The sequence below is a fragment of the Macaca fascicularis genome, chromosome 3 (assembly GCF_037993035.2).
Source record: "Macaca fascicularis isolate 582-1 chromosome 3, T2T-MFA8v1.1".
In the NCBI taxonomy this organism is placed as follows: domain Eukaryota; kingdom Metazoa; phylum Chordata; class Mammalia; order Primates; family Cercopithecidae; genus Macaca; species Macaca fascicularis.
The window spans coordinates 15,827,075-15,971,253 of record NC_088377.1 but is presented as its reverse complement, the minus strand read 5'-3'; the positions used below and the strand labels follow the sequence as shown (position 1 = coordinate 15,971,253).

Sequence of the window (144,179 nt, the reverse complement as noted above, 5' to 3'; positions counted from 1 at the left end):
GCCAGTGATGATGAGCATTTTTTCATGTGTCCGTTGGCTGTATAAATGTCTTCTTTTGAGAAATGTCTGTTCATATACTTTGCCCACTTTTTGATGGGGTTGTTTGTTTTTTTCTTGTAAATTTGTTTGAGTTCTTTGTAGGTTCTGGATATTAGCCCTTTGTCAGATGAGTAGATTGCAAAAATTTTCTCCCATTCTGTAGGTTGCCTGTTCACTCTGATGGTAGTTTCTTTTGCTGTGCAGAAGCTCTTTAGTTTAATGAGATGCCATTTGTCAATTTTGGCTTTTGCTGCCGTTGCTTTTGGTGTTTTAGACATGAAGTCTTTGCCCATGCCTATGTCCTGAATGGTACTACCTAGGTTTTCCTCTAGGATTTTTATGGTATTAGGTCTAACATTTAAGTCTCTAATCCATCTTGAATTAATTTTTGTATAAGGAGTAAGGAAAGCATCCAGTTTCAGCTTTCTACTTATGGCTAGCCAATTTTCCCAGCACCATTTATTAAATAGAGAATCCTTTCCCCATTTCTTGTTTCTCTCAGGTTTGTCAAAGATCAGATGGCTGTAGATGTGTGGTATTATTTCTGAGGACTCTGTTCTGTTCCATTGGTCTATATCTCTGTTTTGGTACCAGTACCATGCTGTTTTGGTTACTGTAGCCTTGTAGTATAGTTTGAAGTCAGGTAGCGTGACGCCTCCAGCTTTGTTCTTTTGACTTAGGATTGTCTTGGAGATGCGGGCTCTTTTTTGGTTCCATATGAACTTTAAAGCAGTTTTTTCCAATTCTGTGAAGAAACTCATTGGTAGCTTGATGGGGATGGCATTGAATCTATAAATTACCTTGGGCAGTATGGCCATTTTCACGATATTGATTCTTCCTATCCATGAGCATGGTATGTTCTTCCATTTGTTTGTGTCCTCTTTTATTTCACTGAGCAGTGGTTTATAGTTCTCCTTGAAGAGGTCCTTCCCATCCCTTGTGAGTTGGATTCCTAGGTATTTTATTCTCTTTGAAGCAATTGTGAATGGAAGTTCTTTCATGATTTGGCTCTCTGTTTGTCTGTTACTGGTGTATAAGAATGCTTGTGATTTTTGCACATTAATTCTGTATCCTGAGACTTTGCTGAAGTTGCTTATCAGCTTAAGGAGATTTTGGGCTGAGACAATGGGGTTTCCTAGAGGGTTGAAACCCCTAGACAATGGGGTTTTCAATATACAATCATGTCATCTGCAAAGAGGGACAATTTGACTTCTTCTTTCCCTAACTGAATACCCTTTATTTCTTTCTCTTGCCTGATTGCCCTAGCCAGAACTTCCAACACTATGTTGAATAGGAGTGGTGAGAGAGGGCATCCCTGTCTTGTGCCAGTTTTCAAAGGGAATTTTTCCAGTTTTTGCCCATTCAGTATGATATTGGCTGTGGGTTTGTCATAAATAGCTCTTATTATTTTGAGGTATGTTCCATCAATACCAAATTTATTGAGCATTTTTAGCATGAAGGGCTGTTGAATTTTGTCAAAAGCCTTTTCTGCATCTATTGAGATAATCATGTGGTTCTTGTCTTTGGTTCTGTTTATATGCTGGATTATGTTTATTGATTTGCAAATGCTGAACCAGCCTTGCATCCCAGGGATGAAGCCCACTTGATCATGGTGGATAAGCTTTTTGATGTGCTGCTGAATCCAGTTTGCCAGTATTGTATTGAGGATTTTTGCATCGATGTTCATCAGGGATATTGGTCTAAAATTCTCTTTTTTTGTTGTGTCTCTGCCAGGCTTTGGTATCAGGATGATGTTGCCCTCATAAAATGAGTTAGGGAGGATTCCCTCTTTTTCTATTGATTGGAATAGTTTCAGAAGGAATGGTACCAGCTCCTCCTTGTACCTCTGGTAGAATTCAGCTGTGAATCCATCTGGTCCTGGACTTTTTTTCGTTGGTAGGCTATTAATTATTGCCTCAATTTCAGAGCCTGCTATTGGTCTATTCAGGGATTCAACTTCTTCCTGGTTTAGTCTTGGAAGAGTGTAAGTGTCCAGGAAATTATCCATTTCTTCTAGATTTTCCAGTTTATTTGCATAGAGGTGTTTATAGTATTCTCTGATGGTAGTTTGTATTTCCGTGGGGTCGGTGGTGATATCCCCCTTATCATTTTTTATTGCGTCAATTTGATTCTTCTCTCTTTTCTTCTTTATTAGTCTTGCTAGCAGTCTGTCAATTTTGTTGATCTTTTTAGAAAACCAACTCCTGGATTCATTGATTTTTTGGAGGGTTTTTTGTGTCTCTATCTCCTTCAGTTCTGCTCTGATCTTAGTTATTTCTTGCCTTCTGCTAGCTTTCTAATGTGTTTGCTCTTGCTTCTCTAGTTCTTTTAATTGTGATGTTAGAGTGTCAATTTTAGATCTTTCCTGATTTCTCTTGTGGGCATTTAGTGCTATAAATTTCCCTCTACACACTGCTTTAAATGTGTCCCAGAGATTCTGGTATGTTGTATCTTTGTTCTCATTGGTTTCAAAGAACTTCTTTATTTCTGCCTTCATTTCGTTATGTACCCAGTAGTCATTCAGGAGCAGGTTGTTCAGTTTCCATGTAGTTGAGCGGTTTTGATTGAGTTTCTTAGTCCTGAGTTCTAGTTTGATTGCACTGTGGTCTGAGAGACAGTTTGTTATAATTTCTGTTCTTGTACATTTGCTGAGGAGTGCTTTACTTCCAATTATGTGGTCAATTTTGGAGTAAGTGCGATGTGGTGCTGAGAAGAATGTATATTCTGTTGATTTGGGGTGGAGAGTTCTATAGATGTCTATTAGGTCTGCTTGCTGCAGAGATGAGTTCAATTCCTGGATATCCTTGTTAACTTTCTGTCTCGTTGATCTGTCTAATGTTGACAGTGGAGTGTTGAAGTCTCCCATTATTATTGTATGGCAGTCTAAGTCTCTTTGTAAGTCTCTAAGGACTTGCTTTATGAATCTGGGTGCTCCTGTATTGGGTGCATATATATTTAGGATAGTTAGCTCTTCCTGTTGAATTGATCCCTTTACCATTATGTAATGGCCTTCTTTGTCTCTTTTGATCTTTGATGGTTTAAAGTCTGTTTTATCAGAGACTAGTATTGCAACCCCTGCTTTTTTTTGTTCTCCATTTGCTTGGTAAATCTTCCTCCATCCCTTTATTTTGAGCCTATGTATGTCTCTGCATGTGAGATGGGTCTCTTGAATACAGCAGACTGATGGGTCTTGACTCTTTATCCAGTTTGCCAGTCTGTGTCTTTTAATTGGAGCATTTAGTCCATTTACATTTAAGGTTAATATTGTTATGTGTGAACTTGATCCTGCCATTATGATATTAACTGGTTATTTTGCTCGTTAGTTGATGCAGATTCTTCCTAGCCTAAATGGTCTTTACATTTTGGCATGTTTTTGCAATGGCTGGTACCGGTTGTTCCTTTCCATGTTTAGTGCTTCCTTCAGGGTCTCTTGTAAGGCAGGCCTAGTGGTGACAAAATCTCTAAGCATTTGCTTATCTGTAAAGGATTTTATTTCTCCTTCACTTATGAAACTTAGTTTGGCTGGATATGAAATTCTGGGTTGAAAATTCTTTTCTTTAAGAATGTTGAATATTGGCCCCCACTGTCTTCTGGCTTGGAGAGTTTCTGCCGAGAGATCTGCTGTTAGTCTGATGAGCTTCCCTTTGTGGGTAACCCGACCTTTCTCTCTGGCTGCCGTTAAGATTTTTTCCTTCATTTCAACTTTGGTGAATCTGGCAATTATGTGTCTTGGAGTTGCTCTTCTCGAGGAGTATCTTTGTGGCGTTCTCTGTATTTCCTGGATTTCAATGTTGGCCTGCCCTACTAGGTTGGGGAAGTTCTCCTGGATGATATCCTGAAGAGTGTTTTCCAACGTGGTTCCATTTTCCCCCTCACTTTCAGGTACCCCAATCAGACGTAGATTTGGTCTTTTTACATAATCCCATACTTCTTGCAGGCTTTGTTCATTTCTTTTCTTCTTTTTTCTTTTGGTTTCTCTTCTCGCTTCATTTCATTCATTTGATCCTCAATTGCTGATACTCTTTCTTCCAGTTGATCGAGTCGATTACTGAAGCTTGTGCATTTGTCACGTATTTCTCGTGTCATGGTTTTCATCTCTTTCATTTCGTTTATGACCTTCTCTGCATTAATTACTCTAGCCATCAATTCTTCCACTTTTTTTTCAAGATTTTTAGTTTCTTTGCGCTGGGTACGTAATTCCTCCTTTAGCTCTGAGAAGTTTGATGGACTGAAGCCTTCTTCTCTCATCTCGTCAAAGTCATTCTCCAACCAGCTTTGATCCGTTGCTGGCGATGAGCTGCGCTCCTTTGCCGGGGGAGATGTGCTCTTATTTTTTGAATTTCCAGCTTTTCTGCCCTGCTTTTTCCCCATCTTTGTGGTTTTATCTGCCTCTGGTCTTTGATGATGGTGACGTACTGATGGGGATTTGGTGTAGGTGTCCTTCCTGTTTGATAGTTTTCCTTCTAACAGTCAGGACCCTCAGCTGTGGGTCTGTTGGAGATTGCTTGAGGTCCACTCCAGACCCTGTTTGCCTGGGTATCAGCAGCAGAGGCTGCAGAAGATAGAATATTGCTGAATAGCGAATGTACCTGTCTGATTCTTGCTTTGGAAGCTTCCTCTCAGGGGTGTACTCCACCCTGTGAGGTGTGGGGTGTCAGACTGCCCCTAGTGGGGGATGTCTCCCAGTTAGGCTACTCAGGGGTCAGGGACTCACTTGAGCAGGCAGTCTGTCCCTTCTCAGCTCACAACCTCAGTGTTGGGAGATCCACTGCTCTCTTCAAAGTTGTCAGACAGAGTCGTTTGCGTCTGCAGAGGTTTCTGCTGCATTTGTTATTGTTTACTGTGCCCTGTCCCCAGAGGTGGAGTCTACAGAGGCAGGCAGGTTTCCTTGAGCTGCTGTGAGCTCCACCCAGTTCGAGCTTCCCAGCGGTTTTGTTTACCTACTTAAGCCTCAGCAATGGCGGGCACCCCTCCCCCAGCCTTGCTGCTGCCTTGGTGGTGGATCACAGACTGCTGTGCTAGCAATGAGGGAGGCTCCGTGGGCATGGGACCCTCCCGGCCAGGTGTGGGATATAATCTCCTGGTGTGCCCATTAGCTTAAAGCGCAGTATTGGGGTGGGAGTTACCCGATTTTCCAGGTGTTGTGTGTCTCAGTTCCCCTGGCTAGGAAAAGGGATTCCCTTCCCCCTTGCGCTTCCCAGGTGAGGTGATGCCTCGCCCTGCTTCAGCTCTCGCTGGTCGGGCTGCAGCAGCTGACCAGCACCAATTGTCTGGCACTCCCTAGTGAGATGAACCCAGTACCTCAGTTGAAAATGCAGAAATCACCGGTCTTCTGTGTCGCTCGCGCTGGGAGTTGGAGACTGGAGCTGTTCCTATTCGGCCATTTTGCTCCGCCCTCCGGCTTCTCAACTTTCTTTTCCAGATTTGGTAGCTACCTCTAAGTAAAAAAATACCCCTCAACGCCAGTCTCACTTCTCTGAGTGAGTCAACCCAATTGCTTCTCTAATAACTCAAGCAGATAAGCTCTTTTGTCTTGGACATTTTGTACAGATTTTCTAATTGTTCTCAATAGTAGGTTTAACCCAGATTAACTACCTCATCATTCCTGAAGAAAAATAACTCATTGGTTTCAAAATCCAATCTTTTTTTCTGAATTCTAATTCTTCTTTATCTCTCTGAGGCACTCAATTCTGTTGCTTAATTTCTTACTTGAAATTTTTCATTTTCATCACATTATACATTTGGATTTTTTAAATTTTCTTACTGCTCTATATATTTCTCATATTTCTACATATACTCTATATTCCTTCCTTACTTATTTTACAGGACTATGTTTATTTTTATACATGTTCTTTTATATAGGTGTCTCTCAGGATAAATAACCCTTCTAAATATATCCCTTCAATAAATGGATCTACTCCTACATCTGCAGTTACCTTGATGATTTCTGTATCTTCATCTTTAGTCCTAAAATATCATTTATGCTCACATCCCATATTTTAAACTTCCTAGAAGATATCTTCATTTAGATATTCAGTCACCACCTCTCTCTAAGCATGTCTGTTACCTCCCTTCCAAGCCAATGTTTCATCCCAACTGAAGTATTTTGAAGGATCCAGACCACTGGGAAGGGACAGAAACAAACACAGAAAAGGAGCAGAAGCAGGCACACGTGCCAAAAAGAGCCACATTAAGCTAGTTGGTGACTTTCTGGATTTAGGAAATAGAGAAGAGAGAATTGAAGATGATCCCAGGTTTTCTTGATTGAAAGATGAAAAAGTGCCTTCATTTGATATAAATTAGTCATTGAGAAGCGAACAGTTTTGGAGAGACAGGTGCTGTGCTTGTCTTCTTTCCTTTTTTTCTTTTTAGAGACAGAGTCTTGCTATGTTGCTCAGGCTGGCTTTGAACTCCTACACTCAAGTGATCCTCCCACCTCAGGCTCCAGAGAACCTGGGACTCCAGGTAGCGCCCATCCTGCCTGGATATGTGCTTTGTTCTTGTTACCCTCCTTCTGATCCCCACACCCGCCCTTCATCGTCACCTCCATTAGACATATATTCTGAATAACATTTTCATATTCCTCCTCCTAAAACACAACATTTCTCACTCCAAATATTAAGAACCCAGAGTGTCTCCCGCTACCCCTCTGCCGAATTTTCAAGGTCGTTTATAATCTGTTTCCACTACACCTAGCCATTATTTCCCGTGAAGCAAACTCTACTCTAATCAATAACTTTCCTCAAAAATTTCAAATTTCTCAATTCCAGAAGCTGGAAAGTCACAAAACCCATTCTAACAAGAAGTAAAATGCTGAAAAAGCTGAAAAAGCAACAACGCTCCTTAGGTTCATCAGGGAAAGGAGGTCACAGGGCAAATCATAACCCCCCAAATTGGAAAGACAGACGGGTGGGAACCGAGAATCACAACTTACTGGAGCAGAAACCTATGAGCAGAAACTCTGGGCAGATAGAAAAACCCAAACTCTCATTGAGGAATTTCTGGAGGCTCAATGTGGATGAGTCTGAGAGTTAAAAACTTCATGGGAGGCTCAGGCATAAGGGGTCCCCTCTGCTTTTGTGAATTTTACCTCCGGAAGCTCTGCCAGGTTCTCACAGTGAAGACTGGAGAAAAATCCCCTCGTGCTCCTGTCAGGGAGAGGTGAAAGGCTACCACTTTGAAATACATAGTCTTCTATTCTTCATAACAAAGCTCTCCATCAGGAGAAACTATTATACTCTTTAAAGTCATCAGAGAACAGCAGACTAACTAATGCTAAAGAAACTAAATTCCTAAGGAAATGAGTCCTTCCTGAATTAGCCAACTGGCGGCCTCTACCAACCCTGAAGTGAGAGCACAGCAGTCAGAAGAATGACTCTGCACTAAGCAGAAGTGTTCTACAATAGAAAAAAAGTCACCTAACAGTCACAGAGGGGCTGGCATGGCCGACTTCAATCTGGAGGACTCCCAAACAAATGTTGATCTTCCTCGCTTCACAATTCTTTCCCACATAACTTTAGTGGAATAAATAAATGACAGCACTAGGACTCTAGGATCAGGAAGGGAAAGGGGAGAAAGAGGGAAGGGAAGAGAGATCTTTAGTTCTGGGTAATTCGATTTCAAAATTCTGCTTAAAGATATTAACACCAGAAGTTAATTGAGACTGCCTAGAGAGTCAATCAATCCATTACTGAACCCAGCTTCTGATTTGATTGGATACTTTAATTCCTCACTCTAGCTGCCTTTAAAAAAAAAAAAAAAAAAAAAAAAAAAATGGAAAGGCAAGCCTTTTCTGAGTTCATGAATATCTAATTTTGTTTCTACTGCTGTTTCATATACAATGTCTAGTATACAATAAAATATTATAATACAGGTAAAGAAGTAAGAAAATATGACCCATAATTAAGACAAAAATAGTCACCCAAAGATGACCCAAATGTTGAAATAACTTTAAAAACGCCATATTAATTTTCTGAACTTACATTTAACTCTATTACTTAGAGGAACAATGAGGCATTTCAGCATAAAAATGAACTAAATTATTATTATTAGGTGGACTTAACAGAAGACTAGACAGAGCAGGAGAACAGGTCAGTGTGCTGAAAAATAAGGCAATAGAATTAGTTTTCCAAATTGAAGCATGAGAGAAATCTCATGCTTCAAAAGAATGGAATCAAACAAATCAATACAAACAGAAAATCACAGACATGAAGGGAAAATATGAAATTATCTAATTTATAGACAGTTGGAGTTACAGAGTAGAGAAGAAAGAAAATGGAGGAAGAAACTTTAAAGGAAATAATGGCTGAGAATTTTCTAAAATTTAAAGTCACCAACTCACAAATCCAAGTATGCAGCAAACCTTAAAGATAATTTTTAAAACAAAATTTAAAAGTAGACACATAATAGTTCAAACAGCAGAATAGAAAACTAAAGAGGCAGTCTTCAAAGCATTCAGATAAAAAGACTCATTCTAGTCACAGAAACTACATTGACAATAATTACTAACTTCTCATCAGAAGAAAAAGAAAAATAGAAAAATACTATCATGGAATAATTTCTTACTAGAGTAAATCTATAGCCAGCAACAAATTCTTCAAAAAATGAAAGCAAAGTAAAGATGTTTTCAGACCAAGAAAAGCTCAGGAAATTAATTGCTACAAGATTGTAAAGGAACTTCCTCACAGTAAAGGAAGGAATGAAGACAATGGAGAGAGGCCAACCACACTGCAAAGTTTATCATGCCTCGCTGTTGGTTCGGACCCTCATTCCTCATCATGACGGGGTCTCACTATGGAATGGAGCACAGCGAAAGGTACATACTCTGAAGGAGAAACAACTGCACGTTGTCTTAGTCTGTTCTCACACTGCTATAAAGAAATACCTGAGACTGGGTCATTTATAAAGGAAAGAGGTTTAATTGATTCACAGTTCCCCATGGATGGGGAGGTTTCAGCAAGCTTACAGTCATGACAGAAGGAGAAGGGGAAACAAGAACCTGCTTCAGAAGGAAAGAGCAGAGAGCAGAGGAAAATGCCACTGATAAAATCATCAGATTTCGTGAGAACTCACTCACGATCACGAGAACATCCTGGGGGCAACTGACCCCATGATCCAATCATCTCTTTCCAGGTCCTTCCATTGACATGTGGGGATTAGGGGAATTGCAATTTGAGCTAAGATTTGGGTGGGGACACAGAGCTAAACCATATCACAGGTTAAAATGGTCAATAAAAGCAAAGGTGAATCCTTTGCTTGGTATTTGTTTGCCTTTAAGGAACGGCAGCAACAGAGAAACTCTCAGAACTGGAGACTGGATGATACACACATGAGGTATTACACAGCAGAAAGCACATATGATGGCTCAGTTTTCCTCACTGTGGCAAGCTCGACCCAATGACTGGGCTAATTGGAAAAAAGAGGGTCACTCCTCCCCCAAAAGAATAGTATTGCCTAATGTTAGGGAAACTGGTACCCAGTTTAATGGTTTCAGTAGCACAGAAGGGAAATGTCAAAAGACAAAAATGCTGCAATCTTGAAGGCAAAACTCTTATTTTCAGAAAAGATAATTATTTGTCTGGAAAAGGCAGAGATTATATTGAAAAATGATTAGAAATATGATACTTTAGTGAGATGATTGTTCGTAAGTAAAAATACCAAAATCAAGTGTTTTCTCATAAGCCAAAAATACACAATGAGAAAACATTTATAAAAAGCATATTAATTTAATATGAAATGTAATAATTTTACATAATGTAGCATTAAGGCCATTCACTTTACACCTGTGCATTTAAAAAATAAATTAAAAGTTAAAGATAATAATTATCTCCCAATTTATTTGCAAATTTAATGCAATCCTAATCAAAATGCCAGCTTAAAAGAGAAAAAGCCATGAAAGCAGCAAGGCATAAAACAATAAAGTCAAAACAATAGAATAGAATCAGGAAACAGATATCAGGTAATTCTGCATTTATATGATAATTCAGGAAATAATGAAAGGGTCAGCCTCAATAGTGGAGAAAGGATGGACTACTTCCAGAAAAATAGTGTTAGTGTAACTAATAAGACATTTGGAACATTTTCTTAATACCTAAGAAATACAAAGGGCTCAAAATTTAAACATTTCTTAAAAAAAAAAAAAACTTTTGGCCCAATGCGGTGACTCACACCTGTAATCCCAGCACTTTGGGAGGCCGAGGCGGGTGGATCACGAGGTCAGGAGATTAAGACCATCCTGGCCAACATGGTGTAACTCTGTCTCTACTAAAAGTACAAAAATTAGCCAGACTTGGCAGCACACACCTATAGTCCCAGCTACTCGGGAGGCTGAGGCAGAAGAATTGCTTGAATCCAGGAGGTGGAAGCTGCAGTGAGCCAAGATCATGCCACTGCAAAAAGAAAAGAAAGGAAAAGAAAACTTTTATTTTACTTATAGTATATAGTAGCTTAACATTCAATCCTTGGAGTGCCTGGTAATAGAAGCCTCTTAATAAAAGATTGCTGAATAACTGAATGAAAACAGAGCCATACTTAGGGGCTATGTTCCATCCCTACAAAAGCTAGAAAATAAGGGTTTAATATGGAAATTGTTGTTTATATTCGAGTTTGGAACACATAGTTTAAGACACATATTGTACCCTTTTTATTTTCCCTGCAGCAACTAATACAATTTTAGAATCTACATACTAAACCTTCAGTAAATATAGTATTTGATTGATTCAAGATAAATGCTATGGTTTATTTCTAAATGGCAAGGAAAATCACATGTAAGACATTTCCATTTAAAAGAATTCTATTATTCATCAAAATTTTCATCTATTCTCAAGATTGTTTATTTTAAACTAGGTTTAGAGTAGCAAAGCATATGAGTTTTACATCAGAAAACATGAGAAGGATGTAAAAGTTTGTTTCCTGTATTCTTTCAAAATTCTTATTTTGAAGGCCTTCTGGGCATATAAGCTATTGGAACTTATCATTTAAACTATTTCTTATAAAGATGAGAATCAGTAAGATTTAGAGCGCTGCTTGCACTGCATACATAGCACATGTTTTAGTAAATACTCCAAATGGATTTCTCTCCCAAAGGAAAAGCTTAAATTAAGTAAATTACTAGATGACAATTTAGCAGTATGTGTCTCAGAACTCTGAGAGTGAGGCAGATACGTAGGGTTCCCCAGCTTGCCTTCTGGGTGGTTTTATTTTAGGTTTACAATCCAGAAGTCTAGAAACGAGTGATTAAACCTAGTAATTCTGGTTTTAGAGTCTAAAATGTTGCGCTAAGAAGAGTCTTTCTAAATTTGGGGTACCATTATTCTGTTTCATTGGAAGTAAAGAGAATGGGTTGACCAGGAATGGCCAAAGATATCTGGAAGGATAACTTGATCTAATAGCTCCTTTATACATGTGCATGAGTAGAAACTTAATATTCTTATAAAATCTTGAGAAGGACAATCATATCGCTTAGTCACATAACAATCTATTACATAGCTGAGATCTGCAAAGGAAAGAGATAAATTTTGTACTGGAGAGAGGCCAGGGATGAAAGAGGAGAGGACCATTTTGGAGCATAGAACACTCTCAGAGAAGGCTAGTGTAGTAAGAAGGTGGTGCTCCACTGAAAAAATTTGAACAGGAGGACTCTGTAGGTCCAGGATTCAGGATCAGGACAGAAAAGTTGCTAGGAAGCAGGAGATGGTAGAAGAAAAAATGCTGTGGTCCTGAACTAGCAGTATTAGGATTAGTTGAAAGTGGTTAGAAATGCAAATTATGAACTGGCCCGGCCCCACCCCAGACTTCCTGAGACTCTGAAAGTGAAGTCCAGCGGACCATGTTTCAACAAGCCCTCCAGATGGGTCTGATGCTCCCTCAAACTTGGGAAACAATGGTTTAAACCCGCTGTGCTAATTCAATCCCTTGAGACAGTGAAATGGCCTGGGTCAAAGAGCACACATATTCTCCCAGCATCAATTTTCAGATCAGGACTAGATGCCTGGCCTAAGTTGACCTCATCTAACTAAAGAGAAGATTTCTTTCTGTATTCTGCCTCCCTCCCTATCCCCAAGAAATAAATAATTTGGCATTTAATTACCATTGCCTCATCAAGAGAGGGAATAAAGCTTAGAAAGATGCTGTCTCCGTTCATTTGGGGCTACTATAACAGAATGCCTAAGATCAAGTAATTTATAAGAAACTGAGATTCATTTCTTACAGTTACGGAAGCAGGGAAGCCTAAGGTCAAGGGCTGCATCTGGTGATAGCCTTTGTGCTATATCATCTCATGGCACAAGGTGAAACAGCAAGAATGCATACATGTCTGAGAAAGAGGAAGGGGGCCAAGCTCATCCTTTTATCAGGAACCCATTCCATTGATAATTATCTATCTCCACAATAACACCACTCATCAACTCATGAAGGCAGAGCCTCTTAAAGGTCCAACATCTCAACGCTCTTGCAATGGAGATTAAGTTTCCAGCACATAAGCTTTGAGGGACACATTCAAACTACAGCAAGTGCCAATTCTTCAAATGGTAGAGGACAGGCAGGGAGACAATGTTCAGTGGCATTGAATCACAGGGTCAACCGACCTAAAGTCTGCCCTACCCAATGACACTTCAGAGCTGAGCAAATAACCTTCCTCATTGTTTAAGCCCTTGTAAGTCAGATTTTCTGAAATGTTTCCTCACTGATGGAGGTCACAATCTTCACTACTTGGCAAGTGTCACTAGTCTGGTATCACCAACCTAAAGTCAAATGCCGGTGTGAAAAATCAATAAAGGCATGCAAGTGAAAAGTCAATAACATTGTAGGCACAATAGAACTTTAAGTAAAATGACAGGTGTGAAATATGAAGAGTGTGAAATATGTGAAATATGAAGAGATAGTCCCAAGTATCCAACAACAAATGGAGTAGATATAACTCATAGTCAAGCTCCCTGCAGCATTTCTAACAACAGAATTTGAAAGAGATTTTGTAAAACATATAGACTGGTATTTCCTTTATAGAATAGACAGTGCAGGATAAGTCCATGGAAGGAAAACTATGGGCAAGTTTTGGATCATCTTTCCCCTCTACTTACTTCTATAAAATGAAGTAAAATAGATCGAGTGGCCTCAGGGAGGATGACGAACTAACTCTCCAGACTCACTCAGGACTGGGGTTTCTCTAGACACGTGCTTTTCAGTGCTTAAAACAGTTACAGACACGCCAGGATGGTTGGTCACTTTCCTCTGTGGACAAGTCTTGGACCAGAATTTAAGTCAATTAGATTTGAAAATTAACATTTTTTAATGTTTAGGGAGAGTCAGGTGACTATTTTCCTTGAAGAATCATATTGTGTTGATACCCAGTTACATCCTCCTTCACATTGAGTGTTAACATCATTCTCATGGCTGTATCTAAATTAGCTTCCCTGGGGCACTGGCCAGGTGTAGCCTCTCAGGGAGCTCTCAGCTGGAAAATGGAGGGTGCTTCCAATTTCCTTCAACCCACCTTTTTGTAATCATTTCAAATTTCCATTTTCCCTAGGGTATTCAGTTCATTCTCATGAGAATTTCATTCTCATGAGAGCTCTTGGAAAAAGCTCTGACTAAAAGCCTTCCCACCAATAGCTTGCCCCCAAAGACTATGCAGTTGGAAACTGAAAGTCAGTTCTGAAAGACAAAACAAAAGTATCCTTGCAAATAGATGGCAGACTGAACACATGTCCTGTTTCTGTCCCCAGGTATTCTCCTCTTCCAACAACACACATGATATCCAGAGATCACCAAGCAAAATGTGAGTATTTTCCTTAGATCAAATAAATGAGGCACAAAATAACATAAGAACTTATTCATTACACAAATTGTATTAGTAAATTAGAGGCAGAATTGGAAAAGACATGTGTTTACCCACATTCCAGAAATATCTTGACTCTCTCTATGCATAAACCAACAGGGGAAAATTAGTAGAAACATTATATAAAAACAAAATACAAAACAGTAGATTTACTGTCTCTTGGAATTAAAATAAACACAGAAAGAAACATTATGGTTTCAATTTTATCAGCATTAACAACACAATTGAGCTTGAAAACACTAATAGAAAGAAAAGAGGATTGTGATATTATTACTAGATAAAGAGCCAAATATTTACTTTCATGGTTCTTAGCTTTTAACCTTCTCACCTGTTAGTAGATACATGATGCTCTGAAATTTGTTTTGGCATTACTAAAGAATATCCGTTGTGTAGAATTGCAAACACTGCTGGTAGTTGTGACATTTAAAGAGCAGGTGGTCTGACGAAATGCTCCAGCATTCTATAACCTGACAATTTGGATTCCATACCCGAACAAAGGGGGAAAGAGTAGGTTAAATTTCCTGACCTCTGAAGATTTCCAAAGGGCAAATTTAATAACTGCATTCCCAGTTGGTGATGGGGAGATGGGAGAGAAGAAGAGGGTTGAGGAAGCTCTGGGAGGATTAAAAAGCTTCTGTGACAGCTGCCCACAACACACTATGCTGGTGAGAAGCAGGATGAAGAGCAATCACCCCCGAGAATTAAGTAGCTGCAGTGGTGCTGCCAGAACTTGACTGAGAAATAACACTTCCACAATCTTAGAAATAAGTGCTGAAATGTACCAACTGATCTTCCTTTTAGGAGAATCCAGGTTACAAAAACAGAGCAATGCATTTGATTAATACAATTAATACATGCTTTTTGCTACACAGAACAAGAATGTTTAAACACACCAAACTAAGCTTCCTTACTGAAGCACAAAATGATATGATCTAACTGATAAACTCAAGGTTCAAACCCTAAGGACATCACTGTACTTGACAAGACTGTGGATTATTATAGAACTAATGACCATTCTCCCCAGGACCAGTGCATCGGTGTCATTGTCTCTTGCAATTTAATAGTTAGTATTTGTTAGTATACTATGTTGCAGGCAGTGTTTTGACTAATGTAAGCCTCATAACAACCTAAGGAGGTCGGGGTTACTATAATTGTTATCATTTAACAGATAAAGAATCAAAGTTACACAGATATTAGATACATCACCCAAAGTTACCTCTCTAGTGAGTAACAGAGCTGAATTCAAACCCAAGAAGTCTAGCCTGGATGTCCACACTCCTAAACCACTATAATATATAGTTTTACTGGTAAGAAATAACTCAAAGTTTATACTCAAAGTTTGTGACAAACATATTCAGCTTTTAGAAAATGTTGTAAATGTTTGTTTATACTTCTCATCTGATTGCCTTTCAATCAGTCCATATCCAGGCCACCTTGGATGGGCACCAGGAAGCCCTTCTGCCCTCACCAAATTTTTCTCTTCCTTTTCTACTCCACGGCTCCCCTTGCACCATCCTCCTGCTGCCCTGGGTAGCTGAAGCTCAGGCTGCTGCTTACACCTCATTCCAAGTCCAGGGGTACTTACTTGTGTTCCCATGCTGGGAGTGTGGAAGTGAGCCTCCCTTTCTTCAGAGTAAAGCATCTACAAGACACACTTCCATTTTGACTCTGTTAATTGCCCTTCATCACATGAAGTGTTATTTTGAAGTGTTATCATGTTGAAGACACTCTTCCCGCCAGATGCCAGTGAAGAGGAAAAAAACAAAATGAGGATGAAGAAATAAAGAATTCTAACCCATAAAACACACAAAACTGTACATACAATTTCAACAAGCTCGTAGACTCCTTGAACCCCCTGCCATAGGGCAATACTGAGCAAAAGACAACTTTTTAACTGAAAAAAAAACTTGCTTATTCTTGAAAGACGTCACCCATTTGGTGATAGTTGGGGGAAAAAGAAATTTTTTTCTACTGTATTTCAAAAGTGCCTCCCAAGAGAAGATATGTGGACATGGGACATGTCAGGGTAACATCGAGTATGTCCTCCTGCATAGACCTTAGCAGGTGAAGATGACAAACAGATTCCTTAAGAACCCAGCCTGCTGTCTGCATGGCCTGAATCACGCTGGTGTCGGAGAGAGAACACTGACCCATGTTACCGGACTTAATTGTTAGTTTCTGCTTTTCTAGTATGTTGCTCTGGTATCTTGAATAGTTAATTCCCTTCTGTTCCTCTCAGTTTTTTCATCTGTACAATGAAGGCTTCAGCTCAGTGATCCTTAAAGTCCCTGTGATCATTTACTGTTGGATCTGATGTTGAGAGCACTGATGAGAAGAACTTGAAAGACTCCTTGGAGCTGGTCCTTGGACCAGATAATCTTTAGACTAAACCTCTACAGGACAAACAAACCCTGGCCAAAAAGAAACTCAACAAAAGCAATCACCAGCTTTTGTTTGTACTCCCTTGAATGTACCAGGCAAGATGCCAGGTGCGCACTTTAAACAAAGGACATAGAAAAGATGGGGGACCATCCCCATCTGTCCCCAGACCCTCTCTTGACTGCAGTTAACAAGCAGACTAAGTTTGGCTTGGCTTCAATACAAACTGGAACCAGGATTTAATCAGACACAACACTGAGGGTGCTCTGCTTCCAGGGACTGCACGTTCCTGCCACCTTCCTAGTCTTAACCAGATGCACTGAACATTGCCTTCTTTGTCTGCAAAAACAGACAAGCGGTGTGTCCTTAGAGGCAATGTACTAGTTGACATCTCATAGCACCAAGGTCAGGACTAGGATGAGACAAATGGGTGAGCAGGGCACAAAATTTAAGAAGGTAAGGTCATGCAAGTGTTGTCGCTGCCCTTGTAGAACCCTGAAAGTGAGTGCCTCCTTAAATTCTATGCCCTGAGCGCCTAACTCCAGATCATGCCAGTGCAGATTCCAAGCATGCATGACCTTGCCTCCTTAAATTTTGTGCCATGGGCTTTTCTTGTCTCATCCTGAACCAGACCCTAGTGCTGTGTGATGTGAACGAGTACATTTCCCTCTAAGAACACCACTGTTTGTTTATTTTTGCAGACAAGGAAGGCAACATTCAATGTACCTGGTTGAGTAAGGAGGATGGCAAGAATGCTCAGTCCCTGGAAGCTGAATGCCTCATTATTGTGCCAGAGCCTGGCATCTGCATACTTCCTGGTTCTTATTTGTACTGAAGACCAAATAAAACTCACCAAGGCCCAGTTCTGCATTGTGCAGTGGGTGGCACATACTCAATAAGAATTTGTAGACTTGCATTTTCTCTTCATCTTTTTATTCCTCTTGATGATCACTTTAATCAACTGCTCGAGAAAATTTTAAAAACAAGTGGAGCTCAATTCAAATTTATTTTTCCAACCTTAAAATATCTATTCTCTAATTTTAATGTGCATAAAAATCACCTATGGGATGTCTTAAAAATCTATATTCCACCTGTTACTGTACGAGGGCTTCCATAATGAAGTACCATATACTGGTGTCTTAAACAACAGAAATTAACTTTCTCACAGTTCCAGAGGCTATATGTCCAAGATCAAAGTATCTGCAGGTATGATTTCTTCTGAGACTTCTCTCCACGGCTTGTAAATGGCTGTCTTCCTCTGCCTTCACAAGATCTACGTATCCATGTCCTGATCTCCTCTTCTTAGGACACCAACCATATTGGATTAAGGCCCACCCTAAAGGTCTCATTTTAACTTACTCACCTCTTTAAAGGCACTATCTCCAAACACAGTCACATTCTCAGGTACTGTAAGGCCTTCAATGTATGAATTTTGAGAAGACACAATTCAGCCCACACCACCTCCTCACTCCAGCCCTATGTTTTGATCCCATAAATCTTAAATAAGGCCAGAGATCTTTTATGGGTTTCTTTCTGTTTTGTTTTGCTTTGCTTTAGTTTTCACAAACATCCCCGTGATTCTAACAACATAAAATATGCTTTGAAAGGAACACTACTACTTTAGGCTCATTTCTCCTGAATTCCCAAGAATTCCCTTAGGGAACTCTCCTCACTTCCCTCCCTAACTTATTTTCATGAGCCACTCACAGTTTCTCCACCAGTTTGTAAGCTTGGGGCTATTTGTCCTCTTCTTAATAGTTTTGGTCTATATCCAATGTATTTAACCACTTTTCTGAAGGCCACATGAGTTAATGAAACCAAATTTCATCAAGAAAAAACATAATTTGTCTTTAAGTTTGCATCTCAGTGGCTGAGAAATAGAATCAGAATAAGAAAATCTTTAACAAAACATGAGAAACCAAGTTCCCAATCCATCTTCAGGAGCAGCCATTTTTCTCCTAACGTAGAAAGCACTGTAGATCCTTTAAAGAGAATCTACTAGCAAAGTTGCTGGTAGCACAGAAATCTTCACGGGATTAAGCACAGACCCTGCCTTGGAGGCCTCCAAACAATGCTGACCCCTTAGGGCTCCCATGGGAACACCTCAGGAACACAATGTACTTGACTCCCAGCTATAATCAACTAAACCAATGATAGCACACCACCAGCATTGAAATGCACACCAGTTCCAGCCAGATGCATCTGTCCTCTCTCAGCATCAGCATACACTGACCACAAGAATTTCAAAAGAATGCTTTTCTAAGAGATACCACTGACCCTGTGCTTCCAGTTTGGCTGCAAACTGCTAGAGCAGCATTTTTTTTTCCAGCTGGCAATAACCCAAAGTAAAAAGCTAAACACCCAACCCACAGGCATATTTACTACTTGAAGTTTTTGAACAGAAGCCTGTGAATTAATCAAGATCTTAAAGGCACTTTTCAGTTTGTCTGTTAATAACATGATAGAGTCTAGAGACATTATATTTCCTTCCCTCTCAAGCACAGCATTCCACCCTACAACACAGTTTACTCAATGAAAGCATTTCATATGAAATTCCAAAAATATAGAAACAAGAATTATTTATAATTTCACACTCAGTTTGTTTTGATCAGATTTTTTAAATGTTTACAATGTTTTGATAAGGAAAATCAGAAGCAAAACCAAAAACTATTTTTTATTTAAAAACCTGAAATATTAAGATGTGTCATGTGATAAAATGTAATGTATGTATCAAGAGGTTTTCTGAAACCTCTGAAGGTTTTATTTTCCCAATTCAATCAATGTTTTTTCAAGATAAGGACAGAAACAGCATTTCAAGGATGTTCTCAAAGATACACTTAAAAAGATTCAAAGACTCCAACTTACAGGCTGCCACTGACAGGGTTAGCTCAATTGAAAAAATAATCTACTTCAAGAATATCAATATTTTATGAATCCAAGACAATAGCAAAAGACACAAATGTAGCTTCAGTAGAAGCAGTGTGACCATGAACCAACTAATAACTCAAGGTTACCCTTTCTGCCAAGGATATGTGTCCAATCCATAATAATTTGCCAGTCCCCAAATTGTCTCATCAGTCATCTCCAATTACACATGTATCCAGGGAACTAGTCTGAAAAATAGTTATGCCTTTTTTTCCTTTCTCTTCCTCATCCTTATACCTTTGAAGGCAGTGTGGGGATGTGATGACCAGCACAGCAGTGACTGTGGTAACCATCCAGAGATATGCATGAGCAGCAAGATGGCTGACTAGAGGTGCCTAACACTAGTTTTCCCTCAATATAAAAAGGACCAAAATAACAAATAAACAACTAGATATAGACTAGAGCATCTAAAAGAGAGTACTGGAGTACCAGGGAGTAGAGGGAGCCCTGTGGAGCATAATGAAAACTCAGGATGCCAGCATAGAGAAGAGAATGAAGCATGCTGCTTCCATCACCTCTTCTCCCCAGTTGAGACTGGTTTGGAGCCAAAACGTGCTTTTTTTTTAACAGGAAAAAAGCTAAGGAGGGGATCCCAAACAGCCTTCATTACCACCATGGATACCTGCAGTCTTTGCTACTGGAGAGTCCCACAGTCCTCATAAACCCTGAGCCCTGTCTAGGGAGATGCTTCAAGTTCACATGGCCTCACTGCTTCAGAGAAGAATCTCATGTTATGCCTTTCCCAACACCCACAACCCAAGCTTCTAAGGCACAGCACCATCTTGAAACTGTAGCCATTTCTATCTGCTAGAGTAACCAATGCATCTCTACCATCATTTCACCATGCCCACACAAGTAGCTGCAATGCCATGCCCCGGGCTACTCAGAGATTAGGCCCAGTGGAACAATTGTGACTGCATTGCAAAAGTTCACTACTCCCCTACTCTCAAGTAACAAGCAGTCCTGCATAGCAGAGAAGCAAAGCCCAAGTCAGTGTACCCACAGTATACACCCTCTTGGTTTGAGAACCAGTCCAATGCTGCACCCCCAGGAAGACTACCCCTAAGCCAGTGGACCCACTGAGTGCATCCCCTCAGCTTAGGAACCAGCCCAGTGTCCCAACCCCAGCAAGGCCACCACAAATGCCCCTTAGCTTGAGAAACAACCTGTTGCCTTTCCCCTGGTGAGGTCACTCCCAAATCAGCAGAACCAATGCACACACCCCTTGACTTGAGCACCAGCTGGCTTTCTTCCCCCAACAAAGCCATGCCACCACCACCACAAACCCACAAACTCCTGCAGTCTAGGCCACTGAGGCACTCACAGGCATGGCTAATGTTGATTATTGCTGAAAAAAGTCTTCACATTTACTACATAACTGCATCGTTAAAAAACCAAAAATCATGCATGATACCCAACAAGCACCCAAGAACTCATCTGCAAGAGAAGTCTTTCCCTATGAAAGTTACTCCATAAAATTGGAAAAGGTGAATGTTCTTGACACTACCAAAGGAATTCAATAATTCTCTAACAACTGGCCCCCAAAGAAAAGGAAATTTCCAAAATGCCTGAAATGGAATTCAAAATAATAATCCTAAGGAAACTTAGTGAGATACAAGAGAATATAGGTAGACAATTCAATAAAAATAAAATTAGAACAATTCATGATGTGAATGAGAAAATCAACAAAGAGATGGATTTTTAAAAAAAAAGAACCAAGTAGAAATCTCAGAGCTAATAAATTCAATAAATGAAATTTAATACACAACTGAGGGTTTCAACAAATTAGATCAAGCAGAAGTAAGAATTTCTGAACCTAATGACAGGTTTGTTTGTTTGTTTGTTTGTTTGTTTTCTTAAATAACCCAGTCAGACAAAAAAAAAAAAAAGAATGAAAAAGAATGAAGAAAGCCCATGAGACTTATGGAGCAACATTAAGTGAACAAATGTTTGCATTATGAGGGTTCAGAGGATAAGAGATGGAGAAAGTTATAGAAAATTTATTTAACAAAATAATAGCTGAACACTTTCCAAGTCTTGGGAAAGATATAGGAAGTTCAGATCAAGGAAGTTCAAAAGTTCTCAAATAGATTTCACCCAAAAATGTCCTCTCTGAGGCACATCATAATCAAATCAAAAGTCAAAGTCAGAGAATTTTAAAAGCAGCAAGAGAAAAGTGTTAAGTTACATATGAGGCAATTCCCACTACACTGAGCAGATTTCTCAGCAGAAACCTTGCAGGCCAGGAGAGAATAGGATGATATAGTCAAAATGCTAAAAGACATAAAACCTGCCAATCAAAAATACTATACCCTGCAAAACTATCCTTCAGAAATGAAGGAGAAATAAAGTCTTTCCCAAACAAGCAAAATGTGGAAGAATTTATCACCACTAGACAAACCTTACAAAAAATGCTTAAGGAAATGTTTCAACTGGAAGCAAAAGGAAAGTCATTACTATCAGTGTACTGTAGCGATGGTATGAAAATGTTTCAAATATCTAGTATGAAGGTTGAGAGTCAAAATGGCCAAAAGTAACTACAGCTACAATAAGTTGTTAGGGAACCCACAATATGAAAATATGTAAATTAAGGCAACAAAAATATAAATTGTAGGGAGAGGATAAAAATCTAGTGTATATGTGCAACCAAAGTTAAGTTGTTATCAGCTTAAAATAGTATAACTACAAGATTCCTTATGTTAGTCCCATGGTAACCACAGAGGAAAAAATTATAGCAGATGCAAGAGAGAGAAGGAGAAAGGAATGAAAGCTTATCAGTAGAGAAAACCACCAAATCAGAAATGTAAACAATAAGAAAAAAAGGAACAAATAATCTATAAAACAATCAGAAAACAGTTAACAAAATGGCAGGAACAAGTCCATTTAATAACCTTGAATGTAAATGGATTAAATTATCCAATTAAAATGTGCAGCAAAAGAAACAATTATCAGAGATCAGAGTGAACAGACAACCTACAGAATGGGTCAAAATTCTTGCAATCTATCCATTTGACAAACGTCTAATATACAGAATCGACAAGGAGCTTAAATTTACAAGAAAAAAAAACCTCATTAAAAAGTAGGCAAAGAAACATAAACAGACACTTCTCAAAAGAGGACATACATGCAGCCAACAAACATAGGGAAAAAAAAGCTCAACATCACTGATCATTAGAGAAATGCAAATCAAAACCACAATGAAATACCATCTCATGACAATCAGAATGGCTATTAGTAAAAAGTCAAAAATAACACATGTTGGTGAGGTTGTGGAGAAAAAAGAACATTTTTATGCTATTGGTAGGAGTGTAAATTAGTTCAACCATTGTGGAGGACAGTGTGGCAATTCCTCAAAGACCTAGAAACAGAAATACCATTTGACCAAGCAACCTCATTATTGGGTATATACCCAAAGGAATATAAATCATTCTATTATAAAGATACATGCATGCATATGTTCATTGCAGTATTATAGCAAAGTCATGGAATCAACCTAAATGTCCATCAGTGATATACTGGATAAAGAAAATGTGGTACATATACATGATGGAATGCTATGCAGCCATAAAATGAGAGCATGTCCTTTTGCAGGGACATGGATGGAGATGGAAGCCATTATCCTCAGCAAACTAATGCAGGAACAGAAAACCAACCACCACATATTCTCACTTGCAAGTGGGAGCTGATTTATGAGAACACATGGACATGTGGGGAGGAACAACACACACTGGGCACCTGTTCTGAGGGAAGGAGGGAGAGCATCAAGAAGAATAGCTAATGAATGCTGGGTTTAATACCTGGGTGACAGGATGATCTGTGCAGTAAACCACCATGGCACACATTTACCTACTAACAAACTTGTACATTCTGCACATGTACCCTTGAACTTAAAAGTTGAAAAAAAAGAGGATAGAGAGTAATGGCATCGTTTTTTTTAAGACCCTACTATATATTGCCTATGTGAAACTCAATTTACCTATAAGGATGCACAAACACTGAAAATGAAGTGATAGAAAAGATATTCTGCACAAATGGAAACCAAAAAGTATAGATGTATAGAAGTAGCTATACATCTGTGAGATAAGTAGACTAACTCAAAAACTGGAAAAAGAAACAAAGACTGTCATTTCAGCTAAAAGATCTATTCAGCAGAAGGATATAACAATTGTAAATACATATGAACCCAACATTGGAGCACCCAAATATGTAAAGCAAACATTATTAGATTTAAAGGGAGAGATAGACTATAATATGTAATAGTAGCGGCCAGGCACAGTGGCTCATGCCTGTAATTGCAGCACTTTGGGAGGCCAAGGCGTGGATCACCCGAGCTCAGGAGTTCAAGATGAACCTGGCCAACATGGCAAAACCCCTTCTCTACTAAAAGTACAAAAATTGGAATTGGTAGTATTCCATATAAATATATATTTATCCACATATATACATATATACACATATATACATATATCCATATAGAGATATATGCACATATATCCATATAGAGATATATGCACATATATATCCATATAGAGATATGTACACATATACATTCATATAGAGATATATATACACATATATATTTATGTAATTTCTCAACTTAATCGCCAAGTTCAAGATGCTTTTGTATGATACTAGGCATTTAGTCAATTCCTAAAGAACTGAGGGTCTTGGGAATTTAACCATGTCAATGCAGCCTTTTTTATATTATTAACTGAAGAAAATGGGTTCCCTTTAAAGTTTTTTAAAATTAGAAAATAGAAAGAAGTCAGAAGAAATCAAGTCAGGACTGTAAGGTGGATGCCCCGTTTGATGAGAGGAATGAGCAAGTGCATTGTCATAGTGAAGAAAGTCTCTCTGGTGAAGCTTTCCTAGGTGTTTTTCTGCCAAAGCTTTGGCCAACTTTTTAAAACACTCTCATAATAAGCAGATATTATTATTTTGCCCTTGAGAACATCAATAAGAAAAATGCATTGAGCATCCCTCAAAATTGTTGCCATGACCTTTGCACTTGACCGATCTGCTTTAGCTTTGAGTGGACCACTCCCACCTCTTGAGAGCCATAGCTTTGATGATGCTTTGTCTTCAGCATCATATGGGTAAAGCCATGTCCTATCTCCTGCTGCAATTTTTTGAAGAAATCCTTCAGGATCTTCATCTTACTTGTTTAAAATTCCATTGCAAGATCTGTTCTGTCTGCAGCTGATCTGGGCACAACAGTTTTGGCACTCGTCAAGTGGAAAGTGTGCTAAACTTCAATGTTTCAGCCAGAATTGTGTACATCAAATGTTTTGAGATGTCTGTGGTGTTGGCTATTGTTTCTGCTGTTAATTGTCAGTCCTCTTCATCCAGGGCATAAACAAGACGAATTTTTTTTCCAAAAATTGATGTGGCTGGTCTGCCACTTCAGGCTTCATCTTCAACATTGTCTCATCCCTTCTTAAAATGAGTTATCCATTTGTAAACTGCTGATTTCTTTGGGGCATTGTCCCCATAAATTTTTCATAAAGCACCAGTGATTTTACCACCCTTCTAAGCTTCACTATAAATTTGATGTTTAACAAAATTCATGTTGCTCTAATAAGGGCTTTTATCAAATTGATAGCTTATCTTTCTTAGTGCCTCAAGCTAGATTATGTTCAAATACGTTATAAGTTAGTGTGAGTTTATTTAGGTACCAAAAAATTGAAATTCATGAATAATTTCTCATAATACTTATTTTGCATGAACTTTTTGAAGACCCCCCATAAATGAGGAACCCACCACCAATATCATACTGAATAGTCAAAAATTGAAAGCCTTTCCACTAGGATCAAGAATAAGAGAAAGATGCTCACTTTCACCACTTTTATTCAACATAGTCCTGGAGGTTCTAGCCAGAGCAAGTAGGCAAAAGAAAGAAATAAAGGGCATTTAAATTGGAAAAGAAGAAGTCAAATTATCCTAGTTGTAAATAACATGATTTTTACATAGAGAAAACTTAAGGATTCCACAAAAAACTTTTAGAACTGATAAGTAAACTTAGTAAAGTTGCAGGATACAAAATCAATATACAAAAATCAGTAACATTTCTCTACACTAACAGTGATCCACCTAAAAAAGCAATCAAGAAAGCAATTCTTTTTACAACAGCTACCCCACCACCACCAAAAAAGAAAAAGAAAGAAAGAAAGAAAAAAAAATCCTAGTGATAAATGTAAACAAAGAGGTGAAAGATCTCTACAGGAAAAACAAAAAAAAAGTTCAAAAAAAATTGCTGAAAGAAAGAGGGGTCAGGCACGGTGGCTCATGCCTGTAATCCAGAACTTTGGGAGGCCAAGACGGGCATATGGCTTGAGCTCAGGAGTTTGAGACCAGCCTGGGCCACATAGTGAAACCCCATCTTTACTAAAAATACAAAATAAGCTGGGTGTGGTGGTGTGCGCCTGTAATCCCAGCTACTCAGGAGAATGGGGCACAAGTATCTCAATGGAAGCATATCTCATGTTCAAGAATTTGAAGAATTAATGTCATTAAAATGTCCATACTACCCAAAGTGATCTACAGATTCAATGTAATCCCCATGAAAATACCAATGACGTTCTCTGCAGAAATAAAAAGAACAATTCTAAAACTTACCTAAAACCACAGAAGACCCTAAAGCAATGCTGAGCAAAAAGAATAGAGCTGGAGGCATCACACTACCTGACTTTACACTACAAAGTTATAGTAAGCAAAACAGCATGATAGTGGCATAAAAAGACATATATGCCAATGGAACAGAAGGGAGAACCCAAAAATAAATCCATGAATTTACAGCCAGTACATTTTTTACAAAGCTGCCAAGAAGATACATTGGGAAAAGAATTGCCTCTTGAATAAATGGTGCTGGGTAAGCTGGATATCCATACACAAAAGAAAGAACCCTGACCTCTATTTCTCACCACATACAAAAATCAACCCAAAATGAACTAAATACTTAAGTGTAAGGCTGTAAACTATAATATGAAATTACTGGAAGAAAGCATTGGGGAAATGCTACAAGACATTGGTCTGGGCAAAGAATTTTTTGGGGTAGGACCTCAAAAGCATAGGCATCAAAAGCAAAAAGAGACAAATAAGATTACATCAAGCTAAAAGTTCCTGTATCGCAAAGGAACAATCAACAAAGTGTAGAGGCAACCTACAGAATGGGAGAAAATATTCGCAGGGAGAAACCACATGACAGGGAATCAATAACCAGGATATATAAGGAACTCAAACAACTCAATAGCAAAAAACAAATAATCTGATTTTTAAATGGGCAAAAGACCGAAACCAACAGTTCTCAAAAGAAGACATACAAATGGCCAACAGGTATTTGAAAAATGTTCAACATCACTAATTATCAGGTCAATGCAAATCAAACCACAATGAGATATCATCTCACTCCAGTTGAAATGGCTATTATCAAAACGACAAAAGATAACAAGTGTTGGAGAGAAAATAGAAAAACGGGATCCCTTATAAACGACTGGGAGAAATGTAAATTAGCATAGTCATTATAGAAAACAGTATGGAGTTTTCCAAAAATTAAAAATACAAACACTGTATGATCCAGCAGCCCCACTATTTGATATATACCCAGAGGAAAGGAAATCCATATATCAGAGACATATCTGCACTCCCGTGTTTATTACAGCACCACTCACATAGCCAAGATAGGGATTAACCTAAGTGTCCAGTAATGATGAATGGATAAAGAAAATGTAGTGTACACACACAATGGAATACTATGCAGCCATTAAAAGGAATGAAATCCTGTCATATGTGACAACTTTGATGAACCTGGAGGACATTACAGTAAGTGAAATAAGCCAGGTCCAGAAAGACAAATACCTCATGATCTCACTCACATGCAGAATTTCAAAAAGCTTACCTTATACAAGGAGAGAGTAGAACAGCGGTTACCAGAGACCTACAAAAGTAGGAGGGAGGAGGGGATAAGGAGAGATTGGTCAACGGGTACAAAGTTACATTTAGGAGGAGTAAATGCTGGCTTCTACTGCACAGTAGCATGACTATAGTTAACAATAATGTATATTTCCAAATAGCCAGAAGAGACAATTTTGAATATTTTCACTGATAAGGGTTGGCTGTGTCCCCACCAAAATCTAAACTTGAACTGTATCTCCCAGAATTCCCACATGTTTTGGGAGAAACCCAGGGAGAAGTAATTGAATCATGGCGGCCGGTCTTCCCCGAGCTATTCTCGTGGTAGTGAATAAGTCTCACCAGAGCTGATGGGTTTATCAGGGGTTTCAGCTTTTGCTTCTTCTTCATTTTCTCTCGCTGCCGCCATGTAGGCAGAGCCTTTCACCTTCCGCCATGATTGTGAGGCCTCCACAGCCGCATGGAACTGTAAGTCCAATTAAACCTCTTTCTTTAGTAAACTTCCCAGTCTCAGTATGTCTTTATCATCAGCAGAACAAAGGACTAATACACTCACCGCAAAGAAGTGAGAAATGTTTGAGGTGAAAGGTATGCTAATTACCTTGATTTGATCATTACACAATGTATACATGTATTGAAACATAACATTATACCTCATAAACAGGTGCAATCCTGTGTCAATTAAAATTTTAAAAAGAGAAATATGCATAAGATGAAAAGCTATCACTTTAATCCTGGTGGAGCCAATAGATAGAAAAAACGTGGACCCTTGACATACCACTGGGCTGATTAACAGAGTTGAGAACCTCCTGTCTCCAGACTTCTGGTTCATTAGTCAATGAATGTCTTGTGATTTAAACCAGTGATCCTCAAAGTGAGACACCTAGACCAGCAGCAGCACGGCCATGGAACTTGTCAGAAATGCAAATCCTTGGGCACCACCCTAGACTGAATGAAAGACCCTGGGGGTGAGGCCCAGCAATCTGTTCTTTAACAAGTCATCCAGGTGATGCTGACGCAAGCTAAACTTGAGAACCACTCATTTAAGCCATTGGTAGTTGTGTTTTGGTTATTTTTGACTGAAAGAGTTCCTGACTAACATCAGCAATTGTGTCAAATCTCAGTAAGGGTGGTTTCTCTATTATTTATTACACAGGATTTTTCTTCTAACAATCCCTATTGCTCTGTTGATGGCAGCAGCAGGCCATTCAAAGCGGCTGCTGCCATGGCACCTGCTGTGGTGGGGTGTGGGCCCTGGCCACGGGTCCTCAGGTGCTGATGCTGAGGCAAACAGTGTCTGGGGGTTTACCACCTGGGAGCTGCTGCAGTGGGGCCAGGCAGGGCCAGGCCACCCTCCAGCAGGGGAATGGTACAGTCAGACGTGGAGGGGTCCCAAGGTGAAGATGGGCCCAGGGCAGTACTGCCCTTGAACATGGAGTGCAGGGACTGGGCCTGGAACACGGAGTGGTGGTCACGCTTCAGGGGCCTGGGACAGGAAGCAGGAGTGACACCCATTTCCCAGACCCAGCCAGCCACGCAGCTGCTGCGCCCACCCTGCCCACAGTACCAGGGTCCTGTGCCTCAGCGGGAGGCTCAGTGTGGGGCTGTCTGAGGCCACGTCCACAGGGTCCACCCCACGTCAGGGTGACTGCAGAGCCTGGCACTCCCACAGCCAGGCTGGGGCCCGCAATCTACTCCCAGAGGCTATGCCCTGGCAGGGTTGTGAGCTGAATGAGGGGGAACCCGGGGCCACTCTGAGTACCAGGGTGCAGGAGGAACTTGTGGCAATGTCACCCTTGCCCCAGTCACCAGCCCGGCCAGGCAAGGGGCTGGAGCCCTGCCCCAGGCTGCAAGGAGGCAAACAGGGCAGCAGAAGTGGCTGCGGGAGTAGCAGTGGCTGCAGTGGGTCCCCTGTGCCCCATGTCCTCAAAGCAGCTGACTGTGCTACCCCCACCCTCAAACAGCCCAGCAGGACCCACTCCCAGGCCCAGAGCCTCCTCCACAGCCTCAACCTCACTCCCTGTCATGTTGCAGGAACCCATGAGCACCTGGCCAAAAGCACAGCCAGGACTTGCAGGACCAGTCCCAGAAGCCTCAAGTTCATTTGTGCAGGGTTGGCTGGGACCACCATGCCACCCGCACCTCAACCCCTGCCACTGCAGGGAGATGCAGAGAAGGCGCATGGCCAGGGCTGTGCACTCTGAAGATCTGGGGACAGGCAGAAGCCCTACCCCACCCTCCCCCCACCAGTTGTCAGGGCTGGAGCTCCCCAGGAGCAGCTGCAGCCACCCAGCTCATGGCTGTAGGCCTAGGCCTCCCGGTCCTCTCGGGGCAGGAGGGACCCTCCATAACTGCAGGCTCAGGGGTGTCTACTCCTGCTGCCTAGCCTCTCCCCACTCCCAGCAACTGCTCCGATCTTGAAGCAAGGTTGGGGCCCAGCCCAAGCACTGTTGCAGCCCAGCTGGGTTTGTGCAGGCTCAGGGAAGTGCTGACGTGCTGGTCCCCTGCCACCTCAGCCCCTCTGGACTTTGGGCACCAATGGAGGGAGGCCAAGATGGGGTTGGGGGGCAGCCCAGAACTGGCCTGCAGCAACCCCTTGGCTCCAACAGCCTGGGTGCCATAGGCAGCAGGCTCTTGGATGAGAAGGGGTGGGTCCCCAGTGAGGCCTCACCTTCAAGCCAGGGAGGGCCTGAAGGCTCAGGACCAGGCTTCTAGTCCCACACACCAGAGTGGGGATTTGTGATGCCTTTTCCTAGCTGCCCATGGACCAATTGGCACTCACTTCCAGCACTCTGAGGCCCATAAAAGCCCCATGCTCAGACAGCATAGAGCAGAAGATGGAGAGATGTCAAACTGCAGAGAGGAGCTACCCTCTCCAGGGCCCCTCGCTGCTGCCAGCAGCAGATATCAGGATGACCAGTGGCAGAGAGGAGCCATCCACTCCAGGCCTCCTCTCTGCTGAGAGCTGCAGAGATGATGGAATGACCTGCCTCCAAAGATAACCCACCCAGTCCAGGGCCTCCTCTCTGCTAGGAGCTGAACACTTGGTGGGACAACCTGCCTACAGAGAAGAGATACCCACTGCAGGTCTCTTCTGAGCTGTTCCAATACTCAGTAAAACTCTTCATGTTGCTCACCTTCCACTTGTCTGCGTACCTCGTTCTTCCTAGATGCAGAACAAGAATTTGGGCAAAGGTGCCACAGCCACAGAGGTTTCCAGTCAGAAAAGTGACACCCCAAAAATCCAGTAACACTGTCACAAGGTTACAATTTACTTACAGTGCACATAGTTTTCAGAGAAAATCATCATCTTTATTTCTTTACTAAATGTTCTATATTTTTTGCCAATTTCTACCTTGCTAAGTGGTGTGTGCACGTCTTTCATGTGCACACATTTGTGTGTGTCAGAACAACTAGTCAATATTTTTATCTTTGCAGGTTGAAATAATCTTTTTTTAGTTTAGTCTACTCAAAGTCAAATTCTTACTAAAGCTGATTTAATGTTGTTTGGCCTTCTCAGCCTCTTTAGTTGCAGTGCTTAGTCTCTCTCAGCATTCCTCTCCTAGAGGTGGGTGACCCATGCAACTTTTTGGCAATGGGATGGAAGCATCCAAGATCCATATTATCTTCTGGCTCCAGTGATCTCTGGGCCAATGTGCCCTGTCTACCTGGTCATGCTCCTACTGATGGCATTGATGGCTGGATTTGGTGGTTGGTGTAACAAAAACTTTTGTTTCTCTTGCTTTGTCCAGTGCCTTGTGGAACTTTCTGTCTGCCTGACTACCCTGAGATCTGTGGTCTTTGCAATCGCTTGGAGTCTTGGATCTGGAATCCCTTGTCAGTGCCACGCCCTCCACACAGTGTCTGGCCTTGCTTGTAGCATTACATCACCCCACCCCAACAAGTTGAATGGTTCCAAGTACCCAGTGAAGACATCCAAGAAATTTTGAGTCCTGTTCATGCCATGAATGATTCAGGAAAGCTAAACTCAATCTTAATCTTGATCCAAAGCATAAAATTCACTTTGCTACTCTATCCCACGCTGGTAAAGAAGAAACCTTTGAGATAATCTCATTTTAGAGTTTTTAAAGTCCTTTGCTTATCTAAAGGCCAAAGACCTGAAGTTCCCAACCTAGGATGATGTTGTTTCCCAGGAGACACTTGGCAATGTCTTTGAGGGGCACTTTGGGTTGTCATAACTTGGGGGGAGGTTGCTACTGGCATCTAATGAGCAGAGGCCAGGGATGATGTTAAACACCTTGGTAGACTGTGGTGGGCAGCATCCAAGATTGCATCCCCTGGTAGCCATGCCTTGCATAACCCCCTCTTCCTGCATATGGGCAGGACCTATGAAAATGATGAGATATTGCTCTCATGTTTATGTTACTTCCTATGGCAAATGGAACTTGGCAGGTGCAATTAAGATCCCTAATCAGTTGACTTTGAGGTAAGCAAAATGAGACTATCCTGTGTGGACCTCACCTAATCAGGTGAACCTAAAAGAGACAAGCAGCAGCAGTAGACAAGCTCCAGCCTTGCAGAAACAAACAGCCTATGCAGGGGGCCTTGGGAATTTTTAATTCAGGGAGTCTCATAGCAGGAACTGCAGGTGGCCTCCAACAGCTGAGAGTGACTCTTATCCAGTAAGTCAGCAAGAAATTAGAGACCCCCATTTTACAACCATAAGGAACTGAATTATGTCAACAATCTGAGTGAGCTTGAAAGAGAACCCCAAACCTCAGATGAGAATAGCCCAAGCAACACCTCGATTTCAGCCTTGTAACACCCTGAGCAGGGCACCCCAGCTAGGCAGCAATTGGACTTCTGACCCACAGAAACTGAGAGATAATGGATGTATGTGAATTTAAGTCATTAAGTTTGAGGTAATTTGCTATGTAGCAATAGAAAACTAATACAAATGCACAGGAAAGCCCCCACAAAACAAAGCATTATCTGCCCAAAATATCAACAGTGCCACTGTTGAGAAACCATGCCCTGGAGGGAACATGTGTGTCCTCCCCACCACTCTTTCCGCCATCCCTAAAGAAGAGAAGAAGAGACTGTCCAGGCATTTCACCTTCTCAGCCTGTACTCCTACTTTATTCTTTTCTAGGTTCACAAACCACCAAGCTGTGTACATGAAGTGTGGGGAGAAGAGCGGGAAGCAGATATCTGGGCGACTTTGGAAAAAACTGGAATCTCCTGAAGGAGAGATGCCCAAGCAAGTAGGGCGGCTGTGAGCCAGAGAAAGGTCAGTGGGAGTTAGTATTGAGTTTTGATGCATGAGGTGCAATGAAAGCATGTCTTCTTAACCCATGACATTGTCAGCAAAATCTTTTTTTCTTGTTAACGCTGTGTGTCTTTAGATTTGCTTTTGAGTGTTGCAACAAGACACTGAAAATAAGAGTCCTGCTTTGTAGTGAGAATGAGGGTGAGAACAGAGACTTTCCTGGTTACTTGTGAAATTCCCAAGAAGACTTTTGGCAGCTGGCATTATGATGCCAATTATTATAATTTTATGGATGAGGAAATTGAGGCTAACAGATGTTGGGCAATTTTCCAAAGTTATTCAGCTAATGATCAACCAAACAAGGATTTTAGACTTCAGGATGTCTAATGAGGGCTCCTATATTTTGCAGACCTCAGGATCCTCACTGCTCTATTACCATGTATTCATTACTTCCATAAAGATTCTGTATAGCAGGGGCACTCAATGCTGGTTACACTCAAATGACCCAGGAAGCTTTTAACATAACACTGATGTCCTGGTTCCTCCTCTTGCTCATCCCCACACCTGAACATCAGAGAATCTGATTTCATTGCCTGGGACATGGTCCCAGGACTAGCAAGAGCTCCTAGAAGGCTCTAATATGTGTGCCCAGGGTTAAGAACTATTATTCTAAAAACATGATTCTCTTTAGTCCGTAGTGATTACAACACTGTCCAAGCCCATTTGTTTCTTTGGCATTTTTCAAATCGTTTCTGTTTCAGAGATATCAATGATTACATAATCCTATTTGTCATTCTAAGGGCCTGGGTTTGTTTGTTGTTTGTTTGTTTCCACAGGAAAAATATACAGCGGCAAAGCAAGTAGCAAATGCTAAAAAGTGATGCAGTGACGTAAAAAGAAGCCCTATAGCACTTTCTCAGCAGGCCAACCCTAACAAAGTATCGCCCTTGGCATTTGCTGACTCTTAAACTATTTAATCATGGTCACAAGTACAGGAACAATGTAGGAAGTCTTCAACTTACCACTTGTAACTGGAATATATTGAGACACTGCCTTATCTCACACCCCTTTTGTATCTAAATATTAAGAATGACTGTAAAGATTTCTTTTTTTTTTTTTTTTTTTTTTTGAGACAGAGTCTCACTCTGTCGCCCAGACTGGAGTGCAGTGGCGTGATTTCAGCTCACTGCAACCCCTGCCTCCTGGGTTCAGGCAATCTTCCTGCCTCAGCCTCCCGGGTAGCTGGGATTACAGGCACCCACCACCACATCCAGCTTATTTTTGTATTTTTAGTAGAGATGGGGTTTCACCGTGTTGGCCAGGCTGCTCTCAAACTCCTGACTTCAAGTGATCCGCCTACCTTGGCCTCTCAAAATGCTGGGATTATAGGCGTGAGCCACCACATCTGGTCAGGATTTCTTCTTAAAATGTATTTACTATTCCTTTCCTTTCAGAAATTCTGTTGTTTGTTTGTTTGTTTGTTTGTTTGTTTTTTCCCTTATTTGAAGAGGACAGGGGAGAGAACTAATGAAGATTAAGAGGCTCAGGTACAATTAAAATTAACCAATCCCCAATCACATTTACAGGAAATGTGAGGTGCCTGATTTTTTCCATTCATCATGATTATTTAATTTAGCCACATAAACAACATACAGCATCCTTCATCATCTCACAGATCAAAAACAGAGCAAAACTACATGTGTCCCTAATAACCAACAACAAACATTATTTTTCGTGGAATCATTCTTACAAAGCTGAGAAAACTGGCCGCCCAGATAAAAATTCCCAGACCTGCAACCCACACTGCAACGAACCTGCCGTCTTTTTCTTTTTCTTTTTTTTTTTTATTTGAGACAGAGTCTCCCTCTGTCACCTAGGCTGGAGTGCAGTGGCACAATCTCGGCTCACTGCAACCTCCACCTTCAGAGTTCAAGCAATTCTCCTGCCTCAGCCTCCCAAGTAGCTGAGACTATAGGCATGCGCCACCATGCCTGGGTAATTTTTTTGTATTTTTAGTAGAAATGGGGTTTCACCATGTTAGTCAGTTTGGTCTCGAACTCCTGACCTCAAACGATCCACCTGCCTCGGCCTCCCAAAGTGCTGGGATTACAGGAGCGAGCCATCGCACCTGGCAAACCTGGAGTCTTGATTTCATCTCTACCACAGTGCAGCACGTGGGCACAACAGACCCGTGGAAGAATCAGTCCGTCCAAGACCTAACCCAGAGTGAAGGCATCCCAGCCTATAGGTATCTAAACTCGTAACATACTTTCCCTACCTTGTTACATACACCTCTTCTCACTTATGAACAAGGTTTTATATGGTATGATATCTATCTGGTAATTTAGGGAGGTAAGCATGATAATAATGATGACAGCTAATGTCCATGAAACCCCAACAATGTGAGTCTGCTCTCAGCCCCCCGGATGTCTGTCATTTAAACTTCACCAACAGCCCTGTGGGGTGCATGATGAAGAAACTGAGACCAGGAGAAGAGAATAACATCTCAGTGTGATAGAGTTTGTAAGTAGTAGAGCAGGGATTTCAATACAGATTGTCTGGTTCCAAACCCCTTGTGTCATGTTCCCTTCCATGGGCAAAAGAAAAGAAAAAAAAAACAACAGTGCATTAAGTAAAGAAACTTGCTTAATCAATAATTCCTGCATTCATATTGCAGGTAAATTAGACCTAACTTCAAATTATATCTGGGAGAAAAAAACGTCCATGAAAGTCTTTCTCATTAAAACAAAAAATAAAGGCATTAGGCTGATTGGTAGAGGTGCTTGCCCTGCACAAGTCTAGTACTGACCAGAGCTTCTGCTGAACTGTAGGAGGCAGCGTTGTGGTTATCCTCTACCTGGCGTTCAGGACCTGCCAGGCCAACCCCATCCTTCCTCATTCTCATGGTCTACTGTACTGCCACATCTACTCTGCCTACCACCTCCCACTAATCACCTGCCCGCATTGTGGCTGGAGTCATCTTTTGAATATGTACCTCTTTAAGAAATGACTATGACTTCATATCATCCTTGGGATGAAGGATCCCTAACTTTCCCTGTCACAGCAATTTTGTATTTTGGTCATTTTTCATGGTACTCTCAAGAAAAAAAAAAAAAACCTACTACCCATGTATTAATTGGGTCCAAATAACTTAATAGTAGTAGCTCATGGGGTGTTCAAGAGATGTTGCCATTTCCCTCAAACATTTAAAATATCTCGGGGCAGCCCTGTAGGTTCATTGTGGCACCTCCAGGCACCTAAGCATACAGTCTGGAAAATTCATCTTGTGAGGATTGACACCAAAGACTTTAGAGCACCCACCTATGCCAGTTCTCCTTTACTCACCCACCTGGTCTCATACTTGTGACTCCCCCTCAACTCTCCATTTCAACCACATTTCTAGGCCACTTATAAATACCACCTTCTACCCAAAAGACTTTCTCCCCATCCAACCCACCAAACCTTTTTGCCTAAGTGAGGCTTGCTTATCCCTAAGTCCTCAGTTCCAGTGGCAATTTCTTAGAGAACACCTGTATGACCTCCCTGACTAGGTTAATTGTTCCAATCACACGCTCCCCTGGTACCTCGAAATTGTGTGTGTGTATATATGTGTGTGTGTGTATATATATATATATACACAATTTGCCATTATATATGTGTGTATATATATACACACAATATATATATTTACCATTATACCATTTTATATATGTGTATATATACACACATAAATGTATGTATACACATATGTACATAAATACATATATACACATATATACATTTATATCTGTGTATATATTTATATATGTATGTGCATGTATACATAATTTCAAGGTGCAAGTAAAGTGCATATAAGGGTGTGTGGGGGGGAGGGGTGTGTAGTGTGGATGGGTGTGTGTTTCTTTAATGACTTTCTGACTCATGACTCACTGTAAGTTCCATGAGATCAGGAGTCCTGCCAACCATTAAGTCAGCCTCTAGCAGCCCTAGCAGTAAGTCTGGCACGTAGGAGACATGAAAAACACTCGTCCTGAATAAATAAGTGAATGAATGAATCTACACTTGTCAGCACAACCAGCCTCCTGAAGTGCCTTAGTAATCATTACTTCTTTTGGATTTTACGCTCATTTTGTTAACAACAATGGCCTTCCCTTTCTTTGACCACTTCCGAATCACACCCAACTTTTAAGGCTTGGCTTAAATCCTACATCATCCATGAAGCCCTCCAAAACCACGTAGCCCACACTCGTTTTACCCTTCTCAGAGTACCCACTCTGCTTACATTCTACAGCCTGATCTTACAGTCTCATGTCTTCAAAGAGATGAGCAACTTTCTTGAACCGAGGGTGACTACTTCAAAGCTTCATACCTAGTAGGGTACAATTAACACCTATTGATCCATTACTCCAGTTCTTTTTCTTAAGGAAAAAGATGGAGAAACATGGATTACAGCACCTTCACTTCTCTATGTGAGTAACATACCTACTGTACCTCATTTTCCTCTGTTTTCTCTCTTCAGGGGTCAGGGCATGCTCACACACTCCCGTAAACTGACTTCCAGCCTCTCTCCACGCTCTCCAGCAGTCTCTGGTGGAAATCAGGGCTGGACAACCCAAAGACTCACGATAGAAGCTGACTAAGTTCTTTAACATCATCACTTTCAAGGCTTAGAACAAAACTATGTAATTCCAAATGAGATGTTATCATCTCAATTTTACAAAAGATAAAAATAGGGGTTCAAAATATAAAAAGATGAGCCCAAAATATATTAGACACTTGTGGTAAATTAGGTTATTTTCAGAAATATTCACCCCTTCCTTTATTCTACTCTATTTCCCCACCCTTGGCTTTGGGGGAGGGGGGGCCATGTGACCTTCTTTGGCCAAGATAGAAGTGAGGTGCTGCTAATTCCAAGCCTTTAAAGGTCTTGTACATTTCCACTTGATCTCTTGTCCTTCTGCCATGCCAAGGGGAAGAATATGTCCAGGTCAGCACACCAGATACCGCAGGAAGACAAGAGATGCATATTACACAACCACCCTAGAGGGGCCCCGTGTGCATAGCCAACCCTGGACAAACCCATAGACATGTTAGCAAACCTCACTGAGATCAGCAGAGCTGATTGAGGCCAGCTGGCTTCAGTCAGTCAACATAAATATATAAGCCAAATAAGCATTTTTACCATTGAGATTTCCATAGTTGTTGTCTTTCAGCATTAGCTAACAAATCTTTTCTTAGAAGAATGAATGAATAAGTGAATGAATGGGGGCCTCCAATCAGTCGGTTAGTAACTCGCACATGGAAGGTTTTGTGAATCCTTGTCTTTTGTTTGTTCTACTCCTCTCGTTTTCTGTCTGGCTGGAGAAGAATGCGATAAAAGAATTTAAAAGTTAGGAAAAAAGAGATGATGTAACCTGGGAAACATGATGAGACCCCATCTCTACAAAATTTTTGTCAAATTGGCCAGGTGTGGTGGCATGCACCTGTGGTCCTAGCAACCCAGGAGGCTGAGGTAGGAGGATCACTTGAGCCCAGGAGGTCAAGACTGCATTGAGCCATTACTGTGCCACTGCACTCTAGCCTGGGCAACAGAGCAAGACCCTCTCTCAAAAAAAATAAATAAATAAAAAGATGGTGGACAAAAAAGGAATTGAACTAAGTACATGGACAAAAGAAATAATTATGCTTGCCAGGCTCCAAAATGCAAATGATGCCTGAATAGCATCAGTTGTTTTTCAATCCCTAAAACAAAATGAATTTAATCTGAATAGGAAAGGCTTGGGTTAGATCTGAAAGAGAACCTCCAAAGTATAGGAGTTTTTAAGATTGAAATAATGCCACCAAATGCATCAGAGGAATCTGTAATATCGTTTCTACAGATTTCGAAAATAATGTATATGCTCGTCTTTGCAGAAAGTTTTAGGCTGGTGTCTTCCAAAGGTAGACATGCAGGCAGAAACTAGGCTAGCTCTCCAGCTGCTAGAAAAATACAGACTTCTAGACTCAACCACCCCAAGATTCAAACTAAGTAGGTAGAGGGAAGGCCCGGGAATTCATTGTTTTAAAACCTCCCAAGAGGTTGTGACATACAGCCAGATTTGGGACCCTCTAGTTGAAGGGGTTAGTGCTGAGGAAACTGATCGTTGACCTTAGCAGCATCTTCCTGTGGTTTCTTATTTCTCTGAAGGTATTGAGTGAAGACTGAGTCTATCAAGCAGCCTGCTGGTGGATAGAAGGAAGATGTAGGAGGAAAAAAAAGGCAGTGAGGCCATTTCATTCAAATATGTTTTACAAATTTGAAACGTAAATTTAGTTATGATTTCCTCAAGTTTCTCATTAATTTCTTAATTGGTCTTTCTTACTTTCTTGAAGATTCTGTATACACTGCAAGTACTAGGCTGGCCACTTTGCCTCAGATCAGATTTAGTTAACAGGGCATGGTTTATCTCAGCTATGGTGCTTCTATTCTTATGTTTTATTTTAGGATAAATTTTCATTTTTATTGTTACCATTGGGTCATATTTTTCTCCCAATTAATGAACATGAATCCCATTGTTTCAAAGAAGACTTCTTGAAATACAAAAGCAGATATTTTAAAAGTAATATGAATGGAAGGATTCTGGATAATGTAAATGGTGAACAGGAATTTATTGCAAATATGGATTGTACATTTGTGTATGCTAAGATAACATTCAGTGAATGTGATTATGTAAGAGCAAGAGAGAAAAGCATGAATATAATATCTGTTCATTGGGTTTTGTTGAACTGGCAATCTGTCACCCTAGTGAGTGGTCTACTGTAAAATTTTGTCAAATAGTATCCTAAAGAAATCAAAACTTTTTTATAATTTTTTTTTTTTTTTTGAAACAGGGTCTTGATCTGTTGCCCAGGCTGGAGAGCAGTGGTACAGTCATGACTCACTATAGGCTTGCCCTCTCGGCTCAAGCAATCCTCCCACCTCAGCCTCCAAAGTAGCTGGGACTACAGGTGTGTGCCACCGTGACCAGCTAATTTTTTAGCTATTTTACTTTTTATAGAGATAGGGTCTCATTATATTGCCCAGGCTGGCATTTTCATAATTTTTAAAGCAAGTCCAATAACATCTTTTTGTTATAGCAACTTCACCTACACACAACTTCTAATCTATCAGAACTGAACTGCTATAGATTATCCATCCCACCTCACCTCATAGATGAAGTACAGAAAAGTTAAACACCTTGAGATCAAGGAGCTACTGATTACGGTGGCTAGAACTAAAGCTCAAATCTCCTAGCTTCTGTGTGTGTGTATGTGTGTGCACACATGTGTGTGTCTGTGCATGTGTGTTTGACATGTGGTAAGCTAGTCCCGTTTATCATCTCATATCACATAACATTTTATCATATTATTTTCATTTAATAATTCTATCACATGTCATGTGTCATTTCCACCCAATGAACTTGGGGAGATCTAAGGAAAAAAAAAAAAACAGTAGTTGGCAAACACAGGGCCTAATGAGGAAAAAGACAGTCTCCATTTGAACTCTCAGCCACTCCCAACCTACTTTCCATTCGTCTTCTAAAAGATGGGTCCTGGTTTCTCATGGAAAGCTCACTGTGTACTGTGTACCATTAGCCATTTGAGAATCCCCTGGCATCCTATTCTCAAAATTACTTTGGCAAGTCTGTGCTCTACATTCAGCTAAATCTACTTCAAAAATACCCCCTCTGGAGTTTTTGTAAGCAAGTTCAAAGTCATGTATAATGATTTGTACATTTGTACTTTCCCTTATGAACTGCTGGGATAATCACCTAGGCAGTGGAAGATAGCTCCTGAGTGTCAGTACTCAGTTGATCACATTAGCAGTCATGGCTGGTAACACATTACATTCCAAATAGATCAGCTAGAAGCCTATGTGTCGGGGAACACATGTTGAGTCCTCGATGAAATGGCGATTCAACCACATGTTCAGTTGGGTGGCAGTTTTTGTGTCTAGGGAGTGAGCTGTGCCAGAGTGCAACAGAGCAGATCATTTCATTTCCTCAAATCCATAAATTCTAACACCTCCCTTCTTCCTAAACTATCCTGAACTCATACCACTTCACCCATCGTGAAAATAAGATATTTACCCTCACTCACAAATCTCAGTTGGTCTGTTTTGTTAGCTGCAGCATACCTCATCTGAAACCATTTCTTATTATTGTTAGATTTATTTTTTAATTTAGTGGAGTAACAAGAACTTCAGCCAAAAGGAAAAATACCTGGGGCTTAGTTTAAAAAATTGTCTGAGCTGAGTCAATAATTGTATTTAATAAAACTTGAATATTTTTCCTACAAGGCACTTACTCTACCTACTTTTTCTTCATAAGCAAGTATAAAACAATCAGTTGCTGAATTTCCCACTTCACAGCTGATTAGAAACATTTTAAAAATGGAATTAAAGTGGTAAAATTTGAATGAACAATGGACAATCGGACATCAAGGGAAAAGATAAAAAATTAAAACAAGAGAGATTATGAGAATCAAAAACATAATTCATTTTATGTAATGCCAAATAACCCAATAATCTTCAGTGACCCAGAAGGCACCAGATTTTCTAGAATACCAAATAGTTTATGTGCTTAATAATAGCATGAGTAAAGATACTTGTCAAGCAGCATTCATAAAAGGACAAAAAAGGTGAAAGAGCTTAATCATCCAACAATGAAGTAACCATTAATTATAAATAACCATGCAATCAAATATTCTACAATATGTTTTCACTTTTTTGTTGATACATAAGATATGATACATGTGATATTTTGATACATGTATACAATATATAAAGATCAAATCAGGGTAATCGGGATATCCATTATCTCAAGCATTTGTCATTTCTTTGTATTGAAAAATTCCAATTCTCTTCTAGCTATTTTGAAATATACAATGAGTTAATGTTAACTATAGCCACCCTATCGTTCTATCAAACACTAGAATTTATTCCTTCCACCTAACTGTATTTTTCTACCCATTAACCAACTTCCCTTTACTACTCCCTTCCCCCTACTTTTCCCAGCCTTGGGAATCACCATTCTACCTTCCCCCTCCATGAAATCCACTATTTTTCTGTGGGGCAGGTGGGGGGTGCTGTAGGAGGGAACAGAGTCGCTCTGTCACCCAGGCTGGAGTACAGTGGTGTGATCTCAGCTCACCACAACCTCCACCTCCTGGGTTCAAGTGATTCTCCTGCCTCAGCCTCCTAAGTGGCTGGGATTACAGGTGTGCATCACCACATCTGGATGGTTTTTTTTTGGGTTTTTTTGGTTTTTTTTTTTTTTTTTTGTATTTTTAGTAGATATGGGGTTTCACCATATTGGCAAGGCTGGTCCTGAACTCCAGACCTCAGGTAATCCACCCACCTCAGCCTCCCAAAGTGCAGGGATTACAGGCATGAACTACCGTGCCCTACCGAAATCCCACTATTTTAGCTCCCATATATGAATGAGAACATGCAATATTTGTCTATCTGTGCCTAGTTTATTTCACTTAATAAACTCCAGTTCCACCCATGTTGCTGCAAATGACAGGATTTTATTCTTTCCACAGCTAAATAGTGTTCCATTGTGTATACATACCACATTTTCTTTATCCATTCATCTGTTGATGAAGGACATTTAAGTTGATTCCGTATCTTGGCTATTGTGAATAGTGCTGTGATAAACGTGAAAATGCAGACATCTCTTCAACATACTGATTTCCTTTTATTTGGATATATACCCAGTGGTGGGGTTGCTAGATCATATGATAGTTCTATTTTTAATTTTTGAGGAAACTCCATACTGTTTTTCATAGTGGCAATACTAATACTAATTTACATCCCCACCAACAGTGTCCACATCCTCACCAGCATATGTTATTGTCGTTTTGATAATAGCCATTTTAGCTGGAGTGTGATGATATCTCATTTTGGTTTGATTTGCATTTTCTTTGCAGATGACATCATCTTTTTTTGTTTTTTGTCTTTTGTTTTTTGGAGACAGAGTCTTGCTCTGTCTCCCAAGCTGGAGTGCAGTGGCATGATCTTGGCTCACTGCAACCTCTGCCTCCCAGGTTCAAGTGATTCTCCTGCCTCAGCCTCCTGAGTAGCTGGGACTACAGGTGCATGCCACCATGCCCAGCTAATTTTTGTATTTTTGGTAGAGACAGGGTTTCACCATGTTGGCCAGGTTGGTCTCAAACTCCTGACCTCAAGTGATCTGCCCGCCTCTGCCTCCCAGAGTGCTGGGATTACAGGCATGAGCCACCATGCCGGGCTGATGACATGATCTTATAGTTAGAAAAATCTCAAGACTCCACCAAAAAACTCTTAAAAACTGATAAATGAATTCACTGAAGTTGCAGGATACAAAACCAAGCGAAGATATCACAAGACAACTATAGATCAACCAACATCCTTTATGGATATAGATGTAAAAGTCCTCAATAAAATACCAATAAACTGGAGCCAGCAACATATTGAAAGGATAACATGCCATGGTCAAGTGGAATTTCTCCCAGAAAGGCAAGATTGGCTCAACAGGCGAAAATCAACCAATGTAATACATCATATTAATAAAGAACAATAAGAACATGATTACCTCGGTGATGTAGAAAAAGCATTTTACAAAATCTAACAACGTTATGATAAAAATATTCAACAAATAAGGAATAGAAGCTAATCTCCCACCTGATAAAAGCTATCTACAAAAAAATTCACAACTGACATCATACTTAATAGGTAAAGACTAATAGTCCCCCCGACCGAAGATCAGAACTAAGACAAGAATATCTGCTGTCACCATTCTATCCAGTATTGTACTGGAAGTTCTAGTAGGGCAATTAGGCAAGAAAAATAAATAAAAGTCATTCAGATTGAAGAGGAAGAAGTAAAACCGTCTTTATATGCAGATTACATTATCTTCTATGTAGAAAATCCTGAGGAATCCCAAAAAACTATTAGAGCTAATAAATGACTGCAGCAAGGTTGCAGGGTAGAAGATAAATGTACAAAAATCAATTGTATTTTATATACTAAATGAACAATTTAAGAATGAATTTTTTAAAAATCTTTATAATAGAATTGAAAATAAGAAAATACTTAGGAAAAAATTTAACCAAATAAGTGTAAGACTTATACACTGAAAATATAAAATATTGCTGAAAAAAATTAAAGAAGACCTAAATAAATGGAAAGACTGTTTGTGGATCTAAAAACTTATTATTAAGATGACAATACTTCCTTTTTTGATTCTATACAATTTCCTATAAAGCTCTCGGCTGCCTTTTTTGCAAAACTGACATGTTGATTCTAAAATTCATATGCAAATGCATGGTACCCAGAATAGCCAAACTAATCTTGAAAAAAAAAAAAAGAAAAGCTGCAACACGCACACATCTTAATTTCAAAACTAACTACAAATCTACTATGATCAAAATTGTATGGTACCTACTTAAGGATAGACATATAGATTAATTTGATAAAATGAGAGTACAGGAATAAATTCTTACATTTATAGTCAATTGATTTTTGACAAAGATATTTTAAAAATTCAATTAGAGAAACAATAGCCTTAACACTGATGCTGTAACAAATGAGTATCTACATGCAAAAAAGAGTAAAGTCAAATTCCTACCTCACACCATATACAGAGATTAACTCAAAATGGACCAAAGACCTAACTGTAAGAACTAAAACTATAACACTCTTAGAAGAAAATATAAGCATAACATTTTGATTTTGATTTTAGGTTTCCTTATATGTAGGCCTGAGTGGAAAAGCAAAAACTGTCTTTCCTTTGCTCTCACACCATAACAACCAACATAGACAATTTCTGTGACCCAGAGTGTAGGAGCGCCACCTCACCAGCAAGCAAGCAATGAATTTGCCATGGGACACAAGCTGGGTGTCCTCCAATCCAACTCAATTCAGATGCTATCTACCTGAAAATAGCAGCAGATGCTACAGGTCGAGGGCTGGGTCCCCGAGCCTGCCCCACCTTCAGATGCCAATTGCAAACCCCAGATTGTTTTTACCTGCACTTCTGACTGGCTGCCTATAAATCTGGGATCCCACTACCTCCTCCTTGAGTCCAATTAATTTGCTAGAGTGGCTCACAGAACTCAGAGAAACACTTACTTACATTTACCAGTCTATCATTAAAAATATTACAAATGATACAAATAAAAAGATGTATACAGTGAGGTACAGGGGAAAGGGTATGGCACCCCAAAGAAAATTCCGCATGTTCAGCTATCAGGAAGCTCTTTGAATCCTGTCCTCCTGGGTCTTTTATGGAGACTTCATGGGCTAGGCATGATTGACAACCATGTAGAAATGTGACTGGACCAAAAGAGTATGATCTAATACTAATAGACTGAGTAGGGAAACCCAGCAGGGCATGCCTGTTCAGCTTTGGGGAGAAAAATACAAGAGCTATGGGAGTTACGAGACAGAAGCTGTGAAAAAAAAAAAATATATATATATATATATATATATATGTTTTATACATATATGTTTTATATACATAAACATCACAATTGTGGAATTCGTCCATTATCTGACAAATGAGTTGTAGGTATTCCAAGTTTCCAAGATTATCATGTTGTTTGACTTTGCTCATAAAGGTTTTGCCAGGCAGTAAGTTTTGTATTTTTATGTTGTTAAATTTAATTAATACTTTTTATTGCCCACAAATTTTGTAACGTATCTAACAGGGCCTTCTATGTTGTGAAATTATTAAAATGTCAAAGAACAAGGGTGGCAGAGACTGCTGGATGTCCACCAAAATCTGTTTTGCGCTTTTACCATAAAGAATTGAAGTTGAGCAAATGATGTCGCAGCTCAAGACCTTATTTCCCAGAATCCCTTGCATCTGTGTGAAACCACATGGTTAAGTAACTATCAGCAAAATATAAGCAAATATATGTAACTTCTAGGGATGACTTCCTCAGAGCAGGAACACAATGTGCCTGCAAACTAGCTTCACTCCTACAGCAGGGGACATTTTCCTAGCAAATGTGATACAGTAAGAGGGAAGGAAATTGTGTCTTTGATAGACCATGGGAAGCAGAGCTAATCACCACTCTAAACCATTCACTACAAGATTTTTATTTTAACAGGAAAATAACTTAGTATTTTCTTTTTAAACAAATCGTATGTCCTCTCTGTTATAGCAGATAAGATTTAATGCTGTTTTCTTTTACCATTTAGCTTTTAGATTAATCCAGAATTCATCCTGAGATAAGGTGTGAGTTATGAATCCAAACACACAGTTATTTGTTTCTAAATGGCTTCATTTTTTCCCTTCTGAAATTTGATCTGTATCAGTTACTAAATAATCATATAGGCTTAGATCTATTTCTGGACTTTCTAGTCAAGTGCCAATAACCACTACACCTTTATGATGTTTTAACATCAATCCAGTAGTACTGTGTCCTTGTTTTGCTTGTAATTTTCAGACTATTTTTCCTAGCGGTTCTTGTTGGTTATTATTCCATAATTTAATTTATAAATTCCAACACAATTCCCAATAAAATACCAATATTCTTTTTTAATTGGTAAAACTAATTCTAAAGTTCATTGAGCTTTCTTTGTAATGAGAATACATTTCTTTAGTGTTGGACGTGGAAATTTTACTTGATTCTTCTTTAAATCTCTTTTTTTATATATTACATTATCCACCACCACTCCCAACCCTAGTCCTTGGGTTTCAATTCCATCATGTCTTAATAATTTTAAACATATTTAGTGTATATTCTCTTTATATCCTCATTGTAGGTGTATTATCTCAAAGTCTAACGCTCTAGAATCCAGGATTCATATTGAATTTGGGAAACACTCTTCTAGCACATAGTATGTTCTCAGTATCTATTCAGTGAATTAATGAATAAATGAAGAGGTGTAATTTAGTTGAATCACAGTGTTCCTGAGACTAACGTCACACTTTCAACATTCGGATGTGCAAATAAGTTTTTTTCCGGAGAGCAGTCTTCACCCTTGACCAGTCCGGCACTCTGATAACTTTTTAGGAGATAAGTCAAATTTCATATGGGATGACTCTGTCATTTCTTTACCACTACTGGAAGCAGGGACTGCTCCTGGGAACTGCTGGTGGCATTATCTCTGGGTTTGAATGACAACATATTTTCTTGGAGTTGAAACATCTATTATCTTAGGTTTCCTATGGCTGTCTAAACATTTACAATCAATTGCTAGTGTGTGCTCACCCATTTCCTATTGCAATCTATGGTACAGAAGAAAAAGAATATCACTTTTTAAAATCTTTCTCCTGTAGGGAGGTGAGAAGTTTGTCTCTGTCACAGATGTAGGATGGTGTGAAATCAAAATGAGACTTTTTTAGGTTTTTATTCTATGAGCTAAGTAGCATTTCTACAGGATTTTACCTTAGAGACCTCAATCTCAAACTTTCTATAAAAGTGTACTTTTTCCAACACAAAAATTGTTTCCAAGTTTGATGCTGGACCCAAAAGCCACGCAGGTGTAGGGAAGTTGAGCCCGATTAGTGTCCAACCTCTAATGCCTGGAATTGCTGTCTGTGGACTAGCAGCAGTGTCATTTCCTGGAATTTGGGGTCCCAGACCAGAATTTCTCAATCAAATCTGTACTTTCACAAGATCCCCAGGTGATCTGAATACATATTAAATTTGGGAAACACTGTTCTAGGATCTCCATCTGATATAGTCTGGGTCTGTGTCCCCACCCAAATTTCATGTCGAATTGTAATCCCCAGTGTTGGAAGTGGGGCTTGGTGGGAGGTGAGTGGATCATGAGGGCCGACTTCCACCTTCGTGCTCTTCTGGTGATAGTGAGTGAGTTCTCATGAAATCTGGTTGTTTAAAAGTGTGTGGCACCTCCCCGTTTTCTCTCTTGCTCCTGCTCCACTATGTAAGAGACCGGGCTCCCTGTTCACCTTCCACCATGATTGTAAGTTTCCTAAGGCCTCCCCTGGAAGCCGAGTAGACACTGCCTGTGGAACCATGAACCAATTAATCCACTTTTCTTTATAAATTACCCAGTGTCAGATATTTCTTTATTGCAATGCAAGAAAGAACTAATACACCATTCTAAAGCACAAGCTTCCTCCTTGAATTTCTGCTCAGTGCCCAGTAAGTTCAAATATGTGTATTTGCCATTTCCCTCCCCATTCACATCATGGGTCAGAATTGCTTTTCTTTTTTAGGTATATATCCCTTAGGAAGCTTTTAGCTGCAAGTAAACACAAACAAGCAGGCACAAACGTGCACATATATGCACAAGCTCAGTAACTCAAGAGGATTTATTATCTCATAAAACAAGAGGTACTAAGATGGAGAAGTTGCAGGGTTAGTCAATTAGGCAGCCCAGTGAGTTCACCAGGGACCCAGTGTTCCTTCTGCGGTTCCTCTCAGCCAATCTTAGCAAGGTCTCCTCAGGTTAGTTCCCTTTATTGTCCCAAGACGTCTGCCACAGTTCCAAGCATCACATGCAGAAACAAAAATATCAGCAGCAGAAAATAACTGCTTCTTTATGTCCATCCATTTTTAAGAACGAGGAAAACATTTTTTCAGAATTCCCCCAGCAGATTTACCTTTGTATGGCATTGGCTGGAATCGTATCACATGACTTGACCTGGACCAATCATTGGCAAGGGGTATAGCTCCTCCTTGGCTGGCTTAGACCAAGCATTACTCATTCCTAGTGACTGATTCTAAAGTGTGCTTCCCAAGACAGATAAAGAGTGGGAAATGTACAAAATACTGTTTGGTTAGCAAGGAAGAATGTGGGCAGGGGGTAGGGAGGGGAATGAGGTATAAGCAGTAGCAGGATTTCTAAAAGCAAAATTAATAATCCCAAACATGGCTGGGCACAGTGGCTCACGCCTGTAATCCCAGCACTTTGGGAGGCCAAGGCTGGCAGATTGCTTGAGGTCAGGAGTTCAAGACCAGTTTGGCCAACATAGTGAAACCCCATCTCTATTAAAAATGCAAAAATTAACCGGGAGTGGTGGTGCACACCCGTAATCCCAGGTACTTGGGAGACTGAGGCAGGAGAATAGCTTGAACCCGGGAGGCGGAGGTTGCAGTGAGCCAAGATCGTGCCACTGCACTCCAGCCTGGGTGGCAGAGTGAGACTCTGTCAAAAAAAAAAAAAAAAAGTCCCAAACATAAGTCACATAAATAAAAGAAAATTTATGTTTTTTTCCTTTTAACTGAAAGAACACTGGTTACAATAGGACTATGATAGGACTCACCATCAGATCTCAGCCTCAAATAACTACCACAGTCTCCCTGAGCACTCCCTTTTACCTGCCCCTGCTGCCCAGTCAGCTAGATCCAACCTTGACCCTTCCAATGGAGCAGGGCCAGGAAGAGGACACAGAAGCTGGTGTTCTGCCATTGTGCTGCTACTTGGATCTCTAGGGCCTAACCCAGCAAACCCTGGCAGGTTTTTTAGAACAGACTCCAGCCATTCAGTATAATTCTTCTCCCTACCACTAGTAAGCAATGAGATAGGGATACTATGGGCTGGACTCCTTCAGCCAAATAAGTCTGCAATTATTTGTGCCTATAGCAACATTACTTGGTGTTTCAGATGGAATGAGGAAGGAATAAGAAGAAATACATACATACATATATATATATATATACACACACACACACCAGAGAGCAAGATAGTCAAAGATAATAATACTCAAATATTAGTGTACCTAAGCAACATCTGCTTCACAGGTCAGCAATGAGAAGGAAAAAATCCAGATTTTTAGTGTGTGTGTGTGTGTGTGTGCACGTGCACACAAGCACTCAGCCTTTGAAACAGACTTAATCAACTACCACAGTGGAACGGTGGGACACTGGGCTCTGATCCCACCTCTGCCTCTTAGGAGCCAGCTGACATTGATCATATCACAGCCTCTCTAGCTTTCCATTTTTTCATCTGTAAGATGGAGATAGTAATACCTATCTTGCTTCACAGAACTGCAGGAGGACTCAAAAAATCGTATGTGAAAGAAACTTGTAAACAGATAATGCAATAAAAATTTATTCCTTTTCAATGTTGATTTATAAAATTATTTCCCCCTCAATATCAAAAGCCTTTTATATTTTATATTTCTGCTCTGTGCAACATCCTCTTCATCTTAGTGATTTCATAAGGGCTGTTCATTCTGTTTCACTGGCTTCTATCCACATGGCCACAAACAGGGTCTGATCTTCACTCACTCATTCTTGGGCTATCTGAGAGTAACACTGGTGGTATTAACTTGAAATGTCTGGTCTGAAATTTTTGACTTGCCCTTTGAAAGACCCTGAAAGTTCAAAAGTAATATATTTTTGGCCAAGCGCGGTGGCTCATGCCTGTAGTCCCAGGACTTTGGGAGGCCGAGGTGGGCTGATCACGAGGTCAGGAGTTTGAGACCACCGTGGCCAACATACTGAAGCTCCAGCTCTACTAGAAATACAAAACTTAGCCAGGCGTGGCAGCATGTGCTTGTAGCACCAGTTACTCAGGAGGCTGAGGCAGGAGAATCGCTTGAGTCGCTTGAACCCGGGAGGCAGAGGTTGTGGTGAGTCGAGATCTCACCGCTGCACTCCAGCCTGGGCAACAGTGAGAGTCTGTCTCAAAAAAAAAAAAAAAAAAAGTAATATATTTATGTCCCATGTAGCCAAGAAAATACTGGAAACAAGAGTTGTTTCTGTTTCTGCCTTACCGACCTCACCACACACAAAAAAAAAAGAAAAAGAAAGAATAAAACCTACCAAAAATACTGTTCTAAATGTTTAAAGAAGACTTTCAAATGAGAGATGAATAAAATTATTTCCATAAAGGATAAAGATAGAAGCATCAGAAATAATCATAGGAGCAGCAGCAACTTTTTACTGAATCAAAAATTGCTCACAATGAGAAATATATCACTTGCTCCTACTTACAAATAGTTGTTCCTATTCTCTTTGGCAACACTGAATTATTTTCACGCTAATACATCGAGTAAAATCGCTTCCTATTTTTATTTGTGATTTGCATTACTGATTCCACTTGGGACAGAAATAAATAGAATATGTGTATCAGGATCTCCCTAGCAATTTTGCACCAACCTCATGTGGTTCCGTCAGTGAAGGCAATTATAATTCTGAACGAATATGCTCGATGTTCACTTCACAGGAAACTGGACTCAGAGAAGATTTTGGCCCTTTCATTTTAATGTACACACCAGGTGGCTCCCATATTAGTCAAATACAAATGTCTCCCACCCTGTATTCAAAAGAAATAATAATAGTACCAGGAGCTATCAAATCAGAACATTTTCTCAGGCATGGAGTGACATGAAGGGATTGCAATGTCTAAGGGCCACATACTTGCTGTTGCCCAAAGACACAAGGCAGGAACCATAAACCAAAAAGAAACACCTGTCCAGGCTGAAGGCAGCAGGACTTATTTACCAGATAATTGTATCCGTAAGTCCTTGCATTCCCCCAAATTCTCCATTTATGCACAGAAACTTCAAGGACTAACTTTGATGATTCGGATTCTAGTAGGCTTTATAATGGCCCACCCAAAGATACCAGGTCCCCATACCTGGAACATATGTTACTTTAGAAAGAAAAAAAGATCTTTGCAGATGTGATTAATGGGGAAGTTGTCCTGGATTATGCAGGTGGGCTTTAAATGCAATCAAAAGTGTCCTTACGGCCGGGCACGGTGGCTCACGCCTACAATCCCAGCATTTTGGGAGGCTGAGGTGGGTGGATCACCTGAGGTCAGGAGTTCAAGACCAGCCTGACCAACACGGTGAAACCCCGTCTCTAGTAAAAACACAAAATTAGCTGGGCCTGGTGGTGCGTGCCTGTCATCCCAGCTACTGGGGAGGCTGAGGCAGGAGAATCGCTTTAACCTGGGAGGCAGAGGTTGCAGTGAGCCGAGATGGCACCATTGCACTCCAGCTTGGGCAACAAGAGCGAAACTTGGCCTCAAAAAAAAAGAGGGGGGGATGCCCTTACATGAAAGAGGCAGAGAGCAATTATGCATACACAGAGGAGAAGGCAGTATGAAGAGAGATGCAGAGATTGGAGTGATGTGGGCACAAGTCAAGGAACTCTGGTGGGCACCAGAAGCTGGAAGAGGCAAGAAACTAAACCTTCCCAGAGGGAACACAGCCCTGCCTACACCTTGACTTCAGCCCAGTGAAACTGAGGTTGAACTTCTGGCCTCTAGAAATGTGAGAGGATAAACCACCCAGTGCACAGTAAGTTGTCACAGCAGTCACAAGAAACTAAGACATAGACTCAAGTCGTCTTATTTTTCTACTTATCTTCCAGCCCCCCACGTCATCCAAAATAAATTCGCTGTCCCCATTATGCACATCTATGTCTCTATGCTTTCTTGATTAGAACACTCCATCCCATTTCTCTGAAATAAACCTTATCAATCCTCAAAAAAATAATTCTCATGTCACATTCTCCACATTTGAGGTTGGGATTTCAATGTCCAAATGAAGGGCTCTCCAAAGCACATTTATACAACCACCAAGATCAAAGACAGATTTAATGCTTTTTTATTTTTAGATAATTAACTTTTAATTACATATATAGTATAGTCCAGTTCCTAGAGAAGTTTCTGGTTTGTTCAGCTCAGTCGAACCATGGCAGGAGGTGGATCAGACCCTTATCCCCACACAAACCAACCAAATCCTTCACCCTCTGTTCCCTGTAAGTATCTCAACTGCTGGACAGTGACCCCTAGTCATGGGTCCTCAGAGCTCCACACTCTGGGGTAGCTGGTACCAAATCACATGCCGGCCTCTTTCCGGTATTGTGGCTGGTGGTCCTTTGTCTGCTTCCCACTGTGAGGGCTGTCTGCTCCTGGCTTCATTTGAGATGCCGTTTCAATGCCTTCTCCCCTCATCTCCCAATGCCAGTCTCAATCTGGAGTTGGGGAACAAAAAAGCATGTTTCACACCTAGGCCCATGGTTTTTTTTTTAATTCTATATCTTGATGTTTTAAAGACTTTTTTTAAAATTAATCTTTCATTGAGTAGCAAGCACCGTACGTTATAAGAAAGAAATTTAAACAGAAGGATATAAAACAAAGTGAAATTTTCCTTTTCATCTCTCCCAATCTCTCCTCCATCTCTCCAGAGTTGACACTATCTCTAAAATCCTGCTAAGTATCTTCTCTAACGATATTATCATATATATGACCTGTATGTCCTAAAAGGCTATTTTGCATAGAAACAAGGTATATAAGAAAACATACATGGACAGTTTAAAGAATACTCAAACCTGTAAACTCACTACCCGGATAAAGTAAGAGAGAATTAACATCCCTCAGAAACCCTCCTATGTCTCTCCCAAACTGCATTCCCCGTCCAGCCCCTTAAAGGTATCCTGATTTTTCTGTGCAGCGTTCCCTTGGTGATCATTAGATTTGTTCGTGATTGTCCTGGCTCTCTCCTTCTGGCCACTTTGGTAGAACTGCACTTGTCCACACATTTGATACTATCCTTCCTTGTGTCACTTTTTTGGCAAAAGAAACATGGTCAGAAGTGACCGGGTTGGAAGCTTTTAAAAATCAATGTGAGCTTTGCCACATCCTCTTTTTCTGTCTGCCTCCGGCCATGTTCAGGATGGTAGCTGCTCCGAAACTCAAATCCTAAAGAAACAAAACTATGACTTCAAGCCACTGAAGTTTTGGGATTGCTGGTGACCAGAGCAGAGCATAGGCTACCCTGGCCAATACAATCCCTGTGCTTCTCAATATAGTTTTTATCCACTGAGTACAACTGCAAACAGCATATTTTTCAGTTTGACTGTCTGTTATCCTTACCTAAGTGCAAGCCAGTGACACACACTATCCTGTGATTTTCCAATGTTTTATTTTTAAAGTTAGTCATATTGTGTATGAGTTGAACATGTTGTATGTAGTTCGTTAATTTTACAACTATATAGTGTTCCGCTGCATAAATATACCATGATTTATCCATTCCAACATTGATCCACACTTAGGTTCGCATTTGGGGAACATTACAAGGAGGAATCCTTCTTAGGAGTAAGAGTTTCTCTAGATGGATACTCAGCAGTAGAATTTCACCTGAGTTCCAAGCTAGTTCATTTCACTTTTATCTACCCTAACCTACACATACCAGGAATGATTTAAGGTCAGGATATTTGTTTCTCTTTCTGTCTACATGTTTCTCTCATTTGAAATTTCCTGTGCCAGGGGCAGTTCCACACCAGTGGATACAGTCACTGACAGACTAACACCGTGGCTAAGAGGTAGCATCCCTACATCCTCAAACAACATTCCACAGAGTTTCTCTTAAATTACATTTACAGTTTTTCTAAGGGAAAAGTAAGTCCTCTTCAATAATTTATGTTTTGTTTTTGATCCTCTGTTAATATGATTTGGAGACATTTACTTTCTTCTAGACAAGCAAATCACATTAAATCTAATTTAATGCCATGAACTATTTAGCAACTACTATGAATATGGAATATGCTGGGCATTGTGAAGGCGATCAAGTCACACAAAACAAAGTCTTGGTTCTCAGGATACAGCCATGATCCTAGTTGAGAAAAGATTTAAGCCCTTCCATCCATTCAAAGCAATGTGAACTATTATAATGGCACCTCACCATCAAAAATCCAGACACCTGGCAACTTTGTCTGTTTAGGTTGCCACCAAGAAGCAATCCCTTTGTAAGAGAGATGCCACCAAATGCATGCACCATGCATAGGGATTCCCTTGGTCCTTACAGCCTATTAATACTTTTTAGTGTCCACAGTTGTATTACGCTGATATCTGGTTTACAAGGCTACCACAAGTCAGGACTAGCAAGTAAAAGGAGGCAAGCAAGAACAAGGACAAGTGACAGCAAACTTGTGACAGCTAGGGAGAAGACCAAAGAGCATAAAACGCAGATAAGCACACTGACACGTCAAGTGAGGCATACAAGGATGAGCTGCCCTTCATGAATCAATAAGTCCTGAGGCATTCTGCATTTCAGCAGAGCGCAGAAAACAGCTGTGCCTATTAATGGCCTTCGTGTATCCGGAAAAGATAACGCAAGCCCAGTCTATTCTATGTAAGCAGCAAAGTGAAGGTAAAATACAATTTAAAGGTCTTCTATCTAAAGAGTTAAGCTGTTAGAGAGCTTTGAGACTGAAGTCAACATATTTCCAGGTCAAAATTTCAGGTGTCTCCTATTATTTCTTTTAAGCTCTATTATATGCTATGAGTTATATACATGTTCCTCCACCTCAAAGACAAAGGCCATTACCCTTATTAAATTGAGACTCAGAGAGGTTAAGAAATGTTCTCAAAGTCACACATATGCCACCTAGTTGATCTAAGATACATACTCTTGTCTTTCTGACTCCAAAATCTATGCTGTGTCATTATCCCACGTGGGTCTATGAATCCAAAAGTCACCTTTCTAAGACTACTAAAATGGTACATTTTTCTCCCTGTGCATTTTACAAAATTAATAGTAAAAGGTTTAATTTTATAACCCAGAGTTATGCTTGAGTTACATATCTGCCTTAGGGAATAATTAGATATCTAGGTTGCTACTGTGTTTAATTTGTACCTACCATATGCCCTGCTGCCCTGTGGAGGAATGGATGAAGAATCTTTTGGCTGACTGCTGAGTTCCCCAGATCCTGAGATCAGAGACTGCTGGGAGGTAGGGGCGGGCTTCCCACCAGAACTTCTGGAGGTCAGCCTGGTAGCAGAGGAAGCAGGGAGTCCTGGCCCAACCCGAAACAGAAATGGAGGCTGCGTCACGTAAGCATATTTACTCAGCAAATGCAGACTTCTGAGTTTTGTTCTAGAAAGGCAGTTTATGGAAAGAGCTGACGTAGAAAAGAGAGCTCCTGGGCACACCCAGCAGCATCCTTGGGAACAAGGACAGATCCTCGGAGGCCACAAACACACCTAGCCACATATTCATGAAGAGCACAACCAGAACTAAGGGGAGACCAGAAAACTCAGGGATCAATATACATAACAATTTAATTCAATACTTGAAAATATAACAATGAATAGAAAAAGTTAATGATGAACAAAATATTATAAATTAGGATTAATATTACTAACTTTTCCCTTTGCTTCAGGATTCAATAGGGCTTTGCACAACACCAACAGAGAGCTAACAAAAGGGTTTTTTTTAAAAAAGGAGGGAGAATATGTGGTTGTAGAAAGCTGGTGATTTGGGAGATAATTTTTAAATTATCGATTTCACTAAATGAAGGAAACAGTAATTATCTTCTTGCAGTTTTGTTAGGTCTGGGAGACTCACGCAGCATGAAATAGTAATTCTCAATTGTAACTCTGCTCAAAACATTCACCATGAGAGGTCTGACCAAGGAATGTAGCTTAAAAGTACTGTCAGATTGCAGAGCCCAGTAATGCTGGACTTGGCCACATGACTGACTTTGGCCAGTGGAACATGGGCAGAAGGGAAAGACTAACAGTACCAAGCCTAGGCCTTAGGAGACATCAAATGTTTCTACTCTCTTCCCTTGCATTTCTACCATTGTCATGAATACCCTGCTTGTCCCCAAAAAATGAGAGTCAGGTGAATCCCAGATAAAGTAAACTCATGCCTGGAAGCCAAGCCCAGCCAACCATATTGGGATCATTAGAGCTCCCCAGCCACTCCTGGGGTGCACAAGTGGACAATAGATGCTCATTGCTGTGAAATTTTGTGATTGTCTGTTACACAGCAATAGCTCATTGATGCATTCTTAGTACACCAAAATATTCAGCAGCTTCTTAAGATTTTGTATGGATCATTGATTCTCAAACCTGAGTGTGCAATAAAATGGATATTCAATAGTCAGAATACCAGTGCCCAAGTCTCATCTTAGACCAGTTGTTTCAGAATCTCTAGCAGTAGCTCCTAGAGATAAGCCTTTATTTCTAGCTTTTAGCTTTTATTATTGTTTTTATTTCACCCATAAGAATTGTACATATTTATGGAATACGGTGTGATTTTTTTTTTCAGTTTTCCAGATGATTTTAAATGTGCATCCAGGGTCAATAACACTGATGTAGATACAAAGGTACAAAAATATCTCTAGCATGAAGAAGTGCATCTGGATCTCCATTTACTGTGACTGAACAATCCCTCTCCGCTGCCAGAGAACTTTGATAGGAGGCAGGTCTGGAGGGGAGTTACACAGTGTCCAAGGTGTCCATGCAGTGAGGTGATAGCTATGCCTGGTGAGCTACATAGAACCAGAGGACTACACTAGAATTTGTGTTATGAAAATATTTGTTGAGGTCATAAGTTGAAACAGATGGATTAATAAAACAGACTAGATGGCGAATAGAAGGTAACATGTGGAGTCAAACTGAGAGGAGGAAGGACAGGGTTGATGAAAAAGAGAAAACACTAGGACTAGAAAAGCAAAAATTGGTTAGAAGTTTTCTATGGATTCCAACAGTATTGGAATTACCTACGAAATGTAGAATCTCAATGCTTATCCCAGTTCTACTTCATCAGAATCTGAATTTTAATCAGATTTCCAGGTGATACGTATGTACATGCAAGTTTGAGAATTGCTACTTTAGCAAGTTCCAGAAATGAAGTGTGTGGACATCCAGATGATTTTCATACTCTGCTGCTATGTGATTGTATAGACCAGCGCAGTCACACTGGGATTGAGATGGGACGTAAAGTGGCAGGGATGCATACATTCAGTGAACCAAATAGTTATTCCAAATTATTTAAATTTTAAATTTAAAAGAATGAGGGTTAAGACAGCAGAAATTCTGATTTACAATAGAGTGAGACCCAAACACAGATAATTTTCAAAAGTTACTGAGATTATTCTAAATAGACAGCCAAAGTTGAGAATCACCACTTTCTGCCCTTTAAAAATTAAAATTTGTCCTTATCAACTCTGATGCTAAAATAGATTAGTATATAGGCTTTAAAACTTCTATACTGAAAGCTTGGTTCATACATGACTTCTACCTACAAAAGCTAAAGAGAAAGCAAAGATCGACACAAAATATTTTACTTTGTCATTACATTGTCTGTTTTTCAAGAGAAAAAACAAAACGAAGTATAATTATATCATTTAGTGTTTTGGCCAAAAAATGCAGAAACTCTTCTAGGAAATTCCAAATAGAAAGTGATTTAATACAGTGCTAAATGATTACAAATCTCTGAAAGAAGTGGAAGAGTCAAGCTCAGCCCACACTGTTGCTAGCTCTCAAGCATGCCATTCATTTTCAGAGAATCAAGAAATTGCTACTATTCTCTAGACCTGGAATTGGAAGAACACTGCTGATGACCACTGATGTGTGAATCCCCAGAGTGGTGAGATGCAAAAGAATACCTAAAGGATCTTGCAAGGGTTGGTGTCCTAGTAAGTCCAGGCTGCTATAGTAAGTTAACAAAGACTGGATGACTTAAACCTGGATTTTTCACAGTTTTGGAGGCTGGAAGTCTGAGACAAAGGTGCTTGCATGGTCAGGCTCTTGATGAGGACCCCCTTCATGGTTATGTCCTCCCATGATCTTTCCTGCATGCAGGCAGAGAGGAAGCAAGCTTTCTATTCTTACAAAGGCTCTAATCTTACCATGAGGGCTCCACCTTAATTACCTTCCAAAGGCCCCATCACACTGAGGATTACAGTTTCAAAATATGAATGTAGGGGGTACACAAACATTTAGTCCATAGTAGATGACCTTCCACATGTTGTATAATCACAGCCCATGCTTCCCTTTCTCCTTTGTTGATGAAAAAGCCAAACTCTGTAAAATATTTGAACAAATTTATTCTGAGCCAAATGTGAGGACCATGACCCATGACATAGCCTCAGGAGGTCCTGAGAATATGTTTCTAAAGTGGTCAGGTTCCAGCTTGATTTTATACATTTTAAGGAGACAGAAGTTACAGGCAACGACATAAATCAATACATGTAAGTTTTACATTGATTCAGCCTGGAGAAGTAGGCCATCTCAAAGTGGGCAGGAGGAAGCTTACAGGTCATAAGTGGATGCAAAGATTTCCTAATTGGCAAGTGGCTGAAAGAGTAAAGTTTTGCCTAAAGAGTTAAAGTCAGCAGAAAGAAATGCTTGGGGTTAGAATAAAGTGGGAGTTGGGGGTGGAAGCCAAGGTTCTTGTTATGTAGATGAAGCCTCCAAATAGCAGGCTTCAGAGAGAATAGATGATAAATGTCTTTTATCAAAACTTAAGAGGCATCAGACTCTTAGTTAGATCTCTCCTGGATCAGGAGAATACCTGGAAAGGGGAGGAGATTCTCTACAGAATGTAGATTTTTCCCACAAGAGACAGTTTTGCAGAGACATTTCAAAATAGGTCAAAAAATGTATTTTGAGGTAAAATACTTCCATTTATTTCAGGGCTTACTATCTCTTAATGTGATGCTATCCCAGAATCAGGCTGGAATATGGTACTTTATTGCTACAAACAGACTGTTTTGTCACTCTTAAAATCTCTGGTTTAATGTTAATGCTGCTCAGTTGTGCCTGAATCCCAAAGGATAGACAGAATAATGAAGCATGTCTGACCCACCGTTCCCATCATGGCCTGAACTAGTTTTTCAGGTTTCATTGATATCCTCTTGGCTGAGATAAGGGGTCCATTCAGTCAGTTGTGGGGCTTAGAATTTTGGTTTTGGTCTATGCCTTCCAAATCATGAATAAATCCCCTCCTACCCCAATAGTAGAACCTAAACCAAAACCCAGCTGGCCAAGGGTTCTTAAAATTTCAGCTCCCAAGCTTCCAAATACCACAATAGAGAGGAGAGAAATTCAGCAAAATAGCATTGGTCAGTAACAAAATAGTAGTTAGAAAGACCAGGTTGCTTTGTTGAAAAACAAGTTGGCAAATTGACGTAAAGAAATAATCATCTGGTTGGGCACAGTGGTTCACGCCTGTAATCCCAGCACTTTGGGAGGCTGAAGCAGACAGATCATTTGAGCCTACAAGTTTGAGACCAGCCTGGGTAACATGGCAAAACCCCATCTCTACAAAAAAAAAAAAAAATTAGCCAGGCGTGGTGGTGCAGGCCTGTAGTTTCAGTTACCCGGGGGGCTGAGGTGGAAGAGTCACTTAAGCTAGGAAGATGGAGGTTGCAGTAGTGAGCCAAGATCATGCTGCCATCCAGCCTGGGCAACAAAGTCCTGAAAAAAACAAAGAGAGAAAGAGAAGGAAGGAAGGAAGGAAGGAAGGAAGGAAGGAAGGAAGGAAGGAAGGAAGGAAGGAAGGAAGGAAGGAAGGAAGGAAGGAAGGAAGGAGAGGGAGGGAGGGAGGGAGGGAGGGAGGGAGGGAGGAAGGAAGGAAGGAAGGGAGGAAGGAAGGAAGGAAAAGAAAAGGAAACGAAGATTTGACTAACAGGCAGAGTTTAAGAGCAAACTCTAGAGTCTGTAGCCTGAGTACCAATCCTGGTTCAACCCCTTACTGGATGTGTAATTTTTAGCAAGTCACCTAATCACTATGCCTCAATGCCCTCACCAGTAAAATGGGGATGATAATAATAATGACTTCATAGCATTGTCATGGACAGTGATGAATTGTGTACATTTAAGAAATATATCTGGCAGAGAATTATCACTCCATAAATGTAAGCAAAAATGATATAGGTGAGACAATTTTTGAATTAAAGGAATCACTCTTTTCTAAATTTAGTGTTATGAGCTGAATATTTGTTCCTCCCAAAATTCATATGTGAAGTCCTAACCTCAAATGTGATGGCATCTGGAGGTGGGATCTTTGGAAGACAATTAGGCTTAGATGAGGTCATGAAGATAGGGCTCTCATGATGAGATTAGTCCCCTTATAAGAAGAGGAAGACAGTATATACACTGAGGAAAGGCCATGCAAGCACATGGCAAGAAGGTGGCCATCTGCAAGCCAGAAAGAGAGGCCTCCCCAGACACCAAATCTGTCAGCACCTTGATCTTGGACTTTCCAGCCCCCAGAACTAGGAGAAATAGAGTCTGTTGGTTTAAGCCACATGAGTCTATGGTATATCGTTATAGCAGCTCAAACTGGTGACAACATTGAGTAAACTACATTTGTATATAATCTGAGAAGATTTTTCCAGGAGGATTATAATTATAAAAGAACAGAGTTGTCAAGAATTAAGACCTTCATTCTGAGCAGAATCTAAATTCTTTTCATGCAAGAGATTTTTATCCTCAGGTCCTGTCCAGTTTCTCATGATTGATCTGATATTTGAAGATGGATGTGATAACTGTGCCCCTGCTGAGGAGAAACCTAGAATCTCTAAAAAGAAAAGTAGTGGAATCTGGCATCAGATGGTCCCAGGTCCTGTCCCAACTCTACTAACTGCTTGCACAGAGCCCCTCAAGGCATCACTTAACCACTCTGAGCCTCAATTATTCATCTATCAAAAGGAGATAAGGACAACACTGTATCCAGATAAATTTCAATGAGCTGCTGTGTTAGAAAAAACTTCTGAAACGATCATGCAAATGTTAATTGGTATTATTAGTGAAGAAACCTTTTCCAAAAGACCTCAAGCACAGTGCTGAGCATTCTTAGGATTTCAAAAAGTTACTTTGAAAATTGGAGCTCTTGTCTCCATCTCAATCTCTCTACTCCTATAACTTTTGGCTTCTGTTAAACATCTGGTCAGACTTAAAACAGCACGTTAGAAGGGGAATTAGTCATTTCACACAAAGTCTTAGTTAATTATCTACCACAGAGGTAAATAAATAAGGCTTTGTTGTTTAGTTTTTGGTTTGTGGTCGTTTCGTTTTGATTTTTTTTAGAGATGGAGCCTTGCTACATTGTGGAGGCTAAACTCCAGTTCCTGGGCTCAAATGATCCTCCTACCTCACACTCTCAAGTAGCTTGCACTATAGGTGCATGTCACAATGCCTGGCAGGACTAGTTACTTAAATAATCAATTCATCTGAATCTTGACCAGAGATATGCAGGCATTTTTTTCCAGCCATGTCTTCCAGGTTTCCAAGCAGCATTTATCTTTACCTAGCTGTGCTACACGCAGTTGTGCAGGTTGTGCACTACGCACACAGGAGGGGGACATCACATAGCCTGATGTCCTCTAGAGCTTTGCAGAACAGACCTACCTAGCTCTACACAGCAGCCTGGTTTGGCCAAATACTTTCCTCTGTTACTCAGGGACCTGTCTTCCAAGAAATAACTCATAGATATATAGTCTTCACCTTCCAGATTCCCTGCTAATTGAGCTTTGGAAATGTTGTTTATCCTAAACTTTGTGTCTCTTATTATCAGTTAATAGATGATTAGCAGGGCTGGTTTTATAGACAGGCATGCAGCCTGTGCAGAAACATCAGGCCCTGGACTTGGTTTAATGCTTTGCTGTCTCCATCTTGAAACCCTTTTTTTTTTTTTTTTTTTTGAGATGGAGTCTTGCTCTGTTGCCCAGGCTAGAGTGCAGTGGCACGATCTTGGCTCACGGCAACCTCCGCCTCCCAGGTTCAAGTGATTTTTCTACCTCAGCCTCCTGAGTAGCTGGGATTGCAGGCGCCCGCCACCATGCCCGGCTAATTTTTGTACTTTTAGTAGAGACAGGGTTTCACCACGTTGGTCAGCATGGTCTCAAACTCCTGACCTCATGATCCGCCCGCCTCGGCCTGCCAAAGTGCTGGGATTACAGGCGTGAGCCACCGCGCCCGGCCAAAATTCTTAATGACATTTTGAACAAAGAGCCTGCCTTGTCATTTTGCACTGGGCTCTGAAAATTATGTAGCCAGTCCCAGTGATTAAAGTAAATAAAATTCAAAAGCTCATCAAATTGTATCCAGATATGAGAAGGCTTATAAAGAAATTTTCAGCAGGGATGCATATATTAAGACCTGCAATAACCTGCACAGGTGGCCTACATCAGAATAATTTGGAGAGTTTGTAATGTATGGAGATTCCTGGGCCCACATGCTGGAGTTCTGATTCGGTAGGTGTGGATCTCTGATATGTGTGTGTGTGTGTGTGTGTGTGTGTGTGTGTGGTTTTTGTGTGTGTGTGTATGTGTGTAAATGTCACATGTAATCCCAGCATGCAGCCCTGTCAGGAAATTATTGCTTTGGGACACGCTACATCCTACCAAGAAGTGGAATCAGAAGGAGTTAATGTCAGTGAAAGCCCATAAGTTGTCCTTCAAGTGTTCACTGAGATTAGGGTATCTCTTTGCTCTGCTCTGCTATCGAAATTCCTTTCCCAGGAGCCTAAGAAAAAGACTTTAAACCTTAAACACGGGAGAAATGGCTTTTAAAAGTCAAGGGTCTTTAAATCAGAGGGTATTAAAATCTAAGATTACAAAGGTAGGAGTTTTTTGCATTTTTACCCCCTCCTCCTATCACTAGAGGATTTTTAGTGACTGGAGAGGGTGTTTCAAAACACCCCTGAAATGGTCACAACTTCAGAAAAGAGGATATGGGAATAGGAAAGTAAAATGAGATTGTTTGGTACATGAATATCACTCTGGAAAATTCCATGGATGGGAGGATGTTCCAGGTGCACATTTTAAGCAATAACTCAGCACAGAGTCAGATTGTTCAGTGTAACAAAACTGTCCTTAGCTGCATATTTGTCAGTTTTTCTGGAAGGTTCCCAGCTCCTGCAAGATGGCAGCTGGCTCTCCTCCCTGAGGTCAGAAAGAGCTCCTCCCCTACTGCCCTAGGACTCACAGACCCCTTCACAAAAGACACAAACTCTGCACAGTCAAAGCACGTCACACAAGTTTCTATTTTCAAGTTTCTCTGTTTTATTGTGTTTGATTTTTTTCTATTTTTTTCCTGAGACAGAGTCTCACTCTGTCACCCAGGCCACAGTGCAGTAGCATAATGTCAGCTCACTGCAACCTTCACCTCTTGGTTCAGGCAATTCCCCGCCTCAGCTTCCCGAGTAGCTGGGATTACATGTGTGCGCCACCATGCCCAGCTAATTTTTGTATTTTTAGTAGAAACGGGGTTTCACCATGTTGGCCAGGATGGTCTCAAACTCCTGACCTTGTGATCCACCCACCGTGGCCTCCAAAAGTGCTGGGATTACAGGCCTGAGCCACCACGCCCATCCTATTGTGTTTGATTTTTGTTTGTTTTTTTGTTTCTCTTTTTGTGGCGGGGCAGGGAGCGGAGTGGACCGTTTTCTATTTGTAATCAAGATAAATAAATCAGGCAAACCACCATTTTATTCTAAAGATCTGTTTTGAGAGAGCCATCGTCAGTTTCCCCACAGTAAGGAGGAAATCATTCCTATATACTAGAAAACTTTTCATAATTTTTTCAGGATGCAAAACAAATTCATTCACTCAAGTTTATTCAAGGGTGGCTGATGTCAGGAGAATTGTGTACAGGAGTTCACTGTGTATCAGTCTGACACTGAACCAGTCTCTCTCTAACCCATGGCAAGGACTGAGAAGTGGAGGAAACCACACTAAGAGGATACCCCTCAGGTCATCCTTTCGTGAGTTTAACTCTCAAAAATAGGCATGGAGCTGGAAACATGTCTGCAAGGCATCTTACAGAACCCATGCATCATTACAGGGGATTACTGAGACGTGGGGGTGGAGGAGCAGGGACAGAAACCTCTCCTCAGCCCGTCTAAACCCTCTCCCACCACTACAGCCATCCCCTTTGGGGCAGATGAGCGCTCAAGCCTCCTTCCCCAGAGCCTTTCAGAATTTTTCAGACCCCTTTGTCTATTTTTGAGAGTTCAACTTATGATAGGATGACCAAGGAGTCTCCTTTTGCTGCGACTTCCTGCACTTCTCAGCCTATGACATGGGTTAACTCAAGACTGGTTCAATATTACATTGAAGCCCAGTGGGCTCAAAGCTTCTACTTCACAGGCCTCTCATGTGCAGCCGAATGTTCCTTCACCTGGGAACGTTCTGAAGAGCGCTGTTGCTATCTTAAGGGAATATTCTTTGAATTTAATGGTTGCCAAGAGCAGTAATCTTAGAAGTGCGGTGCCAGCTCTCCTCAGAGGCTGTCTTCAAAGGTCAAAGGGACCCTCAGGAACTGACTCTCCAAAGTGCTAAGAGACCACGCTGGGCTCGTACATCAAAGGGAAAAAAATACATCCAGACTCCCTTCTGGGAGGCTACAGTCTAGACTGTCTTATACGCTCTTTGTTATCCATTAAAATAAGTAGTAAAATGTCAACACATAAAACAAAATATTCACAAAAAGAAATAAAATTCAGTAGAGTTGCATATTCTGACAGAATTTTCAAAACCATTAGGTCCATGTAGCAACTAGAGAGGTGGCTGGAGAAGGGTTCTTTAGAATCCAGGAGAGATGTTAGGCACACAGTGAACGGGAGTAAGAAATGGGCTGGAAAACAGGGGATTTGCTAATGGTCTTTATTCAGAAAAACAGAATCCACTGGCGCTTATACCCTCATTGTCCTCCTGAGCTAAAGGCTGGAAACATTGGGTCTGGAGTAAAGGAAATGTAATCCTAGGCCCCTACATGATTTGAGAATAACCCATCACCACAGCTATGTAAACAACAGCTAGCGGGTTTCAACTCTCCACATCAGCTCGCTGACAGCCTCAGAAGACTTGCTGATATCGGCAGAACCACATCAGTGTGAAAGATTCTGGCAACAGTGAGAGGAGAGGAGGGAACGAGGAGGAAGAAAGTCAGGGGTATTAAGATAGAGAGTGTATGAAAAGGAAAATTGTGATGAAAATGTATAGAATGGAAAAATGGCTTACTGCTTTATTATTTAAACTTACAATAATGATCAACAGTAATTTTAGAAAATACAAAAAACCACCAAAGGAAGGGAAGGGCCGGGCGCGGTGGCTCACGCCTGTAATCCCAGCACTTTGGGAGGCCAAGGCGGGCGGATCATGAGGTCAGGAGATCGAGACCATCCTGGCAAACATGGTGAAACCCCATCTCTACTAAAAAAATACAAAAAAATTAGCCAGGCATGGTGGTGGGTGCCTGTAGTCCCAGCTACTCGGGAGGCTGAAGCAGGAGAATGGTGTGAACCCGGGAGGCGGAGCTTGCAGTGAGCCCAGATCACGCCACTGCACTCCAGCCTGGGCGACAGAGTGAGGGGAAAAAAAGGAGGGGAAGGAGGTGATCAGAGAGTATCGTAGTAGTGTGAGTCAAACCTTTATCATAGTGGGAAATCAATAAATAGGACCTAATTTTTTTTAATGAAGTAATTTTTTGAGTTGTGAAGACATAGAACAACCAAAAAAAAAAAAAAAAAATCAAAGGAGTTTTCTCCAGGCAGTGGAACTGATGTCAGAGAAGGGCTGGGGGGAAACGACTGCTTTTTATAAAATCTCCAGTATTACATCATGGTTTCTATGCATGTGCATGAGACAGTGACAAGGTATAGAAACTCTGAGACTTGGCTGGGCGCGATGGCTCACACATGTAATCCCAGCACTTTGGGAGGCTGACATGGGCAGATCACGAGGTCAGGAAATCAAGACCAGCCTGGCCAACATGGTGAAACCCCATCTCTACTAAAAATACAAAAATTAGCCAGGTGTGGTGGCATGTGCCTGTAATCACAGCAACTCAGGAGGCTGAGGCAGAAAATTTGCTTGAACCCAGGAGGTGGAGGTTATAGTGAGCCTAGATCGTACCACTGCACTGCAGCTTGGGCAACAGAGCAAGACTCTGTCTCAGGAAAAAAAAAAAAAAGAAAGAAATTATGAGACCTTACCAGCTATGTGATTTTAGGCAACTTTATCTAACTTTCCCATGCCACAGTGTCCTCATTTATAAAACAGGACTGGTAATAATGTAATAATGCCTGCTTCATACGGTTGGAAGAATGACATTGGATGATATAACTACAGCACTAGTGCAATGCCTGACCAACAGTAGGTTCTCAATGAAGGTTGGCGATAAATAATAAATAATAATATTTGTTTATTATTATTATCATCACTTAGACAGTTGCTTTTAGTCACTTAATACATCATCATAAGCTCCACAAATACAGATCTAGGTATCTCTCTTGAACAGCTGCATTAAAGTCCGTAGAGTGGATTGTCGTAATTATTCAGCCTTTGGACTATTAAGGTTCAAGCAAGCTTCTTACCTAAATCTCACAGTTTCTCAACCTCAGCTCTACTTACATTCTGGGTCAAATTATTCTTTGTTGTGGAGGGCTGTCCTGTGTGTTGTAGGGTGTTTAGCAGCATCCCTGGCCTTGACTCACAGGGTATACCACCACACCCAAGTTCTAGCAACCAGAATTGTCTCCAGACATTGCCAAACGTCCCCTGGAGGACGGGGGGAGATAGAATTGCCCCAAAATGAGAACATGCCTCAAATCCATCCTAAAGACTTCAGGGACTGCTCACCTACAGCCAGGTTTCTTCTCCTGAGAAAACTTCCTTAATCTAGTTACAGGCAGACGTAAAATACTACAGTCTGCATTTCATGTCACCCACCTGAAAGCAAGGGTCAGAGACACAGTTTTGCTGTGCACTCAGTCTAAGATACACTTATAAGAGTTTGGAAAAGAAACAAGAGATATGATTCAAGGAATTAATAACACTAACCCCTCCAATCAAATAAACTACTTGAGGCTGGGCACGGTGGCTCATGCCTGTAACCCCAAACTTGGGGAGGCCGAGGCAGGACTTCAAGCTAGGACTTCAAGACCAGCCTGGCCAACATGGTGAAACCTCATCTCTACTAAAAATACAAAAAACCAGTCAGGCATGGTGGTGGGCACCTGTAATCCCAGCTACTTGGGAGGCTGAGGTAGGAGAATCTCTGGAACATGGGAGGCGGAGGCTGCAGTGAGCTGAGATCATGCCACTGCACTCCAGCCTGGGTGACAGAGTGAGACTCCATCTCAAAAATAAATAAAAATAAATAAACTGATGGAAAAAATATTGAGCTGATATCATTCACGCTCTTGCCTTTTGCAATCTCAGTTGATCATAATCTTATTAAATGAGATTAACAGATATAATTTCAGTAGAGCCAGAAATAATGCTTGTTCTTCCACAAATTGTCTTCCTACCCAAGGCCAACAGCCTTGCCATTATGTGTCAAATAACTCAGAAGGAACAGACTCCATGAGGCCCAGCCCCATAACTAGGTGAGGACAAAGCCCAAAATCCACATCTAAATAACACTAGCTCAGAGTTGATCTTCATATAGCTGGGAAGGAGACAGCTAATAAATGCAAGTAGAATCTCCGAATTATAAATAGCATTTTAACTTAGAGTTCTGTTTAGCAAAATTATTTCCATGTCCTTGGGGATGGCTTATAATAATGGTGCTTTGCCAATGTGGTTTCAGAAAATTATATTAAATGAAAAATCCTGTAGAACAGATGTGCTCACAAGTCCCTGTCCACATAACAGCCAAATTGCTTAATGAAAACACCGCTATGGTTCAGAATTGTGCTTTCTACTGTTACAGTATTGTTATATTAGCATCTCAGAAGAGTAAAGAAGGTTGGAAAGGAATGAGAGAGAGGAAATTACCAGAACTAGGGGTCAGGGATGGAATATCTCCAAGGCAAGTACCTCAACATGATACAGAATAAAAGGAAGATGATAAAAGACGTGCTGTTTTTTAAGAAATCGCAAAACCAGGACATAGAAATGAAATGCCTGCTTTATTTAGATAAACTAAATCAAGTAAATAGCACTACCTCCGTGCTCTGTATATATTGAACACACGTACATTTCCAATTACATATAATTGGAATGTAACAAAGTTATTTCCAACTCCCTCAAATTCATTAAAATGAGATTTTACCTGTGTTCAAGAGCTGTTTCTTACTCAAATCATCCTTGTACCAGGTTACTCCAAGGACCACTTAATTTGTTCTCAAAAGTTATACATGAAATTCTATGTGATTCTTCCACATCCATTTGCAGTGACTGTTTGGTCATCTTTGGAATAACTGATAAATGTTCATATTTTGTCTCCAAAGCAAGCAAGAACAACCCCATTTGAGGGTTTGCAGCAAAGACACTCCTCGATGGCATTTCTCTTTTGCTGTGTGTGTGTTTACATCTAACAGAAATCACTCAGCGTGACCTTGCCCCCAAAGAGCTTTACTTCCAAATAACACACAGACCAAAACTTAATGCTGCTGTGGTTTGAATGTTTGTCCCCTCCAACACTCAAGCTGAAACTTAATCCTCAATGTAACAGACTTAACAGATGGGCCCTTTAAAAGGGGATGGGGTCATGAGGGCTTTGCCTTCATGAATGGATGAATACACTTATGGATTAATGGATTAATTGATTAACGGATTATTATCAAGGGAGGAGGTTTGCTATCATAAAAGTGGGTCTGTTATAAAAACCAGTTTGGCCATCACTCACGCGCCTCCTTGCCGTCAATTCCCGGCACCACCTCAGGATTCTGCAGAGAGTCCCCAACAGCAAGAAAGTCCTCACCAGATGTGGACCCTAGACTTTGGACTTCCCAGCCTCCAGAACTGTGCGAAATAATTTTTTTTTTGTCATATGATGCTTTATTGAAATATTTCCCTTTGTGCTTAACTGGCTGGGCATTCCACAGCACCACTGTTGATGTCATCTATGATGTCATGAGGGTGGCGGCCATCAACATTACAGCCCACAGACTGGGCAGTCCCCAGGATCTCTTTAATGGTTCCAGAGAGTTCTCTGGCTAAGGATCGGTGCCGCATCTGTCGAGCAATGTTGACGATCTCATCAAAAGTGATATTCCCACTGTGTTTAATGTTTTTCTGTTTCTTTCTGTCTCTTGGTGGTTTCTTGAGGGCTTTGATGATCAGGGCAGAGGCAGAAGGCACCACCTCAATCTGGGCCTGTCTGTTCTGAATGGTCAGTTTCATTGTAATCCTCAGGCCCTTCCCGTAACCCGTTGCCTTGGCAATGTCATCACCAACCTTTCTCGGAGACAGACCCAGGGGGCCGATCTTGGGGGCCAGCGCAGAAGTGGCACCGACCTCGCCTCCGGTGCACCTCAGGTATACGACTTTGATCTTGTTGGGGTCGAACTTCGGTGGCATGGTGGAGGCGGCTGGTATTGGATGAACCCGGATTCGGGACTACCGAAGAAAGTTGCACCTTCGCCTCCTCCGAGCTGAAAGCCGAGAGCTCAAATTATTTCTTTATAAATTATCCAGTCTCAGGTATTCAGTAATAATAACAGAAAACAGATCAAGACACATGTCTACCCCATTTGTCTTTTTTTTTTTTTTTTTTTTTTTTTTTGAGATGGAGTCTCACTCTGTCACCCAGGCTGGAGTGCAATGATGCGATCCTAGCTCACTGCAACCTCCACCTCCCAGGTTCAACTGATTCTCCTGTCTCAGCCTTCAGAGTAGCTGGGATTACAGGCTCACGCCACCATGCCTGGCCAATTTTTTGTATTTTAGTAGAGACAGGGTTTCAACGTGTTATCCAGGCTGGTCTCCAACTCTTGAGCTCAGGCAATCCACCTGCCTCGGCCTCCCAAAGTGCTAAGATTACAGGCGTGAGCCACTGCGCCTAGCCTACTCCATCCATCTTGAAACTGCAAATAAGGACAATTTATCCCATTAAAAAAAAAGTAATTTTAAAGAAAGCCAATAATTTAATTTTAGAGAATAACAGAGTAGCCTACTAAAAATAAAGGTTAACCTTGAAAATAATAATATTGGCAGTTTTAAAGGACACAAAGCTGAAGGATAAAATTTCAGTTTATTTTTTAATGTTAAACCTGGCTAAGAACTACCAAAAGTGTTGAGGTTTTTATCAAATAGCATGCCTCTCCTCCTAGAGATATCACCACGCACATTTTTCACTTGAACAGATGAGTTTTTATCTTAAAAAATAGAAGTTTAGATCAAAGCTGGGAAAATGCTTCTCATTAGAAAGAATATAAAACAAATATTTTAATAAAATCTATCCCCTAAGACATTTCTGAGGTGATGCTGACACTGCATGCCTCAGTGTAAATTAAAACGAATATATCCATTTTCACAGATCTCTGAAACCATCTTTGATAGCAGTTATGCTGTTAGTTGCTTTCCAGCTCTTGCTGAAAATATAAATAGTGAACGTCTTATCTGAATTTGCTGATGCAGACAGTAATAGAGATCTTTTACATTTAAACAGAGAGGTACAGCTAGATTTGTCTTTTCCACTGGCTTTATTAAAAGAGATTAATATATGTATTATCCTTTCACAATTTCCAATGCACATACATTATCTCATTTAATCTTTCCAACCAGCCTGTGAGTTTGGTAATATTATCATCCTTTTTAGTGAAGTAATTAGATGCTGGAGAAGGAATGAATGTTTGCCAAATATTAATCAACTCAAAAGAGGTACAGAAGAATTCAGTAGAACCAACCAGTTTTAGAGAGTATATCTTGTCTTCCTCACATAAATGAATGAGTTACCCCCCACCAACAAGTACATACTCATACACATAAGACACAGCTTGTTTCAAAAGCTTAAAACAACTGGTGATTTATCTGAGAAATTCTTCATAGACTTGAAAGCTTTGATAACCAATTTTCTCCTTATTGGCTGTAGTCTTTGTTTGATTACTTAGTGACTTCCAAGTTAAATTGAAAGTGGAACATGCCCGGGCGCGGCGGCTCACGCCTGTAATCCCAGCACTTTGGGAGGACGAGGCAGGCGGATCACGAGGTCAGGAGATCGAGACCATCCTGGCTAACACGGTGAAACCCCGTCTCTACTAAAAATACAAAAAATTAGCCGGGCGTGGTGGCGGCACCTGTAGTCCCAGGGAGGCTGAGGCGGGAGAATGGCGGGAACCCGGGAGGCGGAGCTTGCAGTGAGCCGAGATCGCGCCCCTGCACTCCAGCCTGGGCGACAGAGCGAGACTCCGTCTCAAAAAAAAAAAAAAAAGAGAAAGTGAAACACTCTGATGCTTGGGGGCCTGCTGGGTTCTCCAAGGACAACATAGTGACACCATCCCCCAATGAACCCCACTTCAATAGCATTTTTTATTTTTAACTCATATAATACACACACAAAGTCCTAAAGTCTTTCCTAACTCCAGTGTCAATTAATCAAGCAAATAAAACTTCTTTAATTTTCATTTTTGAAATGTTTTAGAAGACTTCCTGTGATTTTCAATCTGCCTGCTAAAATTATGTTATTCAAGAATTTTTTTAAAATATGTATTGACTTTAAAAAAAAGTTACTTAGCATTTTCCCAACCCTCTCACTTCCAATACTGTTTCATGGACAGATTTCTCAACGAAAACAGCCTACTAAATTATCTAGACCTTGTAAAGAATATTCAAACAGAAAGACACACAGTGGGCTTCATAGGGTGTGTAACTAAATTAAGTTGGAAACTAGCATTGAAGTTGAGTGTGCACACGCTGGAACTAGACTGCCTGAGTTCTCATCTCAGCCTTACTATTTTTACTAACACTAAGAATTTGGGGCACATTATTTAAAGTTTCTGTGCTTCAGTTTCCTTATCTGCAAAATGGGCATGGTAATAATGGTTCTTATCTCATTGGTTTACTGTAAGAATTAAGGGAGTCACTCAAGGTAAAGGTACTTTGAAAAGTAGCAGGCACAAAGAAAGTGCTATAGAAATACAATATTGACCATTAGTACTGCTATCATTATAGCAATGCAAACAATCTCCCTCCTGATCCTTCAAAGAAAAAAATATTAAAGCAGTTTCATGATAAACACACGCTCATTTTTTCCCAGGCTGGAGTGCAGTGGCCGGATCTCCGCTCACTGCAAGCTCCGCCTCCCGGGTTTATGCCATTCTCCTGCCTCAGCCTTACCGAGTGGCTGGCTCAAGCCTGTAATCTCAGCACTTTGGGAGGCCAAGGCGGGCGCATCACGAGGTCAGGAGATCGAGACCATCCTGGCTAACACAGTGAAACCCCGTCTCTACTAAAAGTACAAAAAACTAGCCGGGCGAGGTGGCGGGCGCCTGTAGTCCCTGCCTTCTTTCTAAGATTTTAGGTCAGGGCTTAGCAAACCGCTGCTAGTGGGCCAAATCCAGCCCACTATCTTTTTGTACGACCAGCTATCTAAGAATGGCTTTTACATTTTTAAATGATTGAGAAGAAAAAACGAAAAGAAGAAGAATATTGCATGACATCTGAAAATTATATGAAATGTAAGTTTCCCTAAACAAAAGATAACTGGAACCCAACCAGCTTACTCGTTTACGTGGTGTCTGAGGCTGCTTTTGTGCGACGAGGCAGACTGAGCAGTTGTGAGACCTCATGGCTCACAAAGCTTAAAACATGTACTATCTGGCCCTTACATGAAAAGTGGCCAACCCATATTTTATTGGTGATTGGTGTGAGCATTGCAAACTTTAGAATGTTTCTATACTTTAGAAACAGTCACTTTCCAGTGAATGAAGGGAGGTGCAGATGGATCCTGAAAGCAAAAATTCAGATTCAGGAAAATCACAAGATAAAACTCAAGTACTTAGGATTGTTCCTTCTGAAGCATTCTAGGAAAGGTATGGTGATGAAGTCCATTAAAAGTATGTGCTAAACTAAACTGTGTATATACTATGAGATTTGATTATTCATAGTAACCAAAAATACTCCGCATTCACAGCATAGATGCTCAGTTTTATGATGAAACTTTTGTACAGCAGCTGAAAATGTATGGGGCTTCATTTCAATCCCCTGCACGGCCAGCTTTACCACTTTCTTTTCTTTCATTTTTTAATGCATTGCATAGTTTTTAAAGTCAAATTTTGAACCTGAAAAATCAAAGATTAGCTATGAAATAAGTTTACCTACCCTACCCACTTTCTCATTTGTCTCTGGGATTCTTCTCATTTTGTCTAAGTGGAATCAGTTCTTTCTATTCTCAATAGCCATAATCTCATGCTTAGTCTTCTCCCACAGTTATTTTATGGCACTTTATTATGGAAATATTCATATTTAGAATTTTTTTCATTGTCATGGCCTTCCTACTAGTGTCTTCAATGTTCTTCATCACCGATGAAATCTTTTCTTATACTTTGGTGAGGCCAAGTTGAAGAAGAATAAAATAGAAAGTTCTGTTCATGTCTGTAGTTTTTTTCTTGCTTAAGCATTTTCCTTTTTTATTATTTTAATAGAAATACTTTTCCTAATAATATGGTTTCCCTTATAAGTTCATGCAACAACAACAGCTCTGGGGATATTACAGTTAAGTGAGCACTAGGATTCAGGAGTCCTGTGGGAAGTCACCAAAAGTCCATCCCTTTCTTCCATCACCAAAAGTCAGCTCCCTTTCTTTATCTGTGAAATGGAAATATCCAAAGAGATGGCTCTACATTTCTATGTAACTCTGAGTTTCTAAGATTTTTGCTTTATTCACAATTCTTGTAGTTATTGGGTCTTTCCGTCGATAATAGTTTCTAACATTGGATCAAACCATTTATTTCTAATTCTCCACAACTCTGTATTCTATACAAGAGTTCTAAATTCTAAATCATTAAATCACTTTCTAATTCTCTACTTTACTATGAGCTTGTGATTCAGATTCATCCAGCTGTGTTTGCAGCTCTGTTTAGCAGGACCAGCGGTTGAATGTGAGCCCCTAGGGAGGTGAGCCCCAGGCATATGCAAACCCATTAGGGCTGCTAAAAACACCACTTCCCTTGCAGGAAGAGTGGGAGTTATTGAAAGCCCAGGACTTTTCTTGTCCAGTGCATACAAGGGCAAGTAGAGTAACAACATTTAAAATTACAACAGTAATACAAAAATCATGCTCTTTTTTGAATTCAAATTTTAAAGGATTAGATATAAGAGACAAAATTACCCATTCCATCCTCTTAAAATAAGACCACTCCCTTAGGCAATCAGAGTATCCTTCTAGAACTTTCTTTATGCATTCATGGGAATAAATACAGATTTATAGCTACAGATACAGATGTAGGTATCTTTTTACACTTACAAACATTAATTTATATGACACATATTACTCTGAAACTCTGAAACTTGGAACTTTTTTACTTAATGTTACATCTTGGAGTTCCTTTCCTTTCAGTACCTATAGATCTACTTGATTCTTTTTATTTCATTTTTTTATTGGATTCTTTTTATTGGTTTCATTCATACCAATTTATAATGATGGACATATAAGTTATTTTCAATTTATTTAATCTGACAAATAAATAATTTTATATGTTTTTCTTTGTGCATATATGTAAATGTTCTGTGTGATAGAAAACCTAGGTTAAAGGAAATCAGTATTTTAAATTCAGGTGAAAATTGCCAAATCCCTTCAAGCATTATTTGCTACTTTACATTCCCATCAATAACATGTAACAAATGTTCACTTTTTCACACCATCTCTAACATAAATATTATTTTTGCTGGCCCAATGGATGAAAAATGCTCATTTTTTGTTATTTTAATTTGCATTTTTTGGTTAAGTTAGCTTACTGATTTCTCACATTCACCTGGACTGTGAATAGATTTTTCCTTATCACTGTCCATTTTTCTATTGGGTAATTTGTTTTATTGACTGGGGGATGCCTTATATATTATAGAAATTAATCTTTTGTTTATTATTTATATTGTTTTTCTCATTATGCTACCTATATTTTAACTTTGCTTATGGGCAAGTTTAAAATTTTAAACTGTATATCTTTATAGTATCTGCATTCTGTGTCTTAATTAGGAAAATCTTTGCCACTCGAAGGTTATTAAAATGTCCTGCATGTTCTTATTATATTTATAGGGTGTTTTTATGTCTTTAAACCATATGGAATTTATTTTTGTATATGGCATAAGGTATAGAATAATTTTTTCAAACCTTATTGTCCATGCATCATTTATGAAACTGTCCATTCATAAATGCTTAATTACAAAAGACACATTATTCTGTGGATTCTCAATTCTATCCCATTTATTTAGTTTTCTATTTCTGTGCCAAAACCACACAAAACCACACTGCTATGGAAAGTTCCCTCTCTTTTCTTTCTTTCTTTTTTTTTTTTTTTTTTTGTGAGACAGAGTCTCACTCTGTCGCCCAGGCTGGAGTGCAGTGGCGCGATCTTAGTTCACTGCAAGCTCCGCCTCCCGGGTTCAGGCCATTCTCCTGCCTCAGCTTCCCGAGTAGCTGGGACTACAGGTGCCTGCCACCACGCCCGGCTAATTTTTTGTATTTTTAGTAGAGACGGGGTTTCACTGTGTTAGCCAGGATGGTCTCGATCTCCTGACCTCGTGATCCACCTGCCTCGGCCTCCCAAAGTGCCGAGATTACAGGCATGAGCCACCACGCCCGGCCCAAAGCATATGTTTACTTGAAGAAAAATCTAAAAAAAAAAAAAAGTTATTGGAATTACACTGAATTTATAAATTAGGAAGAAATTACCAGTTTACAGTTCTGTCTTCCCATCCAGAAATACTGTGTATTATTCATCACTTCTTTTATGTTTTTCAATACAGTGTTCTAATTTTCCTTGTAAGCTTCTTAGGCTCTGAGGTTTATCCTTAGACATTTCAGTGTTTCTGAGGTTCTGCACTTATTCTTAGGCATTTTGATATTTTTATTATTATGAATAACATCTATTCTTATAAGCTACTCTTAGATAGCAGTAAATTTGTGATCTCAATGTTTGGTCTTACATTCGGGCAATGCAATGAATTATCATATTAGTTCTAAAAGCTTTTCAGTTTGCCTTTGCTTTTCTAGGTAGAAAATCATACCAACTAGAGATGATTGTGGTTTTATCACTTCCATTTCAATGTTTGTACACTATTTCTCCCATCATATTTCATTGACTGGTATCTGCAGTACCATCAGGAGTAATAATAGAGCTCTTGATTTTAATTAATATGCTCCCAGTGTTTCACTGTTACATAAGATGTTTGCTCTTTTGGCAGATACCTTTTATCTAAGTTTAAGAGGCTATTTCTTCCTAGTTTTTACCAGGAATATCTGTTGAATTTTTATAAATTGCTTTTTCTGTACCTGGCAAGATAATCATGTAATTTTTCTCTTTTTCTTTAACAAACTGAAAAATGCTAATAGGTTTCATAGTATAGAAACATGCTTCATTTCTGAAATAACTATTCAGTCCTGATGTGCTGTTCCTTTTGATCATCACTAGGTTTCCTTGGCAAATATTTTCCTTTGAATTTTTGAATTTATTTCTGTAAATAAAGTTAGCCTGTGGTTTTCTTTTGTTAGGCTGAATTTGTTCAGTTTGGAAATCAAAATTAAAATCATCAAAGAACAAACAAACAAGCAAAAAATATTTGTGAAAAATTTACAGAGGACTCTGGTTTAAAGTTTCTGTTCCTATGGGAGTCTAATCCTGTAACACTGACAAGAAAACTATAGGAAACTGAGATTTTATATACCTGTAATTTGCTGTTGCAAATTATAGGTGTAACCCAGATATTAAATAGGTGATATTGGCAAGGAACAATCAAAACCAACTTTATTATTTTCTCCCCCTGCTAGTCAAGGCCATTTTGTGTTGCTGATTCTCTCTGCCTATGGATGAAATCTTGTCTTGCTCTTGGTAAACTCTTGTATGAAACCCCATAGGACATCCCTTCACTCTATGGTTACTAAGTGCCCTCTATTCACTTACACTCCTAAGGGTAGTTTCATTTCAGTAATTAAATATAACATCCTGTATAACAGTCAAACTCCAGACTTTATTTCAAAATGAGAGGAGGAAGGGCCTCTGCCCTGAATACCTCACCCTCCCAGCTATGGCTTCTAACTCCTCTAGGACCAGAGCCAAAGAGGAGAGAAGAGGTAAGGAGACAGGAAAGAACTCACTTGAGGGGCATCTCTGTGATCTGGCTTTGGTTCTTGCTGGTGTTTAATGACAACGCTGCTGTAGGATGCTTTCCGTCTTCTTTGGACAACATCTCCAAGCTGGGGGTCCCTCACCTGTAGTTACCTTGATGAATACAAATGTATTTTGCTTAGAGCTTAGAATTCCTTCTTCAGTCCTGGCGTCTAGTGGCACACCTCCAACCCCACTCTGTTGATATTTTCTTGCTCCTCCTGGAAGCCCTGCTGGCAGGATCTAAAACAACCCCAAGCTGCTGCCTTGACATGTGGCCTTCATCTGGCCCCCAGGTGACAGAAACGTCTGACCCACCATCAGACGGAGGACACCGGGCCCAAACCCAGCCCTGTCCTCAGCTGCCACAGCTGCTCCAGCCAGCCTCTCACCTGTGAAGATTGCTTTTGTAGGCATATGTTATTCATCACAGGGTTCACAGCTCCAGCTGTGCAAATAAGCCCCTTAAAGCCACCTCTCTCACCTTGAGAAAAGTGAATCATTTTTAGGTTAGGGGGTGAGGAGTGGGCAAGAGAGGTCTGGAGCTTGGGTGAAAAATGAAACTCGAAGCCCAAGTTTTCCCAAACCAATCCTCTCTCCAAACTCCAGGTTCTTCTCTCAGACTCCCCGACCTCTTTCATGGCCTTGTGTAGGAGGTCAGCTAAGGGCCACACAACAGGATTTTGGCCACCTCCTTTGCAAGTTCCGGGGACTTTGGAGTCCCCAGTCTTGCGCTTTGGAATATGGGAGTCGCTGAGGCACTATCTTGGAATTATCAACCAAAAATGAGATAGGAAAGAGTATTCGGGAGAGGTAGACTATTTATCCCACACATTTAAATTTACCTTTGAATTATTTACCTTCAGATGAATATCCAAAAGAAAACTGGTTTTCTCACTCACAGTGTCTCGAGTCCCTCAACGCTTACAATCTTCACTCTGGGAAATAAATTATACAATAACTTAAGTGTGTTCTTAAGCCAAGCCAGCAGACCAAACATCTTTGATGTGTGGCTAGAAGCTGGGCCATGATGAATCTGAATTTCATTTTTATTTTCAGTCTATGGGCTTCACTCCTTTTGATCCACCCTTCATAAAGCTATAGGGAAACGTATCACCGATTTTGTTCTTATAAAGTACACATACATTCACACACCCTCATATTCATCTTGTACTAGAGATGGCAACCTATAAAAGATGACACAGCAGTGACTCAAGAGTTTGAGCAGCTACCTCACCCCTTTATAAAGGTCTTCATCCAAAATTCTCCCTGGGAAGCCTCGTTGAGGTTCAAGGCCACTAGGCAAGCAGGCATCTATCTCTCCGCAAATGCTGGGAGATCACCACCCCAGGAGAATCCCAACTGAGAGGAGAAAGGAAAATAAAGAAAAGAATTGTTTTAATGAATAAACAAGTATGGAATGTAGTCCAGGGCCCTGGGTCTCTGCATGAGCATGGGACAGAGAAGCTAACAATTATGAATCAGGAGGAACCAGGTCACAAGAGGCAGTCATGTCCCTCTAGGCCACCACCTGAGCATCTCTAAATGTAGTAATGTGAGAAAAGTAATTCCTAAAATTCTGGGATTCTAATTAGTGTTGACGTGATTATGTTTCTTTCTTTCTTTTTTTTTTTTTAGACAAAGTCTCGCTCTGTAGCCCAGGCTGGAGTGCAGTGGTGTGATATCAGCTCACCACAACCTCTGCCTCCCAGGTTCAAGCGATTCTCCTGCCTCAACCTCCAGAGTAGTTGGGATTATAGGCATGCACCACTGCACCCAGCTAATTTTTTGTACTTTTAGTAGAGACGGGGTTTCACCATGTTGGCGAGGCTGTTCTTGAACTCCTGACCTCAGGTAATCCACCCGCTTTGGCCTCCCAAAGTGCTAGGATTACAGGTGTGAGCCACCGCGCCTGGCCGATTATGTTTCTTTTGCATTGATTTTCTTGGGGCATCAGTTCTAACTAGGATTCCTCAGGGAAATATTCCATAATGGTTCTCCACAGGAGGGATAGACAAACTAACAGACCCTCGTGTAAGCCAGGCCGCCACCTGTTTTTGTACCACTCGTGAGCTAATAATAATATTTAAAAGGTTGGAAAAGATCAAAAGAAAAATATTTTATAACCTATGAAAATTATATGAAATTCAAAATTGAGCTTCTATAAATACAGTTTTATTGGAACCCAGCCCTGCTTATTTGTTTGTGTCACCCTGGCTACTTTCACACTACAATGGCAGAGTAGAGTAATTGCAACTGAGTGTGCATACGGCACACAAAGCCTAGAATATTTACTCTGTGGCCCTTTACAGAAAACTGCTCCACAATCAGAGGAAGGCCATGGAAAAGGAGGTGATATCAGTAGGAAGAGGTAGTCTAGGTCCAGTTCACTCCCTAGAACAATGGTGGGTGTCTCCCAAGTAGCACTGGTATTTCTGCCTTCTACTAAAACAAAAAAAATTTTTAAATGGAGTCTCGCTCTGTTGCCCAGTCTGGTGTGCAATGGCACAGTCTTGGCTCACTGCAACCTCCACCTCCTGGGTTTAAGCGATTCTCCTGCCTCAGCTTCCTGTGTAGCTGGGATTACAGGCGCATGCCACCATGCCTGGCTAATTTTTGTGTTTTTAGTACAGACAGGGTTTCACCATGTTGGCCAGGCTGGTCTCCAACTGTTGACCTCATGATCCACCCACCTCGGCCTCCCAAAGTGCTGGGATTATAGGCATGAGCCACAGCACCCGGCCTAAAAAATTTTTAAACCCAAAACCACTGAGGCCCAGAACAGGTATCTTTTGGGATTCTAGAAGAGTAAAATGGGGTGGGAGGGGAAGTAGAAAGAAAAAAAAAAAAAGACCATGGCAGTCAAGTCAGGGGTTTCTCACATACAAATGATCTCAAGTTTCTGAGCTCCTGGTGAAGCCAAATGATCTGGGCTTCATTCCAGGTCCAAGATGCTCCGATTTCCTATTTTTGTTCCCTTTCAGGCCTCAGATTTCAAAACGTTATCCTATTTAGGGTCACTATGAAAATAGCTTAGAAGTCAGCCTTAGAATTTCAGTTCAGAGATATCGGAGACTTTTGTACTAGGAACCTAAAACCTTTAAAAGATGTTTGTTTTATTGCTTCCAAATGCCTACTTCCAAAGTTTTGCCAGGAACATGTAAGCCAACAAGAAGCTTATATCTGTGGGTTGACTAAAATCCCATAAAAGCTGTTAGAGTATAAACTTCCAGTGACACTGTAAGTTTCCCCAATTAAATCGATAATCCCTTGAGTGGAAAGCATGCTAGCTTAAGCTGTCCTCAAACTGCCTCGCACCTAGTAAGATGCCATTGTAAATACTTGCTGAATAAATGTTCTATGTATTCAGAATTTGCTTCTTGTTACATATTGCAACTGTGTGTTAATTATTGACATAATTCTGGGTATTTAACATATTGTAATGTGATCATATTAACTTACATAAGCATTTGCATGCACACATCACTATGCCATACATAAGGAATTCTATATACACAAATGAAAGATAGCAGATCTGCCCTGACAGTGTATCTGCCCCTACAGACCATTCCAGAGATTTTGTCACATGGACCAAGATGATATTCATTCACGAAATGAGAATCTGCTATATGAAATGAGCATTGTGAAAACATTTCCCAAATGCCAAGTAAACATAACCCCTCTTGTAAATATCCATGAAGAAGAAAGCAAATTCCTAGGAAAGCAACACAGACAACTTTTGACTGTTGAATCTGGGAGAACATTTGGGAGTAAGACAAACCAAATAATCCTTTTCCTAAGTAATAGTAAAAACATTCTTTGGATAACTCTCCACTAGAAGTTATTGTTTTCCCTCATAAAGCTGAGAATATTTATAGAATTTCTCTCATTACAGCATGAATTCACAAGTAATTACATCAGGAATACGTAAAAGAGGTATTAGCAGAACCAGTCAAAACAAGAATTTGGAGCAAGTTTCTACCATCAGCACTTATATGGAATGCACGATTAGCCATTAAGAGCATAAAGCATTAGAATAATAGAAACACAGTGGCGAAAGCTTTGAGTGCTTCAGACACTTGACTTGGAATATATACAGTAGCTGACACAAAGTCTCATTCTCAAGTTGTAAGAAAACTTTCTTCTATGATTAAAAAGAGGTACTGGGCAAAATAGTTTCTACTAACCTTTGTAGTCAATGTCCTGGCCCCAGAACAGGAGTGCTGTGCAGGGTTCTTGATTCCATGTAAAGGAAACCAACTTTGGTTACTTGAAGGCAAAATGCAATTTATCAGAAGGACGTAGGGTAGATGACAAGATTCAGGCAAAGGCTAGTCAACTACGCACAGAGAAGTAGACAAAATAAAAGGAGGCCAGAATCACAGCCAAAATCTTAGTAGAAGATCCTACGTAGATTCTTACTGTGGCCTCATTTTACTAGCACCACTGCCAACCCTGGACAGGGAATTCTAGAATGCCCACTGCTTCTTTGCCCCATGGCCCCAGAGTCAAAATCCAAGGTAGGAACACACCTACCTATGGCTTACCTTATTCAAATGTCCATTGCCTTGCTACAAGGAAATGGGAGCAGAGCAGCTGGAAACTCAGGCCTCCTTAATGGGAACCAGGGTTCTGCTGCCACCATCTTGAGCTTTCCCAAAATAGGGATGGTCTTCAGAGTCTCAACTAACCTTTTTGGATTTGCCTCCCCTTTCTCAAGAAACTACAAATTACAGCTATCACTATTACACACAAAAAAGGAAATAAATTACAATACTAGATGCAGTACAAGTCTAGGGACTATATACCATAAATGTTCTATGGTCAGTCTTATCTTCTGGAGAAATAACACTTCACTTCTGCATGCTTTTCTAGTGCTTCTAGAATTGAAACCAGTGAGGGGGAACTTAAGGTCAACATCTGCTCCTCACATGCCTTCCATAGCAATATGATGTGAGCACTGCAATTCCATTGAGCTGTGGCAGTTGGGGTAGTTTAGGAAGACAGTGGAGAACAGCAAGACGGTTAGGTCCCAGTGAAAGGAGGAAGTGGCCATGTTTATCCCAACAATGAAGTGCATGTCGAGAAGTGTTGGGAACCTTCAGCTTCAACTCCACAGAACAGAGAAGAGACTTAGGACTGAAGGATCCCCAACCAACAATGAGATAGCTGCAGACACGCACAGCAGCAGTATTTTCTGGTCAGCTCCTAAACACCCAAATGTGGAAAGCTAATCAATAGCACAGCTATGTGATGTCAACACACTGACTTTTGCCTTGGGCTGGAAGCCCCAGGTTCAGTCAACCCACTCCCAAGAGAGACACTCACAGCCCCAGAGTTTATCAAAATCTAAAGCCATCCGGTTCTTAATTACTTCTCTTTTATAATTAAAAAGAAACTCAGACTACATTTCTAAATTTCTTTGGACAAAGAATGTTTTGTTAACTCAAGTGCTCAGCTGGGTTATAAATCCTCAAAACTAATGCCAATAGATCTATAACAAGAAGAGTGGTTTTTGTCTGCATTTTTTTAAATGGCCCCCATTTTAGAAAAGACAAACATTTATCTACTCAAGGCACAATGCACTGTGGTAAGTACCTCCACTGTATTATGAAAGAACACTCAAACTATTCATAGGATTTAAGTAAATTTATTTCCTAGTGATTGCAACTGTATACATTTGTCAGGTCAATGGGAAGGACACGGTCCTTGCTGCAGAGAAAAGTCATAAGTACCCAATTCTCACAGCAGGAGCAGGAGTTGGTGACCTGATACCAAAGGGCTGAATCCAACCCAGGATCAGGGCAAGTTCTGCCTGCTTTGCCCCAGTCTCCTGTCCTCAGGTCGCAGACACATAAGAGGCTCGTATGCTGGACTGAAGGACTGACGCAGAATGAGACCACATGCTTTCAACCCAGCAGGGGGAGCGGGGCTGGGCATCCCACCCCAGAAGCCAAGCCTACCCAGACAACCTTTCTAAGGCTTGGCAAAGACGTGCTATAATTAGACATTAACATCTAATAAATAATAAGTGAATGCCATGGTAAAGCACTTTGCAAATGGAGAGGACACTATGAGTATGTCCCTGTCATCAATAATAATGGTGTTCTAGGTAATCACAGCACTCAGGAAGCAGTTTAGACACAGGCAGTCTCAGCAGGGATACCACTAATGTCCAAAGGCCCAAGCATGCGATTTTTCACATACCTGCCCTGGCTGGAAGACTGCCCAGAAAAGACGACAAGCCCACAGAGCTCAGGAGATCATTCCCGAGAGCTCCACGGAAGATGTAAACATTGCCAGGGAAAATCGTTCCATTCCTTAAAGAATATTTGGAGCAGCAAGCTCACTTGTAGATTTACTAAAGTGGAAATCTACACTAGAAGCAGCAGAGCCCCTAGAAGCAGCAGACACTGAGAAAATGTTTAAATAATACCAAAAAACTCAGCCACCCTCACTAGCCACCTTCATAATCCCAATTAACATCAATAAGATTTCAAGGAGAACGTCAGATGGTAGACGCTGCCCATTGAACAATTTTAAAAGCGATTCTAATTCTTTTATAGTCTAGTTTTGTGTGTGTGTGGATCATTTACCTGGGAGTAACTGTAGCTTTTTGCAGAGACTTGGATTTTTTATTTTATATTTTATTACTTTCTAGTCGTACAAAAATTTTCATTGTAGCATTTGCCCAAAATCTGCAGCCTTCACTCATTTCTCCATTTTTGGATGTCTACACTGCTAAAAGTGGGCACTACACAAACAGATTGTATATCATCTCATCATATTCTCCTTTTTGAGACAGTCTTGCTCTGTCACCCAGGCTGAAGTGCAATGGCACGATCTCAGCTCACTGCAACCTCCGCCTCCCGGGTTCAAGTGATTCTCCTGCCTCAGCCTCCTGAGTAGCTGGGATTACAGGCACCTGCCACCACGCCCAGCTAATTTTTGTATTTTTAGTAGAGACAGGGTTTCACCATGTTGTTCAGGCTGGTCTCAAACTTCTGACCTCAGGTGATCCACCTGCATCGGCCTCCCAAAGTGCTGAGATTACCAGCGAGAGCCACTGCGCCTGGCCAATATTCTCCATTTTTGATGTGTACTTAAATCTGTCTCTTCATCTCCACGCTAAAACCCTAGAGACCATGGACAGTGTTTTAGGGCACATCTTTGAATTTCCTCTGGGACTAACATGATAATGCTATTTAGTAAATTTTTTGCACAAATAGGTCTACTATAACATCCTCTAACTGGACATTTCCAATCTTAATAGTCTGAAAACTTCATGCAATTTTTTTTTTTTTTTTTTTTGGAAATAATTTAGGCAGAAGTGAAGTTCGCCTTTGCTTGCAAGTTCCTACTTCACAGGTCAGTTGATCATTTAAACAACATCTCGGGGAAGAACACTTCGTACTTAAGGACAAAACAAGTATGCTCAAGACCTTCCGAAATCCCCATTTACTTTAGAGTTGGCAAGCTCACTCACAGCTCATTTAAAGGAAAGGAAAAACAGTGAGCTGTTTTCCTAACGAGGTATTTCTAACACTTTCAGGCCTCCTCTTTTGAGAGCTTTTTCAAACAAATATACTGTTGAATTTTCCATTTATCTACAGAACCATTAAATAGTCAGTGCCCCCAAGCAAACAATAGAGACATTTAAAGGAAAAACCCAAGAAATCACTCCCCATCCCACTCCACCCTTCCAAGATAACCGATATCGGCGTTTTGAAGTATGTTTTCATATTTTTCTTGCTGAAACATACCAAAACGTGTATCTTTACATACAGCTTTTGGTTGGTTGGTTGGTTTGGGGTTTTTTGCTTGTTTGTTTGTTTGGGTTCTTTTTTCTTTTTGGCAAAAAATTTCTTTTTGGCAAAAAAAAAAAAAATCATATTATACATATTATTTTGCAACTTGCTTGTTTTTTACTCACCAATGCATACAGAACCCTTTTCCAGGTCACCTTATCAATTATTCTCCTTCTTTTCCATACTTACATTATATTCCCTTGTGCACGTATACTATTTTTTTCAACTTTTCCTATCATTGAACAATCAGAAGTTTTCCACTGGACAACTCACTTCATTTGTCTACCTTAGTTTGTACTCTAAGCTTTTCTCTAACTCTAAAATTTTGAATTCACCTAAAATAAAATCTAGTTCTTTGGAGAAAGAAAGAGAAAAGCTATTTTCTTGGTCAAATTAGTAAATATTTATTAAATTGAATGTCTTAAAACTAACTTGGATCTGAACTTTAGAACATTCTGATATTCTTCAGGACATCAGAATGTTCTAGAATAGTACTTTTATAACAGGGAATGTTCACACCTCCATAATTCCTTTAAAATAAGTAAAATATGCTGCTGAAAATTCTGGCACAATTGTATTACTGTAACACAGATTCAGTTGTGTATGTATTTATACAAACATTTTCTACATGGTGTTCCGGGAAACACTGTCTAGGGAAATGCTAAGAGTGATCAAGTGAGTTTCGGCCACTCAGTTTAAAATTAAATATATGATTTTAAAATTCTGATTCTCTTGCAAAGGTGATCACTTCTAATCTCTTTCCCTAGCCTTCCTCTTAAGCAACAGAGATACATCTGTACATCTTTATTGAACATCTGTGTATGTTTACATCCCTACTGTATGTCTATACATCCGTATGTCTCTACTGTATGTCTATACATCTCTACATCTCTATTGTATGTCTAAACATCTATGTCTCTATTGTACATCTATACATCTGCATGTCTCTGCTGTATGTCTGTACATCTATACACCTCTACTGTACATCTATACATCTATACATCTCTACTGTACGTCTGTACATCTATACACCTCTACTGTACATCTGTACATCTATACACCTCTACTGTACATCTGTACATCTATACACCTCTACTGTACATCTGTACATCTATACACCTCTACTGTACATCTGTACATCTATACACCTCTACTGTACATCTGTACATCTATACACCTCTACTGTACATCTGTACATCTATACACCTCTACTGTACATCTGTACATCTATACACCTCTACTGTACATCTGTACATCTATACACCTCTACTGTACATCTGTACATCTATACACCTCTACTGTACATCTGTACATCTATACACCTCTACTGTACATCTGTACATCTATACACCTCTACTGTACATCTGTACATCTATACACCTCTACTGTACATCTGTACATCTATACACCTCTACTGTACATCTGTACATCTATACACCTCTACTGTACATCTGTACATCTATACACCTCTACTGTACATCTGTACATCTATACACCTCTACTGTACATCTGTACATCTATACACCTCTACTGTACATCTGTACATCTATACACCTCTACTGTACATCTGTACATCTCTACTGTATGTCTGTACATCTACACATCTCTACTATACATCTATACATCTACATCTCTACTAAACATCTGTACATCTGTATATATCTACTGTACATCTATACATCTGTACATGTCTATGGTACATCTATACATCTGTATGTCTCTATTGTTATGTCTGTACATCTACACATCTCTATTATACATATATATCTGTACATCTCTACTAAACATCTGTACATCTGTATAGCTCTACTGTACATCTATACATCTGTACGTGTCTATGGTACATCTATTCATCTGTATGTCTCTATTGTTATGTCTGTACATCTACACATCTCTACTATACATATATATCTGTACATCTCTACTAAACATCTGTACATCTGTATAGCTCTACTGTACATCTATACATCTGTACATCTCTACTGAATGTCTGTACATCTGTATATATCTACTGTACATCTATACATCTGTACGTGTCTATGGTACATCTATACATCTGTATGTCTCTATTATATGCCTGTACATGTGTACATCTCTACTATACATCTATGTATCTGTACACGTCTACCGTATACCTGTACTGTACCTCTGTGCAGTAGAGACCTGCACATCTCTACTGTATATCTATACACCTGCACATCTCTACTGTATATCTATACACCTGCACATCTCTACTGTATATCTATACATCTGCACATCTCTATCGTAAGTCTGTACATCTGCATGTCTCTACATCTGTACACCTACACATCTCTACCATATGTATGTACATCTATACATCTTTACTGTACATCTATACACCTGCACGTCTATACATCTGTATGTCTCAACTGTACTGACCAGATACAGAGGACCTCATACTGCAAGGTCCCTAGTACCAGGCACACAGAGCCACGAGGCAAATATATGTAGCCCTCCAGCATCCCTGCCCGCCCCTTCTCAGCACACCTCTTTATTCTGCATACATTGTCCCTTGCTGAAACATTAAGCAATCAGTCCAGATAGAAGTAAAAAATCATCCTCCTCATTTTTTCTGTGCCCTCAATCTTTTTTATTCTTAAAGCTAAAATGAAAGTCACATTTGGTTTCACTTCTCAAAAGTTTGTCAGTCATAAGAAACTACCTGAAAGTATGGAGGGAAGTGGCTTACTTTTAACCTAGCAATCAGAATGCCACTTAACCACAGGCATATGGATATTCAATTCTCACCTCCAGCAAAAGAGAAAATGAGGCTTGGCCTTATCGCGCCCACATCAGGGAAAGTGGAAGCTCGTTTTGGGAATTCAAACAGCCTGAGGCCTTTTCACAAAGCCGAATCAAGCCCTCCTACCCCCACTCCCAATTCAACCCTTACTTTCACAGTGCATCAAAGTAGATAGGAATTACTTTTTCGAACTGGATAAAATCCAGAAGATCTGTCTTGGGTATCTACTCCTTGGGAAAAACCGTGCTAGAGACTGAGAATCAAAAGAAACTCTTCCTAATAAACTTAAACCTTTAATTGAAGCAATAAATCAAATGCACAGAAATGAGCAGACCAGGATGCTAGGGGATAAGAGCCTAATGGCTCACCACTGTTCTCCGAAATGAGCGTGCTTGCGCCTTCCAGAACAAGACTTCTCGGGCAGGGCTAAGAACCAAGGATAAGAACCACCTGGGACTGCTAAAGGGCCTGCCCAGCACACACCTACCTCATCAGACTATGAGGGTGAGTGCCCTGGAATCTAAGCTTTGAATCAGCTCTCCCAGTATTCCAGTGGATACTAAAATCTTAAAGCCATAAGACTACATTTTTTATTGAAATGTGGTTACCAGACCAGCAACATCTGAATCACCTGAATCTTATCAGTAACGAGAATGTGTCCCTACACCACGGACCTACCGCATCAAAAATTCTGGCAATAGACTCAGCGATCGCTGTTTAACGAGCCCTCCAGGTGGTTTTGATGGAATGCTAAAAGTTTGAGAACCATGACTATCGTATGTCTCTGCAGACCTCAGTTTGAAAAATACTGCAGTAGCCAATAAGAACACAGGAGTTTAATGAGGGAGGCCATTGCCTGAAGCAGGAACAGCCTGTAGACCCTTAAAAGAGAAGAGCTCATCTATAAGACGGGGCATTGAAATAATGGATTGCACAGTGGAAAAGAAGAAAATGAAAATGAAAGAAAATGACAATAGGCAGATCTACGCATCAATAATCACTTCGGTGAGCACAGAAGTTTCATGCCATTTTTGAATTACAGGATTTATAGTTAGGCAGGCATGCTAAGCTTGATCTGGGAGAACTTAAAAGTTACAGGAAAGAGTGTGGACTTTCTTATTCTGGCATTGAGGAAACCTTGAAGGATAATGAGCTGGGGAATATAAAGACACAAGATTATGTTTAGGAGATGTGATTATGCATTAATGCACTTAGAGAAATGTAAAGGAGAGTCGAAAAGTGATAATTTGATTAAAAGTCTTGCAGTATTTCAGAAATAAGGTTATGCGGGTCTGCATTAGGGTGCTGGCTATAAGAGACAAATAGATACAGAGATGAAAGGAAGAAAAATGGACTGTACTTGGAGTTTGGATGGAGTGGGGGAGAGTGAAGGAGGAACCAAAAAAGGAAGGGAGATGAGAAGAAGGAAAGTGGACAAAAATGACAGCCCAGCTTCAAGGCTGATCAATAAGGAGCATTTATGAACACAGGAAATCCTGAAGGGGTACAAGCTTGGGGCGGGGAGTGGGGGTGGGGGAGATTTGGAGCCTTATCATTGCTCACAATTATCTCTACTCTTTCTATCACATTCAATCCTCGAAACAAATCATTCTACTGCAAAGGAAATAAAGATAATAATTCTACAAGCTTTGTAGCAACTGGATACCAAGGCCCCTCTGGCTTACAAAGAGAGAAAGTCTTAATTTACCCAAGAAATGTTGTTTATCCGTATTACATCTGGAGAGCAACTTCAGTCTTAATCCTCAAAATCTTCCAGGAAATTCCCCAGGGAACCTAGAATGCTGGCTCTCATTTACAGTAGCTAAAGACACCTTGGTGAACTTGGATGTATATTTGACCTGAAGTATCTGAAATTTCAAATCTGCCAACAAAAAACATGAATTTTGCCTTTGCATGAAAACATGTCGGCTAAGGAGACTCCATTTGAAGCAGTCTGAAAGCACGTTTTTGCTTCTGCCTCCTCTCATTAATGCTATGCAAGTGTGTTGCTAAAACATGTAAACATTTCAGGGCGTAGAGAAACCTGCTTGATGCCAGCATTCCTGTTTAATTCTTCCCTCTCCTGGCAAACCTTCTGGAATGTAGTAAACTCCCAGGTGTGCTGATGGGTAACAGAATGATTAAAGAGTAATAAAACACTAAAGGTCACTTTCTGGTTCAGGATTTGGAGATGACCTAGCTCCAGGCAAACTGAGTCAGAGGCTCTGGACTTGACTCAGAGGCGGTGCTTGCATAGGGCAGATTAAAATGCTCTACAAAGCAGAGGCCAGCAACACACACCAGGATGGGAGACAGGAATGCCTGTTAACAACCACTGCTGCCAACTTAAAGGGCTCCCAATGACCAAAACTGGAAGAAGCTGAGCAATAAAATAAATAACATTATATGAGATTATAATGCAAAATATAAAATAAGCATTCATAAACTCATACTCATTGTATTACTTTCCTATGGCTGCCATAACAAATTAACACCCAGTCGGTGACTTAGACAACAGAAATTTGTTTTCTCACAATACTCAAGGATAAAAATCCGAAATTAAGGTGTTGGCTGGGCTACACTCCCTCTGAGACCCTAGGGGAGAATCCATTCTTTGTCTCCTTCAGCTTCCGGTGGCTCCAGATGTCCCTAGTCTTGTGTCTGCATAACTCCAAGCTCTGCCTCCATCTCCACATGGCCTTATCCTGGGTGCACCTGCTCTTCTGTGTCTTATAAGGACACTTGGCATTGGATTTAGGATCCACCTAGATAATCCAGGAAATCTCATTTTGAAATTCTTAACTTAGTTACGAATGTGATGACTTCTTTGCAAATAAGGTCACATCACAAGTTGCAGGGATTAGGTAGTGGGCATATCTTTTTGGGAGCCACCGTTCAAACCACTATGCTGAAATAAATGAATGATTGATTGAATAAATGGCTGAGTAAACAGGCAAATACATGGAGAGGATAGACAACTCTCCCATGCAAAAGAATTTTAAATAATTTATGGAGCTACTCCCCACTCAAGGAGGTGGAACAAAATTTTCCACTCCTTAAACATGGGCTGTACCTAGTGACTTCCTTCCAAAGAGTACAGTGTGAGAGGGGTTGGGGAGACAGTAACTCTACAGTGGAGAAAGCTAACGAACACTACCCAAGCCAGGTGATCAACGTTAATGTCAACAGCAGAGAATCATGTTAATAGCATAATGTGAAGAGAATGGCATTTGTTTCTGTTGTCTTCCAAAACTAAAAAAAAAAAGAAAAAAGAAAAAACCCATAACACCCTCTAATGCTGAAAAAAGCATCAGAAAAAGCTTCATTGAAAAAAAAAAAAATCTACATAATGTATGACTGGTACTCCTCAAAGCTTCTCAAGGTCACCAAAACCAAAGTCTGAAAAAATATCACAGTCTTAAAGGAGCCTAATGAGATGGGATGACAAAGCACAATGCAGGATCCTGGACAGGAAAAAAGGAGGTTCAGTAAAAACTCAGGAAGTCTGAAAGAAGGGTGGACTTTAGACTTTAGTTAATAGCAATGTAACGATGCTGGTTTATTAGCTGTGACAGGTGAACCACAGTAATGTGAGATAAGGATAGCCGGGCCTGGGGTCTATGAAAACACTCTGAACTATCTATCTTTGCAGCTTTTCTTTAAATCTAAAACTGATCCAGGCATGGTGGCTCCACTTATAATCCCAGCACTTTGGGAGGCCAAGGCAGGTAAATCACCTGAGGTCAGGAGTTCGAGAACAGCCTGGCCAACATGGCAAAACCCCGTCTGTACTAAAAATACAAAAAATTAGCTGGGTGTGGTGGCACGTGCCTGTAATTCAAGCTACTCGAAAGGCTGAGACAGGAGAATCCCTTGAACTCGGGAGGCGGAGGTTGCAGTGAACTGAGATCACACCATTGCACTCCAGACTGGGAAACAAGAGCGAGACACCGTCTCAAAAAAAGAAAAAAAAACTAAAACTATTCTAAAATAAAAAATGTATTTTAAAAATCTGAATATTGCTGCATTCCTTTGATAAAGGGGTGGGGGCCTAATCCAGGGGTTCTTGGCCTCAGCACTACCGACTTTTGTTGGAGGGAGTTTTTTGTGCATTGTAGGATGTTAAGCAGCATCCCTGGCCTTCATTCACTAGATGCTAGAAGCATACCTCCCTCTCCAGTTTGTGGACACCCAGATACGTCTCCTGACCTTGTCAAGGAGTGAGGCAAAATCATTCCTGGTCCAGGACCGCTGACCCCGTCCAAGGCAGAGAGGTCAGATGACCTGAGAAAAACAAACTTATCCAAATCCAAGTGCTGGCTATGCCACTTACCTGCTGTGTGACCTCAGGCAACTGACTTCCCTAAGCCTCTGATTTTTCATCCTTATTTTATTTTATTTTATTTTATTTTATTTTTTGAGACAGAGTCTCACTCTATCACCCAGGCTGGAGTGCAATGGCGTGATCTCGGCTCACTGCAACCTCCACCTCCCAGGTTCAAGCAATCCTCCTGCCTCAGCCTCCCGAGTAGCTGAAACTACGGGCCAGTGCCACCACACACAGCTAATTTTTGTATTTTTCACAGAGATGGGGTTTCACCGTCTTGGCCAGGCTGGTCTCAAACTCGTGACCTCAGGCAATCTACCCACCTCAGCCTCCCAAAGTGCTGGGATTACAAGCATGAGCCACCATGCTAGGCCCAATTTCTCATCTTGAAAATGATAATAATGAATCTTTACTTCCTAGGTAATTGTGAGGATAAAAACATGTGAAGATTTTAGCACAAGTGCCTGAATATAGTAAATTAAATAGAAAATACAAGTTGTGATTATTTTGATAACAATTCATAATCCTTCGCTCTGAGAAGGTTTATCCCACCAGATATAATAAAAGATAGACCCTATTGCATCTAATAGTAACTCAGCTGGCCAGGGTCTGTGCTAAGGCATGCAAAATAAACACTGGGAAGGCAAGGGTAGTGACAGCGGGAAGAAAAGGAAGAAATAATGTCTGAGTAACATCTTCTGAGCAGACATGAGGAGGCTTTAATTAACAACCAGGCCCTCAAATACTTTAACAGTAGATGTAGCTCAGGAATGCCACGCAATGCCTGTTGATGGCTTGTCCTGAATGTCATCGTTGTGACCCACGCTGAGTGATGAGCTTATTGAACACCTGACGTTGATGAGCTTCTTTTGAAACAGACTTCATTTTTCTCCAAGCACTTCCTACCAATGTACCTGGTCTGAGTCCTGTTCCCAGTTCTTGATGGCAAAGGAGCTTATTGGTCAGTTGTAGTGGGTAAGAAGGGCCTTCTTATAAATTGATTTGTGTAGACATGATTCGCTAACGTAACTTAAACTTCGGCCTCAGGTCCATGTCACAACACAAGCCTGGACCTGGAGTGGGGATGTGTAATGGGGGCCATACTCTGTCTTCTCCCTCCCTGTCCTGACATCTGTTCCTCCAGAGCCAGGCAGGTGGGAACCAGATCACAGAAGAAGCAGCGCACATCCTCCCGGGTGCTAGTGAGTTACCCACTGGGAGATGTTCACATACTGCCCCTTCCTTGGGGTGCATGGAAGAGTTTTCAAAAGCCTGCAGGGAACTCTACCCTACTAGGTCCCCTATAGGGGCGATGTGTTCTGCTGTCTCCAGTTCCTGTCCTAATAGTGCATCCACACAACTGTTACTGCTGTAATTCCCTGAACACCGCAGAATATCCTCTTGGCCATTGTATCCTCAAGGTACTTTTTGCCAGGCTATCGCCCATTATTTCATTTGGTCCATAGGAACGCATACCTTTGTACCAGACAAAAGGTGTGAGTGTCACCCTCCCAGCTGCCTTCTCTCAACTTCCTAACATCACAAACTGCTCTTATCAGCCTTCTCCCTCCACAGTTATGAAAGCAAGGCAAGAGGAGAGGAACAAGCTCATAAACTCACATACATGCACAGATTTCAGGAAATGTGTCAGGTTCTCCCAAGAAGGTTCTCACCACCCTCTACCACACGGAGATGGATCTTTGGATTTCTTCAGCTAAGCAGGCCTCCAGTCAGTGAATCAGTCTCCACTCTTGTTGGCATGCTCCTATCTCCAAAAGGCAACCTGGAGCCCTGGCCCTCAGGCAGCACAAGGAGGAAACACAGTCTCACTGCCTAAGACCTCTTGCTAGATCAGCAACCACTCTTTCTATGAATCCCCCTTTCTACCAATGCTCTTCTTGAATGAAATGCCATGAAATCTAGTCTTCTCTTTACATAGAGTGTGGGAGTAGCACAACAATCCACTCCTCTTTACCGAGGCATTTGGAAGAGGGATTTGCCACTTCCTAGCATTCCCTTTAAAATATGGAAACACTTCCTGCTTATTATCCTCAGCTTTGGGACTTTAGCTGAAAGCCCTGACCACAGGAAATGTCTCCTTCAACATCCTGTTGATCTGTGTACAGCTGCATTATAGATAGTATTATTGGCCGGTTACCGTGACTCATGCCTGTAATCCCAGCTCTTTGGGAGGCTGAGGTGGGCAGATCACCTGAGGCCAGGAGTTCAAGACCAGTCTGGGCAACATGGCGAAACCTTGTCTCTACTAAAAATACAAAAACTTAACTGGGCGTGGTGGCACGCGCCTGTCATCCCAGCTACTCAGGAAGCTACTCACATGCTGAGGCACCTGGATCACTTGAACCTGGGAGGTAGAAGTTGCAGGGAGCCGAGATTGTGCCACTGCTCTCCAGCCTGGGTGACAGAAAAAGACTCTGTCAAAAAAAACAAAAAGTATTATTTAAATTCTTGTCAGATGTTGACCAGGTAGAGGGTTTATCCCACCAGATATAATAAAAGATAGATTCTATTGCATCTAATAGTAACTCAGCTGGCCAGGGTCTGTGCTAAGGCATGCAAAATAAACACTGGGAAGGCAAGGGTAGTGACAGCAGGAAGAAAAGGAAGAAATAAACCTATCACACGCCAGCATCATGAAGATGTTACCGAGAGCCCATGGCTATTTGGGATCCTGCAGTAACATGAGGAAATAAAGATCAGTCTCACACATAGAAATAGGGAGGGCGTGTTGACGCCATGAAGATCCTCAAACGGACCTCAGGGATGACCATCCTTACCGTAGCTCTAAAGTGACAACCTGAGCCAGGCTCACATCACAAAGAGGAGAATAAGAGAAACCCTCATCCCATAGTGATATCCCAAGACTGTCTCCTGATAAAGCCCCCTCCCATCACCATGCCAACCAGGTGGCGTCAGCCTGTCACTAACGTGGAGATGTTTGTGCTCAGGGTCTGTTTCTCTGGGGATCTTGTGTTGCTCACCTCTTCCTCTTGGACTTTCAGCCCTCTCCATGTGCAGCATCAATAGATGAGAAAACATTCCAACTTACATTGATCCTACTTATTAAGCAAAGGAAGAATATTCTAAGATATAAGGAACAGCTGATTACTGCTATAACGTTGTTTAATAGATAAGAATTAAAGGATGTTACAAGGTTGTGACATTGGTCAACCAGGAGAAAATTTGGAAGGAAATATTAACCAGGGCAGCCTTGATGCTAGCCCCCCATTTCTTGGAAGTAGAGGGCTAAAGGGAATCAGAACAGCTCCTGAGCATCCCAACAAGGATTCCTAGATTTACTCAATTCGAAAATACCATCAACTGTGAGACACAACAAAAAACGGGAGGAAATAACAATTCATCAAAATTTTAAGCATTCAATCAACAGTAAGGTCCTTCTCAATTTCATAAATATTAAAATGTGATGGGAAAAACTAATCAGAAAAGGACAATAATTAAATGACTTCTAGGACTAGAAGAAAACCTGGAAAGGTCTTTCAGCTGACCCCATGCCTTGAGGCAGGCCCCTACACTTCCACCCAAATCAGAGAAAGTCTGACTCATGTTAAAGATTAGGCTCTTTTCATTTTCCATGCCGTTCCCTCAGTGAGAGTGAATTATAATTTGCCATGAATATAAAGGAGGGAAAAAAGCACATACAATTTGCATACTAAAAATTGGAATACTAATGAAGACAAATCACTTTCCTCAGGGAAATGGTCTGCTACTAAAATCCTTTTCCTCTGCTTCTAACTTGGCCTAGTGAAAAATAAATAATTTTTTTAAAACTGCGGGGGGAGGTGGGCAATGAACTTCATTTAGAAAGTATTTCCAAGGTACCCTGGCTTGGTGCATTTTAAGCATGAATTTCAGTAGATGCATGTGTCTTTTTAACTATATTGTGCACACATGCTAAGTTACATATGGCTCCTACAAGAATTCGAAATTAGAATCTTCACACTGCAGAGAAAAGTGAAACACTCTTCATTGTACTAGGCAGTGTAGGGTAACCTCCGGCTTTGAGTCAGCTGAACCTAAGTTTGAAATTCAACTTTATAACTCACTTCGGCATCCCACCTCTACCCCTTGAACTTCTGTTTCTTGATTTATAAAATGGTGCAAACAATTCCCACAAGTTACATTCCGGATTCAGTGAGATAACAGGTGTATATAACACTTCAGGCAGTGCCAGAGATTCTCTAAGGTTTTGGTCTATCCTCTCATCCCTGCCCCTTTAAAAAAATTATAGTAGAGTTTTTCAAAGGAAATGCTAATTTTAAAGTGAATCACATTGTTCTTAATTATGCTGGTTTAGATTGCAACTTTCATGGGAAATGAGGAGAAAGAATTTTGTTTTTATTTAACAAACAAATGGTGCCTAGTTTATGCCATGCTCCATATGAGGTGTGAGAACAGACAGAGAGAAGACTGTGGCACAGTTCTGGTTCGCCAGGGTTCCACCATCTAGTGGCCCACTGAGGAGCAGAGCGAAGCCTCGTCAGACACAGTGAGCCAGGTTCTAATAGAGGCACGGTACCAGGGGCAGGGCCCTCAGAGAGGCGTCTGACAACCTGGGAACGCTGAAAAGGGCTCCATAGAGGTGCAGGAACTGGAGGACAGCAAGATGTGGATGAAGCAGAGTGGAGTTTGCAGTGAGAACTGGATGCCCTGTTGCTCAGAAGGAAGGGAATCGGCTATCATCATGGCTGTCAGCCAAGGGGCCCGAGGAGGAGAACACACCTTCTATCTGCATAGCTGCCGGAGCGTCCAAAGGTCCAGAAAGGTCTGGGCTCCTTCGACTTTATTCCTCAGGAACTCTGTAAAGTCTCAGATCAACTTTCTGACTGGCCCTCCTTGGTTTCCTCTTCTCTTGTCTCAGGATTCCACAGCCTGCAGCCCCAGTGCTCTTACTGCATTTCATGATCTTCTTGTATATTAGATTCTAATTCCTGATGCTTCTTCTCAAGACCCCTTGTCCTAGAAAATCCATGGAAACTTTCATGGTTGCTAAAGCTTAGAAAAATGTCTTGCCCCAGGCTGGCCTCAAAGGATCACATGAAACCAGTAACTCACCTCTCTGGTATTGATTCAGTGTCTCCAGAGCTGCAATGACCCCTCATGCCATCACAAATGACAGTCTGGGATCAAATTTAGGATCCAGTGTAGAAAGAATGTGGGCATTGAGAGGAAAGGGGTCTGGAATGTGCAACCACTAAATCATCATGGAGCAGAGAAAACATCTGAATGTACTGAGACTAAGCCACTGGCTTCTGAAAGAAGGACAGGAGCCATAGAATTTAACACCTCAAAGAGAACACTAGAAAGAGCCTTCAAAAGGCATGGGAAGCCCCAGCCCCCCTCTGAGCATCCTTGTTCTTGCTCCGACATTCCTCTGCCTGCTTTGATTTTTCTTTCAAGCCACAGGTTCATACCTGGCACGGCAATGAGCAAACTCCATAGCCTGGCACATTTTCCACCTAATATTCACCCTCGGTGGAGACTGATTTATGTATAAATTGTCTTGGCATAACAGGTGACTCCTTGTAACTTGGCTGTCCTTCATTGTCAACAGGGGCCCCTGGAACACGTCTTCCTCACCTGCCTGGTGACTCTGCACCTGTGATTCTCAGTGGCTGCTCGCTCACCCCTTGACTTGCTGGCAGAGGCGGAGGCTGCTGATGGCTGGTATTCATCTCCCCACAGTGGCACCTCATGGTCCTCAACTCTAAGATGCAGAGGGAGGAAGGGAAGACGCAAGCCACTCTGTCATCTCATCCAATGGAAACAGTCACGTGGTGTTGGATCAGGCAGGGCCCTCACTGGGGACTTCTGTTTCAGAACCATCCCCAAGCTGTTACCACCTTTCAATCTCCTTTGGCAACTGGTCTAAGATCAAATGACTTTGGGATAAACTCTTGCCCAAAGTTGGGTCCGTGGCTCTGACTGGATGCTCCTGAATCGGATAATGGAGAAGGGGAGGAGGAATGTTCACGTCTACGACCTCCCAGGAAAATAATTTGAGACTAATTAAAAATAATTTAACTTAAATATAGTTGGGGTTCCCAGGGAAAAACACATCTCCTCTGATGGCAAGGATTAGAAAAATTACATTAAAAAAACCAATGCTCTGAAGCCCTGCTTTGCAAGATTTTGGCTTTTCTCTGCATTTTTGCAGGAAACATAAATTGTCTGCAGTACATTCCAAAGAGCCTCACCCAACAGCACAAGCCAAAGTGCTTACATAGCACAATCTTGATGGTTCTCAGCCCACCCTCGGTAATGGATAATTCTCATGACATTAATAATTTGTTATCTCAAGTGTGAATAAGGTTAGACATTTCTCCTCATAACAGTCTAAAAATAATACCGTGAGAGCCTCTTATATATTGACTCAGTTGCTCTATGGCAAGAAAAGAAGTGATGTAAGGTGACAAGTGTATCCCTCTAATCTTTCTATTCCAACCAAATTATTTTATTTCATGATCTATATCCTACTAATTGCAGGTGTCAGAAATAATAAGTGGTAGCATTTACATGGTACTTACCACGTGCCAGTTACCAGTTGAAGTGCTTTTCTGAACACATCTAATCCCTCAAACTACTTTAGGACAGGTATTATGATTATCAAGAGCCTTTTAAAGATTATGAAACAAAGGCACAGAGAGGTTAAGTAGCTTGCCCAAGATCACACAGCTTGTCCTGTAAGAAGCCAAGCCTGTATTCATACCTGGATGTTCCATATTTAATGTCTGTGTTCTTACCCATTATTACACTCTTATGTCTCTCTAAAAATGTCACATGGGTGAAAATGTCACAAGAGTGAAAAAAGTTAAACATGTTCAATATGTAAGAAAAATATTTTAGGGTTTTTTGGTCTAAATTGCGGGATGTTCAGGGTCTCCAAGCAATTTGTAAAAATTATTTTATTGCTAGTGCAAAAAAAAAAAAAAAAAAACCTAGAGATCATCTAATCCAACTCTTACCATTTTTTATCAACGAGACTGAGGCTCAGAGTAATAAAGAGATTTCCCTGGGGCCAGGCGCGATGGCTCACTCCTGCAATCCCAGCACTTTGGGAGGCTGAGGCCGGTGGATCACGAGGTCAGGAGATCGAGACTATCCTGGCTAATGTGGTGAAACCCCGTCTCTATTAAAAATACGAAAAAATTAGCCTGGCGTGGTGGCGGGCGCCTGTAGTCCCAGCTACTCTGGAGGCTGAGGCAGGAGAATGGTGTGAACCCGGGAGGTGGAGCTTGCAGTGAGCCAAGATGGTGCCACTGCACTCCAGCCTGGGCGACAGAGTAAGAATCCGTCTCAAAAATAAAAAAAGAGAGAGAGAGAGATTTCCCTGAGAACTAAGATTTGGGTGTTTTTCTCCTAGTAATCTTGAAAATACTACCAGAAAATAGGCTCTTGGATCTTGGTCCCAAATGCCATTAATTAACCTTGGGTTAATCCTAAGCAGTTTTCTTAGTTCTGAAATGAGAAGCTTAAAATAAATGTTTTCTAGGGTTTCCTTAAGCTGCACTTTCAATGATTCTAAATTGACTGACTTGTGCAGGATCAAATAGTTTTGTGAACAAGGAAAAAAAATAGGAGAGGGGTGGGAAAGGCAAGTAGAACTACTAAGAGGGGTCTGGAGGAATGGGGCTGCATCGTCACTGGAGTGGGAACAGAAATCTCTGTGTTTCTTTTGTCTCCTCTAGGGAATGGTCTCAGAGCATGAAAGGAATAAATCAGAACATCAGCCCTTCACCTGATCTGTGTGTGAGTTAAAGCAAGACCTAGGGAGGACAGGGGACAGCAGAGTGTATCTCAGTAATGAGCCCCAAGTTATGCAAAGGGAGATTTGGAACCAAGCTGAACCCAGAATACTAAATTACAGTGCACCTTCAGGTACAGAGGAATTGAATTTCACTGGGGAACCTGAGGAGGCCTATAAACCCACAGAAGGGAGTTGGGCCAAAAAATATATAACCGAGAAGCATGTAGGATGACTAAATTATGATGACATTTTGTCTGTTCTTGTGTGACTATGAAAACTAAATGCATGCCCCCTGCCCCCTTCCAAAAAGAAAAAAGAAAAGAAAAAAAAAACTGCAGCAAAATCTGTTACACCAATGCCTACTGGAGAATATAAAGATTGGGAGGTCAAGTTCCACATCTGTTTTAGCAGTGAGCAGATAGAGTAACAGTAGGAGAGAAGATTGGATTAAAATCTGTAGGCTTGCTAAAAGCAGAAGCCCCAGCCTGTAGGACCTTTTTATATTATGTGACATTTTTTTAATGTCTAGGAAAACATGAGCTCACAGCCATTTTCAAAAGCCTTGAGGAGGACCTTGGACCTCCCTTGAAATGTTAGATTGACCTCTCCATAGTGGTAGCTAACTCTCCACACACAGAGTGAATGCCAGGTGACATCTAAGCTGCAGTTAAAAAGAACAGAACCAGGACTTCCCAGCAGAACTAAATGGAAAAAGATAATGGTTTCTCAACCTTGGCACTCTTAACATTTCAGGCTAACAATTTTTTGTTGTGAGGGGCTGTGCTGTATACAGTGTAGGAAGTTAAGCAGCATCCCTGGTGTATTAGTCTGCTCTCACACTGCTAATAAAGACATACCTCAGACTGAGTAATCTATAAAGGAAAGAGGTTTAATGGACTCATGGGTCCACATGGCCGGGGAGGCCTTACAATCATGATGGAAGGTGAAGGAGGAGCAAAGTCACATCTTATATGGCAGCAGGCAAGAGAGAGAGTGTGCAGGGGAACTCCCCTTTATAAAACCATCAGATCTCATGAGACTTATTCACTATCACAAGAACAGCATGGGAAATACCCACCCCCACCATTAAATTACCTCCCACCAGGGACCTTCCACAACACATGGGAATTATGGGAGCTACAATTTGAGATTTGGGTGAGGACACAGCCAAATCATATCACCTGGCCTCTGCCCACTGGGTGCCAGTAGCATTGCCCCTGCCTCCAAGTTGAGACCAAAAATGTCTCCAGATATTGCCAAATATCCCCAGAGTGGAGAGGAGGGCACAAAACTGCCCCTAGTTGAGAACCAGTGGCGTAGAACGATGAGATTAGAAAGTGGTTCAGCACTCAGAGACCCTGAAACTCAAAAAAAAGAAAAAAAAAAAAAAGCAGTCAAAACCAAAACGCCATATATCACTTTAAGACTCTTTATTCATGTTAATCAAGCTGAAAAATCTGGAGATGATTTGAGATTCAAAGCTTTGTCACTAATTATTTTAACAAGTATTTTAACAAGTACCCTCCAGATGCCCATTGTATTTTCAAATTTTATTTTTTAAAGACCCATTATTTTTCCCTCCTAGGACTGTCAGCTCTCTTCTCCATATTCCTTTTTTTTAATGCTTGTCAAAGTTTAATCAACCTGATTATAAGATTTGAAAATGAATGGCTATAAAATGCAAGTTTCTAAAAACAGATCAATCAACACAATTATGTACGCACCTAATAAAAGGTTTCAGGGGTAGGTTCTCCGTGCCAGGAAGCTATGACCCCAGAGAGAGTTTCTCAGCGTAATAGATTAACCTGCCTATTACCAGCAAAGTCTGATAGCTAATGGCTCACACCCAGATTCAATCATAATAGCTACCTGGAGTGAAGTGATGTATCAGATTCTTAACTCTCATGGATGTGGTGCTTGGAAGTTAGGGGAAGAGTGTCTGGGAATCTCAAGTTAACAGAAATGTTATGGGTTGAACTGTGTCCTGCCCCCGGCAACCTAAAATTAATATATTGAAGACCTAGCCCTCTATAGCTCAGAATGGGACCTTATTTGGGAATAGGGTTATTACAGATATAATCAGTTAAGATGAAGTCATGCTGGAGTAGGATGGGCCCCTAATCCAATATGACTGGTGTCTCGTAAAAAGAGGAAATCTGGACACAGACACAGGGAGAACCCCATGTGAAGATGAAAGCAGAGATTGGGGTGATGCATCTACAAGTCAAGGAATGTCCAAACTTGCCAGCAAACCACCAAAGGCTGCAAGAGAGGCCTGGAGCAGACTCTTCCTCCCAACCTCAGAAGGAACCAGCCCTGCTGACACCTGGATCTCAGACTTCTGGCTTCCAGAACTGTGAGAGAATCAATTTCTGTAGCTTAGGTCACCCAGTCTGTGGGACTCTGTGACAGCAGCCTCAGACAATGAATTGAAGAAGCCTATTTCTAGCTCTGCTCTAACTGACCTCTGTCCAGCCACATCCAGGACATGCGGCAGATAATCGTTTTCAAACTGGCGTGGCCAAAATATCTCCCACTAGACTCAAGCAAATGGCATCAACAGAAATTACCTTCTTCAAAGTGAGTACAATTCAAGTGCTGCCCAGACGGTCACATCAGAGGCCTCAAGAACTCTGGTACTTCCCAGCACACTTGCAGGTTTCAGCCGAGGTCACTTATGTACCTAAGCTCAAAACCATTGGCCCTCACAGCTCTGAAACTGGTTTTTCTTTCCTTCTACCAGAACATAATTTTTGTTTCTCTGTATAGGCTCCAGAAGCTTGCATAAAACAGACTTTTTTTTTTCTTTTTTGAGACGGAGTCTCACTCTGTCGCTCAGGCTGGAATGCAGTGGCATGATCTGGGCTCACTGCAATCTCCACCTCCTGGGTTCACGCCATTCTCCTGCCTCAACGTCCCAAGTAGCTGGGATTACAGGCGCCCACCACCATGCCAGGCTAATTTTTTTTTGTATTTTCAGTAGAGACGGGGTTTCACCATGTTAGCCAGTATGGTCGCGATCTCCTGACCTTGTGATCTGCCGGCCTCAGTCTCCCAAAGTGCTGGGATTACAGGTGTGAGCCACCACGCCCGGCAACAGATTTTTTAAATGTACTTTTCCTTTTATAAACTGTGTACAGAGCTGTCATCACAAGAAAGCACACTCGAATGCCTTATTTGAGTGGTTATCAGGGAAAAAAATTCAGGAGATGCACAGTTTTCCCCAAAGGGATCCAATTCCCTTTTCTAAATCTTTAGCTTCCTGAATTAACAAGTTTAACAAGGGTAATCCAAAACCAAAGCTTTCACGTGAGCTGTGTTTCAGAGATTATTTATAAAGTGGCCTCATTACGAAGCATTTTCTCACAGTGATAATATTATGAGTGAAAGAATCCTAGGCAGTTCAAGAAAAAAAAAACTGTTTAATCCATAATGTCACTGAAGTACCATTCCCAAAAGAGCAGGCTGAGTCTGACATCCTGGGAGCAAGCATTCCTGTACTTCCAAAGGGAAAGCCACTTTTCACATGTTTTTAGTTCTCATATTTATTTTACTTCCAGGAAGCAGTGGATATTTTCATGTTAAATTTGGTTTGACTGCGCAACAGGATATAGACTGGGGCTTTTCCTGACTCAGGATTAACGTAGGCACCAATCAGACAATACTCATGTGACTGTAAAATTCAAAGCTCCACCAAGAAAATTGAAGTCTGGATGTAGTGGTTCATGCCTATAATCCCAGAACTTTGGGAGGCTGAGGCGAGAGGATCAGATGAGCCCAGGAGTTCAAGACCAGCCTGGGCAACATAGCAAGACCCCCATCTCTAAAAAAAAAAAAAATTATTTCATCAGCACGGCGGCACACACCTGTGGTTCTACTTACTTCAGGAGACTGAAGTGGGAGAATCGCTTGAGCCCAGGAGGTCAAGACTACGGTGAGCCAAGATCACACCACTGCACTCCAGCCTGGGTGACAGAGCAAGACCCTGTCTCAAAACAGAAAAAGGAAGGAAGGCAGGCAGGAAGGCAGGAAGGCAGGCAGGAAGGAAGGAAGGAAAGAAGGAAGGAAGGAGGGAGGGAGGAAGGGAAGAAGGCGAGGCAAGGAAGGGAAGGAGAGAGTGACGGGGGGAGGGACAGAAAAGAAAGTTTACACTGTGAATTGAAGACCTGCTCCAGGATTCTTGAATCCCCTCACCTATTTCAGGAATATAAAGACTAAAGGGAGTGGCAATTTAGAAGGAAGGTGTCTTTGGTGAGAGCTGGTAATATCCTCTAGCTGAGCCCCCAGAGCTGCCATCCTCATCTCGAGTGTGATGAGAAGGGCTTCTACTCTAGGGTACTTTAAAACCATGTTTTCTGTAGTTGGATGACTCCAAGGACCAGTGCCTAGTGACCCCAGAAAAAGCTAAATTAAACTGTGAAATTTCAACTTCTGGCTATGAGAGCATAGCTTGCTTCAAAGCTGCTTTCCTTAGATAAACTATAAAAGCTGAATTTCTGTTTAAAGTAGCTATTTCAAACCACAGCAGATAAAGCAAAGTGGCCAACATTTGAGGAATCAAGATCCAAAGACAAATAAAATGCACTGATATGATCATAACATTCTCTGCCACATTTCTCCTCCTGGTGTTTGCCAATTTCTCAGTGGCATGGGACAAGAGACAAAAGAGTCACTACATACAGTTATCCCTCAGTATCCATGGGGATAGGTTCTAAGACCCACCCCCGCAACTCCAATACAGATATTTGGGGATGCAAGGGACTTAAGAGTCACTCACAGGCTGAGCGTGGTGGCTCATGCCTGTAATCCCTCGGCCTCCCAAGGGATTGAGCCCAGGAGGTCAAGGCAGCAGTGAGCCAAGATCACACCACTGCACTCCAGCCTGGGTGACAGAGCAAGACCTTCTTGTCTCAAAAAAGAGAAAGGAAGGAATGAAACAAGGAAGGAGGGATGGGGGAACACGAGATCAGGAGATGGAGACCATCCTGGCTAACACAGTGAAACCTTGTCTCTACTAAAAATACAAAAAATTAGGCAGGCATGGTGTCATGCGCATGTAGTCCCAGCTACTCAGGAGGCTGAGGCAGGAGAATCTCTTGAACCCGGGAGGCGGAGGTTGCAGTGAGCCAAGATCGCGTCACTGCACTCCAGCCTGGCAACAGAGCAAGACTCCATCTCAAAGAAAAAAAAGAGTCCCTCATATAAAATGGCATAGTATTTGCCTATAACCTATGCACATCCTTCCTTATGCTTTAATCATCTCTAGGTTACTTATAATACCTAATACAATGTAAATGCTATATAAGTCGTTATACTGTATTGTGTTTTATTTGTGTTCTTTTCATTGATTACTTTCCCTTTTTGTTGTTGTTTGTTCGTTTGTTTTTAGACAGGATGTTGCTCTGTCATCCAGGCTGGGCTGGAGTGCAGTGGTGTGAACACAACTCACTGTAGCCTTGATTTCCTGGCCTCGAGCAATCTTCCCACCTCAGCCTCCTGAGAAACTGAGGTGCATGCCATCACACTCAACTAATGTTTCTAATTTTTTGCAGAGACACATCTCTTTATGTTCCCCAGGCTGGTCTTGAACTTCTGGGCTCAAGCCATCCTCCTGCCATCAGAAAAATACCAAGCATGTCAAGAAATAGAACCAAGTAATTGTAAAAAAGAGAGGAGGAAGGAAAATGGACAATAGAAAGATACCCCCAGCTCTTTAAAATAAATGTGATTGATGTGTTCAAGAATATAAGATAGCAAGATGGGGAATTTTATCAGAGAATTGAAATCTACTAAGAAACAATATATAAAATTTAGAAATAAAAAAGTCATTAGCTGAAATTAATAACTCAAGAAACAGGGTTAACACTAGCTTAGATAAATAGAAGAAATGATCAATGAACTGATATTGCTCATTACAAAAATAACTATTGAAGCATGAGAGGGAAAAAAAGGAAATACTTAAGAGTGGAATTGCTCTACGGAACAAGGTAAAAGGCCTAAAGCATGAATAAGTGGAGTTCCAGGAGGCAAAGGAAGAGAGAACGAACAGAAGAAATATTTGAAGAGATTATGAATGAGCCTTTTCTGACACTGAAAGGCAGCCATAGACTCAAGAAGTTCTGCAAACCACATGCAAGACAATCACAAAGAAATCCACACCAAGGCATATTATGGCAAAAACTGCTAAGAACCAAAAATAAGGCGAAAAAGAAACACACAGACGCTTTCAGAGAAGCATGAAACTTTCAGAACACTCTTTTCCTTCTGTGATCTGATTTCTATGAAGAGTTGTATATGGTACTCACTGACTCTCTCCTCTCTTATCCCCAGTCAGCCTATCCAGTAAGGTGGTCAGGTAAGGAGAATTTCTCTCTTTAGCAACCCAGTCAAGCAGCTCACTTCTTGAGTTGGAAGATGCACTCTGCATTAATCTGTGGCAGACAGTGCTAGCTGCCTTCTCAATCATCACTCTCCCCTTCCTCTCTACAAACAGAACGATCGTGCCTAGCTAAAATCAAACCAAAACAACACCTCCTCATTTTCCAGCTTCAATTGTAGTTAGAAATGGCTATGGGACACAGTTCTAGCCAATAATAATTAAGCAGCATTTTTTAAAATTTATTTATTATTATTATACTTTAAGTTCTAGGGTACATGTGCATAACGTGCAGGTTTGTTACATATGTATACTTGTGCCATGTTGGTGTGCTAAGCAGCATTTTTTCATGTGGCTACCAGGAAGCACCTTCAAATGGAATAGAATCAGTAGATACACAGTAAATTAGGATTGTCCTCTTTGCTTTCCTCTTCTCTCTGATTGAAGCGCAGCTATGACAGCAGGAGCTGCAGCAGACATATTACAACTGAAAATGAAAGAAAATCTAAAGAACTTCAAAAATCCATCTGGACATTCTTGAGCTGTTCCACAAACTATGGTCTGACTATCCCAAAACTTCTTGGTCATTTGAAAGGATCATAAAACACTAAGCCACTATTATTTGGATTGTTTTGATATATGCGGCGAAACCCAAACTCTGTTAGAGCTTCCCTTTTCTTGTGGGTTGAAACAAATCTGTAAAAAAATATTCTATTGAGTTCAGCTTGTTGCTACTTTGAAGCTAAGGAAAGCCTCAAAATATCTGACCTAAGAAGAAACTAATCAGCTTCTTCTTCTCACATGGCATTTTTTCAACAGAAGAGAGAGACAATTTAATACAAGATATGTGATCATCAAATTCTGGGCCCTTGCTCAACGAAAATCTGAGTAGGTAAGTTACAAGTCAATCCGTCTTTGGTCTCTAGTATCTACTTCGCTTCAGAACAGAGAGCACAGTATTTAATTATGTCTCAGATTCAGAACACAGAGGAGAAAACTGGGGAACCAGTTTCCTTCCAAATCAGAGCCTCTGGTGAAGGGGCAGTTTTTTTTCCAATCCATCACAGAGCTATACTTTTATAAAATACGAAAAAACTAAAGCCAGCCATGGTGGCTCATACCTGTCATCCTGGCACTTTGGGAGGCCAAGGCAGGCAGATCACCTAAGGTCAGGAGTTCAAGACCAGCCCAGCCAACATGGTGAAACCCCACCTCTACTAAAAATATAAAATGAGCCCGGTGTGGTGGTGCATGCCTGTAATCTCAGCTACTTGGGAGGCTGAGGCGGGAGACTCGTTTGAACCCAGGAGGTGCAGTTTGTAGTGAGTTGAGATAGTGACACTGTACTCCAGCCTGGGCAACAAGAGTGAAACTTTGGAAAGAAATAAAGAAGGAAGGAAGGAAGGAAGGAAGGAAGGAAGGAAGGAAGGAAGGAAGGAAGGAGAGAGAGAGAGAGAGAGAGAGAAAGAAAGAAAGAAAGAAAGAAAGAAAGAAAGAAAGAAAGAAAGAAAGAAAGAAAGAAAGAAAGAAAGAAAGAAAAGAAAAGAAAGGAAGGAAGGGGAAGGGGAAGGCAAGGCAAGGCAAGGCAAGGGAAGGCAAGGCAGGCAGGCAGGCAGGAAGGAAGGAAAGAAGGAAGGAAGGAAGGAAGGAAGGAGAAGGGGAAAGGGAAGGGAAGGGGAAGGGAAGGCAAGGCAAGGCAAGGCAGAAAGGAAGGAAGGAAGGAAGGAAGGAAGGAAGGAAGGAAGGAAGGAAGGAAGGAAGGAAGGAAGGAAGGAAGGAAGGAAAAGAAAATTGAATTACTGGGAAAGTGAACATTTTTAAATCATATAAAATACATATGTTAATATTATCAATTCAAGAGACATAAAGTAATTCTGTCAAATTGCTTTTTTCTTTTTAAGTTTCTTCAGTCTTACTCTCAATTTTAGTACTTGTCTTACTGTGACCTACTAACAGGTCAAGCACTGGCACTGGTCCACAGACCACAAGTTGAACAGAACAGGTATTGCGATATCTTAGTCAGCTGGGGCTGCTATAACAAAGTGCCCCAGGCAGGGTGACTTAACAGAAACACATTTCTCACAGTTCTGGATACTAGACGTCCAAGATCAAGCTGTCAGTAGGTTTCATCTCTCCAAAGGCCTTTCTCCTTGGCTTGCAGGTGGCTGCCTTCTTGCTGTGTCCTCATCTGGCCTTTCCTCTGTGCACTTGTATCCCTCTCTCTTCTTATAAGGACACCAGTCCTATTGAGTTAGGGTCCCAACCTTATGACCTCATTTAACATTCATTTTTTCATTAAAGTCCTATTTGCAAATGCAGTCACATTGGGGGTTAGAACATTAACATACGAATTTGAGGAGACAGAATTCGGTCCATAAAAAGAGTAATGCTCATATAAGTTTCTGCAATTGCTCTCTGCCTTGGCCTCATTAGAATCTCAAGAGAAAGACCTCCAGATGCCCTCTCATCTCTGAGGGGATTAGAAAGTGCAAAAACGAAAACAGAAAAGTCACTCACAGACAGTGTTCATTTATCCACAGTTTATCTCCAATCAAAAAAGATCATTTTAACAAATCAGCTTGTAAACCTCTCCATCATGATTCTCCCACCTTCTTCATCTGTTCTGTTTATCTTTGTATAGATTTCCTCCAAAGAAGCCCTAACGGGTCAAAAAAAGACTTTTTTAATGAATATTTCCAAGTACATTTGAACAAAGCAACAGCTTTTGAACAAAATTATCCAGACCTTTCTTACTGTGACTGTTGGACCTGCTGTCTTTTTCAAGGGTTATGTTTTTGTTTACATTTTGCTTAGGTTTCCTTGGGATTTCATTTTGATGTGTGAGTTTTAGTGTGTGTTCCCTTAGCTCAGGGACAAGGATGGAGCTAATAGAGAGCAGAATTGTAAATCAGGTGTTTTCTCTAACACATTTCTAAGAGTGTGCTAGAATACTCCTGTGCTAGTAGCTCTATCTCTTGCCAGCTGTGACCCATCTTGTGTGCACGCAAGCAGATCAAATATTTTGTCAGGAAGCCCATGAACCACAACTGTGTTCACTTTGTCTTGGAGTAAAGATTTTTCTTTCTCCTTTGCCTGCAACAGCATACATTTGTACTGTCAAATCGTGTATTTTGTTCCTAAAGATGTCTTCGTTTCTTTTTCTAATTCCACAGCAATCTGCTGATTTAACTCATATGTCTCTAAGAGGTGACAGTTCAAGGCATCTGGCACATACAACCTGATATTTATAATCAGTTCTGCTAATGGCTGCTTCAGTAAGTCTACTCTTGTTGATAATATTTCAGAAAATGAATGATGGTCAAACTACTTAAAATTGCATTTGCAACCAACAAATAAGTATTTGAAAGCCTTGCTGCAAACTATGTACACTGAGAGGCCCTTGGAAGAAAACACCCAGAAAGTCTTTCTTAAATATTTACAATCCTTTTTTTAATAAGATAAATTCGAATTTTTTTTTTTTTTTTTTTTTTTTGGCGAGAGACGGAGTCCTGCTCCATCACCCAACATGAAGTACCATGGTACAATCATAACTTACTGCAGCCTCGACCTCCTGGGCTCAAGTGATCCTCCTTACTCGACCTCCCAAGTAGCTGAAACTACAGGCACACACCACCACACTGGCTAAGTTCTTATTTTTTAATTTTTTGTAGAGATGGGGTCTTGCTATGTTGCCCAGGCTGGTTTCAAACTCCTGGACTCAAGCAATCTTCCCACCTTTGCCTCCCAGAGTGTTGGGATTAAAAGTGTGAGCCACCACACCTGGCAAATTCGAATTTTTAAGTAGAGCAAAGATGTATAGACTGCAGAAATAGATTTTATTTGTATGCTAATGATATATTTCATCGTATAAACTTTTGGGTCAGGCGTGGTGACTCATGCCTATAATTCCAGTACATTGGGAGTCTGAGGCAGGCAGATCACTTGAGGCCAGGAGTTCCAGACCAGCCTACCCAACACAGCAAAACCCCATCTCTACTAAACATACAAAAATTAGCCAGGCATGGTGGCATATGTCTGTAATCCCAGCTATTCAGGAGGCTGAGGCAGGAGAATTGCTAAACCCAGCAGGTGGAGGTTGCAGTGAGCCAAGATCACGTCACTGCACTCCAGCCTGGGCGACAGAGCAAGACTCCATCTCAAAACGAACAAACAAAAAAAAAAACTTTTGGATTTTATTAAATCTACAAATAAAGACCAGAAAACTTCCTTGTGGAACCTATGCTCACCTATAACTGTTGTGAATGTTCAAATCACAGTTAACGTCTAGTCATATTTTAAAATGTACATCTAATGTTTTGTTTCCATGGAAACATTTTTGCCTTATTAAGACTTGCTTAAAATGGCCTGTCCAAGCCTTTGTTTCTTGATCTGCAAAACTTAGAAAACTGCAAAACAGTTAAGAGGCATTTTAATTTCTTTATTCTTTTTATTGACCTGCATGTTTATCATCTTGTGATCTAGTTGTTGCTATTCTTGCTTTAAAATTTCACATTGTATTTCTTCAATTCAAATGTTAAGCTCTTGGAAGCAGAAATCATACCATATCTGTTTTATATCTCTGCCTCAGTTTGAGTTTGCTGCTATAACAAAATGAGACTAAGTAATTTACAAAAATAGAAATGCATCTCTTACAGTTCTGGAGGCTGGGAAATCCAAGATCAAGGCACCAGTAGATTCTATGTCTGGTGAGGGCTGTTCTCTGCTTCCAAGATGGCACCCTGTTCCTATATCCATGCCTGGCAGAAAAGATGAATGCTGTGTCTTCAAATGACAGAAAATGGAAGGGCAAAAAGGGGTGCAGCTAGTTCCTTCCATCCTTTTTATAGTAATATTAACCTCATTCATGAGGGTGAAGCTTTCATGACCTAGTCACCTCTCAAGGCCCTACCTTTTAAGACCATCACCTTGGGGTTTATGTTCCAACATATGAGTTTTGGAGGGATGCATACATTTAAACCACAGCAATTCCCTACAGTGGTGCTACTCAAAGTACTTGGCCTCAAACTATTTGTTACTGGTCCCTGATGAGATCAGGAGCTTATACCAAAATATAATTCAGCCACACAGCAGATCAACTATGTCACTAAGCACACTGTTTAGTTGAGCCAACATTTTTTTCTGAGAAGGACTTTCTTGAAGAAGAAATCTGTATGTTGATTCACCTTTCTGGAATAAGCTTCGTATCTCACCATAACAAATGGTTCTGGGAAAAACACCAGTCTGTGGACCATACTTTGAGTAGGACTGGTCTACAGAGATTTTCTATAAAGGTCTATTTCAAATTCTCAATAAACATTGGTTGTTTGACAAATGGCTCATCTGTTCACTTAACAGACATTGACAGAGCATTTATGATGGAAGATGGCAGTAAGAGGTACTATGGTGGGGCAGGATGGGGACACACAAGCCTACGGTTACTTACAGTCTATTAGGCAAGATGACATATTTTAAATACGTGGACAATAGAATCAAAAATGTATAACAAAGGCACAAATAAAACACCATGGAAGTTCCAAAGAGGGAAGGAATTCATCTTACAGGTCACTTGGAAGAGGTAATCTGGAAACTTCTAACTTGAAGGAGGAGCGGAATGTTGAATGATGGAGTTGGGTACGAGGACCATCACCCAGAGCAAACACAGGATGCAAGGAAGCTGCAGACATGTTTAGGAGACCACCCAAGTTTGCTTACTGCTGCCTTTCCTACTCTTTGATTTGGGACAAGCATCCAAGCTCTGAACAATACCTTGCCCGCACCTGTTAAAATGGAAATCATAAAAATAGTATTCATCTTATAGGGTGAAGATCAAAGGACTTAATTCAAGTCAAGTGTTTAGAGCAATGGCCAGTGCTCACTAACTGTCAACTCTTGCTGTTCTCATTATCATTCATCACATTGTTTTTATGGAATGTTAACTTTGCACTAGCTCTTTGATGCTTTCAATATCTTTGGTTTCATGCTTTAGAAAATAAAAAGGCTACTGAAGTCTTTGAACTACCACGAGACCGAGAGTAGAGAAGAATGGATTAAGTCAGAAATGTGATGGTTACCTACAATTAAGGGCAAAAGGAGAAAGCAAAATTAGCAAAGGAAACCAAAAAGCATTATCTGAGAGGTAGGAAGAGAACCAGATAAAGACAGGCACTTGGAATCTGAGCTAGGAAAAAATGTTTTAGCCATTAACAAAAATAGGCCATTAACAAAATCAACTATTTGGGGAAAAAAGAAGCAGCTGAATTTGAGAAGTATGAGGTCATTCAGAGCAACCCTTAAGAGAATTTCTTCAGGGTGATCGAAGCAGACACTAGATTGCAAGAAATAGAGAAGAGAGAAAATAGTGAGGAAGGGGAAGCAGTATAGATAATATACTCATTCTTTTGTGAGTATTTACTTTCTGCGACTGAACATGCATGTGTTTATAGGCCACTGAAATGACAGTCAACACTACTAAAGGCAGCTTCTCTCTCTTAAAAATGGGTCATAGACATCTATTGTTTTTTCTGTCCTATCCCATCCCCAACTTGTTCTTTAAACTACTTCTCCCCATACCTCAAACCTTGAAGGTGACATGAACAATACATGGATTTTATTTTTTCTTTTCTGAGATGGAGTCTCACTCTGTCGCCCAGGCTGGAGTGCTGTGGTACAATCTCAGCTCACTGCAACCTCCGACTCCCTGGTTCAAGCGATTCTCCTGCCTCAGCCTCCTGAGTAGCTGGGATTACAGGCACGCACCACCATGCCCGGCTAATTTTTGTATTTTTAGTGGAGACGGAGTTTCACCATGTTGGCCAGGCTGGTCTCGATCTCCTGACTTTGTGATCCACCCGCCTCAGCCTCCCAAAGTGCTGGGATTACAGACATGAGCCACTGCATCCGGCCAATATATGGATTTCTAAATGAGGTACCAGAGAGAAAGCATGAGTCTGTCCTTCCCATGTGGTAAAAATTTTAAGATGAAAAACTTTGGTGTTTTCAGATGTCATATTTCTTCCCTGCTGTGCTAAGTCAGTCACTGTGCAAAGATAATGATTCCAGTTCTCAGAGAGAAGCAGATTGAAGAAATGAAGAGCAAGAATCCTAAGGGCAGCTAGACCCTAGTTCCAGTTATTTCGGAGGCACGGCTACATTCTGCCTGCCCAGTGGTTTCCCACGCCACATTTTCTTACTTTCCATGAGCTAACATACTTACTCTCTTGTCTTAAGTCCTCTGAGTTATATATGTGCCCCCTTGAGACTTTAAATGACCTAATACAAGAAGGGATATATGTAACGAAGGTTTGGTAGATGTTGGAAATATTAGGACAATGATTTAGGACGATGGCATGTTATTCTTAAAATTGAAATGAAACATAAGGCAATAAAACACTTCTCATTAATGTGAAAGAATGAAGACGGTTAAAGACACAGATGAAGTGGGTCTAAATCTCAGTCTTTAACTCAAGCAGGCAATAAATATTGTATTTTTCTATAACTCAACCTAGTTGCTATTATAAGCCCCCATCCCACTGGGTTGGTGGACATTTTATCCTAGTTGGTTCTGGCCTTCCTGCTTTCTTCTCCAGAGTTCTATCAATGTTCTGGGGTGCTTACAGAATCCTGAAACATGGCTGGGGGGAAGGGAGCTGAAATATTGGTCTGTGAAGTTTTCTGCCAAGTCATGCTTGTTTCTGCTCATGGTGACTTCAGGTCTGTTGGCTTATTTGCTGTTTCCATATAATGCCAGTGGCAAGGGACTCTCACTATCACCTTTGTGCCACACCAGGGGTGCAGTAATCTCTACTAGACTAAGGGCCCATCTGCTATACACCACGAGTCCAATTTCTCTCTGCAATTCTGCTAGACAAGGTAGCAGGTGCACTTTCTCCAGGATTTACAAAGAGCGGATACTCTGTTCACACATCATCCCAGAGGAATCTTCTAGTTTTGGGAAGGACTGAAGTGGGGCAGGGATGAGAATTCTTCTTCTTTCGTGTTTTTCCCCACCATTGGGTCCGTCCTCAGTTGCCCTCTCTTTCTTCGGAGCTTAGAGTATTTGAAACCAAAACCATTAAGACCTATCCTGTCCTACCTCTCCACTGAGACAATGAACGTGGAGACAATTTACTGCTTCTATGGACAGGAAGGAAAAGCAGGAAATGTTGGAAGAAAACAAGTTGATAGAGGTTAATATCTCAAAAATATGATCCGAACCCTCAGAGAACTTTAGAAATGAAATAAGAGAAAATGAGAGGAGTTTTCATTAGATAGATTTGATGATCTCGGTAAAGGAAGAGGTGAGAGTTTTCTGTGAGGAGAGGAGAGCTGAGGATTGACAGCTGATTCAGAGGATTGCTGAACAGCAGAAGGAGCTGGGCACCCAGACAACTTGAATTTACCCCCAAGCCCTCAGCACTGTTTCTCAGCTTCCTCTATCAGGTCCTGTCACCCAGAAATGGCATGAGAAAGGGTTCAGTAAGAAGTATCCAGATATGGATGTGACAAATGGGGACAGTGAAGGGCTAAGCGTGGTGAGGGATGCTAAGGTGCTGGCGAGGAAACTGTGCAAAGGAGCCATGGGGTCCAGGCTGGGTAGAGGAACAACTGAGGCCGACTGGGGCAAAGAGTTCAGACAAGAGACTGGAGCTGTGGGAACAGATGTCCCAGTGAGGATGAAGAGCCACTTCAACACGAATGAGAACATGAGGGTTAGAGAAGGAGAGACTCCAGATCTGACAAAGTCCTAGGAGATGAAAAAGAATACTACTAGAAAGTCCACATCCCCTGCCTATGCTGAGAACCAGGTCTGCTATTAAACCCAGAGACACCCACTCTAAGCCATCTACCCCAGGACCAACTATATCAATTTCCGTGGACTCTCTAATAATAAGTAGGACCTAGATTCTCTCAAGGAACCTGGAACTATCCCCACCAAGTATTTGCTTTATTCCAGATTTCCAAAGTCTTATGAAAATGGGACTAAGGACACGACCCATAAGGCACACATTGGGATAGTAGCAACGTCAAACAGCCCTGTGGTGAAGAATGCCACAGAGTCTAAGGTCTACTGCTTGGGGACAGCTGAATGTTTCCACAAAGAGGGCATTAGGTTTTTAATCTTCATTTTGCACATGATTTTTGCTCTCCTTTGGGTAAGGCAAATCTCATCACTGGTTTTTGTTGTTGTGTTTTGATGCAGAGTCTCACTCTGTCACCCAGGCAGGATCATGGCTCACTGCTGCCTCAAACGCCTAGGCTCAAGCAGTCCTCCCACTTCAACCTCCCAAATAGCTGTGACTACAGGCAGCACCACAATGCCCAGCTAATTTAATTTTTTTTATTTTTTTAGAGATAGTGGTCTCACTATGGTACCCAGGCTGCTCTTAAACTCCTGACCTCAAGCAGTCCTCCCAGCTCAGCCTCCCAAAGTGCTGGGATAACAGCCATGAGCCACAGCACCCAGTCTCATAATTGGTTTTTATGTTTTAAGTTTCTCTATTTACTGAGAATAATACCTTTCACAGAGCAATATTGTTCCTGGGATTAAAGTGCAAAGTGTACACTTAAAGCTGGGGAAATAGCAAACATCATTATTTTACCATCTCCACTGAAGAGCACTATTTTGCATTTCTAGAGAAATTTGAAGCTTCTGAGAGTTTCAGTGTCATCAGTTGGCTGGTGCCTGTGACCTTCTTATAGAACAGGATGGTGTATTCCACTTTTTGAATAATAAATAGGAACAACAGGCATATTCTCAACAGAGGTGGCATTTGAACACAAGTGTTCTCAGCTTCCTGTCTTTTATTCAGGAAACTCATTTCTAATCCTGCTTTATAAATGCACACGTCTCTATTTCCTTCCTGTTGATGGTATATTTCCATTGTCTCTGCTTGCTGAGGTCCTCAAAACACAAATGCAATCATCTTTATGCCTTGTTTACATTTGCTTCTTGGGAACTTCAATAATCATATAGAAAGCCTCACTACCTTCTATTTTAACATCTGGGACACTGGGCAGCTACTAACTAGTTATACATCAGGCGCGTAAGAAAATAAATCAAGCTTGCGTGGAGGATCCCCGGCCAAGAGAAAGCTTTTTTTTTTTTTTGCATTTTTTTTTTAATTGGATTGGCAAATCGTATAATCAGGATCTCTCTAGGATTTTGTACCTGGCAATAAAGGAAAACAATGTTGTGGAAGCTGTTTTGAGGGAACCTGAAATGCTCAAGGGCCTGAGGGGAAACTTCCCAACTCTCACTTTAAAAGAAATAGACAAGAGCACACAGATACTGCACTGCGAAAATTTGATTAAGGATTGCAATAGAATTGGCCAACATCTCAACGGAGTTACGGGATTGCCAGAGTCTCTGAATTGCCTCAACACAGAGCCATTATTCTGAGTATGTGAATGCTAAATGAAATCCATGCCTACTATGTATGCGTTATCAGAAACTAAAAAAGACCTATTTTATTTCATTGTTGGTAGTATGTTTTTTTCATTTTCTGTTTATGCTTCTTTTGAAGTCCCTGCTTCTTTTCCCTATTAAGTAATCATGAATTACACTTGCAAAGTACAGTATCTTTTGCTTTAAATCCCTCTTCGTGCCTGTTTTCTAATTCATCCTCAATAGACACGGCAGCTCTTGTCCACATTTCACAGATGAAACTCAATGAGGGAAAATGCAGACTTAAGCAAAGCCTTTGGCAGAATCCACTACCCAGAGCAAGGCATAGGAGCACGATGCAGTCTACGCAGTCTCTCTTGTCCAGGTCATGGGACTACCTTGGGTCCAGTCAACCTTGGACTATTGTACGAAGCCTTACAAAGCAACCACGGGAAGGGTGACGCTTGTTTAGTACAACACCGTATTAACCATGTATTTCCGATGCTTTGACATCTTGGGGCCTTGCTAATCTTGGAGACACTGTGACCCCCTGCCACAGACCCCCACCACCACTTCCCCAATGACTGGAAATAGTAAAGGACTCTTTTGCAAGCGCGCTTTCCATATGCAAACCAACCAATCTCTTGAGCGGCAATAGAGCCCATGCCTCTCAAGCACCTCTTTTACTGGGCTCTGACACTCTAGGCCATTATTTCTTTGCCCTAATCACCCCAGAGCCTGGTACTAGACAAGTGACGACATCTTCTACGCCTCAAAAACTGCTGAAATGATTCAAACAAACCAATTCTAAGCTGGTTTACCCTGCCTCACCTGCTCTTTCCCCTGGAAATCACAGTAAAAAGTCTTGCCCATGTTTTCCCCTCTCTCCCTCTGCCTCCTGACCAACGCTGATGCTTCTCTGTGTGCCCCGACTCCCCATGGCATGGCATGACCCCTCTGTTTCAAATCTATGACAAGTCATCTTTTCAATGGCAGTTATCTACTGACCCGTTTGCCTCACTATATCCAAATAATAATGAAACGTACATTTGAAAACATGCACATTTCTTCTCTTGTATTCATTAAACTCTAAAGAAATTAAAAATTAAAAGAAGCTTGGACCAGCAGATGAAGGATAATCCTAACATCTGCCTCTCCCTCCTGAACCCCTGCAAAGCCATCACATGTGCAATCAATATGATTTCTGAATTGGAAGATTGTCTGCTCAGCTTGAGTTATTCCTTCAAGCTGAACAGGCAACAGAAAGCAGACAAGAAATGGCCTAGCTGATGATAAATGCCTAAATCAAAAACGTCGTAGCAGTCCTCCTCTTACACAGCCCTCCACACACGTTCATCATACGGTGATTCCATCAGTTCAGGGCTTGCTCACCGAAGGGATTGGTTAGAAGTGGCTTAACTTCCAATAGGACATTTGCACTGTAATGGGAGCATAGAGCACCTACTGTCTTTCTTTAAGGCCTGTAGTGGAAATAGTTTGGGAACTGAAACAAGTTTTAGAGTTTACTCTGAGGTTGGAAGGTGGGGATGGGAGATAGGACCAGACTTTTTAAAAAAAATTCTATTTGTGGTTTTCTCAAGGTACAGAAGACTGCCAGGGAGAAAAAAATAATTTCCTGTACATTTGAAATACAATCTGCCTTTTATAGATTGGTTTTAAGATATGATATTCTTCTTTTTATTTCAAAGAGCAGATGAAAATGGAAAATGGTTAGCTATTCTAAAAATCATATAATCATAATTATCAATTTGAATTCCTATTGCTAATTCTTGCTACTGCAGTGAAATGATTTATCATAAAACACATCTTGGGATTTTAATTGTGTGCACTTGAATTGTATTTGCATATTCTCAGCACACTTCATCATTTTCATTCCTGATAAAGCACTTCCAAAGAAACTTTGCTCTGTCAGTTTAAGAATGTATTGTTTTTTCATATCTTCAAAAACTATGGGTAATTGCTATCACATTCTGAATATGTTTAGGATTAAAGGTAGCCTGGACTTTATGAAATGGTGCCACCAAGCTCAGATTTCAAAAATGCTGGTCTAGGTGTCCAACATTTAATGTTATTCATGTCCACGCCCTGTATAATATTGTTTAAGGATTTCTCACATGATGGTAGAAACTGGACCAATAACATTTCCCTTGAAAGTGAAATTTTCTCAAAACCTGTCTTCTTCCTACATCCTTAAGGAACCAAGAAGCTAAAAAGGAAAGGAGGCTGTTAAAACATTAACCAACTGGATCCTCTTCTATGGTTCCTTCTCTTTTCCTTCTTTCATCCTTGACTCATGGTCCCCAGCATCATGTTTTTCCCCTCTGAGGACAAAATGGACTCAGAGTCATGAACAAGCAAATGCATCACATATGTTTTTAAAAATGATAGTAACCCTATTTAATGAATCCAACAAAAGCACAAACCTAACTCTTCCCACCATTAAAGAGCAAAGCTAATAATTTACACATATCACTTATTTAAGCTTTATTTTATTTGTATACCTCAAATGTACATTGATATAAATGTCTAGACAATGGAGAGATCTTTTGCAGAATTGAGGATTGTTCATTGAAAATTAGCCCTAATCTAGCCAAGTATATATATAGTATTATATACATATACGTATATGTATATATAGTATTATATACATAGTATTATATACATGTACGTATATGTATATATACATTTGAGTTAATAAATATATAAACTCAATTCTCTATATATATTGAGTTATATATAGAGAGATATATATCTCTTAGGCATCAATGTCAAAGGTGTTATGATGCAATAAAGCAGTAAATAACATAGCTTCAAAATATTTAAAACAAAAATTCAGAGCAGTACAGAAAAAAAATAGGCACTTCTACCATTGTAGCACGATATTTTAACATACTTTTTCCGACAATAGATCAAACAGAAAATAAATTGGTAAGGATACAGATTGAACACTACCCAAAACATTATCTTACATGCATATATTGAGCACTATATCTTCCAAATACATTATTTTCAAGAACATGAAGAATATTTATATTTAAAAAAGCATTAAAACTGACCACCTCTTAAAGTCTTTAAACATGTCGGCCGGGCGCGGTGGCTCAAGCCTGTAATCCCAGCACTTTGGGAGGCCGAGACGGGCGGATCACGAGGTCAGGAGATCGAGACCATCCTGGCTAACACAGTGAAACCCCGTCTCTACTAAAAATACAAAAAACTAGCCGGGCGAGGTGGCGGGCGCCTGTAGTCCCAGCTACTCCGGAGGCTGAGGCAGGAGAATGGCGTAAACCCGGGAGGCGGAGCTTGCAGTGAGCTGAGATTCGGCCACTGCACTCCAGCCCGGGCTACAGAGCAAGACTCCGTCTCAAAAAAAAAAAAAAAAAAAAAAAAAAAAAAAAAAGTCTTTAAACATGTCAAATAATTGATCTCATATAGAGATCACTTTTCAACCAAAAGTCAATTTAATTATTACTTATAATGACAAAACCATACATGAAAACACCCATATGTTTGGTAATTTAAAAGCACAAATTGAATAACTCGTAAGTCAAAGAAGAAATCACAAGAGAAATTATAAATATTTAGAATTTAAATAACAAAAATAGCACATGCCCCATAAAACTTGTGATATAAAGGCAAAGTGCTACATAGAGTAAAATTTATAAAGTAATGTGATTATAATAAAAAAGTGAATATGGTGAAAATGTATCTATATGTCCAAAGAGTGGTAAAGGATGTAAAACTAAAGATAAGAACGTATAATAGAGGAAAGCAAACACAGAAAGGAATGGTGATGTGAGAACTTGGTTATTTGAAAGAATAATAAAACTGACAGCCTTCTAACAAGTTTAATCTACAAAAAGAGAGAGACAGAATAAATAATATTGGAATGAACTTTAACCATAATTATAGACACTATACATATTAAAAAGATAATAACTTAGTACTAATAAATATGAAAACAGATGAGCAAATCATTGAAAAATATAATTTACAAAATGTCCTAGAGAACAACTAAAAAACAGTAAATAGGCATATTAACATTTTTTTGAATTGAATAAGTCAAAAACAACTTTCTGAAAAGAAAATATTAGTTCCATGTAGTTTGATTAGCCAGCTCTAGGAACAAGTAATTCCTGAAAAGGTAAGTTTCTAAGAATAAAAGGAGAGACACTCCCCAATTCATTTTATACAGTTAGTATTACTTTGTATGAAAAACTGGCAAGGGCATTATAAGAATGAAAAATTACAGACCAATCTTCCAAATAGCAATGTAAAAATCATATATATGTTTATCTGCGTGTTTTTATATATGCCAAAATTATATATATTTATATCTGGTTCATTCAGAAATAAAAAGTAAAATGGCAAGCCATTAGTAGAAAAAGATATTTACTCTATGTATAGAGACAGTAAATATATTTATTTATATATTTATATATGACAAAAGTTACATTCATAATTTAATTTTTTAATGTGATGTCTATTAACCAGTAAGAAAAATAAAGGCCATCTAATTAAAGTGGGAGGGAAGGCAGGAAAATAGACTGATCTAGACATCACAAATGAGAATATTAATGATTTATCACAGCATGGAATGAAAATGATGAAGTGTGCCGAGAATATGCAAATACAATTCAAGTGCACACAATTAAAATCCCATATCATGATTAATCATAGCAAATGTGTGTGTGCATTCCTAGCAACAAATTAAGCAAAATATGCATAAGACTATGCTAGACATATTAATTATTAAAAGACTTCAAATAAGTCCTAATTAAATGGAGAGATATACAAGATATACCATGTTCATGGATTGGAAGAAGCAATATAAAACAAGTCGGTTCTCTGCAAATTCATGTACAGATGAAAGGTATTTACAGTGTAAGTTGCAATGAATTTGTGTGTATGTGTGTATATGTAACTTGTCAAAAGAAGTTTCCAAAATATATATGGAAAAACATGGAGCCAGGATAACCAAGACATTTTAAGACAACAACTTAGTGAAGCTTGCTATACCAGATATCAAGAATTCTTACAAAATGTTTACATTCATGACACTATAGAATTATTATAGGGAAAAGCAAACAGATCAATGAAACAGACTTGAAACTTGATTTATGTCAGAGCTGGCATCGCAAACCAGTGGGAAACATATAGACTTTAAATAAACATTACTTAGACAATTGTTATTGGTGTGGAAGAAATTAAATCAAAGCCCCTTTTAACTTCTTACACAGAAACAGATTCCAGACAGATTAAAGATGTAAATATGAAAGGCAAAACTGTTCAACTTTTAGTCAAAATATAGGACAACATATTTGTAGTATTAGGAGAAGGAAAAAGTCTCTTTTTTTTTTTTTTTTTTTTTGGTAGACATGGGATCTCACTATGTTGCTGAAGCTGGTCTCACTCCTGACCTCAAGCAATCCTCCCACCTTCGTCTTCCAAAGTTCTGGGATTACAGGCAGGAGCCACCACACTGGGCCAGGAAAACTGTCTTAAGATGCAAAAGATGCAAGTCATTTTTTAAAAGTGATAAATTAGCTAAACTAAAATTAAGGATTTTTGGTCCCTAAAAGATATGAAATATAAAAAGACAACCCACAAACTGGAGAGAAAAATGCTTGCCCTATATGTTACTGACAAAGGAATAGTAACTAAGCAAAGAACTTCTGCAAATCATTTTAAAAAGCAAATGACTTGATAGGAAACTGAAACAAAAAATTTAAACAGTTCTTCAGAGGAGAGAAAATCGAAAGGACCAAAAAAATACAAGTAAGATTCTCAGCTTTGTTAATCGCCAAGAAAATAAAAATTCAAACCACAATTAGGTACTCTATTATGACTTCCAGACTGACAAAAGTTGAAGAGCCTAACAAAATCTAACGTTGGCAAGGATATGGAATTATCCTTCTGGTGGGATCATAAATTGAGACAAGCATCTATGAAAACTGTTATCAACCAGCAACTGTTTCTTCTAGAAGACAGGTGTATATTCATAGCACTCCTTTTCATAATAAAAATAGGAAAAATCCGAATGTTCATCAAAGATAGCAGAGGTAACAAACTATGTGAGAGTCATACAATGAAAACACTGCCTTCTTGTGACAATTAATAAATTACAGGTAAATGTAAAAACATGGAGAATCTCAGAGACATAATGTTGAACTAGAAAGGAAATATCATAACACATACACTATAATTTTATCTATATAAAGTTCAAAAATATGCAACATTAAATAATATGTTACTTAGGAAAATACCATCTGGGAAAACTAAAGTTAAAAAAAGAGAGAGATAGGCCAGGCGCAGTGGCTCACACCTGTAATCCCAGCTTTGGGAGGCCGAGGTGGGTGGATCACGAGGTCAGGAGATCAAGACCATCCTGGCTAACACAGTGAAACCCCGTCTCTACTAAAAATACAAAAAAAAATTAGCAGGGCGTGGTGGCGAGCCCCTGTTGTGCCAGCTATGCGGGATGCTGAGGCAGGAGAATGGCTGGGAGGCCATGAATCTGGGAGGCGAAGCTTGCAGTGAGCTGAGATGGCACCACTGCACTCCAGCAGAGAGACAGAGAGATAAACACAAGTTAATTCAGCCAGGGTGGTTTCCTCTGAGTAGAGAGGAAAGGGAATGGGACAAGGACTTCAATTATAATAATAATTTTTTTTTTTGTAGTGGTAGCGGTGGTAACCAGGTGGGATACTCCAGATGTTCATTGTATCATTAGTTTTTATATTTTATACATAGTTTACAAGTATTTTGGGGGTCTCCTCAATAATGAATTTAAAATTTTTTAATGAATGGTCTTCAAGGATTGTCTTTCAAGAAGTAGTGGCATAGATGAACAAAAAGTGTTGGAACCTTACCTAGACTGGATACTCTGGCTGAAATACGACAGGAGGGACAAAAAGGATCAGCTGCAGAACCTTAGTCTCAGAGGAAGTGGCATAGCAGATTGAAAACCAGTGGAGAGGCTCAGATGTAATAAAACAATCTGGGGATCCAGTTACTAGAACGAGGTCACAGGAAAGGGATAGATGACACAGAACAAAGCCAGAACCCATCCAGGGCCAACACTCCAAGTGAACCAGCACTAAGGCTGAATCATTTGAATTATTGTCCTGAGTTCCTTTGTCCCAAGGAAAAGCATGGATTCCATCGCTGTTGTACAGGGTTGAATATTAAAAGAGGAGCTGAAGAGAATCAAGCCTTAAATGAGAAGTCAGTAAAGGTGAGAAGCTAAGCAGGTCTTTATATCATTGTCAAGAAAAAAAATGAGTTTCTTCCTATTTTACAGGTAGAGATCCCAAAAGAAGTTTAAGTGACTTATCTGAAGTCATTTCATCATCAGTTTGGAACTAGAAATAGAATCCATCAGTCTTAGTTCTTTTGTTGATGTCATCCCTCGTCTACACTCCCTCATTCATAAATTACTTAGCAGCTACACACAGTCTATGCAGGAAGCAGGCCATGAGTCACAGGCTCAGGTGTTTCAGACAAGGTTTTGTTTCTTTATTTTCAGTTCCCATCTTTTTTTTTTTTTTCGGCTCTAAAAACAGCAGCTGTGCCCAACAGTACTCAATGGAAGAAAGAACAGAACTCATTTATAGAGCAGAGGACAAAAATAGTTTGCCCAGCATTTATACTATGCTCTTTGGAGCTCAGGGTCAAAGATTTCAGCAGGAGTTTTCTTTAATAACCTAAATTTAGTTACTTTCTTTTACCACGTTGAAGTGGTTTTAAGTGTCTATTCACATAACAATGAACGTGAAGGTCTATCCAATGCCAACAAGTTGGATCACTGCTTAGGTGGAAATAGCGTGGCTTAAAGAAATCAGCAGCATATAATTGAGGTCACAAAAAGACATTTTGTTGGCAAAACCCAAGAGGCTGTGGTAATAAAGTATGCCTGAAAATGAGAGTAGAAAAATATTTCCCTACGTAAGTGTTACAACTGCATCAGACGTTAAATTTACATTCAGAATTATCTTGCTCAGAAGAGTAGACCTCTGCTTCCTAAAGGAAAGAAGAAATTTTAAAATAAATAAAACACATTTAAACAACCCAGGTCTACCACCATTTTTCTTTTGTTTTTTTGTTTGTTTGTTTTGTTTTTTTTGTTTTGTTTTGTTTTTTGAAACAGAGTCTCTCTCTGTCACCCAGGCTGGAGTGCAGTGGCGCGATCTCGGCTCACTGCAAGCTCTGCCTCCCGGGTTCACGCCATTCTCCTGCCTCAGCCTCCCGAGTAGCTGGGACTACAGGCACCCGTCACCACACACGGCTAGTAGAAACGGAGTTTCACCATGTTAGCCAGGATGGTTTCCATCTTCCTGACCTCATGATCTGTCCACCTCAGCCTCCCAAAGGGCTGGGATTACAGGCGTGAGCCACTGCGCCCAGCCCTACCACCCGTTTTCTATATGACCTTACATAAGTTTACTCTGAGCTTTGGTTTCCCAACTGGTCAGTGGCCATTCCTGGCTCCCCAAAGAGAAACAGTTACCAGAACACTTGGCAGAGCATGAAGAGTCATTCAAATGGTGAATTGGAAATACAGCTGAAATTGGATTCCATGAAATTTTCTCATGATAACCCTAGGAATATATGGGGGAAATGGGTAGAAGATAAGAGAACCAGCTATTTTGATTCATGAATTGCCCAATGAGAGGGGATTCGTGGTTTCCTTTTAATCTGAGAGGATGTATTACATTTCTATTGGTGCCAAACACAATACCCAAAATTTAGCAGCTTAAAACAACACATTTTACTATCTCACAGTTCTGTAGGCCAGAAATTCAGTAAGCCTGGCTGGGTTCTCTGTTTAGAATTTCACAAAACCAAAGTCAAGGCATCAGCCAGGCTGGGCCTTTATCTGGAGGTTCTGGAGAAGAATCTAATTCTAAACTCGTTCAGTTTGTTGACAGAATTCAGCTCTTTGTGGATGCAGGTCGGTGGTTCCCATTTATTTGCTGGCTGTTAGGTGGGAGCATCTCTCTGCTTCTAAGCAGCGCCTGCATCCCTTCATATGGGGTCCGCTCCATCATCAAAGTTAGCAACAGTGTGTTGAATCTCCTCCATGCTTTGAATCTCTGATTTCTGCTATCAGTACAGAAAACTCTCTGCTTTTAAGAACTCGTGTGATTAGATCAGACCTAACCAGATCATTGCAAGATCGTGTGCCATGTAACATACCACAGTCACGAGAGTGCTATCTTATCCTATTCCCAGTTCCCATGAATCAGGGCAGGGCATTTTTGTGGAGGCCATTGTAGAAATTCTGCCCGTCACAAAGAAAGCAGTGGATAAAAGTCAATAACACGGGTTTTGGTGAAGACTGATTTGCTTTCAAATTCCAGCTCTGTAATTCGAGTGGGTCTCTGTTTAAAGTCAGGTTAAATTGCTAAACTTCTCAAGCTTCACTTTCTATAGATTACAATCTACTTAGGAGCAGGGGTACCAACTACCACTTCCCATATACTTTGCACAGGGCCCAAGACATGCCAGTGTTTGCAACTATTTAAAAGGATGAATGAATGAATAACATTGAAAGTTATCCCCAAAACATACTGTAAAGCTATATTTGGGCCTGTTTTGTCAATGTTTCTTTCACTGACGTGGGCCAATGAGATTGTGTTAATGAATTTACCCAAACTGACTTGGTTCAATGAACGAAAATGTAGAAGCAATGTACATCAAAGAGATAAGTGAAACAAAGCTGGGCCAAACATTGAGTAACACAGCTGAAATTAAGAAGAGTCATGGCAAACTAAAAAAAAAAAAACACAAGCATTTCAATCAACTAAAATGAAGATTAATTAGTTTCCTTAATGACTTTGACAGCTAGGAAGCTTGGAGCTAGGTTTGTCTTAACTCAGTTACAGTTTTCCCTTAGCCTGGGTTATCTGGCATAGTTGCCCTGCCTCTTGTCCTTTGTCTCTAATGCTTGATGGTTTTAATGTGATACTTTGTTTTACTGTAAATCACCTGAAAGCTTATTAGGAAGTACACAAGATATAAAATATGATAAAATGGAGAAAAGTCTGTTTTCTAAAATATCAGGGGTCCTAAAGAAAAGAGCAGGAAGGGATTTTTCTCAAGGAGATCCAAGAACAGAATCACTTTCTTAAAGATTGACATAATGAATGGGTCACACATAGAGAGTGTCAGCTTGAGCTAAACCAGGCTGGTAGGAATGGGCTCCAAGGCAAGGTGGTGGAGGAAATGACCTTACCTGATCATTTTCCCATCACACTCTGTGCCCCTCCCACCCTAAACTTCAGTGAAAGTCCTAATCTGTCAAAATGCTATTATGTAAATGGGATTTTTTTTTCTTGGTGCAGATGGTTAAAGCCAGGTGGAGAAAGAAGATGGTACAAACATAGTTACATACAGAGAAATGGGAGTAAGGACAAAAGAGACTTTGAGCTATTATACATCTTTGAATGTTTTTATCATAATTGCTGAGACACAGGAAGACCCCAGATGAAGACTGAACAAATAAATTAATAATTATCAGATAAGCTTTAGTTCCTACCCTTATGTACCCTAAACCATTTGGCAAGGTTACTCCTGAAGAAATTCATCCATTTAATGAGGGATTCAGTGGTCTCTCTCTAGATTTATTTTTAAAACCTAAGATTTTGAAAATAAACACATCTCTTTGTTGTGTTTATAAGATTTAAAATTGAAATATTTTGTTGATTTAATATATAATGATACGAAAGTACATAGATATATGAATTTAGACATTTATTTAAGACTTGGAGTTCCAATAAGGCAGCTTGTACCATTTTAGAGTGACAAAAAAAGGTATCAGCCTAGAAAAACTTTCTATCAAGTGTGGAAAATTTACCCCTGGTCTTTCCACATCTCCATCATATGTATGTTTGAGCTACAATAAGTTTAAAAGAGAAATGGAGCAAGGGGTCCCTAAGACATGCAAAACAATCCAGTTCTGGTTGAGAAAAGTAACTGTGGAAAGACCACCAATTCTCCCTTTTCGGGGCACACAGAGACAAAAGGTTGAATACTTGCCACTGGGAATAGGAGCAGAACTAACGTGTTTCATCTCATCCAAAGCAGTCCGAGGCAGGTATGTTTTCTCTCTGTTCTCTTCTCGCCCTTTAGTGTGGCTGAAACAACGAGATAGCAGAGCTATAAAACATAGCAGCCGGCCGGGCGCGGTGGCTCAAGCCTGTAATCCCAGCACTTTGGGAGGCCTAGACGGGCGGATCACGAGGTCAGGAAATCGAGACCATCCTGGCTAACACGGTGAAACCCCATCTCTACTAAAAATACAAGGGCGTGGTGGCGGGTGCCTGTAGTCCCAGCTACTCGGGAGGCTGAGGCAGGAGAATGGCGGGAACACGGGAGGCGGAGCTTGCGGTGAGCCGAGATCGCGCCACTGCACTCCAGTCTGGGCGACAGAGCGAGACTCCGTCTCAAAAAACAAAACAACAACAACAAAAAAAAAAACAGCAGCCCAGATCCCTGAGTCACTATAGGAGAGCTCCAAGGAGAACTGACTCACTGAGTAAGACTTAGACAAGTCATAAATAACTTCATTGGATTAAGCCTGAGATTTGAGGGTGTACTTATTATTGCAGTATAGCCTGTATTATCCTAATACCAAAACAGTATTCCAAATCATAAACACAAATATTTCTTGATCTGAAGTCAATTGGGATTCAACTGTTTCAAATTACCTACAACACGAATTAGACATTATAGAGGAACTAGCAAAAACTTACTTCTTTATTATAAATATTTATCATCTATAGTCAACTAATAATAAGAAAATAGCCAATAAATCAGAGGAATTTACAAAATGCACAGAGATTTTGTTTTGTTTTGTTTTGTTTTGTTTTACTACTTACAAGCACTTTCCAGATAGTAGTCACCCAAAGTTTAATTTTAAAAATACTTTTTGGGCCGGGCGTGGTGGCTCACGCCTGTAATCCCAGCACTTTGGGAGGCTGAGGTGGGCGGATCATGAGGTCAGGAGATAAAAGACCATCCTGGCTAACACAGTGAAACCCCATCTCTACTAAAAATACAAAAAATTAGCTGGGGGTGGTGGCGGGCGCCTGTAGTCCCAGCTACTTGGGAGGCTGAGGCAGGAGAATGGCGTGAACCCAGAAGGCAGAGCTTGCAGTGAGCCGAGATAGCGCCACTGCACTCCAGCCTGAGCAACAGAGCGAGACTCTGTCTCAAAATAAAAAATAAAAAAAAAGTAATTGTGGCTGGGTCCGGTGGCTCACACCTGTAATCCCAGCACTTTGAGAGGCTGAGGCAGGTGAATTGCTTGAGCTCAGAGATTCAAGACGAGTCTAGGCAACATGGTGAAACCCTGTCTCTACCAAAAATACAAAAATTAGGTGGGCATGGTGGTGCATGCTCCACAGCTACTCAGGAGGCTGAGGCATGGGAATCACTTGAGCCCAGGAAGCGGAGGTTGCAGTGAGCCGAGATCATGCTGTTACACTCCAGCCTGGGTGACAGAGTAAGACCTGTCTCAAAAAATAAAATAAAAATAAAAAATAAAAATATACTAATTTTAAGTAACACTGAAAAATTATTCCTAGCAAATGTTCTGAACCTTATCAGACCCCGGCTTATTTTGCCACATAGGATTAGTGCTAATTAGGCTCCAGCACAAACAGGTGTTTTTTAAAGCCTCCAGTCCTGGCGTCATGGGAGGTAGAGAATGTCATCTCTCTCTGGGTCATCCAAATGGTTCTTAAAGGCTTCCTTTCACGTAAGACGTGAGCTTGGCATTCTATTTAGCTAGTGAGTTGGGGATGAATGTACATTTTTCCTCTAAGCCTTGAAAGTTTAATCCATTCTGTGCAAGATAAATCTCGGCAGGCATTTGGGGAAAGTTGAATTTACTGAGAGGTTCATATGTGGTATATTATTTCTGTCAAATAGAAGATACTAGCTGCCAATGGGGTTATAAAAGCAACTGCCTGGTCAAGATTTGTGCTGATCACTATGTTTATCACCCTCATGAGTAACTCCTAGTTCTCAAGTCATTGTTTATCCACATACATTTTTCAGACATATTCATTAGCATGAGGAATGTTTGATATCAACATCAATTTTGTTAAATCTCTGATCTGCTATCCCAAACACATCAGGCAACACTACTGAAATGCTGAAGGCTTTATATAAAATCATGAATACTGTTGCCTAACTAAAATATCCTTGAGAAACACAAAGGATATTATTAACTGTGTATCTTTACTTATCCAAACCGTTTTAATAGAGTAGATAAATTAATTAAAGGAATGGCAAACACCATTTTTGTTAATAGATTTGCATCTTTCCTATCAGCATAACAAATTTTCTCACGATATTCCAAAGAATAATTTAGCCTATTATGTAATTTTCAAAAATCATCTAGAACAATTTTTAGGCATCAAAATTCCCTTTGAAGTTTTGTCGATATTGAGCTAGACTTGTTTTCTCTGTTAATCGTACACATCTCCCACTCATATCACCCACAGCACACTCAGTAAATATACTCCATGTCCATTGAGCAAAATGCACTTCCTATTTAAGCTAAAGAGAGAAACCCATAGGTGAGCAAGTTTCCTAATTCATGTTTTTTACTTGATTTTCTTTGTGGTTACTGTTTAACTTTCTTTAGGTCTTATTCTTTCAGATGTGATTAGATTTATGACTAACGATACTAATACCATGTGTATATCCTGAAGTTGAGGCTTAGACACATTAGGAGAAACTTTCCTAATCTTCTCCTAAATTTTGGAATAGAAACTCACCACCCCCTTCTCAGACCTCCTGTCCCCACCTATGCCTCTATTATGGGCTGCTATATTTTTAGTTTCTTGACATCAAAAGTGATAGATCATTCATCTGAAATTTCCATATGTGCAGCCAGCATGTAATACAAAGTAGTTCCTCAAAAAATTTTGAACCATCTGAATTATCTGCTCTTAGAAGGCACTTTTCAAATCATGGAATATTATTAATTTTTAGATTATTTTATATCGAAATATAACAAACATGCTGAAAAACACACACAGCATAAATTTAATGACTTAGAAAGAACCTCCATGTAACCACTGCCAGATCAAAACATGGAACATTGCCTGCACCTCAGAAGCCCCCCTCGAGTCTTCCCGTGAATACTGTCTTCCCAAAGGTAATGACTATCCTGACTTCTAACCCTGTAATCTCATTTTTCTTGTCTAAAAACTTAAATAAATGGGCTCATACTGTATTTATTCTATTATGCCTGGGTTCTTTCACTCCACATTATGATTGTGAGGTTCAGCCAGGTTGTCGCCTATAGCTCTAGTTTGGCCATTGTCATTGCTGTGTAATATTCCATTGTAAAAATATACTGCAATTTATTTTTCCATTATAATGTTGATAGACATTAGGTTGTTTATGGTGAAGTCCAAATGTGCACATTTTCTAGTTATGTGGCAAATATCTGTAGCTTGCCTTGAAAGCAAATAATTTTTCATACATGTTTCTTAACAAAATGCAAGGCATTCTGCCTGACCCTGTAAGGTTGTACATATGGAGTGCTACTGTTGAGCTTTTTTGTCAGCTGCTGGGACAAAAATAAATTCCACCTAGGGTGAGAGATGTTTGACCAGAATTTGTGAGTATGTTTGTGTGTAAGAGGAAATGGGGTGAGAAGAGGGTGGAGAGCTGTAAAAGAACACCATTATCCCCAAACCATTGGACAGATTAAAAATGATTTTATATTATAACACCGATGAGCAAGTTTCTTAATCCACAAATATTCTTGACTGCCTTATACGTGCCAGGTATTGTCATGACCACAGAATATACAATGGTGAATGCACACACACAGACCCTGGAAGCTTGGGTCTGGTTCTGTGAAATGAATCAATAGAAATGAAACCAAGTGTGATATACCAGCCACAGAAAGACAAATACTACCCAATTCCACTTTACATGAGGCATCCAAAAGAGTCAAATTTGTAGAATCCAAGAGTAGAATGACAGTTACCATGAGCTAGGGGAAGGGGGAAATGGGGAGTTATTGACAAAAAGGCATGAAGTTTCAGTCAGACAAGGTGAACGGACTCTAGAGATCAGCTATACAGTATGGTACCTTTAGTCAGCAATAATGTATGGTCAACTCAAAAAGTTGTTAGGAGGGTAGATGTCATGTTAAGAGTTCTTACCAAAATAAAATAGAAAAAAATTTTCCACCAAGTTTGCTCTACTATTAAAATTAGTTTATTGAAATAGAAGAGTTGGTGCCATGTTGATATATTAATAAGGGAAGAGAGGGATTCACAGCTTGAAAGGTGAGATTCTAGGTCATTCTACAGGAAGGGTTCCCCTTGCTGCTGCCACTGTTTCTGTTGTGTTTGTTGCCAGAATTGAGTCTTCACTCTGAAGAGTTCACAAGGCACCCTTTGCTGCTTTGTCTGGTTTATCAAGAAAGTGGCTGTGCAGTTGACAGAAGGGGTAAAAAGACCTGAAAGGAGAATTAAGTCAGGATGATACACAGATTCTAGTGATCCAAAGAATGAGTTCACTCTTCAGTAGAAGCTAGATAATCCATATCATCCATAGTATAATGGTTGGCAGCAGCTGAATCCATAGCCTCCATAGCCACAGCCATAGCCCAGCCTGCGGAAGCTACCACAACCGCAGCCAAAGCCATAGACCCAGCCACCAAAGCCTCCAGAACCACAGCCCAGGCCTCCATAATAGCTGCTGTAGTAGCTCATGGTTCAGCAACTGTAGATGTATTTGGAGGTCAAAGGCAAGTTTCCTGAGTACAACTATCACCAGCTTCCCTGGGACTTTTGTACATCCTCAGTGATGGGTAGGGTAGACTTCTCATGGCGTAGATTCAATTGCATGAAAAGAATCTCATTCACCTTAAAACTGTAGAACAATTCCTGACACTAAGTAAATATGTTTCCATTTGATTTCTGTGCAGTTTGGATTCCACAGGATGGTTATGCTGTCTTCAAAGCCCTCCTGCTTTGACCATCATAGTTAAAGCTCTATAATCAGACATAAGAGCAGCAATCAGCTTCAATTTTGTCACCTAAAATTGTTCTTTCATTACAGCCCCTTCCCAGTGTCTGATTCTTAATGTATTCCTTTCCCAAATATTTAATGCCCAACTAATGCATCCCAGGCGCTATGCTCAGAGCTAGGGATACAACTGTAAATAAGAACTGCCCTTCCCAATCCCATGAGTTTTACCCCTTCATCTTTGTTATTTAAGTTATTGAAGTAATAGAAGAGGTACATTTACTGTATAAATCCAACAAAATGTGGCCAACAGCACAATAGGATCACATTTATTTTTTTAGGAGAGAGAAAAAAACCCAAATGGCAAAATTTTGTTTCCTTACACATTACTACCCTTTTACTCAATGTTGTTTATGAAACTTTTGATGGCTCTTAGCTCTTACTGCAAGATTCTTTTCCATTATTCAATGTTTATATAGGAAATACCACTGGAGGCAAGAGCTGTGGGTGTGATTTTTGCAAAGTAATACCTTATTCTTCATCTTTGTAATCTTCTTCTTTTTTAAAAATAAACTTTTAAGGCCAGGCGCGGTGGCTTATGCTTGTAATCCCAGCATTTTGGGAGCCCAAGGCGGGCAGATCACCTGAGGTTGGGAGTTCGAGACGAGCCTGACCAACAGGGAGAAACCTCGTCTCTACTAAAAACACAAAATTAGCCAAGTGTGATGGGGCATGACTGTAATCCCAGCTACTCGGGAGGCTGAGGCAGGAAACCAGGAGGCAGAGGTTGCAGTGAGCTGAGATCGCGCCACTGCACTCCAGCCTGGGCAACAAGAGTGAAACTCCATCTAAAAAACTAAAAATAAAAAATAAGAATAATAATCTTCTAAAGAGATTAACATCTGAGTATTGGCTCTATGCATCTGACTCCACAGCCACAGGTGGGCAGGCAGCCTTCTCTGCCTTACTGAATTTCTAACACGATCAGGAAAGAGGTTTTAAAAAGTTGTTTTCCAAATTCTGAGATTCCGTCTTTTGTTCTCTAAGGAAACCTTAATTAAACTATAATTTACAGAAATACGTAAAATTAAACATACTTAAATATGACATTTTCTTTTTGAAGAATGAAGCCCACTGAAGTGTTCATAATGAGGGTCAGAATCATTACTACTTAACCATTGGTATCAAAACCAATTTCAAACACATAAGCAGTAGAATTATTCTATGTACTATTAATAATCACTTCAGGTAGAATAATATAATATAGGAACTAGTGTAACCTCTTATTTTACAGATGATGAAACAGCATTGGAGAAGACTGGTCAGATCACCCAGTGAGTGACAAAACCCAAACTAGAACCTAAATCATTCACTTTCACCTCTTTCTTTTCATCATCATATTTTATAGATGTTGAACAACAAAGGCAAAAGCAAGAAATATTGTATTATCACAACAGAAAAATGAAAACTTTTCTTTGCTTTCTGGGCTGGTGAGCTTTCTCATTTTGATTTTTGATCTATATGCTGATTGGTCTGTTCCTTTCCTTTGGGCCAGAACTCAAAGGACTAAAATTAGCAAGTGAAAACTGAACGTCACACCCACTTATTCTCGATGTGATTACAATCGAAATGCTTGTTGCACTGATTGTTCAAGAGATGTAAAACTGAGAGGGGAGAACAAAGATAGGTTCAAAAGTTTTGAAGTGGAAAGTTGAAGCCCAACTCCTTTTTGTCTTAGAGTTAAAAGTATATGTATTCACCAAGAGATAAATATTAAAGCAAAACAACATGTAAAATAGGACTCTTAGTTTTAGCTGAGGACCTGTATCATCAGTGACAACAGCTCTCATATTACAGAGAAAGGTGGTAATCTACCTGAGAAGGACTTGCAAAGGGAGCTGTAGAAACCTAGATCTGCAGTCTGCAACTAATTGAAACCCTCTTTGCAATAATTTTAACTGAGAAAATTGTAACAGTGAAAGAGATCTGATCTAACCGACTGCTTCTTGCTTTTAACCTCTAAGCTGTCCTTGTTCACTCCTGGGTGTAGGCCAAACTAACTTTGGGAGGAATTTATAGTTTAACTTCAAAACAAAGATGATAACAGCCCTTTCCTGAGATAAAGCCCCTTCTTGCATGAGGACCAGTCTGCCTTTGTAGGACTAACAAATGAACTATAAGATTAGAGGCCAGGTGCAGTGGCTCACCTGAGGTCAGGAGTTTGAGACCAGCCTGACCTATATGGTGAAACCCCATCTCTACTAAAAATATAAAAATTAGCCAGGTGTGGTGGTGGGCGCCTGTAGTCCCAGCTACTCGGGAGGCTGAGGCAGGAGAATTGCTTGAACCCAGGAGGTGGAAGTTGCAGTGAGCCAAGATTATACCACTGCACTCCAGCCTGGGCGACAGAGCGAGACTCCATCTCAAAAAAAAAAAAAAAAAAGATTAGGAAGTGTGGCTTCAGAGTCATGCAGCCAGAGGCTCCAGCTGCAAGATTCTCAACCTCCCCGAGTTGCTCCTGGGGATAACATCAGTGTCGTAAAACCTAAGATCAGCACTTGAAATATTTGGCAGACTTTGCCTTCTGATGCACCAAGGGATGCCACCCAAACAAGTAACCTGGCTCAATGACTTCTGCAATCCCACCCAGAAACAGAAGATAACAAGAAGACCCACTTCAACCCGCTGATTTCATCCTGACCCAGCCACTCAGTACCCCCCACTTCCCGATCCCCTACCCACCAAATTATCCTTAAAAACCCTGATCCTCAAATTTTCAGGGAGACTGATTTGAGTAATAATAAAACTCCAGTCTCCTGTACAGCTGGCTCTGTGAGAATTAAATTCTCTATTGCAATTCCCCCATCTTGATAAATTGGCTCTGTCTAGGCAGCGGGCAAGAACCCATTGGCCAGTTACACTAAGCTCCTATCTCCAATCATGAAATACGCTGGAGAGGCCAAGCATTAGGAAGGGGAAGAGATTCCTTTGGAAATGGTCTTCAAGAACCTAGGCATTTTCTAGCCAACTTCCATGGGAAGTGTACTGTATCCCTTGAATTTGGAAGACACAGCCAACTGCTGTGTGACTCAGGGCTGGGAAAGTGACTACAGGTGAGAGACAGGGCTGAACAGTCCATCGCAATGAGCCAGGGCTGAGTTTCAGAGTAACCTTGCCCCCTATCTGTGACTGTTCAAAGATACATGGTTCCTGGCTGCCAGATAGGAATCTGGGGTGGGAATGCCACTGAGCTGATTTAAAAGGGATCCTGGTCAAGCAACCTCAGCCAAAGCAATTTGGATGGTCCCATGAGATGCAGAAAGTGAGGGAGGATGTGAGCAGTCCACTAGAGGGATTGTTATACCAGAGCACTGATGAGAGGCCCATGAGTGCAAGAGTCAGCTCCAAAAGATGCACAATTCGGAGAACCCTCTGGTCAGATTGTCAGAGGCATGCATCTCTCCCCCACTCCCTGTTTTAACCCCAGAAGAGTCAGAGCAGCCTAGAGCTGAGACCGATGCTTAAGAGAGAGGTCCACCCTGCCTCTCTCACCACTGCTGGTTTATAGGTTTACAGAGGAAAGTTGAAGCCCAACTCTTTCTTGCACAAGAGTTGTTAAAAGTAATATATTGGCCGGGCGCGGTGGCTCACACCTGTAATCCCAGCACTTTGGGAGGCTGAGGTGGGCGGATCATGAGGTCAGGAGATCAAGACCATCCTGGCTAACATGGTGAAACTCTGTCTCTACTAAAAATACAAAAAATTAGCCAGGCGTGGTGGTGGGCACCTGTAGTCCCAGCTACTCGGGAGGCTGAGGCAGGAGAATGGCGTGAACCTGGGAGGCGGAGCTTGCAGTGAGCTGAGATCGCTCCACTGCACTCCAGCCTGGGCGACAGAGCAAAACTCTGTCTCAAAATATATATATATATATTTAGCAGCACTAGTGTAGTTCTGGTAATAGGCATAAATTATACCTGAGAAAGTACTGATCTGATATTCATGGTAAAATCATTCCCCCAAACTGAGTTGACTTACAGAGCTAGCGAGATATATGTGTGTGTGTACACACACAAATATATACATACTTACATATTCTTGCAGAGCTAACAATATACACACATGTACACACATGTATATACACACACATATACACACATATGTATATACACACATATATGTACATATACGCACATGTACATATATACATACACATATATATACACACATACACATATATACATGTCTTTATAGTCAGTGATGTAAGGAGGCTATTTTTAAACGTATATAAGCAGAAATTTTGTGTTTATGTAAAAACACTGATATACAGTATAAAAACACTGATATACTGATATACACTTTTATTGTTTCTCTCCATTTATGGGCCATACTAAGTTTTAGGATATAAAAGCACAGCCGAAATCCTGGATGCTATGTGACCCCAAGGTAATACTCTCGAGCTGCTTCTGCCAGAGAGCTGACTCGTGGCATCGCATGTAAGGAGCCCTGATGGTCTACCAAGGGGAGTGTGTCTTCAGCCTGGACACCAAGGAGAAAGTGCTTCCTCCCACTCAAGGGAATCCAAACACCTCTCCTACTGCCACAGCAAGCAGAACCTCCATCGCATCAGAGAAACAAATGCAGCTGGAAAAAGAAGACCACAGAGTCAGAGCATTCAGGCCGGCGAGGCCCAGAGCTGCAGTCTCAGGCCAAAATTCTTTAAGTCTCAGGCCAAAATTCTTTTGGCGGGCAGTACAGAAAAATAAATATATCCTTAGAAATCAACTGATAAAGATTGAGTGATTGAGAGAAAAACTGCCTTTAAAGACAGAAAAATAAGCTATCAGAAATGAGGAAAAGAGATCCAATGCAAGAATCAGACAGGGTACAAAGAAGAGATTGGAAGATAATTTTTTTTTCTGAGAAAAAATGGAGATAATCATGATTAAAAATAATCATTGCCTTTACAAAGACCCACTCTTACTTACCCTGTGGAAACCGGGATTTGTAGCTCCTTTATCGTTGTTTAGCTGGCATACTAGTCCTAGGATACCAAGCCGATGTGCTTTCATTCTTGGCAATATCTGCAACCACATGAAAGCACTGGAGTTCTCTGGGAAACCGATTTGGGAAAGGAGTTGTGAGTATGGGATGTTTAGTAAGGAGAGCCCTAGGATCCGCCCTAAGGAAGGGAGCCTGGGCTGACCTCTCAGGTCCTCTGCAGCTAGACTGGCCCTTGCAGTGCTGTGCCAGATGGCCAGGCCTTTATATTCCTATACTGATCAGTCATCAAATGTGGGAAGAAGTGTGAGCTTGGGTGAGCAGCTCAGCAGCTGAGCCAATCCTGGAAGGGGCTCACAGCTGCAGGTTGTGTACTCACCATGCTCCCAGTGCCTGGGGAACAAGTCAGTTCTTGGAGGGGATCTGGCAGCACATCCCGGTGTTGAGCACATGCTACCCCAGGCTCCTGCTGCAGATGCTGCCCGGGCCTCGCCTGTATGGTTAGACCCTCAATGCCAGCAGTCCTCCTGTTACGGTTTGGCTCTGTGTCCCCACCCAAATCTCATGTCGAATTGTAATCCCCACGTGTTGGATGAAGTGCCTGGTGGGAGGTGACTGAATCATGGGGGTGGACTTCCCCCTTGCTGTTCTCGTGATAGTGAGTGAGTTCTTATGAGATCTGGTGGTATAAAAGTGTGTAGCACCTCCCCCTTCACTCTCTGTCTTGCCACCATGTGAAGAAGGTGCTTGCTTCCCCTTCACCTTTCCGCCGTGATTGTAAGTTTCCTGAGGCCTCCCAGTCATGCTTCCTGTACAGCCTGCAGAACTGTGAGTCAATTAAACCTCTTTTCTTCTTAAATTACCCAGTCACTAGTAGTTCTTTTTCTGTTTTTTTGTTTTTTGTTGTTGTTTTTAAATATGGAGTCTCACTCTGTCACCCAGTTTGGAATGCAGTGGTGCAATCTTGGCTCATTGCAACCTCCTCCTCCTGGGTTCAAGCGATTCTCCTGCCTCAGCCTCCAGAGTAGCTGGGACTACAGGCATGCACCACCACACCTGGCTAATTTATATATATATATTTTTAGTAGCGTGGGGTTTCACCATATTGGCCAGGCTGGGCTCAAACTCCTGACCTCATGATTTGCCTGCCTCGGCCTCCCAAAGTGCTAGGATTACAGGCATGACCTGGTAGTTCTTTATAGCAGTCAGAGAATGGACTAATACACCTCCCACGGATGTAATCCACATCGCTGTGCCTGCCGGCTTTTGGCTGAACCACTAAAGGCAGCTTTGCTCATAAGTGAGAACATTTGGAAGTGCCAGGGAATGAATATCTCCCTCCCTCCCACCAGCAGCCTTTAATCACTGACTCTTGGGAGTTAATAAAGACCCAGCTACCTAACCCCTCCGTGGGCTAGTTCTGATGTATGTTTCCTGCTATTCCTCCAGTTTCCATGGGAGATTAAGTGCCAGTCACCCACTGCAGGAACTGTCTTAGTAGCCCACCCTTTGCTGTCCTTCTTCCCCTCCATTTCTCACTTTCCCACTCCCCTACGTCTGTTCCCTCCCCCTTCCAAATAAACTACTTGCACTCAAATCTTTATCCAAGGATCTATCTTTGGGAGAAGCCAAACTAAACAGCTCCAAAATCAAATATATATATATATATATATATATATATATATATATATATATGCCTGGTAGACACAGATCATAGAGTTTCTTCCATTAAAAAAAAAAAAAAACCAATGTGTAGACATTAATGCGACCAGGAAGAAGAAGGATATAGTATAATGAAATCCTTTCCAAGAAGAAAAAGAACAAAGACAACCTACTGTTTTAGTCCGTTCAGGCTGCTATTTTTTAAAACCATAAAATGGATGGCTTAAATCAATAGAAATCTATTTCTCACAGTTCTGGAGTCTGGGAAGTCTGAGATCAAGGTGCCAGTAGATTTGGTGTCTGGTGAGGGTCTGCTCCCTCGTTCGTAGACGGCACCTTCTCCCTGTGTTCTCTCAAGGTGGAAGAGGCAAGCTCGCTCTCTGGGTTCCCTTTTATGAGGACACTAATGCCATTCATGCAGGCTATGTCCTCACTACCTAATCACCTTCCCAAAGCCCCACCTCCTAACACCGTCATCTCAGGGGTTAGAATTCCAACATAGGAATTTGGACTGTAGCGTTTGGACTGTAGCACCCACTCTGTATAATGCACTGGAGTATAAAACAAAGGGTGGGAGGAAGAAATTGTAGACACAAGTCCTCACCTTCCCCTTCTCAAGATAGAAGTCTGTAGTGTGAAGGGCAACTAGAAACATCCAGGCAGGTACTGTTAGAGAAATACAATTAACAACAGCACATCTCCAACCCAGAAAACTTCCCACGAAGGAACAAGAGGAAGAAAACAATTTCGTTATTGAATAAACATTGAACCAGAATGTGGTGCACATCACAGGCGACCCACTAAGAAATTGTGAAGACAGAAAGAAGTCTCACCTTTTTATACAGCCAAGCAGATACAGCCCGTTACATACATGTTCTCAAAATAAACAACACCTACGCCTCCACAAGAGGACTTGGCAGCACGATTTGTCACACATAGCTCATCCTAGATTCACTGAGTAATTGCAGTGACCATCTGTGTTTCCCAACTGGCTTTATTCAAAGGAAAAATAAACTTCTTATATCCTGATGATAGAAGGTAGTTTGGGATCAAGACACCTACCAAAGTGACAGAGAATTTACAATGACAAATTTTCTAAAGTAAATTATCTAAGAAAAAGGAGGTATCTTCCCTTATTTTCAACAGAGACAATGACACTTCTTTTTTTTTTTTTTTTTTTTTTTTTTTTTTGAGATGGAGTCTGGCTCTTGTCACCCAGGCTGGAGTGCAATAGGACCATCTCAGCTTACTGCAATCTCCACCTCCCGGGTTCGGGCAATCTCCACCTCCCGGGTTCGGGCAATTATAGGCGCCTGCCACCATGCCCAGCTAATTTTTTGTATTTTTAGTAGAGACAGGGTTTCACCATGTTGGCCAGGCTGGTCCCAAACTCCTGACCTCGGGTGATCCACCTGCCTCGGCCTCCCAAAGTGCTGGGATTACAGGCCCAGCCTCTTATTTTTTGTTTGTATTTGCCCTTACAGTACCTAGAAACCCCTACACTTGAGAGGTTTTCGTGGAAGACAATTTAGATGATGCTCCAGTGAACAAGGTGGAGAATTAAGGAGACAAGAGAAGGGACAAGGGATCCAATCAAACTATCCCATGTTGTCTGTTATAGAACTTTAGGTTTTCTTGTAAGATGGGGAGTCATTAGAGAGTTTTGCCCAGAGGAATGATACGATTTGGCTTACATGTTAGAGTCACTCATTATTCATAAGTATCTATTAGCAACTCTATTCCTGGGATTATTCTTGGTACTAAAGAAGGTACACAAGAAACAGAGCTTTGTTGTAAGGTTTTTTACTCTCCTGATCTGGAAATAACAGGGAAAAGCAGCCTCTAGTAACACAGGTCATATAAGCAGCTGTCAGTGTACAGAAAAGGCAAGAAGAAAAGAATACAGAGAAAATGGAAGACTAAGGGCTGAAATAGTCACAGAACGCATCAAGGGGAAGACAGAATTTGAGCTGGGCATGAAAGGGTGGTAGTAGTTGGAAGACACAGAGGAAAATACTATAACTTAAGGGTCAGGAATGACTCTAAATATACTGAATTGGATTTGGACAGCTTGGGAAAAACTAACAAGATTGCAGAAGTCTGATGCTGCAAGAGGCTGAGGGTTACTGATAAGGAAGGACAATGAACAGATCATCATGTAACTGGCTAGTAGAAATGTTCCCGTTCTCTGCTCTGATATCTTCAACTGGAGCCGAACAGAGTGGCCATATATTTGCATAATGGCCTCCTCCTTGTTACTTTTTACCAATTAGCTGGGTTTAACAAGAAGCAATTATGACAATTACTTTTAATTACTTCTGCTATTCCCTCCTCACCCTATTCTTCCTTTCCTACCCCTTAGATTAAAAATTCACCCTCATTGTTGTGTAAAACTTTAAATAACTTAGAAGCTTTGAACAAAATGCCAGTTTACTGCAGGGTGAGGAAGGATTCTTCAAGACTGATGAGAACCAAAATTATGATGGTTACTTTTATTTGGCAAACTGACTGGGTCATGGAGTGCTTGATATTCAAGAATATCAAGCAAAATTCAAGGTTAAGTATTTCTCCTGGTGTTTCTGCAAAAGTGTTTTGGATGGATTAACATTTAAACCGATGGACTAAGTGAAGCAATTGCCTTCCCTAGTGTCAGTGGGCCTCATCCAATCAGCTGAAGGTCTAAATAGAGCTAAAAAGCCAACTATTGCCCAAGTAGGAGGGAATCTCTCCTGCCTGACTGCCTTTTGACTGACATGAGATTTTTTCCTGCCTTCAGACTCACACTGATGCACAGGCTCTTCCTGAGTCTTCAGTCTGCCAGGCTTTGGACTGGTACCACAACACAGACTCTCCTGGTTCTCAGGCCTTCAGATTCAGACTGGAACCAAACCATCAGCTCTCCTGGGTCTCCAGCCTACCAACCCACCCTGCAGATATTAAGACTGCTCAGCCTCCATGATTGCATGAACGGATTTCTTGTAATAAATCTCTTTCTACATATATACATCTTGTTGGTTCTGTTTCTCTAGAAAACACTAATACAGAAATACATCTGAAAATTTCCCTCCTCTTGCTTTTGGGATGTGGGTTGCCAAGGGGTTGAGAACAGTGGAAGCAGGAGAAGGCTGGAAAGGTATCATAATACTGCGACTTCTAAAAGCACTTGTGGGCTTCCCTCAGGCCCAGAGTAGGGCATCACCCACTCTCATAGGGTAATAAATGTCGGGGGGGATCACAAAACATGAGCTTCTTCTAAGTAGTGGCCTATTCACCTTGGGACCTAAGGGGCTGCCACTGAAAAAGAAACAGTCTGTACAGTAACAGGTGAGTACAGATTGGAAGCCACCTGGCCATGGCACAGCCCTCAGGGAGGAGTGAGAGACACAGCTGAATTCAGCCCTTGGACACAAGCCTAAAGACATTTCCTTATAATAGTCACAAACATAAATACAATTTCTAGTGAATGCTTACTCAGTAACAGACGCTGTGCTATGGGCCTTGGGTCTACTGTTTCATGTAATCTTTGCAACGACTCTACAGGTAAAAATTACTGTCCTTACTTTTCAGATGGGAAAACAGAGGTCTAATGAAGTGTATTAGTCAGGGTTTTCCAGAGAAACAGGAAAAGAGAATGTGTGTGTATATGTGTGTGTGTGTGTGTGTGTGTGTGTACATATATTTATAAACCTCTCTCTGTCTCATATATATATATATATGTCTCACATATATATCTCATATATATATATGAGACAGAGAGAAGTTTATAATGGAAATTGTCTCATGCAACTTTGGAAGCCAAGAAGCCCCGTCATATGCCACTGCAAGTTGGGGAAGCAAGAAAGCCAGTGGTATAGTTCAATCCAAGTCCTCTGGCCTGAGAGCCAGAGGAGCCAATGGTATACCAGGCTAAGTCCAAAGCTACAAGAACCAGGAGCTCTGATATCCTTGGTTCTTGACACACAAGAAGGTGTATGTTCCAACTCAAATAGAGAGAGCAAATTTGCCCTTCCTCTGCCTCTTCATTCTATTTAGAGACTCAAAGTATTGGGTGATGTCTGCCCACATTGGTGGGCGATTCTTTAACCCAGCAGATTGATTCAAATGTTAACTTCTTCTTGAAACCCCTCACAGACAACACTAAAATAATATTTTCTCAGTTATCTGGGCATCCTTTAGCCCAGGCAAGTTGACACATGAAATTAGCCATCCCACGAAGTTAAGAGAAGTTACAGCTGAAGAGACTGAGGGTCCAAGACTCTAAAAATGTGTTGTAGGGACTGAATGAATTGTTCTCAGAAATGTGTGTAGCCAAGTGTCTGGCATGTGATAAGCCTTCAATAAATGAATTTTTTTATGTTCACATTGTCATCATTATCATCACTATTATTATATTCTTCCTTCACTATACTTTATCAAATACTAATACATTTCTCTGGCTCTAATAAGGCTAAAATGCTAAAGGCATCACTCTGTATATGCCCTTTAAATTCAAAGCTACATGAAAGTGTATTTGTTGGCCAGGCCTGGTGGCTCACACCTGTAATCCCAGCACTTTGGGATGCCGAGGAGGGCAGATCATAATGTCAGGAGTTCAAGAGCAGCCTGACCAATATGATGAAACCGCATCTCTATGAAAAATATTTTTAAAAAATTAGCTGGGTGTGGTGATGCACATTCCTGTAGTCCCAGCTACTCAGGAGGCTGAGGCAGGAGAATCGCTTGAACCCGGGAGGCAGAGGTTGCAGTGAGCCGGGATCAATCCACTGCACTCCAGCCTGGGCAACATAGCGAGACTCCATTTAAAAAAAAAAAAAAAGGATATTTGGGCACACTAGAGAAACACTAGGAATGTGCACACACGGAGAGAAGACCACATGAGTTCACAGCAAGGAGGTGGTCCAGTTACAAGCCAAGGAGAGAGGCCTCAGAAAAAAACAATCCCACGGGCCTTGATTTTGGAGTTCCAGCCTCCTGAACTGTGAGAAAATATATTTCTGTTGTTTAAGC

At 40.7% G+C, this 144,179-nt stretch overlaps 2 protein-coding genes across 3 annotated transcripts; both read right to left on the bottom strand.

Annotated features, from left to right (window-relative positions):
- Window positions 1-68,757: 68,757 nt before the first annotated feature.
- LOC102122254 (large ribosomal subunit protein uL11-like) lies at window positions 68,758-137,644 on the bottom strand. Of its 2 annotated transcripts, none has more exons than XM_065541426.2 (5): window positions 137,498-137,644; window positions 78,282-78,406; window positions 77,905-77,982; window positions 77,035-77,158; window positions 68,758-69,376 (listed from the first exon to the last, which is right to left on the bottom strand). In XM_065541426.2, exon 5 carries the CDS (start codon window positions 69,300-69,302, stop codon window positions 68,805-68,807), a length of 498 nt encoding a protein of 165 aa, XP_065397498.1. In that variant the 5' UTR covers window positions 69,303-69,376; window positions 77,035-77,158; window positions 77,905-77,982; window positions 78,282-78,406; window positions 137,498-137,644; the 3' UTR covers window positions 68,758-68,804. The 2 variants fall into 2 exon arrangements, with proteins under 2 accessions (XP_065397498.1, XP_073890260.1); XM_074034159.1 differs by lacking the exon at window positions 137,498-137,644 and adding an exon at window positions 81,232-81,274.
- Window positions 131,743-132,526, bottom strand: KRTAP19-8 (keratin associated protein 19-8). The gene has a single exon (XM_045389224.3). It carries the CDS (start codon window positions 132,254-132,256, stop codon window positions 132,089-132,091), a length of 168 nt encoding a protein of 55 aa, XP_045245159.1. The 5' UTR covers window positions 132,257-132,526; the 3' UTR covers window positions 131,743-132,088.
- Window positions 137,645-144,179: the final 6,535 nt, after the last annotated feature.

Coding starts and splice junctions, on each gene's coding strand:
- LOC102122254 (XM_065541426.2), bottom strand. CDS start 69,302: ATGCCACCGAAGTTCGACCCCAACAAGATCAAAGTCGTATACCTGAGG.
- KRTAP19-8 (XM_045389224.3), bottom strand. CDS start 132,256: ATGAGCTACTACAGCAGCTATTATGGAGGCCTGGGCTGTGGTTCTGGA.